The 144,179-nt window shown below is 43.4% G+C and overlaps 4 protein-coding genes and 1 long non-coding RNA gene across 13 annotated transcripts in view; all 5 read right to left on the bottom strand.

Annotated features, from left to right (window-relative positions):
• The window catches only part of caprin2 (caprin family member 2), an 8,701-nt gene extending 8,622 nt beyond the window's left edge, over positions 1-79 (bottom strand). Inside the window, exon 1 of the mRNA XM_078282256.1 lies at positions 1-79. This exon is cut by the window's left edge and continues 152 nt beyond it. Coding sequence (XP_078138382.1) covers positions 1-79 — 79 coding nt within the window.
• Positions 80-17,697: 17,618 nt separating this feature from the next.
• On the bottom strand, positions 17,698-26,124 carry sinhcaf (SIN3-HDAC complex associated factor). Its single transcript, XM_078282026.1, has 6 exons — positions 25,987-26,124; positions 23,135-23,262; positions 22,245-22,344; positions 21,775-21,889; positions 21,077-21,227; positions 17,698-20,415 (listed from the first exon to the last, which is right to left on the bottom strand). Exons 2-6 carry the CDS (start codon positions 23,260-23,262, stop codon positions 20,118-20,120), a joined length of 792 nt encoding a protein of 263 aa, XP_078138152.1. The 5' UTR covers positions 25,987-26,124; the 3' UTR covers positions 17,698-20,117.
• A 1,005-nt stretch (positions 26,125-27,129) lies between these two features.
• dennd5b (DENN/MADD domain containing 5B) lies at positions 27,130-103,096 on the bottom strand. Of its 9 annotated transcripts, none has more exons than XM_078282024.1 (24): positions 102,752-103,096; positions 70,494-70,553; positions 66,196-66,305; positions 60,513-61,215; positions 51,587-51,774; positions 48,029-48,622; positions 47,352-47,583; positions 44,309-44,459; positions 43,615-43,718; positions 42,996-43,117; positions 41,536-41,667; positions 40,840-40,992; positions 40,509-40,590; positions 39,893-39,974; positions 39,231-39,359; positions 38,225-38,346; positions 36,820-36,965; positions 35,616-35,657; positions 34,621-34,739; positions 33,625-33,812; positions 32,724-32,806; positions 31,044-31,170; positions 30,182-30,356; positions 27,130-29,808 (listed from the first exon to the last, which is right to left on the bottom strand). In XM_078282024.1, the coding sequence occupies exons 1-24, from the start codon at positions 102,858-102,860 to the stop codon at positions 29,625-29,627; spliced, it is 4,137 nt and encodes a 1,378-aa protein (XP_078138150.1). In that variant the 5' UTR covers positions 102,861-103,096; the 3' UTR covers positions 27,130-29,624. The 9 variants fall into 9 exon arrangements, with proteins under 9 accessions (XP_078138150.1, XP_078138151.1, XP_078138147.1 ...); XM_078282025.1 differs by having other exon boundaries at positions 42,996-43,106; positions 43,628-43,721; XM_078282021.1 differs by lacking the exon at positions 42,996-43,117 and having other exon boundaries at positions 43,628-43,718.
• A 1,882-nt stretch (positions 103,097-104,978) lies between these two features.
• On the bottom strand, positions 104,979-110,302 carry LOC139920173 (uncharacterized). The gene is made up of 4 exons (XR_013504078.1): positions 109,821-110,302; positions 106,149-109,418; positions 105,943-106,005; positions 104,979-105,783 (listed from the first exon to the last, which is right to left on the bottom strand). It is a non-coding gene; the product is annotated as an uncharacterized LOC139920173 (long non-coding RNA).
• Positions 110,303-131,314: 21,012 nt separating this feature from the next.
• Positions 131,315-144,179, bottom strand: part of ttll12 (tubulin tyrosine ligase-like family, member 12) — a 29,570-nt gene continuing 16,705 nt past the window's right edge. The window contains exons 9-14 of the mRNA XM_071910112.2: positions 142,603-142,714; positions 138,628-138,779; positions 137,183-137,264; positions 133,329-133,397; positions 132,903-133,041; positions 131,315-131,909 (exon numbers count right to left, since the gene is read on the bottom strand). Of these exons, the coding sequence (XP_071766213.2) occupies positions 131,758-131,909; positions 132,903-133,041; positions 133,329-133,397; positions 137,183-137,264; positions 138,628-138,779; positions 142,603-142,714 (706 nt within the window). The 3' untranslated portion in view covers positions 131,315-131,757. The remainder of the gene's footprint in view (positions 131,910-132,902; positions 133,042-133,328; positions 133,398-137,182; positions 137,265-138,627; positions 138,780-142,602; positions 142,715-144,179) is intronic.

Below are 144,179 nucleotides of genomic sequence, written 5' to 3' on the forward strand. Positions count from 1 at the left end.
CTGGGTTGTCCAGTCCCTCCTCGGAGCGCTCGGGCGGGGGGGAGACATCCAGGGTGGGGGAGGGAGACAGCTGCACCATGGCGAGATCCTCACTGGAAGGGACACGTTCAGATGATCAATTTGGGCCAAAATGCATTTAAAAAAGAAAAAAGAAAAAGTGAAGCCATGTTATTCCTGTGCCTGCAACAGAGAGAGATGCTGCTGAAGCCGAGCCAAGTGCTTCAATAGAGCTGGACTCACCCTGCTTGGGCAGTCGCCAACCCCGTGACACTGCATTTATACCAGCCACTGAACTGTGTGCTTTCTCTGGATGAATCATGAAACCGAAAGACGCAGAAAGCACCAGTTCATGACATGAGCAACAACAAAAAGATGCAAGACGAGACGGTTTTTTTTTTTTTGGATAGTCTCCCAAAAAAGAAGATTATCCCTGTGTGCATTTTAAGCATCTTGTCCGTAAATCGCAGTTTATCCCTATAGTCGGACGGGGATTATTATTTGCAAGGTAGATAATTGCCTATAATGATCAATTAAAAGCTTTGGCACGGGATTAATCATCGTGTTGCAATGTGAGTCCCGATATCATGCAATCGATTAGGAATCCACCCCAACTGTGCTGCAAACATTAAAAGACAAGGCATGCACATATGCAGTCAGAATTGCAGTTTTTCACTCCGTACTTTAGTCATTTCGAATTTAATCATTACACACGTCAGCATTTTATGGAAAAAACACAAACGCCACGCCATAAAAACAGCTGACCAACCTCGTGTCTTTGGCTCGTGTGCGTTAAATCCTCGCAGGAGAGGCGCTTGACATCCAAAAACCCCCAAGCTGACCCCTGTCCAACCCCTCTTGACGTGATGTTTAGTTTGCAGAGACCCAGCCGGTGCCAACTCATACCTTTATATACCCTTCCAGGCAGAGACCTGCTCCGCGGGGGGCAGAGAATCCACCCTGACCACATCCGGTTCTGGCACCTGTCACGGTGCGCGCACACAGGATCCCGAGGGGGAAAATACTATAATATTCCTTTAGGGAATTAAAGTTTGTCTGCACTCAGTTGTGAGTTATATAGTGACTTTATGGCATTTTATTAATCTCCTATGGTACCACTATAATATTCCTATAATATTCCCATAGGGAATTAAAGTTTGACTCTGGTAGTGAGTTTATAGTGACCTTATAGTATTATTGTATCTCCTATGATATTCCTATAATACTCTATAGGGAGTATTATACAGTGAGATTATGATTTTTTATCTCTTATGGTTTCACTTAATGTTTATATAATATTCTATCATAATAATTTTAATAGTGATTTTATAGTGACCTTACTGTATTTTCATCTCCTATTGTATCACTATAATATTCCTATAATATATTATTCCTATAGAGACATAAAGTGAGTCTGTGGTAGCCTATTTAAAAGTGAGTTTATAGTGACATTGGTATCTTGTTTGATCTCGTATGGTAGGCCTATAACTATAATATTCCCATAATGGTCCTTTATAGGGACTCAATAGTGAGTTTACAGTGCCCTACTTATGTTTTTATCTCCTGGTATCACTATAATATTCCAATAGGGACTTAAAGTTTGTCTGTGGTGCTCAATAATGAGTTTCTAGTGACCTTATGGTATTTTGTTGGATCTCATATGGTATCACTATAATGTTCCCATAATATTCCTTTAGGGACTCAGTAAATAGTGAGTTTATAGTGCCCTAATGGTGTTTTTATCTCCTATGGTATCACTATGATATTCCTATAGGGACTTCAAAGCATCTGTGGTGCTCAATAGTGAATTTATAGAGATCTTATGGTATTTCTTTTTATATCCTATGTTATCACTATAATATGTCTACAAGCCAATTGTAGTCGATTATATTGAAAACTACAGAGGCCTACAGCCAATTAAATTGCGATTCCAACGGCATATAGGCTGCTAAGATTCCATAAAAGACAAGAAGACGTGCGTGAAATTTACCAAACTCTGGGTTTTTTTTTTTTTTTAGTCTATATATTTTTTTATGGATAGCAGCACATGTGGGGGTAAAATGAAGTGAATTAGCTGATAAACATGCTGAAGAAGCAACTAAGAGGGCTTTAGTAAACATAAACGTAGGACAGAATTGAAGAGTTTAAGAATGAAATGAAGAAAAGACAAGATTTTTACAGAATTCAAAAAACAGTGATAGCCTACTCATAAGAAACTTATGAGAAACAATAGGAATGCTATTAAAGCCAATGTAGCCTACTAAATAGTAAGCTACATTGTTTTTAATGAATAAACGTCGGCTAATAGTGGGAGATGATTATTGTCATCAAGATGAGACTGTAGATCATGTTGATAATTTGCCCCAAAATATAATCCAATTTTACTTCAATTAAGTCTAAGAGGAAAACGATTAAAATATGATTTGAGAGATAGCCTACTTTACAAAAAAAATAAAAAAATCAGGGTTGATTAACAGGATTTCAGTTTGCTGAAGAAATAAAAGTTGAAGAAATATGAATCCCGATCCACAGAAAGAAGAAGAAGAAGAAGAAGAAACGGCGATAGTGCACCTGGAAATGATGAGTAGGGTGTCTCTGCCATGGTCTCTGCAGACCGGAGACTTTGCCTGAAATGGGATGCCAACTGCTGTAAAACCGAAAAGAAGAAGAAAAAGAAGAAACCGGAGGGGCGTGTTTTGCTGCTCATGCGCAAAAGAAGCCATCCCAGCTGCAGCGTAATTGTTATAAGCCTGCACGTTAAACAGTCAGGCACACGCCGACGTACCTGCGCAGGTAAAACAGAACTTTGCGAAAGTTTTCCTGTTGGTTTTACGGTTCGGTTTAATTTTGCAACGCTTGTCTTTTGAAAAGGCTCCCTTCTCCGTGATGGAGGCGCTGGAGGAGAAGAAACGGGATAGCGACGAGGACCCCGAAATTTCGGAGGACGACACGGAGTCAGAGGCAAGTAGCTTTGATTCAGAAGAAGAGGACATGTTTATCGACGGCATAGACCCCGCTTTGGAGTGGTGAGTATCCAAATACATCTTGTTTTAGCTGCGTAGGGTAAAACCAAGGCCTAGGCTACTAGCTAAGTGTAAACATTGTGCTCATGTAAGTTGTTACAAGTGAACGTGCGCTGTTTGTGGGCGGCAACCTGAGCATGAAAAGAAAATGCTTTGATCATATTCCCGAATTCTTATTTAATTCACTGGTGCAGCACGTGCATTTCATAACAAGGCATCGGGTTGGTTCAGTTATTGTTGGAGTGTGTTCCCAAGTAACCCGGTGCATTGGTTTTAAATCTGCAAGTTTACTTTATTTATTTATTTATTTATTTTAAAGAGACTGGGAACAGAACAACAGATCGAGATATGAAAACATACAGTCGCCTACATGTGTGGTTGTGTGTGTTCGTGTCGTTACAATATCCTACTGGCAAAAGTGTCCCCCCCCCCCCCCCCCCCAAAAAAAAAAAAGCAAGCGTACGGCCATGTGAAGCCTATTTGTGGATTGTTTTGAGGGCTCAAAATTAGGTTAGGAATTCCGTTTTCTTGATTTTTATTTATTCTTTTCATAAACCTTATCCTTTTATATTTGTGAATGCTATTTTTTGCATAACAGTAACAGGGTTAAGCAGTAAGAAGTCTGTGCTCGGCCTGACAAAGGTGTTTATTGGGTGTAGACGAGAGAAGGGGGGTGGGGTGATTTCACTAGCATTTCAGTCAGTGCACCTGGATTAGTTGATAACCTATGTAAGGCAAACTTTATTGTAGCACTTTTCATACACCAGGCAAATTCAATGTGCTTCTCATAAAACACAAAAATAGCCTACATAATTTTGTCTAGTAAAATGACATTAAAAAAAAGATTTAAAAAAAGAGGAAAGTAAGGATAATAAAAATAGAAATATTTTTGAATCGTACTCCAGTATAGGAACAAACCTCTATACCTATACAACTTATCAATCAGCATCTTGGAACATGGGAACAAACATCTGTGTACCTTTTTTAAAGGATATGTCCAGTGATTTTGGATCTATATCATTTGTCTCTTACATCCCTGTAGTACTTGGACCCACAGACAATATTGGCCCCCGAGTCAGCTGTCGGTAGAAACAGCAAGCTCCCATTGCTAGTCTCTTGCTGCTAACAATAGGTCCAAAAGTGGTGTGTCAAAATATCTCCTATAGCAGAGATAGACCTAAGAGATCCGCAAGCCTCATAAATAGTAAGCATGTCTGATATATACATTTGGAGACCAGGAGTAGCTGGCTAACGCAATTTTGTTTCTACCCTTTTGCATGTGCCATCAGAGCCTTCAGATGGTGGGATATCTGACGAGGACTGGGTGCCAGAAGCCACCGCAGAGAAAAGCAAACAATCCCTTTCCTCCCCCTCCCCTGCTACCAAGGTCCCTGAAACCCCCCCTTCTACCAAATCTGCAAGACCTGTTGAGCAAGAAACGGGGAGCAAATCCCCACGCACTCCCTCCACCGCCTCCTCAGAGGACAGATGGCACGATGAGAATGAGGCGGACATCGAGCCGCCACAACCGACCTTCAGGCCCAGCAGAACGCCCGGACCGCAGCTGTCCGCCACTTCCTCCTCCACTCTGCTCGAGTTGTTCCAGCTCTTCTTCTCAACCTCGGTGATGACCACAATTGTAAAGAACACGAATGCCTACGGTGCCAAGAGCATGGAGGGAAATGCCAGGCCATGGCATGACATCTCAGTGCAAGACATGTATTCCTACCTGGCGCTCTGGGTATAACCAAGTTCGGTGACTTGACGGACTACTGGTCCCCTTTCTTCAGTCTGCCATTTCCTAGATCTGTCATGTCATGCAGGAGATTTCTGGCCATCTGCCACGCTCTCCATTTGAGCGATCCAGACGTGGACGCAGAGAATGAAGGGAAGAGGGGAACGGCAGACTTTGACCGCCTCTGCAAAATCAAACCGCTGTACCTGCAAATCGTTGAGGCCTGCAAGGCCCAATTTCATCCGGCACAGAACATCGCAGTTGATGAGAGAGCGGTAGTGTCAAAGGCACGGATTGGCCTGAAGCCACACATGAAAGAAAATCCAACTTGGGGATATAAACTCTTTGTCCTGGCAGATTCCCGTTGTGGCTACACCTGGAACTTCTTCGTGTATGAAGGCAAGTCCCCTGTAGAGAACGGAAAGGGGCTAAGTTACGAGTCAGTAATGGCACTCATAGATGAAAAGGTGCTGGGGACAGGCTACAAACTTTTTGTAGATAACTTTTATACAAGCCCCATGCTTTTCAAGGACCTCCTCCAGAAGAAGGTGTGGGCTTGCGGCACCGTCCGACCGAACAGGGCCGGTGTCCCCAGGGCTTTGACCAATGACTTTCCCAGGAACGCTCCCAGGGGCAGCCTGCGTTGGCTCCGGGACAACGAACTGCTGTTTGTGAAGTGGAAGGACGCCCGAGAAGTGATGATGTGCACCACCTTTCACAAAGCCTATAAAGGAGACACCGTCCAGAGGAGGATGAAGGGAGATGACAAACGGTGGAAATACACGGATGTCCCCATTCCGGCAGTTATCAAGGATTACAATAAGTAAGTGGTAGTTATTCATTCATGTTTTTATGCATTTCTGCCACTGCTTTTGACCCTGTTGTATACTGAAAAACGTATAATAGTGACCATGTTCTTTATTTACCTCAACAAGAGAGCGCACTATGCCTTATTAGAGGCAGGACATTATATATTTTGGCAGGTCCACAGTAAGGCAGTCAGAACAAATTGTAATATTCAAACCACGGTAGGGTTTAAATTTGTTATGATTTTGACATTCAAATGAACCACATTTTTTATTGTGTTTTCACAGCCAGTTGAATTTAATGCATCACTGGCTCCATAGACTCTCATTCTCATTTCTCTTCTAGGCTGCTAGTTTGTTTTTAGTACACACAGACTTGCTAGGCATGATGGCAGAGATCACCCACCCTGTCGAGGAGATTACTACTAATAATAAATATTTAGACTCCTTACTGGTAAATCTGTCTTTTTTTTTCCTGGCCTTTTATTGGGGACTGGCATTTACTCATCTATATTGTTCTTAGTTTTGTAACTGGTTTTAGATTATTTTGGTTATTCTTTTCCCTGCTCCTTTTACTATTCGGCTCTAAAGCACTTAATACATTTGTAGAAATTTCCTAAATAATAAGTAATTTATTTACATATACACACAAAACTCCCCAGCTATTCTTAGAGCCACTTTTGAAACTCTTTTAGATCTCAGTCTTCATCTGTGGTTTCACAGCATTTACTGTCAGAAACATTTGCTTTGTGAAATTTTGTGATGACTAATAAAACCCTATCGTCTTTCTGTCCATCCAGGAACTTGGAGGGAGTGGACCTGTCCGACACGGTGATTGGATACGACCACGTGCTCCACAGAACCAAGAAATGGTACAAGACTCTCTTCTACCATTTTGTGGGCATTGCAGTCGGTAACGCTTACGTCCTCCACCGGGAGTTGGCCAGAACCAACGGAACGAGGGCCTTCACCCAGAAAGCGTTTCTGGAGACGCTGGTCTTGGCGCTCGCCGACATCGGGTCTAAATCCACCGCTACCCCCAGACCCGCCCCCCCTCCTCCGCCTGCCGTGTCCCACAGGCCTCAGTTCACCGCAGACGGAAGTGCAGGCTCTGCCACCGGGACACTCCCATCATATGTCTGTCCTGTGACGCACCGCTGTGCCTTCTGCCAAAGCGGGACTGGTTCAATGACTGGCATGACCAAAACGGTCTGTAGGACAGTGAACACCTCTACTGCGATTTATACATGGTTTCATGTGTTTTTAAACTGAATCACTTTTTTTGTTACTTTACTTTGGTTTGACTCTGTTCTTTGGGTGTTTATTCAAGTTTGTTTGCTGTTTCAAATGGAAGTAGGACATATGGAGAGATCATGAGACCCTTTGAATCAACTCTGATATCTGATGTGTAAAGAAAATTAAGGTCACCAGTGTTTTGAATGAAAAAGCTTGTATGGTCCTCAAAATGTTTTGGTATGTTGTTCAGTGACTTAAAATCATTTAGATATCTTGTGGACCAATATTTGGTTACAAAGTCGCCACCTAGACATAACCTTAGAAAAAAAGGTATGCAAAATGCAAATTTTTGGTGGTATTCAGGGTCCAAATGAACGGGCTCGGGGTAAAACTTCCTGTGAAAGTCTGTAAAATGCCCCTGAACGTTAAAATTAAAGGGCAAAAAATGACCCCAGTAATTAGGAGTAGGCTACTCTTTTTTTTGCATTTCAGTTAAGTCCATAGCTTAAATTGTTTGTTAAATTTTACCTGGCAGTGGCTTTCATTTTGAAGAAGTGGACTTGTGATGGGAAGGTTGCCGGTTCAAATCCTGGACTGTCGAGGAAACTGTGAATGTGTGTAAAGGTATGATATGATAGTGCAGCAGAGTGGAGCTGAAAAACGGCACAGAACTATAAATAGGACATAGGACTCTAAAAACATTATTTCCTGTTGTTAACTAGACTGTTTTCCACGCCAAGTGTGTTTGGTCAAACATTCTGTCTGTATACAAAAAACACAGAAGTCAGATAGGTATACTGTGTATGCCTGAGTAGCTCACAGGGTGCTTGTCTCTGCCTTTATTTTCCCTTAGCATAATAAAACCACTAGGTGGCAGCATCATCACTGTATAAAGCCATAGCCTTCCATTGGGAGAATGAATGGAGTTGCAACAACATTTGATCTAAATAAAGGTTCTGTTACAGTCTGAATCTTGCTTTCCCTTTCTGAAAAATATTTTTGGATATTTCTACTTGTTGGACAGTAGGTCAGATTCGAACCCAGGGAGCTGCTCTTATGTAGTACGTACCTTTAGCCAACTGAGCCACCAGGAAGCTCTGCAATCTCAATCTTTTTCATGCAAAGAATAAACACTTGGCCTGTAGTTCAGGAAGACAATGCCATACCTTTCTGAACTACTCCAGTTTCCTGTATTCATAGTTTATGTCAGTGCGGTCAAAGGAAACGGATCCCTGCCGGGTTTTACAGCGCAGGATGAACACAAAGTCATGCTGATTCTCTTGGAGGTCTTACTTCTCTTTTGAGAGGCAGCAGCCAGAGCAAAGAAATGCTAATGTCTTAACAACAGAGCCACCAACCAGGGGAAAGACTCGAAAGCTTTCAGTATGTGAATTAGAAGTGATTGGACTTCCTGCGTTGGTGTATTAAGCAGCTACATGCAGTTGAGGAAGTTGTGGGTTCAAGTCTAGAGTGTTTTTTGCTTCTTTTTTTTAAATTATCATCAGTATCAGATATATGGAAATACCCAAAAGCATAAATGCAGTAACAAAAAGTAACAAACAAAACTTGACACAAACGAATACAAAAAGAAAATGGTGCAGTAAACATTACATGAAGATGTTAAATTTGGGGCACAAATTTAAAGTTTTCACAGCTTTTCTATTGCATGAGGTAGATAATGTTCTAATGTAAGGACTCTGCTTCCTTTTTTAAAGGTACAAAAAAAGGGGTTTCGTTTTTTAAGACCTTGCATTTATGGATATAAAATTTGACCAGCAATATGATAAGATTACGCACAAAATATTAATTTTCTAATTCTTCCCTATAATTTGTAAATCCAAACAATACATCCTTCAAGCAAAGTACAAAACCATTATAGAAAGAGTCCAGTATCAAACGACAGATGCCTTGCCACAGACTCCGAGTGTGATCACAAGTCCAAAACAAATGGAAGACAGTCTCTGGGTGCAGTTTCCATCAATATCCTTCTTGAATCTCAACAAAAAAATGTCTTCAACTTTGTCACCCAGTAGATATCTATTAGGAAGAGACCATATCTTTTCCCAACATATGTTCTGAACAAGCTTATTCCAGGTTGCAATTACATATGGGACAGAAACACATTCAGTTTGGAATAAGGTGCAGATTTTTCTGTTATTTTTACAGGGAGCGGGTAGAAAACATAATTTTCCTATAGGTGGTGTCACAACAGACGGTGGAGAAGCATAATCCTTACACAGCATGACAACACCGGATGGAATGGCACTAAAGACTACAGAAAATTGTTCAGGGCTCTTATAATGAAAGAGAGGGTTCAAGTCCAGATGTCACTGTTAAGTTTTCAGAGCTGATATCCAGAGGAAAGATTGAAAAGCTCTGCAGAGAAGACTATCACAGCATGTCTTACTACAGGCTCGGTTATCTTCATCTCTGTCTAGTCTTCTAGTCTGAAGTCAGCAGATTGTGTGTTTAAGTCCCCTGGTGTAAATGTTTGGTTTGAGATCCAGCACCAAGAGGGGACTGAAATGATCTGAGACAAGCTAGTCTCAGATCATGAAAATGGAGCAGAATTGAAGAGTTTAAATGAAGAAAAGACCGGATTTTTTTACAGAATTAGAAAGAGTGGGACTTGTGAGAAACTTATGAGAAACAATAATATTGAGAATGCTATTTGGATGTACAGGTCTGAATAGTACATTGTTTTAATGAACAAATGTAATCGTGGGAGATGTGACTCGTCATCAAGATGAGACGGTTGATCATTTTATGTTCAGAAAATCTTATTTCAAGTCTAAGAGGAAACAGATTAAAATATGATTTGAGAGATACTTTACAAAGAAATGCAGGTGGTCAGTGCTTTTATTTTTTTTTATTTCAGTTTCTAATAAATACAGGGTTGATTAGCAGGATTTCAGTTTGTTGGAGAAATATAAGTTGAAGTATAGCCTAAATATATGAATCCCGATCCACACTCTACTCCAGTTGGTGCATACAAATTCGTTGTTTGAAGAAGAAGACGAAGAAGAAGAACGAAAGAAGCATATTTGTTACATTATAAACCTCTGGATGATATAAAATGTGAATTCTGTGACTTTGATGTCGAAACAATTTTACATTTGTTTTATGAACGTATATATGTTAAACTTATTTGGCTGGACTTGGAAGATATGTTTGAAAGGTTATATGGCACTAAGATTTATTTAGGTAAAAAAGATGTTTTAATTTTCTATGTAGAATAATAATAATTGATAATAATAATTCTAATAGTAAGTTTTACATTCACAAATGTAAATGGTCAAGGAAAAAAACACATATTATACAATTTAAAATTTAAATGAAACATTATTTTGAAACTTTACAGGGTGTTAAAAACCAGAAAGCCATTAAGACTCTGGCTATTTATAATGCCTTAAACATACTTATTTAATTTATTTTCTGTAACCCCTGCTCTTTTATCTATACCTTATTTCTATTTTTTTTATATCTTATTTTATTTGATTTTATGTTTTTCTCTTTATACAGTCTTTGATGTATTTTTGACTGACTTGTTTTCCTGTGACATTATGTGATGTGAATACATGATAAATAAAGGGGGGGGAAAAAAACCCTCTGGTGACGTCAGCATAGTGGGTGGCGGTAATGCACCTGAAAATGGGATGCCAACCGCCGTGAAACGGAAAAGAAGAAGAAAAGGAAAAGGGGAATGGGCGTTTTGCTGCTCATGCGCAAAACAAGCCATCCCAGCAGCCCAAGTGCTATTTGGACAGGGCGCGCGAAACGGTTTGGAAAGCACCGGCGTCCCTGCGCAGGTGAAACAGAACTTTTTGACACTTTCCCTCTTGTTTTACGTTGAATTTTCTCATTTTGCAACGCGTACAGTACCTTCGCCGCGATGGAGGCCCCGGAGGAAAAGAAACTAGTCAGCGACGACGAAGTTTCAGAGGAAGACAGCGAGTCTGCGAGCGTTGATTCAGCAGCAGAGGACATGTTTATGGACGGCATGGACCCCGTTTTGGATTGGTGAGTTTCCAACAGTGTTGTGCAAGTTCACACTTCACAAGAGCTAGCTCAAAGTTCAGTTCACACAGATTAAAATGAACTAGTTCACGTTCATAGTTCACAAATTTGAATTTTGAACTAAGTTAACAGTCCCAAAAAATTAACTAGTTCACCTTCATTTCTTCCGTTTTTTTTAAATTAGCTGCTCCGAGCTATTCTTTTTCAATAGAACCTCCTCCTACCCATCCATCCCCAGCCCCCAATCATTGCCACTGCCCACTTCCCAAACTAAATGAATTACTGTATACTACTATAGAATCACAGACAGAGATTACTTTTAAAAGCCAAGAAAAACCAATGTGAGTATATGTTTGACCACTTAAACAATGTGTCGTATTATGCAGAAAGTGAAAAAAAGAGGTGCAGTGAAGGTATACTGTAGATGCAATGGAAATTTTATTTAGCCTGCATGAACCAAATTATGCAGCAGTTCAAAAACATAAAATAGATTCATATGCTTCCAAGCGAGCTGGTACAGGCTCCACCACTGGCTTCATTACAGTCGCTAGCTGAAAGATGTGCTATGATTTCAGTTCTGCAGAGCACACGTAAAGAGTATTTAGAGTACTTCAGCAGTACCGGTAGCTGCGTCTGAATTGCCAGTTGCGCTAGCCATGCCGGGTGCCGTAACTCCTCGGGTGCCGTAAAACACAGTGCGTGAACGTCGTTAACTCTCGCGGGAGTTAACGACGTTCACGTTCATTAGTTGCAAACGGATACTCAGTTCACCGTTCACCAAAAACATGAGCACGTTCAATGAACGCGCTCTTTTAGCGCGTTCATGCACAACACTGTATTAAACCATATAAAGGGGCCACCTCCCAGTGATTGATTTTTTTTCATGAATAGAATAGAAAATATCAATTTGAAGGAGGTGACTTTTAACTGACGGAGTTGACAGTAGTACACATAAACACAAAATAATACACATAAACATGTCAAAAAATTCAAAGAAATCATATGCATGCTATTGGAAACCTGCCCTGTTTCAAAACTAGTAACTAGTGTTTCCCTATCGACTGTCCTGGAAGCACACTGTAAGACATGAATCTCCTCTTCTTTTTTCTTTTTCATGAATCTCCTTTTTTTCTTTTTTCTTTTTCATGCATCTCCTTCTTTTCCATTATACATATTACTTCATATTAATCATCATCTATCTACTAATTCCAGGAATCTCTGTCTGTGAGTGTGTGTGTGTGTGTGTCCTTCGCATATCTCGAGAACCATTTGTCCGATCTACTTCACACTTGGCGGGTGTATTGCTGGGGACCCAAGGACGTGCAGTGTCGGATTTGGTGCAATTTGGACCAGGGGTCGCATTAACCGAATATTTTCCGTCATTGACGGAATTTCTTTAACAATGACGGAAAAATCTGAAGGCCATCCGTCATTTTGACAGATTACACTGAGGGCGATCTACCCTAACGTTAAGTACACTGTCAATAACCACATGTAGACCACCTGTAGTAGACCCCCCTGTCCAGTTGATGGCGAGTGTGCATATTAATTAGCTATTGTTTACTTATCTTGTCTTTGATCTCACTCTCCTTGGAGCGAGTTTGTGACCACTACAGGTCACAGAGGGGTGCAGCAGCCGCGCCCCTGGTGTAGAAGGAGCGCATGCTGCGGGATTTCCTCTGCACAGTGCAGCATTAAGTATAGCCTTAGTTACACAAGTCTTTGGAAAATTACCTGGCTTCCTGAATCCTGAATTCCTGATTCCTGAATTGTGGATCGGTTTCGGGTCGTTTTGTGTATGTGTGGGATCGGGCGGTCGCGTGTTGAAATAAACCTGACCCGCGCATCACTAGTAGGCAGTAAGACTGTGCAAGGCTGTGCTTGGACTGACAAAAGTGTTTACTGGATGTAGACACCAGAGAAAGGGGGGAGCGGTCGTTTGATTCACATTCAAATCAATGGGCCTGGATTAGTATGCTAGGTGGTTAATGTAATTTTGTTTTTCATTTTGCATGTGCCGTACAATAGCTCTTCATCAGAGCCTTCAGACTGTGGGATATCTGACGAGGACTGGGTGCCAGAAGCCACCGCAGTGAAGAGGAAACGATCCCTTTCTTTTTTTGACAATGGCTCCCCCGCTAAAAACTCCTCCACCTCCTCTGCTAAATTCTCCTCCCGCCCGCCTGCTACCAAGGTCCCTGAAACCCCCCCTTCTACAAAATCTGCAAGACCTGTTGAGCAAGAAATGGGGAGCAAATCCCCACGCACTCCCTCCACCACCGCCTCCTCAGAGGAGAGATGGCACGATGAGAATGAGGCGGACATCGAGCCGCCACAACCGACCTTCAGGCCCAGCAGAACGCCCGGACCGCAACTGTCCGCCACTTCCTCCTACACTCCACTTCAGTTGTTCCAGCTTTTCTTCTCAACCTCAGTGCTGAAAACAATTATAAAGAACACGAATGCCTACGGTGCCAAGAGCATGGAGGGAAATGCCAGGCCATGGCATGACATATCAATGCAAGACATGTATTCCTACCTGGCACTCGTGATTTACATGGGTATAACCAAGGTCTGTGCCGTGACGGACTACTGGAAAAGGTCCCCTTTCTACAGTCTGCCGTTACCTGCCTCTGTCATGTCATGCAGGAGATTTATGGCCATCTGCCACGCTCTGCATTTGAGCGATCCATACGTGGACGCAGAGAATGAAGGGAAGAGGGGAACGGCAGACTTTGACCACCTCTGCAAAATCAAACCGCTGTACCTGCAAATCGTTGAGGCCTGCAAGGCCCAATTTCATCCGGCACAGAACATCGCAGTTGATGAGAGAATGGTGGCGTTAAAGGCACGATGTGGTCTCAAGCAACACATGAAAAACAAACCAACAAAATGGGGATATAAACTCTTTGTCCTGGCAGATTCCCGTTGTGGCTACACCTGGAACTTCTTCGTGTACGAAGGCAAGTCCCCTGTAGAGAACGGAAAGGGGCTAAGTTACGAGTCAGTAATGGCACTCATAGATGAAAAGGTGCTGGGGACAGGCTACAAACTTTTTGTAGATAACTTTTATACAAGCCCCATGCTTTTCAAGGACCTCCTCCAGAAGAAGGTGTGGGCTTGCGGCACCGTCCGACCTAACAGGGCCGGTGTCCCCAGGGCTTTGACCAATGACTTTCCCAGGAACGCTCCCAGGGGCAGCCTGCGTTGGCTCCGGGACAACGAACTGCTGTTTGTGAAGTGGAAGGACGCCCGAGAAGTGATGATGTGCACCACCTTTCACAAAGCCTATAAAGGAGACACCGTCCAGAAGAGGGTGAAGGGAGATGACAAACGGTGGAAATACACGGATGTCCCCATTCCGGCAGTTATCAAGGATTACAATAAGTAAGTGGTAGTTATTCATTCATGTTCTTATGCATTCCTGCCACTGCTTTTGACCCTGTTGTAGACTGAAAAAATTCCAAGATTGGTAAGTAAAACTTTAGGTTACTTGCATAACCCCGGTTTTCTGAGTAGTATGAGTGAGATGTCTCACTATGGGATACGCTCCCTTGCGTGTTCTCAGAAGCATTTATTCCATCACGCCAGGCCTGAGTGGCTGGCAGTCGTGACATCTGTCAGGACCCTCCTCCCTTTATATAGGACTGACGCTGCGTCACTCATTCAAAATAAGCACACCTCTTCTCGCTTCACCTCAGTAGCAAGAAGGGCGGTCCGGTGAGAGACATCTCACTCATGCTACACAAAGTTCTCTTTCATAGCATTCGTTTCGATGTCTCACTATGGGATATCGAGTCTAACCCTAACCCTAACCCTGTATTGCCAGACAAGGTTATCTCCAAGACTGACTGCCAAACACCCAGATATTGGACCAAAGCCCTACTACTCCACTGCATGAGCAAGACTCAGGGCAGTGACATCCAACCTATAAAACCTCGCAAACGTGAGGCGAGGACCAGCTAGCTGCAGCGCAGATATCCTGAATAGGGCCCAGGAAGTTGCCAAACTCCTGCTGGAATGCGAGCGTAAACCAGCTGGGGCTTGAAGACCCATGCTTCAGTAGGCCAGTGCAATAGCCCTCACTATCCAGTGGGAAAGCCTTTGTTTTATAATGGGCTTACCCATGTGTAGGGCTTAGCCCAGGACACAAACAACTGGTCCCCTTTCCTAAAACCACCAGTTCTGTCCAAGCATACACGCAAAGCGCGCATTTGAGCAGAACGGCGGAGGTTGGAAAGCAACAAGATCCACAGGTGAGCATGATTTTATCACCATGGGGACAAAAGCAGCGTTAGGCTACAAGGTCACCCTTGGGGCAAACATGCAGAAACATTTGCTTTGTGAAATTTTGTGATAACTAGTAAAACTCTATTGTCTCTCTGTCCATCCAGGAACATGGGAGGAGTGGACCTGTCAGATGCGCTGATTAAATACTACAACGTGCTCCACAGAACCAGGAAATGGTACAAGACTTTTTTCTACCATTTTGTGGACATTGCCGTCATTAACGCTTTCATCCTCCACCGGGACTTGGCCAGGACCAAAGGTACGAGGCCCTTCACCCAGAAAGCGTTTCGGGAGACTCTGATCTTGGCGCTCGCCGACATCGGGTCTGAATCCACCGCTACCCCTGGACCCGCCCCCCCTCCTCCGCCCGGTGCCTTCCACAGGCCTAAGTACACCGCAAACGACAGTACGACCGGTAGGCGGAAGTGCAGGCTCTGCCACCAGAAGACTCCCATCATATGTGTGTCCTGTGATGCACCGCTGTGCTTTGTGGCAAAGAGGGACTGTTTCAATGAGTGGCATGACCAAAACGGTCTGTAGGACAGTGATGTCCCTACTGGCTTGAACACCACTACTGCGATTTATACATGGTTTTATGTATGTAGTTGGGATTTTAAACTGTGAATCACTCATTTTGTACTTTACTTATACATGTCTGTTTTACTTTTTGTGCCATTTGTAATTGGTGCTATTTTTACATGCTGCTATACTGTATATCACTTTTATTTTTTTTACTTAGTGCAGTCCTTCAATTAAAAAAAAGAGAGAAATAAAGAGGCAAGCATCTACCGTCTAATTATTTGGTTTGAGTTTGTTCTGTGGGTGTTTATTCAAGTTTTTTTTTGCTGTTTCGTTAGGACATATGCAGAGATTAGGAGACCCTTTGAATCGTCCTAGATGTCTGATGTGTAAAGACACATTAATTGCACTGGGGGCTGCCCAGTACAATTGACTACTATTGACAACTGAGCAGCTCCACTGGAGCAACAAGGCCTAGGTGTCTTGCCCATGGGCACCTCGGCAGTATTTGTTGAGGGGAAAATTGTGTCCTTGTTTTACTGATTTTCGCAGACTTGATCGTACATTTACACATAAAGAAAAGGCAGTAATTAAACGGGGAGACCATTTCATAAATTGTAACATTATTCAGAAGTTAATACAACATAAAGGAGAGACCCTGCCACCTGCTCATGCTTGCGTATTCATTGAAAATGTATAATGACACCACTAGGTGGCAGCATCATCACGGTATAAAACCATAGCCTTCTAATGGGAGAGTGAATAGATGAGTAGAATTGCAACAAAATATGATCTAAATTAATGTTCTGTCACAATCTGAATCTTCAAAAAAAAGAGCAAGATTCAGCTCTTCATTTTCCAGTTTTCATAGTTTATGTGAGTGTTGTCAAAGCAAACGGATCCATGTCATGTTTTACGCTGCAGTATGAACGTAAAGTCTTGAAGATGGAGGGTCCAGTCCTCAAAAATGCTCCTGTAAATGGTTTAAGGTTGTGGGTTCAAACCTGAGTAAAATAATGAATTTTGAAAACCAACATCCCAAGTAATGATTGAAAAGTTCAGAGAGAAAATGCTTTGAAACAATATGACTCAGTGGCTCAAAGTGCTGAATGACTAGACATGTTTTGAGGTTGTGGGTTTGAGTCTGAGTAAGTCGAGGAATTCCCCCCCGACCGAGAGGAAGACACGTTCAGCTGAAGTTTCACCAGCATGTCGTTGAGGTTTTGAAATGTTTTCCCATTGCATGCTGTATATATATTACAAATGCAACTAGCCACGGCCTGCCAATAGTGGAAAGTTATACTCAAAGTGTAGGCCTACTCTGCAAGCAGTGCCAATGTTGAGTCTAACTTTACAGAGTAGGTTTGTTTATGTATCGTTGATTAATTTACATAAAGTGTCTTACATACTGTCTCAATCACATATAGTATCTGTGTCTACATATTGTACACGTCTATGTATGTACGTGCTCTGTAAGCCAGTGTCAGGTAAACCCACTGCGGAGCTATTTCTGAGTTTGGGTGTACTGTTGCTCATCGTCTTATTTCTACAAGTGTTCACACTGCTGACAACAATAACATAGAAACACTTTAGAGTGAGAGGGCTGGGATTCAAACCAGCATCCTTATACACGACAAGCGCCTGTTTATCTCACTATAGTGTCATACTTAAGGATGAAGTCAGGATTTGGTGAGCCTTTTGGCTGCAGCTCCATTGGGTTTCCGAGTTTCGTTTAGGCGAGATAAAATTTAAGTTCCACCGTGAGCTTGAGCTTCATTCACTCATATTCGTTCAGTAATACTTAAGAGTGTCTCTGACTTTGGAGAACAAACTCCCAGGGCTTACGTCTTAGAAAAGACCGTGATTATTATACATGCAGCCTGGTTCAAGAGCAATAACCGTTTTATTTTGGGTTATTTCGCTAGAGAAGGGGAAACTGAGCTCTTGATACATACAGCCTCGTGTGGATGTGCAGCTACAGTTTAGGGATATTTCTGTTAATAGGATTTAAAGACTAAACCTCAGGTATTCCACGCACCAATCAGACATCAATACTCAAACATGATGAATGAGGTTTATTGAACAAGTAGAAATTACAAGCGTGTATAAAAATACAAACTTTGCTTTTAGAAATGAAGGGTGGTGCATCTCTCTATGCAAAACAATCTGGACAGAGATGGACTACTGAAATGCATCTTTTCTACTTTGCATGCCAATACCACTTCAACTACCAACAAAAAGAAAAGCACAATCTATCTACATCCATGTTGGATCTCTACTCAGAATATCAGGAATACAAGAGTATCTTGTGGGTAAACTAAACTACAATAGTTTGAGACAAAAGTATATATCGTTTAATACAATCATCATTTCCACTGTGTTCAGTATATGGCAGTATTTGTACATAGTCATCCGCAAGTTTATTTAAGTTCATACAGAGCAAGTGTAGTAAAAATAAAATATTTCAAAGATAACAGATAAGTTAATAAATAACAGAATATTTTTAGACGATCTACCCCACATTATGCTGTAGCACAAAATAATTAAAAGGGGTAAAAAGGGATGGAAAAAGACGTAGTCCATGCCAGACGCTTTCTCCATTTAAACACATAACATTTAACATTTCAGACAGACTGAGGTGCAGTACTGGGAATAAAGCTTTGATACTGTAACAAGAGCTGCTATTGTATATGGTGCTACAGGCAATTTGGTTGAATATGTTGAATGAAGTACAATGTTTATAGTCAGTACTGCACCTCGCTTCCTGACAAGCTGAGGTGCAGCACTGAAAATAAAACTTGATACTGTAAAAGCAGCTCTTATATATTGTGCTATAGGAAGTTAATTGAATATACTGAATTAAGCTTATAGCAATTCATGACAGTGAAGTTGCATCAAAGAAAAACTGGCAGGAAAAACTAGCAAGTTTCATAAATCTGTACACACATCTGTATCCAGTTTCCTGATATCTTTCGAAAATATCAGCAACGAAAAGCTTGGGAACACAAGCATCCTGAACCAGAACAAAACCTTTCCATCAAAGAAATGCTACAGGTGTGTCCAGTGGGTCCAAACCTGAAATGTGATCCAAAATGAAATCTGCACCACCTGGACACACCGCTGAGGTAACCGATCCACCTGAAACTGCCAGACTAACTCCGGTCAGTGATTGTTAATGAAAGTTTTAGGACATGGTTTAAATAGAGGACATCAAATCTGTGACTTGAGCATTACCTTTGTTCTCTTTTCCTTTATTCATTTATATACAAAAATATATAATTCAAGCTGTACAACATCACATCGAGGCAAGTTTAAACAAAAAAATAATGTGTCGAAAGCTCATGCAATTCCCATGCAAAATACCCCTAGCTTTGTATAAGTGAGTCCTGCAAACGGACTTGAATAAACATTCCTCGGAAGGCCTCGAACTAAAACTATCGACATGAATGACAGGGCAAATCCTCGGAGGCTTTTTGGTCGGTGGAAAGACGGGGCTTTTTTCATGACATCATTGGGATTTAAATAGCTACCGAGCCCCTTCCAACAACTAAAAGAGCTGCCAAAGAGCGGCAACAACAACGCAAGAAGTGGTATTCCTGATGCCAAGTGGGAATTTTCGTTTCATATTGTTGCCACCGTCTTCCCGAGGATTTATTTAGCTTATAATGGTTCAGTTGAGGGTTTCAAATAACAGCTGCATCTAGACCAGTGCTCAGAGCCAGAAGTCTCCCTGATTATTTGCTTGTGCTTTCTGTGTGCACCGTGAATTTATTCTTTTTTTTTTACAACAGTGATTCAAAGTCACGTTTCGTCGTCTTTCATTATTTACAGTTTCAATATAGATAACATGGAAAATTCATGACTTTTTAAAGAAGTTGGCGGCTTTACCTTCACTCTAGTGTTAGCCTTCACCGTTGGCTAGCTATTGCGAGACACTGCCGCATCGACATTATAGAAATGTACACACACTCTCGCACCTTACTTAAACCCAAACGTTCACGGATTGTCAACAAAAGAAAAAGACAGTTCAGATCATACTGAAGTGCCCATCAGACTGAAGTGCCCATCAGACTGAAGTGGAAAAATGAAAGAGAGAAATATTTGCAAACAAGAGTGAAGAATCAAGAAGAGGAAAGGCAGAGAGTTGAAGGCTGTTTTTTTTTCTAGCTTATGGCTCCATCCTAAAAGTAAAGGGTAAGTTCCAGAGGTTTCCAGGTTTCCATGCAGCTTTTGTCGATCCAGCATTTCAGACAGAAAGAGCAAAACAAAGTATTTACAGAAAGGTAGAATCTCATAGCACTCCAAGACACAGAAAACAGGGCAGTCCTGGTGAGATCAGAAAAATAAAAGGGGGGGGGGGGTGGTTGCAGCAGCTTGTAAAAGACGGACAAACCACAGCAGTGCGTTACGACCGGTTTTGTAGCGTGCCGTGTTTCAGTGCCTCGTACAGTACGTCTGTCCATCCAGGAAGACCATACCAACCCTGTGCTGACATCACCACTCCTCTCCTCCCTGCTCCTCCTTCTCCTTTTCCTTCTCCTCTGCCTCCTCTTCTTGTTTCACCAGGTGTGGCGGTGACTTGCTCTGCAGCGGGGCGCTCACTGCGTCCTTTCCATTTGCCTCTTCTTCCTCCTCCTCTTCTTCCTCCATCTCCTCCTCCTCCTCCTCTTCTTCTTCTTCCTCCTCCTGCTGGTGTTTTTGTTTCCTCTGACAGCAGGGCTTGTACAGGTGAGGGTCGATGATGACTTCTCCGTAGCGTCCCTTGTACACGATCCCACAGCACACCTTCTGCCTGAAACACCAAACGGTTGCGTTACAATCTACATTGCAGACATGACTGATGGTGTACATTTACTCTAACGTATGGCCTGATGAAGACCATACGTTAATGTTACAGTACAGTCTGTCACAAACCGGGTCTAGTAAGTGAGAGGGGGAGGGCCGTCACACTAATGTGTAAAATTCATTTGTTGGCTTTCATTTTTACCATTTATTTGGGGAAAAAACTCTTTGATCAGTATCAAATTTCCACTTATCTGCACTTGACCCTGCACCCTGGCACCCTCACTCTTCCAAAGCGACATAAAAAGAGAAAAATCACTACCTGAATTTCACCATTTGATTCTTTCATTCTTAGATAAAGAGAGGACTCAGTCTGTAAAAGTATTACAATTTTGGCGACCAAGGACTTAAAGCTGCATTATGCAAGATTTCTATCTAAAAATACACCCGCCTTATCAGCCTAAAGCACAAAGTGGGGCTGCAACAGAGAAGAGAAGTCCCATCCCCTCTAACTGAGACTGTAGATTCGCCCTATCTGCCCAAATTAAATTGTGGTGTCAGGTATGGACGCCACAGGAGAGGAACACTTCAAATGAAAAGGGAACTAAAGTCCACTGGACATTTTCCCCTCAGTGAACACAGTCCTTGCAGACCGGCAGCCGGACCGTTACCTTTTCCAGTAGGTGAGATCCAGGAAGGAGAAGGCCGGGGAGTGGGCGGTGCCAGGTGAAAGCTCGGTGTCCGAGCCCTCGTCTGATTGGTTGCTGTAGCTGGGTGACTGTGCGGGCGAGGCACTGGAGGTGGTGCTGTGGGCGTCCGAGTCTGGGAGACACACAACAAATTATTAACAACACTTTCTATTCATAGAGAGAGCAGCCAGGCATAATATACAGTATGTCTGTCTAGAAATACACTAATAACATGATACTTTATTTATCTTGAACGGGGAGGTCAAAGGTCAGGGTCAGATACATACAACAGAATCTAATAGAATCTGACCTGTAACTCATATGTTAAGAAATCTAGTTTTACAGGCTTATTTCTCCCAAAACACATCAATCCCCTGTTCATGTAGTGCTAAATAAAAAGATGGGTAAATTCTGAACTTCAGATGGTGAACACCTGCCAATATAAACCAAAACACACTCAGACTTTATATCAGTCTAATATTGCTTATTGTCATGCATAATATATACTGTAATCATAAGATATATCAGATTAAAAATAAGGGTAAAAAGTTAAGTAAACCGAATTTGCATCCTCCTCTACATCCCTGACCAACTGCCCCTTCTCACACACGCACACACACACACACACACACACACACACACACACACACACACAAGCCCTCCGCCCTCTGACTGCTTACTGTTTCTCTTCAGCTCGTTCTGCACCCGGCTGATCTGGCTCGGCCTCGCCTTTTTCTTCATCTTCTTGGTCTTCAGCATGGCCTTCATGCTCGACCCTCCTTTCGCATCGACCACCTGAAAACCACACAGGACAGAAGGTTAGGGGGCTTAAAGGGAAAAGGTTACACAGCGGATAAACTGCTTCGGCATGTTCTGAAGACGAGAGCTTGAACTTTAAGAAAGGAGTAATGGGAAAGTTTTGAGTTTGTGACTGAAAGGTTGGTGGTTCAGCTCCTGGACGCTTTACTGGAAGAATCTGGGTGGATAGTGTGAACAAGAATGTGTGTAACTATATGAGTGTGAAGCAGGCTGTTGCTGAAAAAAGGAATGCATGCTCTGTCAACCTTCCCCAAATATATAAAAATAAAGTCTATAGGTGTAGTGATGCCCCAACTAGAGAATATCTGAAATACACTGAATGTTTCCTTACGTGATTCCAGTTCTTCTTGGACCCGGCTGGAAGTTTCTTCCACCTCTTGACCAGGAGGACACAGGCGTTACAGATGTCACCGCAACGCACTTCACCGAGCCTGCCGGGACAGAGAGGGAGAGTCAGAGCAGCTGTGAGTCACACAGATATGGGTCTGTATTTTCATTAAAGGTGCATTAAGTAAAATGTTTACTGCCCCATAGCACAAAATGACCATATCTGCGGGAGTTGATAGGGTTGTTGATCAGTACCAATGACTCAGTGATTACTTCATCAGGTGCTGAGATTTCTGGCTTTTGAAAACTCTTTCCGGCCCATACTGCTGTGTTAGAGACCTGTGGATGTTTCTGCAATTCCTTGGTCGCTGATAGAGTTTGATACAAGTCATAAATTACTTAATGCCCCTTTAATATCTTTGCCCCAGGGTGATCCAGAGCCATTTCAACCACTGCTACTCATGCTGACTCACATCACATCACATCACATCACATGTAACCATGGCAATGGATCTTGGCAACCTGGCTGAGCCAATAGCAGCGAGTCAGCAGAAACCCAGCAACAGAGTGAAGATGAAGTGCTCTATATACGACTCAAAACTAGTTTTTCATAGTGCTTAAACACGGATGTATGTGTCCTAGATTGGTTTTCAGTTCCCTGGATGAAATATGGCATCATTCATTATTGATGTCTTTGCTCATTTGAGGAAAAAAAAAAAGAGGTAAATGAGTAAGTTAGTCTAGTTGCTAGCTGAAAAACAACATCTGTCGCTCCATTTTATATGTTGAGCCTCAGACCAGAAACCTGATCAGAACGCAGCCTAAGTGGTCCCAGACGTCCCACGTGTGGCCCTGCAGAGGGTGACGGAGCCGGAGCGGGTGCCGGTGACTCACCCAAAGCAGCTCTTGAAGTCCCTCTCATATCGCTTGCTGTCAGTGAAGCGGGAGCTGGAGGACTTGGCTCTGCAGATGCAGCAGCCGTCTATGCTCCGGTACATCTTCGGCTTGTGGAAGCCAAACATCTACGACGATACAGGGAGACAAACATACAAGCATTAATACGGCAAAGATGCTGCAGCTCCTAAACATGGAGTCACCATATTATTGGTTTTATTGTCATCGCCAGACTTAATCCTGGGGAAATGAAACCTGTTGTAAAATGTGCCACTATTAAAAGCACCTCTCAAAATATATATTGCAATTATATATAGCTGATATTGCAAGATATCGTGTAATGCTTGCAAAACAGATTGTATATTTTTCTCAGTTTTTTCCCCTTATAACCCTTGTTCATGTGAACCAACAGAGTGGAATTTATAATCATAATACAAGCTGGATTTGTGTGCATAATACGCGCATTTACGTCATACGCCATGGACGATCCCCCTGCCGCTTGCCTGGACCTATCCGGCGGAGATGGGGGAGGTGGAGTGTGTGTGTGTGTGTGTGTGTGTGTGTGTGTGTGAGTGAGAGAGAGAGAGAGAGGGGAGGGGTGGTAGTGAATTACCCAGGTTATCAGCCTGAGCATCACCGAGACAGGAACAGCGCGGCCTGGCTGCCTCTTACGCAACCGTGGTGCTGATGCAACTGGAGGCTCGCCATGTGCTTACTGTGGCCGGGATGCGACGTCGAGGTGATGCACGACGGTACGGCCACTTCTACACCAGTTTAATCACACACACACACGCATTGCATTCATTTTACGTCTTTTAACATGCATAACTGAGTCAAAAATGAGCCAGCAGTACGTTTCGGTTTTGATGTTTTATAGCCTAATTAGCGCAAAAAAAATTAAATTGGACACTGCTGGTGACAACTCAACTATCTCATCGTTTTACGCGTGTATATCGTTTAAAAATGTCGTCGACGGCGCCCTGCAGTAAGTGATGAGCGTCGCCAGTGATTGTGTAATCGTGCCCTTACTGAAGCCTGGCACATGGCAATATGATGGAGGAGGCAGCGTGGTGCCGACTGCAGCCACGACTCTGTCTGCTGCAAAACATCTGGATTTAACAAAAAAAAAAGTTCACAAAGGCGATTACATCGCAGATGACTGACGAAGTTTATCATTTTAAAATCGTCTTTGAGTGTAAAGTGAGTCGGTAAAGCCCACAGCGCAGCACCGTCCATCCTCCAGCCTGCATTTACTATTATTTAGCCGCAGTTGGACAATATTACTGCAGGGAGACGCACGTGGATCAAGAGATGACACTTGCAATAGACGCTAAACAGAAACAGCATGTCACCCACTGAGGATGCTGTTAATATGCATCTATTGTTTGCATCTAGTCTTTGTTTTCTTAATCTTACTCTGCGTCAGAGCTCAGTGTGAGGGCAGCTATAGTACAGGCGTCCATTATCGGACAGTTGACGTGCTTCTCCTCGTTTTCTTGCAAAATTTGGACGACAACCCCCCCATAAGCAGGCAGTCCACTGTATTCAAACAGGTTTACCCATGCATATGCCAGCAATGGAACACACGTACTTTGGAAGACAAATCAACGTGATCTCTGTGTACAGAAATTGGACATGCGCATTCTTCCTTGACCGGTGTTAGACAGTTACACGTGTTTTCCCGGCTGATCAGCCTTGTATCCGTGGACAGTACTATATCACAGACCCCATCTAGCGTTAGTTAACAAATAGTTATAGAAGAAAAGGTGAAGTGATGCTGGGAAAAGGCCAAAACGATAAAAGGCATTAAGTATTAGCCGGGATAACGGGGACTGGCATGTCCGATAATGGGCCTAGGTGTTAGGAGGTTTTATTACATGAAATCTAGAACTACTCTGAACTAGTTTGACACTGTTAATCACAAGTTTCTTGACGGTAATACTGATAAAACTATTGGGCTTATTTATTGCTGATGCTGCACTCTCGGAAGAACCAACAGCTTAGTCCGATAATGGATCCAGATGCGGTACAAGTCCCCGGCCAAACTGTAAACACTTGCACGTTTTCACCGAAGCCAAGCTGCACATTTTTTCGACACCTGCTCAAATTTTAGTACGATGAAGATGATATTTTATAGTTTTAATAGTATAAGTGTGTGAGATTTTAGCTAAATGTCATCCTCTTTTCCCAAATCACGTCGTGATAGTGAACTGTTTCAAAGGGGTTGGACACTGACGCAGAAAACACACCCACCCCAACGAAGTCGAGGTCAGCACAACACCTGCTTTTACTCACTTTGGAGGTTTTTTATCTCATGTTAATCACCCAACAGGTTTACAAACGTTTCAGCATTGTAAGCTAACGTTAACCTAACGTTAAAATTATATTTTATGCAAGAATCTGGACGAGGGGATGAGCACGTTGGCGTCTCCACTTCAACAGAATAACGTTAGTATAGCCATGCTGTAGGAAGAATAAGTTATTTTTAATATAATAGCGTAAATCATGGCCTAATGAAGTTGAAGTTATGTCTCTAAACTAAGTGGTTACCCAGCTAGAGAGTAACAGCTTCAGCCAGACAGACACTCGACAGCCTTTTAACAACAACTATCCCATCTACAAAAACGACGTATAAAACATTATAATAAACCCAAACAACGTTAAAGTCCTCGTAAACTCATGGCTTTCAGTACTCCATTAGTTTGTTTAATTGGTTAGCTAGTTAGCGTTACATTTGTTTCGAGATGCGAAATCAGAAACACCATCCTCCGATAACTTTAGTGCACGCCGACACACACTGCCCTGCTTGACAAACACACTAATTTGTGTACAAAGTAGGAGAATACACTAACCTTGTTTCAAAACGAAAACCTGGACGTCCACGAGTTGTATCCTATACGGTGAAAAAGACGTATTTGGAAGTGAGTCTCATTTAACGTTTAACAATACCGTTGGAGACCAGTTGTAACCGTCGCCTACCTCAGCGTCAAGCTAGCCAGAATAACAACTTGGACTTCCGGTTACAACTTTCAAAATAAACCCCTTATAGACGAACATGCGTTGCAGCTTCTTTGAATAGCAACGATGCCTTTATTTTGAAAGCAAAATCGTCTTCCTTCCGGTGTTATGATTACTATCTCCGGCTAGCTTGACGCAACTAGTGTGCTTGTAGTAGAAACGTTCACGCATGCGTGTTACGCGACTCCCCCTCCACCATTTTCTGATTTTCTTCAATCAGCGCAATTTGCATACAGCTGTGACGTCTCTGCGTCGACACATAGCAATGCCCATATTAGGACTGGGAATTACGCGGGAAAAGGGGGGCGTTGCCGGTTGCCATGGAGAGGGTGAAGGACACGTAAGCTACCAGGCGGTGGCACTGCTAAACCTATATATCTATTAGAGATTTATTGTCGTATATTGTTGTAATTTGTTAGTTTCTTTGTATTAGAACCGAACCTGCATTTGGAAGATGTAGGATTGCTTGAGTTGACATTGTAATGTTTTGTGATTTAATTAAAAAAGAAGCGTTTCTGCCTAAATGGTGGAACATAAACACATAAATGGTGGAACATATAACTTGTTTTCAAACAAATACGACTAATATTACTACTACTACTACTATATACCTGTGTTATATATTATGCAGAGTCATTGAATTAGAAATGATAATAATGTAATAATAATAAAAATGTCTATCTCAGTGGCTCTGATATTATGTAAGCAGGACGTCCTGTTGAAAGATGGTCCTCTGAACCACTAAGCCATCCACTCCCATGCAGTTATATCAGTGGCTGCAACACAGTGGTTACCTAATGGATTGCCACTCTTATCAGAGAATAAGACTGAGCTGATTATGTGTCTCATGATAAGCACAACACCCTTGGAAATTTAAGAAGAACTTCTGAAGGGAGCATAACTGGTGTTTCTGAGGTCAGATTCACATGACCCCCCCCCCCCCCCCCCCCCCACACACACACACACACACATATAAATCATCTTTACGCACTGGGTGTTTTTAATGAAATAGGCATAATAAATATCAGAACAGAAGAGTCAGTTATACAGAGACATAAAACCATAAAACTCCATTTGTTTGGTAGCGTCCTTCCCTTCAGCAGGATTTTCAGGGTTTACAGCCGTGGAAAAAAGCCGCGGCTCAGTAGCATTTCCTATTTCCACGTCCCAGCAGATCCACTCAGTGTTAATACCATTTGTCACACGGCGAGTTTACGTAACAAAAGAGCCATTTATTAAGCAGAGTGTGGAGTAAAAGGGAAGCCGGGAAACGCCGTCATCCACAGCGCATTTCCTCCAGGAAATTCCTCCAAGCATGCAGCAGGTTTGGGAGACGCGGCCCAACGAGTTCGTACTTAAACCCCCTAAGACAAGACAGAGAAGTCTTACTGTGTATTTAGAGTTCTGGACAGTGTCATAAGTTCGGCATCAGGGGGGAACAGCAGCAGGACCACAGTGGTAAAACCAGACACAAGTGGGTTCAAGTGGAAATTGTGGTTATTGGTATGAAGACAGGTATGTTTCCAGTTATTCCACAGGCTTAAAACCTTAAAATACCAGTGTGTTCCACCAGTCGACTGCATTAAAGGCTTGCCGTCTCAGCCTACCACAGATTAAAATTAAAATAAATACATGAAATCAAGACATTCAGAATAAACCCCGGCAGGCTGCCTGTCCTTCACAGACTAAAATACTGCAGATTAAAACAGAAGGGAAGAGATGGAGAGAGTTTTTTTTTTTTTTTTTTTTTTTTAAACCTCAGACTCCAATCTTTCGTCTGGACTTCATGAGAAGGGAGAGTCACAATAAATACACTTCGGTCTAAAATGCGGTCACCTGTATCAACATGCACTAATGAAAATATTTACACCGTTTTCATAAAAGGGTTAATTGAGAAAAGATTCAGAAAGCGCAAAATAGTGGCAATAGTGGCGAAATCTCTCATTCTTCTGGGTCGTAGCGCACCCAAGATATTTGATGCAAATCACTAGAAAACATTGATGTTACCAGAGTTAACAACCATCTGGGGTCAATCAGATTCATCATGTCTAAATGTCATGAATGAAAAGCAACAACAACAACAAAAAACAACCCTGTTTATTTTATATCTGAGAGAGGTTCGACACCAAATATCCCTCAGTCTGAATGGGCATGATGCTCTAACTTCCTATCTAACAAGACAAGCAGCTGAAACTGGATGTATGGAAAGAGTCTCAATAATAATTCTCAATAATTTCAGTAAGTTGAAGCCTTTGCTTTGACAAATATAGACGTAGAAGAATTTGCGAGGGGCTGATTCACTCTGAAGTTCCTATTGTTCGCATTTGTATTCCAGTGTATTTTGCATTTATTACTTTAAGTCACTAAGGGAAAGGAACATTTGTGCTGCTACTGAAGTGTTGATATTGGAAAACTGTTTCGAAACGTCCGTTATAGTTGAGCAGCCATGAAGCTCCACCTGCACTGGATGTGTCTCTCTCTCTCTCTCTCACACACACACACACACACACACACACACACACACACTTCGGTGCAGCATACTACAGAAACCAGTGGATCACTTTGAATACTTGAAGCTGGAAGATACAAAAATAAAAGGGAAGGTTAAACACGCACACACCTGTACACACATCCGCAAAATCCTACATCCACACACACACACACACTCCCACACACACAGCATTTAAAAACAGCCAGGTCTGCGCCTGTCATTTGGTAGGAATGTCCATGCAGCCGCAGGTAAGCTCCCGCCTGCTCACCAGCAGCAGCTTCTGTGTCCGTCGGCATCCGCAGGCTAAACACAACGCAGAGAAAATGCCCAAGAGAAGTGAGTAAAATCACAGCACTGCACTGTTAAGGGTCAGTGAGTAGAATCTACGGCCGCTCCATCACCATCTTCATCATCTCCATGGATTTGAACATCGTCGGTCCCTCCCCAGCAGGGACTCGCGGTCTCCTCCTGTGGTCCTTTCCTCTTTTCGCGGGCCAAAGGCATGCTAATGCTAACGCTAACTGGGGGATGATGGGGCAGCAGCCAAGAAACAGAATGGATTTTTATCACACAGTCTACCTAGTTGAACCTACCGAGGGAAGGCTAGGCTACACACACTCCGCACACAGGGAAACGCCCGCTGTCGGTTTTCCAAAAAAAAAAACATTCTAAAAGTTAAAAAGCGTCTTTCAGAACCGCAGGCTGGGTGATAATACTGCATCCAAACCTTCATCCAAAGCCCTCGCTTCTCACGTGAAGCAGTGGAACCTGCTGCTTTGGTTACCAAGCGTCTCTTTAGCCTTAAAGTTCTCGCTCTTCACTTCCTCCTTCCCCGGTCACATGTCGAATCCCAGAGCCAGTCGGCTGAAGCGGGCCTCGGCGGGCGGTGATGACAGCGGAGGAGGAGGAGGAGGGGGGGCAGGGAAGGAGCGGCGAAGGTGGCGGGGAGGTCTAGGTTCAGGTTTAATCCCTTTGCTGGGGTTAAAGGTCGATGCCTTTGACCAGCGAGGTTTCCAGCGTGATGGGGAAGTCGTGCAGCGTCTCCAGGACGCTGATGAGGGCGTTGACGGTGGTGCGGTCTCTCAGCAGAGCCGCGTCCTCGTACATCCTCAGGATCACGGGACACTCCACCAGCAGGGGGAGCCACTGGGGCAGCAGGCGGTCTCTGCAGAGAGAGAAGGCGATCAGAGAGAGGATACTGTAGTAGAGATAAAGAAAGTGTGAAGTTGTTTCCCCAGGAGGCTTCTGTGGTAAAGTTCTTCTTTTGTCTGTTGCTTTCTTTTATTGTTTGTTTTGAGGTGAAATGTCTTTGGAAAACCCCCTTTTTTAATCTCACATGCACAAATTAAGTTTGTCTTTTAAAGTCATGAAAAACTAGTAAATGTTAAGGAATCTACTGTAATTACATGCAGCATGTATTGGAAATTGATTGGGGGAAATGTAAACCAGACGCAGACGTAGAAAGTACATTAGCTGTAACTCTAAATGTTAGCTGTTTTCTCCTTTAAGGTCTTATGGTAAATCAAACCTAAACTGACCTGGCGCCGAGGCAGACCAGCAGCTGGAACTTTCCGTCCTTGCCGATGTTCCTGGGGGTGGAGTTGATGGCGTTGACGTAGCGACAGAGCGACTGACAGGTCATCCCCAGGGGCTCCGCGGTCTCCTGCAGGTCTCCCATCTGGTCGGCCGACTCCATGTAGGCCACCGCCTTCTCTGTAGCGGGAGGGGAGGAGGGATGAGAGGAGGAGGGGTGAGAGGTGATGAAAGGGTGAGAGAGCTGTTGGCGTATTGATCAGTCTGTCAGAGTTTCCCTTTCCATCTCCTCTTGTCTTTGGTGTCTTGCACGTTAAGCATTTCATCATCTCAGCAAGAGGACTGAAGAGACTTTGATTTATCAGCTGAAAGAGCTGCAGCTTCACTTTCTGCTTTTTCAATGAAGAATACTGAACTTAAAGTGCAAATAGGTCCATAACAACTTTCTACCAGTGTTAAGTTTGTAATTTTGACAAAAAATATTCATTAAACAGTGATACATAGTACACGTCCTTCCTTCATGCACATGTATTTTATGAAAAATGAACAGTTTTAGCAGGCCCATTGCAGCCAAAACACTGTTGGCTGTTACAACTAAAATAAATGTGACAACAAGAAGATAAAAATGTACAGAGATAGTGCTGAAAAAAATGGATTAAATGAGTAAATGTTACTAAATCCGATAAACATTTTAGTCAAAAAACAAACATGCACAAAATTAAATCTAAAATTGCTGCCAAAATCAATACACAGCCTCTCACAGATGGCCTAAGAGAGGCAACATTTCTATAAAAGTGCAGTATCAACAGTTTCCAATATGCTGGTTCTTGTTTATAGCAGTAGATGGCGCTGCAGCTCTGCACTCACCAACAAAGTCCCACACAAAGACGGTCTTCTGGAAGAGCCTGGCGGACTTGAAGCCATGATGGAAGAATTGCTCCAGAGCGCCGACCAAACCGCTCTCTCCACACAGCAGGATGGTCAGACTGCCTCTCTGCAGCGGGACAGAGGGGAGGAGGAGGTCGATTAGTTCAGTTCGACAGTCATTTAAAAAAACAATGATAAAACACTTCTCATTCATGATATTTAGAAAGAAATAAAAATCAATATGATGAGGAAAGACCCTACTGAACTGAATAACAGAATCTAAATGATGGAAGAACACAACAAGGTGGAGAACGGTAGAACAACAAAATCCCAGATAATGGAAATAAAACAAATGAAATAAATGAAAGTAGTCCACTAAAAGAGAGGCGGATTTTAGTGTTTCCATTGTCTGGTGAATAACAAATCTGAAAGAGGCTGCTGAGTTATCAGATAGCAGCGTTAATTAAATCCACTGATACCAAATCCAATTAAATTTGAGGATGCACACAGGCACACACCAGCATGCACAGACTCTGGCTCCATTTCTTGGACTTGCATACTCTTGTTTTTACTATATTGCCTTTGTTTTTGTCTGCATTTGTGTTTTTCTGCAAATCACTTTTAGATAAACCTGTTTGTTAAAAGCACTCTTAGAAATAAACAGGACTTTAATAAAAGAACATTTGCAGCATCAGTGTTGGGGAAAGTTACTTTTAAAAGTAATTAGTCACTTTGCCTTGTTACTTACCTTAAAAAGTAACTAGTTACTTTGCAAAGTTACTCTTTATTCAAAATGACCCGTTAGATTACTTTTTCATTACCAACATGTGTTGTTGATTGTTTGTTTGTTTTAAAATGTAATGCAAGAGTATTACTGTGTTTTTAACAGTAAGCAAATCTCATTTATATTAAACATACTTTGTGTTTTTGCAATTGACAAAACAGCAGGTTGTCTGCACAAGATGCTGCGTGATTTTTACTTTTTTCTACTTTTTTGCAATTTGCACTACCAAAAATAAAAGCAACCACATTCAATTTTTAAAAAGTAACTAATAATGGATTACTGGAATTGGAAAAACCAACACGTTACGTTGCTTGTTACCACAAAACAGTAACCTCCAACCCCGCTAAGTGTTCTGCTGGGGCGAAGAAGAAAGAGCCTCAGATCAGCTGAAACCAGTGTCCTACTTGTAATGTTTGTGCCTGGTTAATGGCCTCCTGCAGGGCTTTATATGCATCACTCTCCATCTCTCTCCTCCTTTTTCCTTCTCCATCACTCCTCTGAGAGCAGCCGTTTAAAGCGAGCTGAATGACAGTTGGCCTGAGCAATTTATAAAACTTCTACTTCCTTGCCATGTCGATAGAAATGCCATTACACAGGCCGTAAAACCAACACATAATGAACACAGCCACCAGAGAGAGAGAATAAAAATCAAAGTAATTATGATAATGGTGATCAGATGCAGAAGTTTATTCACAGGGAGAGATAATGAGAGTAAAGCAGCCTCAGTTTTCTGTCTCAACAGAACTCTGCCAGACTGAACGGGGAGCAGCGAGGAGAGCATTAGTCTCCCACAGCGGAAGGGACCGCAGCACTTAAAAATACATTTAACAAGTCCTGCGTTATCGAACAGAAGAGAGGCGAGTCTCTCTCTCTCCCTGACAGACAAACACACAAACCTCTTTCTCAGGCTTGTGGAAGTGTTTGATGATGTTGTTCACCGCCTCGCCGATGGCCTCCTGGATTTGGGCAGAGGTTGGTTCTGTAATCAGGAAAACAGCTGTGTGAATATAAAGCACTGAGACGCTGTGGTGAAGCTCATTGTGGCCACAGCAGTAGAAGTCAGACTTCCTACATACAATATCTTCTATTTCAAAAAATTCAATACTGTTTCCAGGCTTCAATTTCTTCACTGGATTTGCAGATTTTCTTCAGCATTAAACATAGTGGCTGGGAAATACGACCATTCTTTACTGTGACAAATATCACTATATGTAACATGACAGTGGGTCTGCAGCTACGATAAATGTGTAGTCAGGACTGCCTGCTTATCAGGGCTGGAAAACAATAATTTTCCATGTTTTATCCCAAGATCTGGAAATGATGAAATTCATTTTCCAAGCTTTTCCAGGCTCTCCACACCTGCATACAGGATTCCCACACATTTTCACTGATGAAATTCCACAATTTTTCCAGGACTTCTCCATGACCCCTTTTTCAAATTTCCATGACCAAATTTTAATGAGACTGAATTAAAAAGTAACCGTCAACTACACTAACTTTAAGCATTAGCTTGTTTTCCCACTTTAAAATCAAGGAAAATATTATTTTAACTCAAAAACAGTCAGCAACCAACAATGTTTTCCTCCAACAGGTCTAGACTGTTTCAGAGCTTTTTGTGACATTTGACAGTATTCAAGAAAAAAATACAAAATCAACTTCACAGATAAAATTTCATACATTTTCTAAAAATTTTCTCCTTTTTATCATATTTCATAATCTTCTCCAGGCCTGGAAGACAAAATGTTAAAACTCCACGACTTTTCCAGGAGTGTGGGAGAGATACTGAGAGGTACTGACTGTATCCGCGTCCGGACAGCGACGTGATGCTGATGCGTCTGGTCTGGGACGGCGAGCGCTGCAGCGGGGGCGTGCGGCATCCCCTCCCAGAATCCTCCTCTCCGCTGGGCACCACCAGCTCTCCAATCAGAACCCTCTCCAGGCTGCCGTCGTCGACGCCTTTACCCAGCCACCGGCCACAGGGGAACCTGGGGGGGGAGGAGGGGGAACAAGGAGGGACTTTAGGGTTTTCTACCATCAGCCATCACTTTCATCTGTCAGATTTTCCCTGTGGGTCTAAAGATTTGAACTTTGGAGCTTCTGTTCACAAGCCTAGAGAAGAGCAGGAGGTGAGGTGGATGAGTATGGTCGAGCAAAAGCATTTTCTGCATTATATTTTTGTTCCTTATACATCACTATTGCATCGTACATTCATTTTGTCCCATTTGCCATTCCAATACTGCTGCTGAAGGCAATTGCTCTCGTCTTTGCTGCCTGCATGACTGTTTGTTATGAATATAAGAATAAACCTCATGTATATTGGTAATAAAAACTGGGTAATTTATTGCCATTTGTTTTATTTTCTACACAGTGCTATTAAGAATTTAAGGGATTTCAATTAACTGGAGAAACCTGTGTAAATAGTGGACCTAAAACTTAAATCCTATGCAAAGGACTTGATTTGTTCTGGTCTCAGTGTTGACTTGGTCTCGACCTGTGCTTGGACCTGAACTCAACTGGATCTGGTCTGAGACTTGACTTGGACTCAACTATTGTAGTCTCAACAGTCCTGCTTGGTTGTTTTACGACTGCTGCTGTTGATCGTCTTTCTCTCCCACTTTTTCATGAAAGAATCTATTACTTGTGAATGTGCTGTTGCTGCTGCTTGGCCGGTTCTCCCTCGTACAAGCCTTGTTCTCTTGATCTCAAGGGGACCAGGCTGGATAATAAAAATGCTAAGTAAGCATAAAAAAAATCACCTTGAGAACAAAGGAAAAGAGTTAGAAACACACTCACTTGTAGGTGTGTCCTGTGATCTCGTTGCGCACCATGACGCAGTCGACCAGCCATTTGGCCAGGAGGCCGGCGTTATCGTGACCCAGCTGGACGGTGGTCAGCTTCCCCAGGTTCTGACACTGAACACACACACACACACACACACACACACACACACACACACAGAGAGAGAGAGAGAGCGACACACACACAGCAGAGTGAGTCACGTTGATGAAAACTATCTCTAAACATCCGGCAGGAAAACAACATTCATTTCTTGCCTAATTTACTCTATCACCTGCTAATCTGCACTAAACACACGCACTACAAACACCTACTGTTATTACTAATTACCAGCACTAGGGTTATAGCACTAATAACTATTTTATTTATTTTAATTACTAGCACAAATGTTATTACAGCTATAGCCTTTCCAAGGACCTAAAAGTGCCACTTTCGAAATATATTCATATATTTCTGTAATGTAGTTGAAGTAGAAAAAGTTAATTAATCTTGCAATCAGCTTGTTGAATGTCATTTCATAATTAATTGGGCTTAGTCATATAATGAAATGTTCTGACCTTTTCAGGGTCACAGGGGGCTGGAGTGTATCCCAGCATGCATTGTGCTGAAGTTTGCACAATTAATAATCATAAAATGGAGCCATGAAGAAACATTTATTTTTATTCTATTTGTCTTAGTAGTTGAAAACAGCCCTAAAATTACTGTATAGGCATGAAATGTAACAGAAGTGGCATTCGAGGTCAAAGGCACGACTCTACCTGAATTTAAGGTGGTATTCTATTAGGAAAAAAAAAATCTACCAGGGCTACAGATAAACTACGACACAATCCAACCTAAAATGCATCGTCTTTAAGCAGGGAAACAGGCCAACTGCAGGAAGACGATGCTTTCAGGTAAAACAGGCAACCAGACAGCCGGAAAAGAGCGATTTAAAAAGAAATGGAGGAGAGACAGAGGGGGATGATGGGAGATGGAGGAGGGGGGCATCTAACCTTGAACATGGCGGAGATGTGCGTGTGCGGCCTGAAAGCAGACTGAGGGAGATGGAGACACTTGTTAAGACTCGATGGATGGACAACAGAAATACCGCTGTGGAGTTTACATCCATCATGTTGGACAAACCACCACCAAAAAACCCCAAGGCTGTTAGTGACAGTGATGCTGTTTTTACACCCAGCACCAGTGCTGTGACACACCCGGTCCAATCACCGCTAAACTGTAGTGAGCACACATCAACACCCGGATACACATGCAGTTACAGAGGAGGACAGCAGGAGGGAGTGAGCACCATCTTTACTCAGTTTCACTTTTTCCCCACTGTCTTGTTTACCTAAAGTGTCTCCTGCCTGTGCTACAGCATGTGTTACTGCATAAGGGATCAGCAAGTATGTTAGTTTCAGAGATGGAAAGTAACTAAGTAGATTTACTCAAGTACAGTTTTGAGGTACTGGCACATTTTGTGAGACTTTATACTTTTACTCCACTAGATTTCAGAGGGAAATATTGTACTTTTTACTCCACTACATTTATCTGACAGCTGGAGTTACTAGTTGCTTTGCAGAATAAGCAAAACAGACGATAAGCTCATAAAATATGTTGCATTGTTCGAGTTTAAACTCCCCAACAGTATCTGGAGCAGTTAGACCGACAACATTAAAATACTTCTTACAGGTTAATGCTTCAATAATTTAACACTCTGAAAGGGACCGTTCTTTAGAATGAGTACTTTTACTTTTGATACTTAACATTTTACTGCTAACACTTCTGTACTTTTACTTCAGTAAAATTTTGAACGCAAATTTTGAATGCAGGACTTTTACTCTTAATGAAGTATTGCTACTTTTACTTAAGTAAAGGATTTCAGTACTTTTTCTACCACTGGTTAGTTTTAACTGTAATAGCATGTGTGGATGCTGTTGTCATTTTGCGAATTAACTGGTAAATAAAAAATGTAAAAATAAAGTGTTGCTAGCAGAAAGGCAAACCAACGACTTCACAATGGATGAATGAAGAGTAAACAAAGAGAGGAGAAAGATCATGCCTGAGTTCACACCGCACATAAACCCAACTTCACCCAAACCGCTGCACCCAACACCAGGCGTCAACGCCAGTGCAACGCCCGCACGCAACGTCAAAGGTGTCTGGGTGCTGGAGGGCGTGGCTGTGAGAGGGTGAGAGGTCAAAGGTTACACTCACGTCAAAGGTCATCTCCAGGACGTTCTTGGGGATCTGCATGACACCCGAGTCGCCCAGCTCGCCCGACACACACACCCAGGGGTTAGAGGTGGTCATGGCGTTGCTCAGCTTCTTGATGGGGATGATGACGGCGCGGTACGGGATCACTGCGGGGACAAACAGAACGTGTCGGCGTGACAGAGAAATAAACATGAAAATGCAAATTAGATCGGATGTAGTTCGTGTAACTAGGCCAATGTGAACATGGGAAACGCATATTCAGGGCAAAGAATCATGCATCAAATAAAACAGCAGAAGAAGAGACTGTCTAATTCATCACCTGTGGGTATAGCGAGTGTGCATGTGAGCGTGCACGTGTCCACATATGTCTGTGCGTTCGCATGTATGTGCTCATTTATTTGAACGCGAAGCTTCGCTGGCCTCGGTGCAAACGCTGAGCTGAATAATGCATTGTGCTTTAAATCTTTGATTAAATTGTACATATACCCTCATGCTTTATTCATACTAATAGCTCAGCCAGTCATTGATCCACGGTTAGACCTATCCATCTACTGTTGACATTAACCAACCGACAGAAAAAGAAAAAAAAGAGACGAGCGGGAAGCACCGGGCGAGCATGGAAAAGACTTTAGACTTAGTGTACTGTACTGTACTGGGTAGTAGTATCAACATCATTAAATATATACAAACAATACATTTGTGCACAAATCTAGTTAAAATATATTATCTTTACTGTTTGTATTGTTGTTGTTATTATTATTATTACTACTACTACTACTACTACTACTACTACTACTACTACTACTACTACTACTACTACTAATACTAGTAAAACTCCACTTTGTTAATCCCCATGGATGCAACTGATTTACATGCATCACACAACAATCAGGAAAGTGAAAACTTTTAAGAAACTAAAAGCTCATATGTGCATTGGAAGCTGTTTTAACATTTAGTCACTCAGGTTCACTAGTCATAATTATATTTTGAGTAATCATCATTGCAGATATTTAGATAACTAGATATCTAGAATGAACATTTTGGCTAGTCATAATTGAATTGTTGATATAAAGAATCACCATTTTTACTCATAATGTCATTATAGATATCTGATGAGACTTACGATTAGTCAAAATGAGATTATGGGCATGCTGAGTGGAATTGATGACTTGATATCTATAATTTGAATTTCCTCAAGTGCTTAAATGTCAAAACGTCTATAGATGGTGTCAGACACAATAGTCCCAGGTGATGGACTGAAGCCTCATTTTCATTCTGAACAAATACATGAAGAGTGAGCCAAATTTGACTGTCTGTGGTTTACTGTCTGCTGTCGTGGCGGTTTGGTGAGAATTTGAGGTTAGGTTAGGATTCTGCGGTGAAGTTTAGTTTTGGCTGAACTCACTGATGGTGGTGAAGACACTGGTGAAGCAGAAGTAGTCGACGGCGTTGAGGGAGAGCAGGTGGAAAAGGAACTGCTCCTTCTCTTCCTCGCAGCGCAGGAAGGCGTAACGCTTGTACAGCTTCCTGTGGGCAGACGACGGCACAAACAAGTCAGGTTCTGCTCCAAAATGCTACGACTGTAATGCATTTTGGAAAATACTGTTATCTTACATCCAAACTTCAGTATCTCTAAAAACAGTCTGTAGAAGCCTGTAAAACTGTTCATCCACCAAGATCTTAAGTTACCTACTATCCTTCAAAATGTCACACAGTTAGATATTTGCTTTATTTAAGTGTTATTAATCATTTTGTAAGAGTAGATGTCACTTTCTTCTAAATGTTGGATATTTCATTTTGGAAAGAAACTCCTCATTTTTGGAGCACTTTTAACAAAAGTATCGTCATAAAGTTCTTCAGAGAAAACAAAGGACACAGCGGGGATTTCAGGATAATTATCGCTCTTGCACATTTTCACTCAAATCAACTGCAAATACAATAGTTTCTTTTCATATGAATTGCCCAGTGGATAGTTTGAACCAAGCAACCTGACATAGACATCAAAGACGCCTTTCAACTGTGCTGATAATTGCGATAAAGCATGGCTAGCTATGCATTATTAGTATCAATCTTTCTGGTTTTCTCCTGTTTTTTAAATTGATGATGATTGAAGGTGTACGACTTTGAAGAAAACTTTATAATCAGAGCACGTGTTGATAACTATTGTATAAAACTCTTAATACCCTTGAGGACATTGGCTTGCACTTCATACCTACTGCACCACAGTAAAAGAATGTCCTCTTTTGTATTATTGCTATATCAAACATATGGGCAACTCATTTAATATTTCTTTCAAACAAGGGAGATGCCATCTTTCCTCCCAGATCGCCGCGTTGCAAAAACATGAGAGTCAATCTTATTTACCAAAAGCACAAACCCGACTGTGTGTGTGTGTGTGTGTGTGTTCTCACTTGGTTAAGGCTTGTCGGGACAGCAGCTGTTTGAGGTGCTGAGAGAGCAGCTTCTTCTCCAGGGACAGACGGATCCAGGCTCGGGCTCGCCCCACCTCCGTCTTTATCTCAGACATGCTCTGGATGTGCCTGAGAGAGAGAGAGAGAGAGAGAGAGAGAGAGAGAGAGAGAGAGAGAGAGAGAGAGAGAGAGAGAGAGAGAGAGAGAGAGAGAGAGAGAAAGAGAGAGTGAGAGAGAGAGAGAGAGAAAGAGAGAGTGAGAGAGAGAGAGAGAGAGAGAGCAAGAGAGAGAGATGCCCATAAAAACCAGGTTTGATGTATACTTAAGGGTGGATTTTGTCCTTTAATCACTGATGAACCTCGTTTCAATTATATATTGTTTTAATTTTTTATTTGAAGTGGACAGTGCATTCATCACAGCTGCGTTGTTATTAGTGTTTCTATCCTTTATTTATCCAGCGTTTTTTGTTCTCTTTATCCTGCCAGATTTTCCCCAACCAGTCCAGGATTTAGAGTCCAGATTTCTTAGAGTCCCAAGCTTGTTTCTCTAACCTCTAGCAAAACGCCACCAGGCTAAATCATCTGTTTCTACACACCAATATCTATAGAAATCTCAACCAACAACCTTGCGCGTCGTCCCGGCAACATCACAGCAGCACGTACCTCATGTCCTGTATGACAGACACACGCAGAGACGGCATGCCTATGGCTGACTCAGACTTCCTCCTCTCAGGAACGTGTGACACTGTTGAAGAGAAGGGTTAAAGGTCAATAGAGAATATGTGGTGAGACTGTTGGATCATGTACACTACCAGTCAAAAGTTTGGACCCACATGATTGAATGCACTATGTTTTTCATTCTCTTAAAGCCATTTTGATCTAAAGGCTTCTGCTTAAATGCTTGAAATTTGCTTCTTAGACAAATATAAATAGTGAAGTTGATCCTATGTATGAATTTCTTTCCAAAGCCTTTGCCGTTCCATCAAGGCAAAGGGCGGCTACTGTAAAGAATCTAAAATATAAGATAGTTTTGATTTGTTTAACACTTTTTTGGTCGCTGCATAATTCCATTTGTGTTATTTCATAGTTTTGATGTCTTTGCTATTATTCTAATATGTGAAAAATAGTAAAAAATAAAGACAAATGCATGTATCCAAACTTTTTGACTGGTAGTTTACATTTGTAGTTGTGCACTCTGTTCTTTGAGTATTTGAGGAGAAAGCACCAAAAGAGAGAGTGTGTGTGTGTGTGTGTGTGTGTGTGTGTGTGTGTGTGTTACCTGGCGACCCTGCCTGCTGCTGCTCCAGCTTCTCCTCCCGGGCCTGGTAGTGCTGCAGGTGGGACCACAGGGCCGACTTCCCCTGCGAGGTCAAAGTTCACAGGTCAGAAACACCAACCCAAACAGCCAATTCACATTCACTACTGAAGAGAGAGATTAGACGCACAGAAGAGGATTCACCAGGCAATAAGCTCTTAGCCTCAATATCCAATATGGTCATGAAAACCTGATTAACCAAAGTGTGTTTATGCTGACCTGATCGACCCGGAGCGTGAGTGTGTGCACGTGTTTGCGTCATTATAAATCTGTGTGTGTGTGTGTGTGTGCTGACCTGTTTGACCTGCAGCCCGTGGCTCCAGATCCGCTCCAGCAGGTCACACAGGCTGGCGATGAGCGTGTTTTCCTCCAGACCCGTGATGTTGGCCTCGCCGTGACCGAGCTCCACCGCCTCCCTGCCCATCTTCTCCACCAGCATGCGCTTGGTCTGGATATGGACACACACACACAAACACAACACACACACACAGACATGGTTAGAACATACACTGGGTATCTTACTGTAACCCTAGATATGGCTTAAAGGTGCAAAAGTGTAAACATATATACAAATATATCTAACTGTAATACCTTGGTATAATTACTGTAAACAAATGAGATGATGGTCGAGACGATTGGTAGCCTCTATCTCACACCAGTGGTATTGTTAGTGTTTCTGTTGGAAGTGATTTTTCCACTGGTTTTTCACTCCTTCCACCATCTGAACAAATCCCATAACTGCTACAACAACAGTCCAATTTTTTGAGTGATGATGCATCTTGTTACTGATTGGCCCAAAAGGTGCCTGCATCATTCGTGGGGGATGGCAAGTTTTACTTCACGCAGCACCTTTAAATAAGTCTGTTCACTGTGTTTATGCAGGGAAACAACAAAGCGTGTGTGTGACTGAAAGAAGGGAGTCGGGTAGTGAGTGAATGACTACATGAATTCTAAGTTTTGTGTGTGTGTGTGTGTGTGTGTGTGTGTTCACCTTCATGCGACACTCCTTCAGAAGCCCCTCCACAAACTTCCAGTTGGTCTGGGCGATGACAGCAGGAGACAGGTCGGACAGTTTGGGCTGACGCAGGTTCTTCCCCAGGCTGCGGGCCTCCTGCATGTACTTCTGAAGGAGGAAACAAAGCACAGGTTAGCTCTGAAACACACTGACAGCTCTGGTGTGTGTGTGTGTGTGTGTGTGTGTGTGTGTGTGCGTATGTACAAGCGCTTGTGCCCCTGCATAACATACACAGTCGGAATCCAGGTATTAATATTTGCTCTGCTGACACTTGATGCAAACCCCTGGATGATTTTCTGCAACAGGACTTGTATCAGATGACAGCATGGAAATGAGAAAACTGTCTTTTTTTAAATTTTTTTTATCCACCTGCCACTGAGAGTTGAGATGTTAAACCTTCCACCTCGCTGCCACGCTCCAGCGGACTCATCCTGCTGCGATTTAACGGTGCATGTCGAAAACGCACACCTTCCCCTCTCACAGAAATCTTTATCTAATTTGACTACGATCCACTTCTTTGTCTCGTTCTCCTTCCCCGCTGAGATTAACTGGACAGATGATGCAGTATGAACTCTGACAAAGTGAAAAACATTAAGACTGTCGACCAAGAACTTCAATAACCTACATAACCTTGATTTGTTAGAATTTTGTGCTATCCCTTGTTTTCTAGGAGAACATATAACTTTTCTTGAAAGGCGATTACCTCATTTTGGAATGAAACTCATTCATATCATTCATATCTTTTTAGAAAGACTTGTTATAGAAGTTTATTTTCCTACTTATCATTATTAGCAGTTCACCACTTAGTATTATTATTACTGTAGACTGTGATTTTTTGATGTGGCAAGCTCTGAAGATCCAACACAAGACAGGAATAGATTTCTGCGAGCAAACGGGGAGAGGTGTGATACAGGAGAGGAGTGAAAGCCAGGGAGTCTTTTGGGGAGTGTGTGTGTGTGTGTGTATTTGTGTCTAGGGGGTTAGGGGGTGGGGTGGAGTTAGTTGTCCTCTTAGATAAGCAGGGTTCCCACTGTGGCACTAACTGAAAAACACAACTTTTCCATGACTTTCCAAAACTTAGGCGGAGCGCTTCGGTGACCTAAATATTTTATTTATATCCTTTCTGGTTTGTTAATGTTGTTTTTCAGCTCAGAAAAGTTCTCAAGGGGTAAACAGTCTGGTTTCTACTACAGTGGAAGAAAACTGTGGAGAAAAACAGCTGAAAACCACCAGCTAATGCAATTAAAGTGTGAATTTTTTAAATCCCCTGACTTTCCTTGTCTGGAATACACCTCTCTAAATTCCAGGAAATTCCAGGATATTCCAGGATTTTCCAGGAATATTATATCAAGTGGGAACCCTGGATAAGAGAGTACGGGTTGGGGTGGGGAAGGCTTTGAGCGGGAGTCCACGACACAGGCAGCTCCTCCACATACCAGGCAGGACGCGGAGGCAGATTTTTTGGGCGGTTTGATAGGCGGGGGGGACGCATTGTCCCACTCCCAAAACGCCATGGAGTTCTGCAGGACCAGACACCCCTCTACCTGCTGAGGAGTGGTGCGACCCAAACCCCAACCGAACCAGCGCAGGACGCACGACCAGACAGAGGAAGAAGACAGAAACAAAAGAGAAGAATGGAAAAAAGACAGAACAAAAAAAAGAGAGAGAAAGCAGCATGCACATGAACTCATGAATGCATGTGAAACACCATGAAAAACCATAGAAAACTAAAACAGAAACAAACATGAATTTAGCTGTAGAACGAAGACAAGCTAAACTCAAATATGACAACATGAGACATACATAGAACATAAAGGCATGCTTGTAGAGTATAAAGAGAAGAGACGAGGTAGGAGGGCAAGTTGAGGGCAGGTTGAGGGCAAGTTGAGGGCAAGTTGAGGGCACATTGAGGGCACATTGAGGGCACATTGAGGGCACATTGAGGGCACATTGAGGGCAAGATGAGGGCAAGATGAGGGCAAGATGAGGGCAAGATGAGGGGAGGATGAGGGCAAGTTGAGGGCAAGTTGAGGGGAGGATGAGGGCAAGTTGAGGGCAAGTTATCTACCTCTTTCAGGTCGTTGTCCAGGTTTAGATGCTCTGTTTGCTGTCTGTGGCGGTCTTTCCTGCGCTGAGCCGTCGCCGTCCTATGCGCCCACCTGCTGAACGACACAGTATAGTTACAGCACTGAAAACATTGAGAGAGAGAGCCACTGAGAGAGCATGACGCCCCACTGATTACAGAGGAAACTAGAACTAAATTCTGCACGATCATAATCAGACACTCTCTGGCTCTTAAAGCCAAAAACCGCTACGGAAAGGCATTTTCTTCGAACTGCCAAACAGATTACGACTGCTTTTACCCTGATTGCTTCTGATGATATTTTTAGGTGTAAGAATTGATTTATTAGTTTATTAAGGATCCTCCATTAGCAACACACAGGCGACAGGCCAGTTTCCCTGGGATCCACATAAAACATTGAATTACAAAGCTGGGTGTCAAAATAAAAGAAGCCATGACTACTGTGTAGATCTAAGCATAATAATGCATGATTTGACACTAATACAGCTACTGCAGACGTCCCCTCATCCTGCATTAGTGCTGCAGAGTTTTCCAAACAATTCCTCTTTAGGGGTGAAGCTAAAAGAGCAAAAGCCGTCCAGAAACCATGTAAAACCTGGGACTACTACTAATCTGCAGATCTAAATCCATGCGTGGCATTGGCTAATAAGTTGGTAGCTTACTCACTTGTTATTGGTCGGTCCGGCGTTGAGCACGTCGGCCTGCAGTTTGGGGAAGAATCCCTGCTCATATTTGCCCTGACCGATCTTCATATCCAGCAGGTGGGGGTGGATGGCAGTGTGGTCGATCTTCATCAGCCTCTGTTCGATGGCCTGGGCTGGAGGGACGAGCAGGGGAGTTTTAATGTGGGTCACAGATAGAGGGATATTTAATGTGATCAATAATCACATAGAAAACATATCTGAAAGGATCTTAATATGAGCCAAAGGTGACATTCACACTGCAGGGCTTGCTCAATACTCATATTCTAGGATTTAATAAGGCATATCTGAATCCAATATGAACTGACAGCAAAATCGACAGCAGCACACGTGACAGAGTAACAATAACAAAAGACGTCACATCTGTTTTTGTACCTACGCTTCTGTTCATTTTCAAATTCATTTCGATTTCATTATGTGACTGAATTTTGACTAACCAAGTCGGCTATTTCTCTTTCTTTCCATTGTTGTGCCTCGTTGTCCTCTATGCTAACGCTGGCTCAGTCAAGCTGCCATGGCGGCAAAATTATGACAATTGTCTCAGGTGAATGATGTAAGATTTGCTTATTGTCATGGCAATGCTGACAAATACCAATTTGAGCCTTCAAATGCAAGTGGCATGTAGGTCGCACGCCTTGAGATCTGATTTTATACCACATATCCCTGTTTTCCAGATCAGAATTCAGAAGATGTGACTCCATGCAGGTTTTTGCTGTTCACACTGATTAGAAAACAGCTGAGATGAGTCACATGAGGGAAAAAAAAAAATAAAAATCAGAATCTATCAGCTGCAGTGTGAGCCAGCTAGACAGACGCCTGTGTCAACATGTACAAGACCTGACAAACATGAACAATGAAGAATAAGCGCTCTCCCACTCTCACTCACTCACACACACACACACACACACTTGTCTTCCTCGCCTAATGAAGCAAATATGTGCAACATCTGCTCATTTGCAAGGAACAAAAACCTGGCAGAACTTCCAAAACAGGCTGTTTACATTATAAATCACAGGATGAGGTGTGCTGTCCTATCATCTCTCTCTCTCTCTCTCTCTCTCTCTCTCTCTCTCCCACTCATTACTCCCCCTCTCTCCCCTAGAGACACACACACACAAACACACACTCTGACCGACTCATTCCTCTGCGTCCTTCAACTCCTTTATCTCCTCCTCGCACATGGTACACCAGCAACACCAAACACACAGAAACTCTCCTCTATCAGGCGTCGGTCAACGTAACTATGCTTGTTGTTAAACAGCCGCCGACTGTCTGGGTTATGTTGTTCTGTTAGGATTCAACTTGTTTTCGCGTCGGACCGGATTCCTCTGAATGGACCCGGCGTATTAATCTCGGTCTTCATCTCAGCGGTGAGCGGAGGCACCGGAGCGAGGCGCCGCAGGCAGCGAGGAGGAGTTAGGCGAGAGAAAAGGCTGCCTTTTGTCTGGGTAATTGGGTACCTGCATGCCCCATCACCCTTCAATGAGCTCTCCCTCTGCAATTAAGGCTTTACATCGCTCGGCCCATTAAAAATCAAACGGTGTGGGTCACAGACAGCCGACACACACGTGTACACACCCGTGCGCACACACAGATTCACACACACACGCCAAAAAGTAGAGAAAAGGAAGGGCTGCACGACTACGGTTAAAATGACAATCCTGATTATTTTTCCAGATGTTGCAATCATGATTATTAATAGTTCTAATGATTCCAGGAACAAAATCATATTGCTGCTTCTTTTGCTACTTTTACCCAGAAGACATTTTGACTTGATCGTCCATAGCTGCTACCTGCATCATTTTCTATAATCAGGGCCTAAATATCTTTCTGATATATCAGCTGAAAACAGTTTACAAAGCTGTTTAAATATGAATTTTTGCCATCCCACAATGCATTGTGAAAATTTTGTGCTTGTCTGGGTTGATGCTGAACTTCCTCCTGCATGTCGCTTGCTGGGTTATATCAACATACTGAATATTTTAAACTACAGCAGATGTTGAAATGTTTCAATGTTGCCTTTATATGACAATGCTGTACGACTATTAATCGTGGAAATTGCGATTCTTAATTGCTTAATTGCTTAATTTTGTTGCCCTAGAAGGCAACACGCATCTCTTTAGTGCACACACACAACCCCACACACACACACTCCTTTGGTCCTTACTCTTTAAATAAACAACCTTTTCCACCCTTTTACAGTTCTATTAACATCTCCAAACCACAGACAGACACATGCATCCAATTCAACAGCCACAAAGATTCCCTATTGGCCTCCAACTGTCTGAGTCAGTCCTGAGTCTGGCCTCCTGCCTCACTGCTGCACATTCAGCACCAATTAGACGCTTAACGATGGGAAGCTAAACCAACACTAATTGAAAGAAAAAAAAAAGACCTGACCAAACACTCTTGCAGCCGAGGAACGCAGCAAGACGGTGTCAGAGAATGTGTACTTGTGTGTAATCGATGTGTGTGTGTGAGAGAGAGAGTGATGAAGCGTTTGCTGGGTTGAAATGGAGAGAAATGGGAAGTGGGTCCTGGAGGAGGATTTTGTGGACGCTGGGGAGAACTGGGCCGAGGATAAATGAGAGGCGAGAAGGGGAAGGAGAAATGGAAGCGGAGGCAGGAACTCTAGAGAGATGGGAGTAGAAACAGAGAGATGGATGTAGTGTGTGTGTATGTGTGTTTTCAAGTTGTACGGCACAGTGCAATCTTGTCTGACTCTGACCTCGGCTAATGGACGATTGGTATGCCAGACATAGTTAGGAAGACGGACAGATGTGCAGCATACTGATAAACAGACAGCACATGGGAAAGGAGGCTCCGCTTTCAAGCTGCCAATTAAACTCGCTGTCTTTCTTGTTTTCTCTCCCTCTTCTCTTCTCTGCTCTCCCCTACGGATAAGCCTCTCAAACCACTTAACGCTCGTGCTTTAATCACGTTTCTAGCAATTTATACCAGACCCTTGAACACGTTTGCGCACTCGCACCTCTCCCCACTGAACCTACCAGACTCCTTGAGGATGGTGCACCTCTGGTAGTTGGAGGATCGGAGGCTGGGAGCGCGGACGTTGTACAGGCGGGCCTTGTCGATGCGCCCGTCGAACACGCGGAGGAGCGGCTCCTTCTCCTCCCACTGGGACATGATCTTGTTGTCGATGAAGGTGGCGAACATCTGGGTCTCGATGAAGTGGGAGAGGAAGGGCAGGTAGGGCTCCGGCTGGTCTGACAGGAACGAGGCCTAGAATAGAAGAAATATAGGGAGAAGAAAAGACAGGAAGAAAAAATAGGGATAAATGGCCATATAATAGTGTCACACAGGCAGGGAGATGTAGAAACGTACAAATTAATCGATGCACGACAGCAGACCCATTTTCGATACATGGTAGATGTCATTTGCATCGACTCGCAAGGGAAATGCAGTGCAAACAGTCTGCAAACACTGTCATTTACAATCTGTGCCCTGCTCTGAATGCAGGTCATAATTATTCACACAGGAGGCAAATAACGTTTCACACCGAAATGGTTTTTCCAGCACAACACACAGAATCCAATTTCTGCCACATACAGTAACACTCCAGCTGACCGAGATGTAACATGTTAGCGGTGTTTGGTTCATGTTCAACTGGTCATTATACCTGTAGAGTGACCTGGGGCCAAAGTGTGTTTGTGTGTGATTTTGTCACCTTGTCGAAGTTGTGCATCTGCTCTCTGTTGGTGAGCCAGGACTCCAGATCCGGCGCGCTCTGGATGACAAAAGCCTCGTAGTCGGCAAACATGGTGGCGAAGCGGCTGGCGAACACCTCCCTCAGCTGGACGTTCAGCTTGGCGTTCCTCAGCTCCTCCTCCTCGGCCGCCGTGCGCCCCCCGTGCCCCTCCGTCACCTGACCTTTGACCCCGGCCCTCAGGGCGTCCACGCGGGCCACCGTCACCCCGGTGCGTTTGGCCAGCGCCTGCAGTCTCTCCAGCGTGGCGTTTCCCTGCAGCAGCTCGAGCACCGCCAGCTCCTCCCCGGCCAGGTTCCCGTTACGCCCGTCGTCTTCCAGCTCCCGCAGGGCCACGGCCTTGCGCTCCCGGCCCGGGGTGGAGGGGTTGCTGCCGGGGCGGGCGGGGGTGGTGGTGGTGTTGGTCCGTGGGGGAGCCCCTCCGTTGGGAGAAAGGCCGAAGCGCAGCAGCACCTCACTGAGCTCCTGGATGAACTCCGTCTTGTTGGGGAACTGGGGGAAATCCTCTGGAAGCTCGATGCAGTGGTTGTCAATGTCCACGAAACACAGGTTGGCCTGAAAAAGGTAAAGGACATTTTAGTCATAGTTATGTAGAATATTAAGAATATTTCCACCAACAAGCAATGGTTATGGCTTTAGCGTCTTGTGCTAAATTGATACGACTGTGACGGCGCTCTAACTCTACTGAGACCAAAACAAAATAAAAACTCGATGTCAGTGACAGAAGATGAAAGTGTTTGACAGCAGTAAGCCTGCAGCCGAGCTCAGAGCCCTGGGACAGGTATTACAAGGAGCCATATTGAGGACAGATTGGTTTGAGGAGGAGAGGTGGGTTGGGGGTCGGAGATGAAGAGGTGCTGGGAATCTAGGTCACTATGTGATTGATAACAGCAGATTATTGTCAGAGATCAACCTTAATCTGATGTAATGGAGTTAGCGTCACACCCTCATACGGGATTAAGGCGAAACCTCTGATCTCAATAGTATTGCTCTAAACCGCACAAGAAAAAAAACACAAACAGAGGATGCACTTGCACGTGCACGTGCCGGTACACACAGGTAGAAATTCAAATTCAAAACAAAAACAGGTATGAGGGCAGACTGCTATGTTTCCAATTCAAACACAGAAGACTGCCACAGCTACTTGGTAGATCCTCAGTTTACCAAACTTACCAGTGGACCCTGACGATTTCTACAAGGTTCTACAAGGTGTGTATGTTTGCTGATAAACATGCCAACATTTAACTGCCAGGCATTGAGTTAGTCTGTCCCATACAAACAGAGAAAGAGGAAATGATGTCGATCAGGGATATATTTCTATTTTCCCCAGGATAAAGAAGCTCTAGAAAGACAGACTGAATTTGAGTTGGGTTAGGCTGAGGTATTTTCTAACTCAGCGAAACCTGTTTCTCTATTGTAGCACAAGGCTGCAGAGAACACACACACAGCTACCAAAAAGGCGGCTTAAAATTGTAAAACACGCTTTCAGTCTCTAGTCCCGAAGCCCTGAAGTAATCTATCACTCTGCCAATTCTGCTCCAGCCCTCCTTCCATCTGAGCCCACATACACATCCATGTGGACACACTGCTGTGCACAAACCTGAATGACAAATTATATTAGCATCTCACCACAGCTCTCTAAAAGGCCGCTCCCTCGGCTCCGGGCCGCTCTCAGCTGTGTGTTTTTGGATGCAGGATTGACTCATTGTTTCTGTCTGTGAGGGCTGGATCAGCGGTGTAAACACAGCCTCGTTCACGTAAGGTCAGATCTAAGTGCAGCTCCTGCTGATTTGGGAGGCGGTGAAAAGTGGAGCGTGCGACCCACTGGGCGAGCCCACGGACAAACCTTTTTTGTCTCCAGAAAGGTTGGCCTAGTTTGGGTTGAAAGCCCACTACACTTGTATTAGTGCAAGGATAGAAAAGAGGGGGAAAAATATGAGAAAGGGATGATAAAAGTGTTGAACACGGGAGCCTTGCACACGTGTCTGCGTGTTCGCTTGCCTGTTTGCAATGCAAACACGGCCGACGTTATCGACAGACGGCTAAGCAGATGAAAAGGAGAGAGCAGGATCTGGAAATAAAAATACAGGGTTCAAAAAGGCAAGCCTTGTCTGGCATTAATTCACCAATTCCACCCATCTTTTCGTCTCTCTCACCCTCTCCTCTCCTCATTTCGCTTTGAGCCATTCTTTCATCATCAATCCATTTCTAGGTCACCGGCACTTCAAAGGATCATTCAGAAATAGAAGGAGATTCAGAAATCTTGGCAAGCGGGGGGATTGGGGAAGACAAGGGGCGGAAAGCTGAATAGGAGGGGAGGCAGAGGGGAGGCAGAGGGGCTCTTGGGGGCGCCACAGCATCCAGCGCTGGCTGGGATAATTAGCATCCATACGGAGTGTGCCGGCTTAACGAGCACTGGGAATCGGGGATGTAAGCAAAGCCGGAAGCTGGAAAGCCTGGTCGGGATGTTCCGCTTTGTTAGGGGCCTTATCTCGCCTTGACACATGAATACACGCGCGCACACGCACAATTACCGTAACTGTACACAGAGCTAAATACCGGTTTTAATTCAGCGCACGTGCACACTGACAGTTTCACCCACTTGCTATCTGAGGAGTGTTTGGGTTTTTGAATACAAGGACAAGAAGAATGGAGAGACGGGGAAAATCCTCCTCAGATTCCCTTTGCCTTGGAGTGAGTTTCCAGAGGAACAATGGTGAAATCCCCCTTCCAGTTGTGTGTGTGTGTATGTGTGTAAGACTAAAGAGTCTACAGGACCTGTTTATAACAGAAAGGTCTTTTTGTAAATTTTCTGTCTGTCTGAATAGGAGCCTGGCAGTCTGAGTGTGTTACTCTGCTGCTGCTGTGCAGCGTTGGCCTTGGACAATGTACAGTCAGCAGCAACGAGCCCTGACCGCAACTGCTGTAGCTTGTGCACTCAAGCATGCACACACACACACACACACACACACACACACACACACACACAAAGGCATAAACTCGTGCATGCGTACATACACGCACGCACACATACAGAGGTGCGAACACACAGAAACACACGCACATACACACCACCACCACCACAGTGAAGTTTAAGTTCACCACACACACACACACACACACACACCCGTCTTACTATACATGTGAGGACCTTCTATTGACATTCATACAGTCATTCCCTAATGCTTGAACCCAACCTTAACCCTCACTACTAGATGCCTAACCCTAACCTTTACCTTAAACCTAATCCTAATTTTAACCCTAAACCCAAGTCCTAATCCTAAACATGAAAGATACTATGTTTTCCAGGAAGTAGCCTAAAAGTAACAGGAGTTCATTTCATGGGGACTTTAATCTTAACCCTTACCATAACCTAAACCTAAGTCCAAACCCTAAACTCTCCCCTTGAAGCAGTGAGGACTGGCCAAAATGACCTTAATTTCCGAAAATGTTTTCACTCAAAAAGTCAAGCTGGTTCTCACAAAGACAGAAGTACAAGAACACGAAGTCACTCCGTACCTCCTGAGGAAGCTCCAGTTTGGAGCGGTCGGTGCCTTCCTTGGACTGCAGGCCCATCAGGTAGGGAACAGGGGCGTCCAGGAAGTGGAGCAGGGAGGCGGGCAGGATGGGAACGTAGACGTGCTGCCACTGGAAGGGGAACAGCAGGGTGGTGATGCCCTCGGCCACTGTCATCAACCGCTGGTAGTCTGAGAGAGAGAGAGAGAGGGAGAGAGAGAGAGAGAGAGGGAGAGAATTTAAACTAAATTGAGATATATTGATAATTTGTTTTGCAATTATGCTTTGGTAATATTGGAATGGTCTCAACGAGAACAACAATCCAACTTAAAATTACTACATAACGTTCCCCGATGTTTACATATTAAATCATAACCAATTGAAATTGAGAATGTACTGGTGATGAGTTTTGCACAAGTGCTTTGGCAATATAAGAATGGTTTTATTGCACCATAAAGCCTCGTGAATAGAAGAGAGAGAGAGAGACAGAGAGAGAGAGAGAAGGAGAGAGAGAGATTTAATACATATATGGTGAGAGTACTGTGAAGTGCAAGAGGGACTTTAATCAAGTGATTCAAATTGAATTTGAGTGGGAAAAAAAACTGAGGAATTGCATTCTGATGGATTCTTTTCAATCACGTTTCCGCATCTATGTGTGTGTGTGTGTGTGTGTGTGTGTGTGTGTGTTCCTGAGTGTATTGCCTCTCCTGTTCCCTATAACAGATTAAGGCCAGTGGTCGTAGGCTGGCTTTGGTATTGAGTTCAGCGGCAGTTTCATCAGATGTGATTATGATGACCAGAACGAAAAGCCTGCGTGACCTCCAGGGAAAAAAAACAGAATAAAACATGATAGACTTACACCAATTTATCCAATCAGCCGCTCTCTTCTTCTTCTACCCCCTCCTCCATCCACTCACCCTCTCTCTCTCTCTCTCTCTCTCTCCTTGTTCCCTTTCATTCCTTCTCATTCCTTCATCTCCTCTTTCCTACTCGGGCAGATATGGAATCTGTGCACTTTCATTCAAAATGCATTAAGCTTTCCAAGGCCCTCCATTGCATTAACCACAAACCCGACTGATTTATATTCAACAAGAGAAACTTGGAGAGTTGCAGCAGCTCTGCCCATGTATTTCCTGGAGTGTGTGTGTGTGTGTGTGTGTGTGTGTGTGTGTCCTCAAACTCTCTATGTCTGTCTCTGACTGACTGCCATGCCCCCCCTCCCTCCCTCTCTCTCTCACACACACACACACACACACACACACACACACTCACTCACACACTCAACTGCAGGCCACTTACTTTGTATAAACAGTAGCTCTAATGATCCAGATGCTGATTAAGTGTGCATAATAAAACATGTCAACATTGTCTCCATGCTTCTTATCATATTAATAAGACAAGTTTGCTAACACGGGGCGCGTGCACACACACACACACACACACACACACACACAAACCTGCATGGCAATTAAACAGTATACAATTTCTTTTTCTTTATGCATATACTTTTTTGAAGAAGAGACAGCGTGCAGAGCTTAATTGCAAAGGTTGTATGCAAATCCATTAACAACCTCAAGTGTATCTGCAGGTGCACCTGCAGTGTGTGTGTGTGTGTGTGTGTGTGTGTATGCGTGTGTGTATGTGTATGCAAATCCATCAATGATTACCGGTGCTTGTAATTTTCCATTTTAAGGCCAAGGTACAAACAAGTCATTAGGCACCGGGTGCGTGGAGCAGTAAAATTAATGTCTCTAATATGTGTTCGACAGGAGGAGGGCTAATTTACTCTATTTGTCACCCGGCCCCCAGTGAGGAGCATCAGGGATGATGAAGGGCGGACGGGCAAGTCGTGACAGCGAGAGTGTGCTTTTGTGTGTGTGTGTGTGTGTGTGTGTGTGTGTGTGTGTTCCTGAAATCACACCACGGCTCTTTGTTCTGTTCCAGGTTTGAATTCCAAGCTTCTTTCTCTTACTATTAACCTTTATTTAACTTGTTTGCACTTTTGTTTATAGCACATTTTGCAGCAGCTTGTTTTGATGGCATATTGTTTTTTTATTACGTTGGTACATTGGGTTGGTAGCATAATCTTATTCCTCACCAAAATGGTAAGTGCTTATTCTTTTTTCTTGATTTATTCGTTCATGATTTTGTTCATGTTTGTGTGTTATTCATTGCTTTCATTTTTATTTTTCCTGTGGAGCTCTCTGTAACACTTTTGAAAAGGTGCTCTATCTGTATAAAGGTCAGCCACACAGTAGATGTCCAATAGATTCGACCACTACTAAGTTGTCTTTTGTGACCGCTCTTGGGATATTCATGAGAAAACTAATGACACAAACAAAAAGGCACCAGAACAGGTGGTAGAGAACCAATAAAAGATAACAGACTCCACAAGACCACCAAACAAAAACAAGTGTGATTTAAATGGCCACTTGGGCGCAGGTGTCTGCACAAGCATCAGACCACATTAACCCCTTCTGCTTTCACGTTTCTCTTCCGGTGGGAGAAATTAGACAGGCGAGTCACAGAGATAGTGAAATATCCGACAGCAAAACAGAGAACATGTGGGAGGTCGACAACAAAACCTGAGAAAGAGTAGGATGGAGAAATGTAGGGTGAAAGGTGAAGTTAAAAGAGGTAAAGAGAACACATTTGTGGATTGCTGAGGTGTTGGCAAAAGCATAACACACCTAAAATAGTCTCAGTGCAAGAAATATCTTTTATGCAATGACCAAAAAAGACCAATGTTTTGATAAAATGCTTCCTGATTCCTGATGAATACATCTTTTGTTGAAACACTGGTCTTTAAAGCTGCACTAGGCAACTTCACACATTGGCAGCGAGAGATAACAGTTTGAACATTTTGAACGTCAATACCCAGAAATCATGATATGTGATGCCAGTAAACTGCACACAGCTCGCTCATGTTTACCAACCCGGCCGGTCTGTGACGTTTTAAACCAAAAGGAACCAAAGAGACGAGAGAGGAAAAGATCTAACGTCGGTGAGACCAGCTTTCTCAAGTTTTGATTTGTCAATTCTAGTGGATGGAGAGGTTTTTACACCAGTGTCCATAACTGTCACCATAATTTCCTTTGGGCAAATAGGCAAATCTACAACACCTCGATTAGAGGGGATGGGACGCTCTTCTCTGTCCCGATGCTGTGATTCAGGCTGATAAGAAGAAGGGTGCGTTTTTACATAGAAATCTTACCTAGTGCCTAGCTTTAATGTGACTACAGGGTTTGTGGGAGGGGATTAGCTTCTTTGGCTTTTCCTTTTTGACAATTCAGTTCTAACTGAAAGAGCAGCGATTCAGCATAAAACCCAGAGAAGCGCTTGTTGAGCATTTATCTATAAAAATACGATTTGCATCGAGGCTACGAGCGCGCGGCAACTTCTTCCCATTTTACTGAAGTGAAGTTAATCCAGACAGTACTGTCAAAGCGCTACTCTGCACCCACACAACCACACACTTGCACTGCTACTGTAGCAGAGGCTCTATAAGACACTGTAAACAGGACAGAGCATCTCACTGCAGTTCTGAATAATGGATGAAGGGAAACCTGGAGGGAATGCTTCACAACTCAGGACTGAGGAACAACTAGATGTAAAATAACATGGGAAACAACAGAGATCCAAGGCACATAAAAAGACTTTATTTTATTGGGCTAGTCATACTTACCGGGAACAGTTTTCAACTTAGAATTATGACAAGCAAAATAGAATAAAGGCTTTTTATCTGATTTTTGAAGTGCTTTGGATCTCTTTTTCTCCACGACAACTAGAGGAGCCTTTTTATCCTACAGCACCCAACCCCACATACTTTAACATTAGAAGCTCCAACCTCCTTTCTGTTTTCCTAGATGTAAAATGAGTATAAAGGGCTTCATAAGTCCTGCTTTTTCTCTCACTCTCTTTCTCCTTCACCTTTCCCTCCTTCTTTGAACCACAACGTTTTGAACCCATGCCACACAGAAACAGGATAAACCTTTCAAGGAGTCTGTGCATCCCACCTGCACCTGTGGATGTGTGTGTGTGTGTGTGTGTTTGCTTCAGCTCTCAAGTCTGAACAGGTTCAAAGTTTCTGCTTCTCCCACACACACCCCTCTGTGGGAAACCGAGAGAAACTGACTCCCGTTAACACATTCCTGCTACTTTGTTCATGTTGCAGCAAATCCCATCCTACCTGTTCCCGTTCTCACTCACATCACGCCAAGACAAGTTTAGCCTCTCAGCTGACTTCATTAACACTTGCTGCTATAATCTGAAGTGTCTCTCATTTTGCTTCTCCTAAGCTATATTCCTTCACACCTCATAAATTTCAACCCTTTTCCCCTCACACTGAAACACTTCAAAAGCTATCAGCAAACGCGCATGGGGAACGAGGAAAAGATGATGAGGAGGGAAAGTAACAGTGAGTGATTTTATCTTCTCCATCTGCTGCTGAACTGGGTTGAACTACTTTGTGATATTCTTTAAAGGCAAATATTGCTACGGGTGCTCTTTTCAAAAAAAGGCCCATTCTTTTTTGACAACATTTTCTGCACGCTGCATCGCCAAAGAAACTCCCTTTTGAAATATGACGACTACAAGCGTTTGTGATATGTGAGGAAATGTGTAGTCATTTAAAAAAAAAAAAAAAAAAAAGACAATCTGATATGGTAAACCACAACGCTGCAAAAAGGCCCCGGTGGAGAAGCAGCTCATGGATGCGTGCATTCCTGTGACCGCTAAAAGCCAAGCCTGAAGAACAGGACGAGACGTGTCGAGTCATTTTGAAACTGTAACGGTGCATCAGGGGACTGATCAACACAGGAAGAGACGAGCTGACTGCGGCGAACAGCTGAACTCAGGTGCTCTAGAGGAGCTGGGTTTACTTTAGTTTATTTGCACGGCGATAAAACATAGAGGTGAGGTGATAAGAGCACAGTGAAGAAATACAATGATTAAAAATAAATAAAAAATTTAATAAAAATTTTTGGAGGTCAGATAAAAAAAAGTAAGGGGCTTATAGAAACATCCAATTTAAAAACAAATGAAAACAAACCAACTAATCGCTGTTGTTATACGACTAAGTCCAGTTTAGTTGATTTTACAGTTTTAACTTCAATTGAAGGATTACATGGTTCCTCTATGAGTTGAGGAAAGTCAGCAACTAGTCAGCTAAAAACACGGCTATTTTTTTGTCTTTTTTTTTCCCCGTAGTTCCTGAAAAGCTGATATTGTGGAGGTTACGAGGTTTTCACCCTGCAGTGACGAAATGCAGGTGACCTGGTGGCTCAGTTGGCTGAGACACATGTAACCCCAGACACTGTGGGTTTGAATTAAGCCTATCTTCTCTCTCTCTCTCACTTGTCTTTCTCTACTGTCAACTATCCAATAAAGCAGAAACGTCTTAAATAATCGATACAGAACAATCATGGTGACAAGCAAAGATGCAGCTGAATTGGCTAACAGAATCTAAATCTAAATCTAAACAAAACACAAAAACAAATGACCAGCAAAATAAAATAAAATGAAACCGCCCCGATAAAGAAACTGATGTTATAGGGAAAGTGAGAACGTGTGTGTATGCGAGTGTGTTGGCGTGTTCATGGAAGATACTGTTCAGGCTGCAGAGCGAGACGGCGGACATCTTTGACATTTCAGCATGACATTTAACAAAGATTACGCTGATTTGAGCATAACTTTCACGCTTCCTTAAGTAACAGCAGTTTCTTTCGGCGTTTACACGGAGATTTAGTTCCTGCTGTATTGAACGGCTGCCAGGTTCGGCGGAGCCTGGCAGGAATACAAATGAACGGCACTGATTACGTTGTAATTACATTCCTGGATCCCCGGACCTCCCGCTGTGCCGCATGATTGGAGGAGACGCTCGCCTGTCACTTTCTCCTCCTACCTGTCACAGCCAATGAGTGAGCGAGGCGGACAGGTAGGGGGGGTTCGGGGGCGGGGCGATGCCTCCGTCTGTCATGGCGTAATTGCTTGTTGATTGATCAGGAACAGCGTGGGAACATATGGCGGGAACGTTGTCTCATTAACATCCAGGGAACGCTCTAGATGTTTTCCCCCTTCCATCACCTGCCTCCAGCCAAATGAGTGTTTTTTTTCCCATTACGGAGAAATCGGGGCTCGTTCTGACAGCCGCGTCGCGCAGTCGGACCCCGGATTGAATGCCAAAGGTGATTCCCGGTGAAAAATGACGAGCGCTCGAACAAAAACGGGAATGTTTTTCCACCCGGGCGAGGGGTTTTTAATTACTCCCCCTTCAGGAGCGATTGCGTCTGACGCTGAGAATGATGAATAAAACACTGAGGCCCATCTTTCATCAAAGGATGGTGGGATGAGAGAGGAGCAGGCAGCGGAGGGCCTGGCTCTTTTGTTCCCCGTCCAGCGGAGATGCGTTTCAGAGTGCGCCCTTATTATTTATGCCACTAGTCAGTATTGTGAAACCCTCGAACAAATTTCCCTAAAGTTGTAAGTAGTAATCCATGAGATCCTTGTTTTTTTTATTTTAGGGTGACATCTTCGGTGCTAAGCGCTCATTGCTGTGGTGTTTCTGCACTGCACTTCCCAGAGATCACCTGTCAATCAAACAGTGTGGGCGGAGCTTGGATTTTCTGTAGATGAAGTTTGAGTTTCTTCCAGGAAAGAGCTACCAGACACCGGGTGTTTTAGAACAGCAAATTGAAAGCTTTCATGAACTGGATATAGGTTGAATCACTATTGTGTTATATGATTGGCAACAGAGAGTAAAACGGATATTTATTTCTATGAAAATGTTGTGGATTATGATGAGTTTTACCAGTTTCAATGAGATTAATAACAGCATTGCCCCAGTGGTCTATATCCCACTAGACAAAATACAGTCTGTCCCGAAGCTGCTTTCTAATTTCATCCTGTGGCCTACTGAGCCATCTCCCATCCGAAAGTCACTCCCTCTAAGCTGAGCTACTGTCCTTCAGTACAGTACGGTACGGTACGGTACGGTACAGTACAGTACAGTGCAGTCAGCCGCCCCTGTGCCACAATCAGATTACAGCCTCAAATCCTCAACTCATTTGGTGTCATTACCAGCTGTGGGCCGGCCGGACCGGGACAGAACAGACAGACACCACAGATTATTTTAGGGGTCGTGGTGTGATGACGTGAGCTGGGGCTGGGTGCAGGAGGCTGATGCCACCGATGGTTCAGGCGTGCATGGATGTGTTGAGGTATAACCTTCCCCTCCTCCTCCTCCTCCTCTTCCTCCATGAATCCCGCTGCTCCAGGCCAGCTGTCCACCTTGTATTATCGAAGGGAAAGTGTGTGTCGCAGCCCGGGCGCTCCACCAAGGTGCACGAATCAATGAACTGAGAAATTAAATCATTACGCTACTCTTGGGAAAAACGGGTGCTTCTTCGAACATTAAAGCTGCACTAGGCAACTTCGCACCTTGGCGGCTCCAGCAAGAGGTAACCATTTGAAAACTGATCTTAAATACTCAGAAATCCTGTGCAGTGAGGTCACCAGAATTTCATTTGGGAAAATAGGGCAAATCTACGCTGTCTCAATTCGGGAGATGGGACGCTCTTCTCGGTTGCAGCCCCACTTTGTGATTTGTGTATTTTTACACAAGGAGGTTTATTCTTCGCGAAGAGTAGCTGAATGATTTCTTCACCTCTTATAATTAGCATACACCACAGGAACAGGAGAGTGTATTGCTATGGGCATGCTGCAGAATAAATACAGCGGTTTTATTTTGGGGTTTGTGGAGTCTGTGTGCGTGTGTGTATACATGTTAACCGTTTCTATTTACGTGACTCGTCCTGTGCAAAAGATAAACAAACAAGCCTCAGAGAAACTGTGTTAGCAGAGTGTAGCGCAGGCGAGCATGTAGGAGGCAGAGAGCGAAACTGAGAAAGAGTAGGACAGAGAAATGTAGGGTGAAGTCAGTCCAAAAAGTAGTTCAAAGTGCTGAGTAAAGTATCCAGCTTCTCCGCGGGACAGTCTGCACCCACACAGCCACCAACACACACTCCTACTGTAGCAAAACACCGCACAGTCTCTCGCTGCAACGGTGAATAATGGATGAAGGGAAACCTAGAAGGAATGCTTCAAAATTCAGGAATCTGTTGAGGAAAACTCGATCCCTTTAGTAGTGCACCTCATTTAGGCTGATATACGAAACGTTTTGGAGCACTTCAGAGGTTCTTCATGCTCACTTGAGAGCCTTCTTCTCTCTCTTTGTCTCTGTCTCTGAAGCACTAAGTTTTAAAGAGCCAATAAGTACGATTTTTACTGCCCCATAGCACAAAATGACCAGAATGTATCTCGCAGGGGGTTGATAGGGTTGTTGATCAATACCAGTGACTCAACGATTACTTTGCCAGGTGCTGAGATTTCTGGCTTTTAAAACCCACTTTCCAGCAATGTACTGTTATAGAACAAAAACTCTCCACCTACGACACTCCCAACTTCTTTCCCCCACCTACTTGCATTTTCAGCTGCTCAACGATGGAGGACGGTGCTACAAGCAAGCGACATTTCAGCTACGAAGGCTAAAAAGGTTTGTTCTCAAGCCAAAAGAGCAAATGACGAAGCAAGACCAGCAAGCAATACTTACCTCTTCACTAGACGTTTCTGTTGTATCTCTGCTCTAATTAACCAACTTACTTGCCTCTATCGTCAAAATCTGACTTCACTGTTTGTGTCAATTACAGGCCATTACAGGAGGGGTGGGGGAGGAGCTTTGTGCCAGAGACGCTGCTGTTGCAATTTCTACTGGTTGATAATAGAGGTTGATAAATCATAGATTACTTAATGTCCCTTTAAACTCGCAGCACACAGAGACAGGTAAGCCAGTCAGAGGTGCTTGGGTGCCTGTATTGCGTCTGCGTTTACATGCATGTAAAAACACTAAGATAGTGTGTGTAGTCATGCTCACCCTGCGAGTAGAGGAGGATCTGCATCTCCAGCAGGGTGCAGGTGAAGAGCTGGACCAGGTTCTCCACGCCCAGCAGGCAGAAGGCCTCGCCCAGGGGGAAGTCGGCCAGCGGCAGCTCGCCCGGCCCGGGCCTCTGGCAGACGATGGGCTCGTACACGCCGTGGAACTTCAGCGAGCGTCCCGGAGGGGGCAGCGGCACCTCGTACAGGACGTTGTGCACGTAGCTCTCCAGCGGCAGCGGGGGGGCGCTGGAGGCCGTGACGGCCCTGTGCAGCTGGGACAGGAAGCGGCGGCAGGCGTGCATGAAGGGCATGGGTGTGATCAGACACAGGGCCTTGGACACGTACAGGGTGTCCCGCGACGAGTCGTAGCCGCCGGCCCCGCGAGACGAAGACGAGGAGGAGGAGGAGGCGGTGGGGGAGTCCGCCTCGTCTAAACTGCTCGCCAGAGAGTCCATGCTGGAGGAGGAGGAGGAGGAAGAGGAGGAGGAGGAAGGGGGGTTGGCGGAGGCGTGCTCCGCGTTGTGCATCTGGTAGAGCGTCTGCATGGCGGAGCAGATCTGCGGGCTGGTCACCTCCTCGTAGAAGGTGTGGACGAAGCCGTAGGTTCGAGACCCGTCCTCCTTGGTGATGATGAAGGAGTGGAACTGGGGGTCGCGCTGGTCCGCCTGCGTCCGGAACGACAGGCCTTTGGGCATGCACAGCTGGAGGGAGGGAGAGAGGGGAGGCATGAGTTAGTGACAACTGTAAAGTAGGCCAGGGCAAGTTATTGATGTGTGCCCTGCAAAAACATGTCCATCTTAACAAGTCATTTAGTTTTTAGTATTTCATATTCAGCAAAAAACAAGTGAAAAATTCTGCTAATGGGGAGATAATTCCACTTGTTTCCAATGCAGTTTCACTTGTTTCAGGAATTTTCTAGGGTCTAAGTATTATTAAGTGTCATTATCTTGAAACAAGGCAGGATAAGTCAGATCGCTCAACTAGTATCAAACGACAGTATAGAAAACGACACTTGATTCAAAAAAATCTTTGAAATAAGTTGATTTGCATTGGAAACAAGTGATATCACCTCATTCGTTTCACTTCATTTGCAGACTTTAACTTGTCTCAAAAAAATTAAGATTTACAAGATTAAATGACGTGCCAAGATATTTTTTGCAGCATGTGTGTGTGTGTGTGACTGTGTGTGTCTATGTGTGTGCACGTGTGTGACGGTTTCACAGCCAACCTCCGAGCCTAATCAGCATAAACACCCAGTCAGCAGCAGCTTGGAATAAATATAGCTTATTAGCCCCATTATGTTTATTTGGGTGCTGAGGGCTGAATAAGAAATGACTTGAAACAAGCGCTGTGCTAACACAGATAAACACAGCTTGAAGTGTGTTGGTGCTCCCTGCTACACACACACACACACACACACACACACCATATACATATGCATGACATTCTACAGTATTTATATACACATAAACACATGCACTGGTATGAATATACTTCCATTAATTAATTAATCCCTAACTGTAACATAAACCCTTAATATTAAAATGTAAAGGGAGGATCAACAACATTTACCCAGTTTGGAGGATCTGCCTCGTTTTTGTTTTTGTGCACATTTGGCCTTTACAAAGAACAAGAACACACCCATACACACACACACATACACACACACACACACCAGCCCAGTGGCCTGCAAAACTCTGATTGGATTATGCAAGGGGAAAGTGAATCACGTTTCTCACTTATCACTACTGACAAGATCATCTCTCCCCTAACATCCAGCCTCCATCTGCCTTTGGTCAAGGCCACAAACTCAGCGTATATTTGAGGTCTAAAAAAAAAAAAAAAAAAAAGTTTCATTACATGTGTTTCACCCGCGCAGGAGAAGCTAATGAAATCAAACAGAACAGCGAGAAAAATGTTCCTCGTCCTGCAGAACAAGCCGATGAAATCCGGCAAGCATCGCGTCAAATAAGTTATCGGCTTGCTGCCGGGGTGCGTTCACAATCGCTAAACAACGTTACTGAGAAGCAACGATGTGACACTGAGCTGTAACGGAGCAAGACACAACGTTCTTGTAGGAACGAATATACGTCTGACTGCCATGCTCTGTATATCTGTCAGACAATTTACTGGGGAGCTGCAGAACAAAGTGACCTAATTCCACTGAAGTTTTCCCTGTTTATGTTCTCCCTGTGAAAAAAAACGATCAGAGCCAGCAGGAGCAGAGAGCGGGCGCATATGGTTTGTCGTTTACAGTGCAGGAAAACTGCTGAGGTCCCTGTCAAACGGTAGGAGAAGCTTTCGTCAGCTTTATCTGTTGTTGGAGGTTAACCGGAGGCTGTCGGCGCATAACTGTGGTCCAGATGAACAGGGAAAAGGGAAAGGAGACAGTTTACAACAGCAGTTCCCCCGCAATTCCTAGATAATCCGGTGGAATGATCCTACTTGTGCCAACTGGGTCAACACCGTGCTGTTAACCCCCTATTTCAGCAGGGCAAGATGGAAGTGTGTATGTGTGTGGGGAGGTAAAGTAAAGTTCCTGAAGTCCCAAAACACACATAACAAACCCCTACTGTAACACACCCCAAATAAATTAATCTCCTTATCACTTCACTCATCTCTATCACTCCTTCCCTGACTGATCAGAGAAAGACGAGGGAGAGACAGAGAGAGAGAGAGACGGGGAGAGAGAGAGAGAGAGCGAGGGCGAGAGAGAGCGCGGAGTGATCTCAATCGGTTGCCATTGATATCCTCCAGATAAAGACATCGCCCTTTGTCCCAATTAGAGAGGTAGAGAGGGCTGACCCAGCACTCCTCAGCAAGGCCCACACACACACACAAACAAACAAACACACACACAATTGCACAGATACACAAGGATTCAATATATTTAGACTGAAGTAGCCAATATTTATATTTAATATTTGTATTTATTTAAGTATTTCGTGCTTCAACCCAGAATAGTATTCTTGTCAGGGTGGAAAAGCCTCTGAAACAGCATTTAGACCACCATGGGACACTAAAACTCTCCACTGAAACCCAGACTGATGAAATTCTTTAGTGTTAGCAGCTCTTTAAGGCAGGAAGACCCCCCACCCCTTTTCAATGGTAGGGGAGACTCTGGGATACATTGCTGCCTTTAAAATGAAGAAATGATTTACAAAAAACATTAACAGAACAATTAAATAAAGAAAATCAGATTTCATGTCAGCTTTTCCAGACTGTTTTTCTGTAGCTGTGGTCAGGGAGGAACCTGACTGGCCAATATCCGATATTTAATAAAAGGCCAATATCAGCGTTTTATTAGCAAGCGTTTTTTTTTTTTTTTGCGAGAAGAAGAAGAAGGAGAGGGGAGGTTGTTGTTATGAGAAAGGGGATTGGGATATGAAAGGCAATCATAACAGGGGCTTTGCTGCCGGGCCTGGAGGCGTAGGAAGTGTGATTGCGCTCGGGTTTCTGCTTCCTCCCCCTTCCCCGTTCCCTCTTCCTCCTCATCTCTCACCTCCCAGCAGGAGGCGGAGCTGGGATGCTGGGACATTTCGGGGGCAAAGCCGTACAGAAGGAGGAGGAGATGCTGAGATGAGGGGATGGAGATGTGGAAGGAGGAGGAGGAGGATGCGATGATTGGAGTGGAAGAAGGGAAAATGAGGGGCTTCATCGAGGTCAGAGAGAGGGAGAGAGAGCTAGAGATGATACTTCTACGTCTCTCTCCCATCACCTACGTCCGTTCGCAATCAAGCCTGGTGTTCGATTTCAGACCCGCAGTGCTGCATAATGGCCGGTTTCCATGCCGACGTAAGCCGAGAAGCACGGCTGAATTATTCAGCAGTGCTGACGCCGGGGCAGGTGGAAAAATAAGCGGTGACCTTGCATCACGAGAGCCAGAGACACCCAGCACCCAACACCTCCTCTGCACTCAGGGCCCCGTGGCTTCAGATCACACACGCGCACACACACACACACACACACACACACACACACACACACACACACACGTGCAGACAAACACAATCAAAGTACATGCATATACATATACAAACACACTGGTCTAAACACACTCATGCACACAAATAAGCTCACACACACTCATACACATATTGACACACACACGCACACACACAGGCATGAATACATACACACTTGAACACACATGCACACAAAAGTGTACACACACCCCGACACATACCTCCACAACAAGGGAACAAATACACATAAATAAGCACAAACATGCACAACAATGCACATTTATGTACACTGACTTATTGACACACACACATACACAAACACACATGCATGGAAATGATCTTAAACATGTACATTCTCATACACACACTCTAACATGCACACACACACACACACACGCATGCACAAATGTACAGCCAGAAGCACAAATATACACAGCATGCTGCAAACACACAAATAAGCACAAATCCACACTTTTGCAAATTGACATGCACAACATGTACAAACACATACACACACACTCACACACACACTTTGTCCAGGGAAAACCAGTCCAGTTGTTCTCTTGAAGGTCACTGTATTGACAGTTTAGCACCTTCAGCAAAGCCTGATTACCAAGCGGTGACACTTTCTCTCTCAGGACCGGACACGCTCAGCTGGACATCAAATTCAAGGGCTTTCCAATGACTTCCAAGGTCTTGTTTTTGAAATTCAAGGACTCATAATTGCCATGTTTTCAGATAAGACATGACACTGGTCAGAATTGGACGTGATAGAGGCCTCCGTTTTTACTCAAATTCTGGTGAAATCGTTCATTTTAAAGCTGCTGCTGTATGAACACAAATCTCCATCAGTGGGTTTTCCTCAGGATGTGAAGTGTTGATCCTATGATGGAGAGAGCTGAGGCATATTGATGAATTTGGGTGCTATATTTTGGTAAAAAAAAAATTAAGTACTTTCAAGGCCATCCATTCACTTAGAAAAGTAAAATAAGGTCTTAAAAGTTTTTTTCAAAGCCACAAACTTTCAAGGATTTCCAAGGCCAGTGGGAACGCTGTGGATCTGCCCCATGAAAGGTCAACAACCTTCAAGCTGTACAATTTTCTGTTCTTTAACAGCGTGTGGGTCTTATAATCCTCAGCACACACCAGTTTTGTTCCCCAAAACACTTGCTGAACAATATAATTTCAATTCTGTTTTTGCCAACAGGGACAATTATTCATCACTTTCGTTATCAGACACAGCCTCATTTCTGCATTTGCACGCATCTCAATCCACTTTCATTCAACTCGTGCACACAAAACATCTACATCTAGAATGAGACCATGCAGCAGCGGAGGGGAAGCGCTCGGTGCAGCCCTCCATGCAAAGCTCCCTGGGTAAATCCACAGAGACGGGAGGGGATTTATCGTCGCTCCGTTACCCAGGATCCCCTGAGAAGGCGCTATGTGTCTTAATCCAGGGCCTCTCTGCTCAAATTGTGCTGTTTCCTTAAAACCATGATGCGAGAGTGTGTGTCTGCGCCCCCGAACCGCAGTTTAAATAATCCTCTGTTCCCTTCCTTCCCCCTGTAAATGATCCCACAAGCCTTTTCCCTGCCCTGCTGGTGGTATTGTTGCACTCAATAGTCCCATTTATCCCCCATCTGCCCCCAACCCCCGCTACCCATTTTGCCCCCAGTAATGATACGATCCTCTCCCAGTAAAGTGGCCACCTACCATGTTGACTGCATCCTGGTCGAAGGGGTTCCACTCCACGTTTTCGGGGTAATGGGCGAGAACTTTGGACTTGAACGTCCTCTTCAGCGGGCTCTGCTCAAAGTTTTCCCCTAGAAAGAGAAAGAGAAAGAGAAAAGGAGAGAAAGGCAGTGATGTAGTGGTAAATAAAAAAACATACGACCTCCAGTTGGTGATCATCACAAGGCAAACAACCACCAATATAACCATTCATATTTTTAGAAGAAGTTCAAGATTTTCATTTTGTTTAATAATACATCCATCTTATAACTTTTCTGCAAATAAATTGTTTCCTAATCGCTTTAGAAAGGGATTGGTAAAGAGACAGAGAGGAAAGTCAATTTGTGTTATACATCATAGAGAAATCAGAGGGAACATGAAAGGATTTTGCCTTTCAGAATCAGACAGTCTGGCTGAATTGTGTGAACAGGGACGGGGAAAAGCGTGTGCACTGTGAGGATGACTGTGTGCACCATTGTATGCGAAACGCTGGACCAAGGCATTCTGGCCATTCTACTGTGGAGCCTGGCTGCATGCATGAAATTCCTCTCTGTCAGCAGCTGGGCTGTTCTATATTTCCCCCCATCCCCCATATCAACATGCATACCAGTGGAAACACACTAGGGCTGCAACTAACGATTATTTTCATTGTCGATTAATCTGTTGATTATTTTCTCGATTAATCGATTAGTTGTTTGGTCTATAAAATGTCAGAAAATGGTGAAAAATGTCGATCAGTGTTTCCCAAAGCCCAAGATGATGTCCTCAAACGTCTTGTTTTGTCCACAACCCAAAGATATTCAGTTTACTGTCATAGAGGAGTAAAGAAACCAGAAAATATTCACATTTAAGAAGCTGGAATCAGAGAATTTTGACTTATTTTTCTTAAAAAATTACTCAAACCGATTAATCGATTATCAAAATAGTTGGCGATTAATTTAATAGTTGACAACTAATCGATTAATCGTTGCAGCTCTAAAACACACACACACACACACACGCACTTCTAATGAGCCCATATTTGTATGTTTCTCTGTCAATAGCCCCTCCTCACTTTGTCAGCCTCTAATAAAACAACAGGAAAACAACTACGCATAATGAAAAGCTTTATTATTGCACTTCACGTAAAATGAACTCTAAATAATACAACAACAAGCAAACATGTCGTCCCCTACGAATGATGCAGGCACCCTTTGGGCCAATCAGCAACAAGATGCGTCATCCCTCCAAGTTCCGATTTCACTGCATCGGGGACGACTAGAAGCAGACTAGTGACAAACCGTGTCTAATGGGGAACAGCCTGGTGGCAGTCATGTGTCTGACAGCTGCACAGCAGTGTTGAATAGTGCTGGGAGCAACTGCAGCGCCGATACCAAGAGAAAAATGATATCCACTTTCTCAATGAATCTAATCCTCCCAGTACAGATGACTCCATTATAGTGCGAGTCCCACTTTCCCCACGCAGCAGTGAATTACTGTCACACTATTGCTCTCGGTGATTGAGAATTTGAAGCTTATTCTACTGCTGGCCTCATTGTAAATCGCTCTGGATTAGAGCGTCAGCAAAATGCCTTAAATGTAAAAATGTAAAATGTAAATTCCCCCCCCCCCCCCCGAGAGAAATTGTTTGGAAAATTCAAATTGTGTTAAAGGATATGAGGAATGCTTTGGGAACCTGCTGACTTTGTTTTACACTACCTATTTGGTTCTACATAACATTTGAGAAATAAAAGGCTGCAGGGATCGATGCATGATGGTTAATCTCGTCGTCTTAGCTATTCATCAACTATTCAGCATTACTTGTCTAAGCTAGGGCATCATTTCTCTTTCGGTCGGTTTGGTTTCTTTCAGCCGAGTAACAAAGAAACAATTACCATCGATGCCTTCAAACCCGTGATTGAAAAATAACATGAATGATAATGTGATACGTTATTGATCCGCTGAGGGAAAATCCTCTTTTTTGCTTTCCCCGCTCCATAGTCAGCCTGGAATGAAAGCTCAGCTACAGAGCAGTATCCACGAAGCTGGAAGGGATTCAGAGTTTTGCTCAAGGACACTTCAGCAGGGTGAATACTTGCTGACACAGGGACTCAAAGCCATGAACACTGCTAGTGTTTTCTCCGATGCTAGGGTCAACTGTGCGGCTCTGTAAAGCGCTCTCTGTGGACTATTAAATTTCACTGCTAATCCACACACCGTTCCATTTCTTTTCGGTGACCAGATCTCCAAGAAACCTGCGACAAGGGGGAGACGAACGCAGATTGATTTCAGATAAGTGAATGGGGCCGTTATAGGGACCGGTGGCGTTATCGACTGCAGACAGTTTGCGCCTTTTTTCGCCATTTGAGCGAGGTCAAAAGGTCACGGAAGACGGGTGGAGAATAGAGGAGGAGGGGCAGAGCGATCGTTCTTGAAAGTTTAAACATTGATCATTTGAAGGTGGGCCATACCAAAGGATCAATAAGCGTTTTATGTAATGCAATCAACAGAAAATGGTGTGACTGATACAAAGACTCACTGCAATGACTAATGATTGTAGGGTTACAAGGGTTCAACAGTACAACCTCATTTTCTTTGCTTTAGCAGTGGTCAAATTTAATGGACATCTGCCGAATGGAAAACACAAATTAAATCTGGAAATGAACAAAGAGCTGTGTGTAAGGGCGTTGAAAGAAACACACAAGTGCACACACACCAAACACTGATATACACACAAGTGGGTGAACGTGAGTAGACATGCACACACACATTTGAGGCATGAACGCACACACACATCTTCTGAGGACAGGATGCTGGGAGGATGATTGCAGGGCGGAAAGCGACGGTAGGAGGTCAAGGTGGAAGAGAGGAGAGAAGAGGAGGGCAGGCAGGGAGCCATAAAGCATCATGGGAGAAAAGGTAGAGCACGTAGAAATACAGAGAAACAAGGACACACAACGCTGGGCTAATCTGGGAGTCGAGGAGAAGGAATCACAATGCGGCCTGGATCTGAGGCGGTGGAAAGTCGTATCAGACCGGCGCCGAGGGCTGAAGTGAGCGGAGGATTTGTTTGTTTGTTTTGCAGCTTACAGCATTGATTCCCGATGTGAGTGTGAATGGCAGGGAAGCAGCGAAAAAAAGTTTCAAAGTCAGGGCTGCCCTGGACAGTCTTCGAGGAGAGGAGTGTGTGTGTGTGTGTGTGTGAGCAAATTTGCAATACTTGTCTTTGTCTAAACGGATGCGGTGTCTCCATGCAGACATAACAGCAAACCGCTAAGTTGTTGTAAACGCTAATTCAAGAGGACATCGTGCCCACTCACTGGATCTCTCTCTCTCTCTCTCTGTCACACACACACACACACACACACACACACACACATCATGCTTTCATTTCTGGGCTGGGTGTCCCGTGAGGTCCAGGGCTTTGTCGCTTCTGTACAGGCATGAGGAGGACGCCTAAACCCCCTAAGGCCTTTAACTGTGACAAACAGAAGGTGACAGAATAGAGAGGAAAGGAAAGGACAGGAGATGAAGGGAGGGAGGAGAGGACAGGAGAGGAGAAGCGAAGAGAAAAGAGGAGAAGAGAAGAGAGGAAAGGAGATAAAGGGAGAGGAGAGGAGACAAGAGGAGACGAGAGGAAAAGAAAGGAAAGGGAAAAGAAGAGAAGAGAAGAGAAGAGAAGAGAGGCCCTAAGCATCTTTACTCTTCTTTCATTTCTAAAGATTTCCTTCCTCACTGCCCCATTTTCTTGCAGCCATCCGTCCCGTATTTTTTTTTTTTTATGAACCCCCAGGACAGTTTGTGAGCAATGACACACATACAAAAACAAACAAACAAACACAATAAACAGGAGGTAGAGAAACAGGACGACTGGATTTCTCTCAACAAGGGTAGCGGGCTCGGATGAAGAGAGGGGACGAAGGTAAAAATAGTCATCGACAACAGGGACTGATTTGGATAACGAGCTCAGAGAAACCTGACCCATATTACTGTACGTCTACTGAGGAGGAGTCCAGCGGAGGGAAGAGAGGGATGGAGAGAGAGATAGAGAAGGACAGAGGATCTGTGAGGCAGGGAGAAGGCTGTGGAGAAGGTGAGGCTAAGAGGATGAAATGGATTGAACAGCGTAATCCGGGTGGAGGGGGATTAAGGAGAGGTGGAGCGATACACAGGGAGCAAATTTGGAGAAGGGAGAGGCTGATTGAGGAAAGAGGGGAGCAGTGTCAAGTGTACCACTCTGTTAGGAGGCAGGGGGGGAGGGAGGGGTACAGATGATGTTTTTTTTTTTTTTTTTTTTTTACCTGTGGTTGCAGTATCGGGGTCCCTGCCTTGGCGGTCTGCTTCTAGCCATTGGTACAAAGCTACGGACGAGGCACATGCAGAAAAGGCAGAAGGACAACAAAAAAGAAAAAGCGCAATGTCAAAATGAATGCACACAAAAAAAGCAAAATTAATAAATGCATGAGAATGAGTACAGCATGAACATGAGACATATCAATATCAGAACAGAACATGGCATGGCATTTAAGACACAGCAAACATGTATGGGCTTTACATGGGAACATCGGCGATCTGAAACAGCACCTTTTACTTTTCATAGTATTTGTTCTTACTGGCAACAATCAGCCTAGGTATGGAGGTCAAGCAGTCTCATAAGTAGGGAAAAACAAATGTCATGTGACGCAGAGATATATGTCAGACTAGGGCTGCATTGGGCGATAATTCAATATTATTGTTTATCGTCTTTCAGTGGAATCATATCATCATGATATGGTGATTTGGGGATATAGTGACGCACAATTCTGCTGTCTAAATCGATGATAACAAGCACATTTTACTTAAAAAATTAGGTATGTAAACAATATTTGAAATTTTCAGTTTTGTTTGACATCACACCTAACATTACCATTCAGTTCAATGGGGCGAATTTGATTATTTAATGGGTGATTTTGCAAACAGGAGGAGCCATATCGTGATAAATATCAATATTGAAAAAAACATACTTGATGATTATCGTGTTTTTTTTTTCAATCATATTGCCCAGCAAGGGGGAAAAAAATTTAGAAAATTAAAAAATATCACACTGCATTTATTTGTGCAATGTGTTTTAAATGTGGTGTGTGCGTCATGTGACATCTAGGCTAATTTTGCCTTCTAATGAGTTTGATCTCCTTACTAGCGACCTACATCTGCACAGATGTGGTAAGTTCTGTGGTCTTGATGGGAGCAAAAGGTGCCGTTTCAGAGAGCCGAGACGCAGTGACATTTTTGATGCATGTTAAGAGCTTGCTCTTATGATGAAGCTGTGAGTGAAACTGTGAGTGGCTTATGGTTTAATGGTTAGTGAGCAGCCAGTTCTTTGGAGTCAAAGAAAGCAGCAGCATTTGCACAGCCGTCGTCAGCAGCAAACATTTCCAGTAGCAGCAAACCAGTTGGCCTTGAAAATACTATATTATGCATTTAGATCTCAGTCAAATGGTGGTGATATCCTGGAGGTTAGAGACCAGAAAGACACCAGTTTGAATCCCTGGACTGGATGGGGAAAATACTAGCGTTCTCTCCTTCCAGTTCCAGTGAGCCACCAGTAGAAGACTGTGGTTGTACTGGGCAGCTCCCAGGAGGGAAATGTGTGCGATACACTGGCTGTTGATTGGACCGTCTCCGTCAGCAGCAGGCCACCCTGCTGCCCAGACAGTAGGCTAATCCCTGTGTGAGAATCCCTGTTCTTGTGATGGGAGTCACTAGGCCGAAGATTAGAGGCCTCGACTAATCACTTTTCTCCCACGCACACAACTGTCCACATCTCCTCAGGCAAAGCAGGATGCATTATGTACTGTACGCTGTTTTCCAGACAGCCTTGCAGTCCCATGAGTGCGTACAGTTTTAGCCTGATGGGAAACAAACCCTTAACCCTGGCAGCGTTGATGCCATGAGCTACACAGGATCACTGTGTGTGTGTGTGTGTGTGTGTGTGTGTGTCCAAAACGCCAGCATACACGTCATTCTTCGCCCTCTCTTCCCTCTCTCCCTGACATGCACAGATACACAGCAGGGGACTGGATTTCAATGTCAATATAGGGACAAATCGTTGTTTTCCCGTTGCTGGTAAATTCTTAAAATAGACGGCGAACAGCACACTCTGTCCAGGTGTGTGTGTGTGTGTGTGTGTGCGTCTTTCTCTCACACACACACACACACACAGAAAAACACAAACAGTACTTCTTGGGGACAGCACTCTGAGGTTTTTCTCTCCGTCCTGCTAATGTTTATGACAGATACACACACAGCTCAGTGTCAGTATTATGCAACCCTAGAACATTTATTAAGTCTGCTATCTCTGCAGTTTCCTCCTCTGTGTGTCTCTTACACCATTCTGCCCTTCCTGTCTGCCACAATCTCTCCACCGTGATTCCTGAGCCAGCTAATTCACTATCTGCAATATCTATACAGTGTCTGTTTACAACCGTGCCTCTCTGTCCATGCAGGAAGAGGCTGTGAAGGCACCTGACACTACGATTTGCATAGTTTCTCCGTCTGACACTGTAGTAATTTGGGATGCATTAAAGTTTTTTGGGTCTGATTGAGATTACAGAGTTTGTAACTGATCGCCGACCCGATGTCTTAATTGAAAAGATGCATTTTAGCTGAACTTTCTACAAAAATGTCACATTGTGTGAAAGTACACAGCAAGCAAAAACAGTGAAGTTTCAATATTGCACAACAGATTTTTCTTAGGGCTGCAAGGCCAAAACATGTTTTTTGACCAATGTTTCTTATATTTTTTTCCGTCACACATTCGGGCAGTTGAAACAGCACTCCGCCAATCACTACCCCATTTAGACCATCTATCAGCCGATTGATCAGTTGACGATTGATTGCTGCATCCCTAGTATCCCTATTAGTAATGTGTAAAGTGAAGTGGTTGGCTTGTACTGAATGGGCTGCAAGAAAAGTCAATTTGAAGACAAAGAGACCAACACTAAGAGAAAAGCTCAAGAGTTAATTTCCAAATCACTAGATATCCATTGTCGGGGAAAAATTTCCTTAAGTTCATCATTCTATATTTAGAGAATCCAATCTATCCTTTAAAAAAGTAAGTCAAGTCTTAAATTTTTGGTACAAGGCATACATTCGGCATGATATCTCATTTTGGACACTCATTAGTTTATTTCCCCCTGCAGCGTCGACACCATCAGCTGTCTGCGTCTGCTTTGGTGTCTCATACCCAAATGAAACACTTTCTTTTGTCATTTTGTGAAAGTAGGTGTCACTTTTTTCAAAACGGTGATAAGTCATTTTGGAAGGAAACTCTTCAAGCTGCTCTCTCACTGCTGCACTACACAGGAAAACCACATGCAGTGCTGCTGGTGCTATCTCTTTCTCACATCGCTCAGCCTCTGTCTATCTGTTTTTATCTGTCCGGGTCGCTGCCATCACTCTGCATGCCCGGCTTCATCAGAGAACAGACAAGGCTGCTCTCTCTTATCTCCCCGTTCTCACAGTTCATTCATCTTCATCACTAGAGACCTCGACTGATCACGTCAGTGCCAGCACACACACACTAAAACACACTGCAAAAAATATGCAAAAAAGTACATTCATACCCTTGTTGGACGCATTTCTGGAAAATGTAACAAGGATCTATGTTTATGTGTTACATGTCAATGGGCAAAGAGATGATTTTTTGTTTGTGTGTGTGTCCTGTTCCTTCAAATATGTCTGGAAGCACACACACACACACACACACACAGACATTGATCTGTGTTCTCCATATAAGGATAGTGAACCAGTTTTGAGTGATTGTAATGATCAGAAATGGCATGAGATCAATGCGTGCCAGTATTAAGCTGATTAGCTATTGGTCTGCATGAGATACTGCTGCTCTTATTGGAATTGTAACACAGTCTCCAGCCTGCAGTAAGCCCATCTGAAGATCAATACATACTGCCATTAAGATGATGGATTCGTTGTTGACGCTGCTTAAGATCTAAACGACACTAATATTCCTCCAGCTCAGTCATGTGATTTAATTTAATTTAGTGTATTCACACAGGGATTAAACACAGAAGTGAAGTGATGAAATATGATGTTAAGACACAAGACAAAAGAAAAGCACAATGATACATTTGTGCAGGTAAGACAAACATTAAAGGGGCTGAATATATCGCTGAATATGAGCGTCAATCCAGACTTCGGTTTGACTTCGGTTCATTTTGTTATGCTAGGCTTTCCAAGCATGAGGAATTGCTATCTGCCACCTGAGTTGAAATGGCATTGTTCTCACCTGACCGAACAAACCGAACTAAAGGAGTAAACGCTCAAGAGTTTGAATAAACCGCGTCAACCATGCCTGGAGTGAACGCACCCCTAAATGACAACAGAACGCAACGTGGTGGAAAACAATACAGCAACAGGACATATAAAATGACATGGGCAATATAATAAAGATTCAATTTTACGAATAAGCCACAAAGGCAGAGAAAACCTCACTCTATCTACCTCAGATCGCTGTACCGAACCAAACCAAAGCAATTACAGTGGTGAACTGGTGTTAATCCCAAACCCCATCGCCCTCCGGGACTCTGTATTGATGCACAGGATTGATTACTTTCTCCACAGCCTCCTCCATATTCATAATAATATACTCACATAGACACTCATTACCACACTCACCTCCCCTATGATTTCATTTCCTGAACTGGAGCTATTTTAATTTAGTTTTACTTCATTTTCATTTTTATGGTCCTTTTCCACCAGGTTGTTTAGGCTAGATTCTGTTAGCCAGTGCAGTTGTGCCTTATTTTAGTTCCATGTTGTTATATCTGTTTGTTTTGTTTGTAGTGAGGTGTTTTCATAATGGGATTCATAATCTCACCTGCACAAATTATTAATTTGCATCTCTTCTTTCTGTGTTTTTTAATCATCGTATTTTATCACTGTTTTTTTAATAAGTTTGCTTATCACTTTGCAAAACTAAACTAAATACAGGAGGAAAGGCCAGACCAGCTCCATATCACAAATAGGAGTGAGGACATTCTGTGGGTGGAACAAGATATTTTTGCTTGTGTGTGTGTGTGTGTGTGTGTGTGTGTGTGTGTGTGTGTGTGTGTCTTGTTGCTTCACGTGAGGTCTGGATCCGTGACCAATGTCCCTTCCTCACTAATGGGATTACAGTACAGAGATTAATGCAGCCACATTGACTAGGCAACATCTGACACACACACACACACACACACACACACACACACAATTGCCGAAAGTGTATAAACACTCAGTAATGAATAAATGACAAAGCTTTGCCATGCTGTCAGCGTTTCTGGACCAAAATCCCAAACAAACATTGCAATTCCCGTAAAGTAATAACACTCAAGAGTTACAGAGAATGACTCAAATACAGAGCAGCCCACAAAACACACACACACACACACACACACATACACACACTTAAACCCTGGGGTCAGAAATACAGCAAAGGCTTGTTTTATTTCCAAACGGCCTGAGCGCTTCTTTAGTTCCACAACTTTCATTCCCTCTTTTCTTTTTCCTCATCAAAGCCGGGCGGAGGAGTGTGGGGAGTCCGTTCCCTCGTCTCTCCGCTCCTCTGCTCTCCCGTTGTCAAGGCGTAAGTGTCTGGTTGCCATGAGAAACCCAGGAAATAAGAAAGCAGCCCCCGAGAGCCCCCCCCCCCATTAAAAGTGAATGAGAGTATGGTAGAATATGAGGGCCAATCAGCCCCTCAGGACGCCCCTTACAGCGCCCTCCAAACTTGAATTGCAAAGCAGCAGCAGTGCAACAGCTTGGCAACAACAGATCAATGTGGAGTCTGTGTCTTGGTGAGAGGATTTTGGGGTGGGGGGGTGGAGGGGTGGGGGTGTGGGGGGCTTTGTCTCCTCTCCCTTTCCACTCTCCATCTCTCTGTCTCTTTTTTCTCCTTCCCTTCCTTTCTGCTTCTCAGTCTCCTTCATAAACACTTAGTCACACATCTGTTTTCCCAGTGGTTTTTGTGTTATTCACAGGAAAACCACTTTTCCTAACACAACACACGCCGTTTAGTGGACTCGTTTATCCAGAGTGCCTTAACCAGGGTCCAAAATTACCACCTGCCACACACCAAATGCCGGTAAACGCCGCCTTTAGCTGATAAATCAATAAGAGTCCCTCGCCACACTGGCCGGTAACTATTTGAAACGCTATAATTTGAATGTCTCACTTATAAACAGTCTTTGGTTTTTGCCTGTTCTCAAATTTTGGCCCTGCTGACCACCGTACACTCTCTCTCTGATCGTGAGCCAATCACATCAAAGCAAAACAATGGCTCTGTATCCAACAGGCTCCTGATTGGCTGCCTGTTACGCTGCTCGACACAAAGCGGTAGACTCTACTGTTCTGTTTCTCTGCTGTCTGGATGGTTAATTAGCCTAACGTTAGTTGAAAATTAACGTTATTCCCATGTGGAGACACATGGCAAGTGTGAGGCTGATAAAAAGAAAAAATGAAGACAACCACAGACAAAGATCCGAAGTGAGTGAGCAAGTTTTAAATGAAAACTCTAAATCTGCTCCCGTGTCTTTACTGAATGCTCCACATCTTTTTCTAAACACAAAAATAGCACTGAAAACAGGTAGGGTCATATATTTCTATGAAAAATGTATCTTCATTATTTATGGCTTGTAAAAATTATTCTTGGGACATATTTTTTGACTTTACCAGCTCTTGGCAGGTGACACAAAAATGTTAATTTCGGACACCATGAGCTGTACAGGACAACAAACATGTTTTTAAGAAGCTTTTTTGCAGGAATCAAACCCTGGTTCTTCCACTTAAAAAGGCATCCATGACCAATTCTCATCACATTGCTGTAATATTCATAGCCTTGTGTAGCAGTTGAGCTGGCCTTGAACGCTGGCGACTCTCCTCGCCTTGGAGCATCCTTGAACTCCGTCTAGTCCCATCCCATCACCTCTTATCTCTTCTACTTGGTCATCATTTATCTCCCTCTGTCCCAACTCTATACCTCTCTGTCAGGCCTCATCACCCCATCTGCACCCCATTTGTGTCAGTGCTTAACCCGTGTCACCCATGTCTGGAGCGTCACGTCGTCCGCCATGTTGAACACAGAATGTCAACATCCCTCCTTTTGATGACATTAGAAAGTGACAGCCATTTAGCATGAGGCTTGCTGAACCTGGATCAGCATAGGGTAATATTCCCAGGCTTTGTGTATGAAAGAGGTATTAATCTTAAATGCCAGACGGCTAATCTTTTACGAGTCCATCACATCTCACCGTAGCCCGTAAAGCTTTCAGCCCCAAGCTTGGCCCACACTGCTGGCCTGAGAGAGGAGCGTTTAAATCTGTAAAAAAAAAAATCAAGCGTTTCCTGAGTTAGAGAAGGGCACGCAGTCTGTCTGGCCTTTTACCAAGGGATCAAGAAGGGTAAGTAGGGCCGTTTCTCATCCACGCATGAACGCTCACCGTCACGTAGAAGCATGTACACACACATGTACACACACACACACACACACAAGTATGAAGGCACTGCAAAGGAGGGAAGATCAAATTTAAAAGCTTGACCTTTGCATCAGGAGCGATAAGGAGGAACAAAACGTCAGATTTATCGTGTCTCGCTGCTTTGATGCTGCAGCCACACTGCAGCACGTTGTTCTGGGGGCAAGAGGTCAAGGGTCAAAGGCTTCGGTAAAGTGCTGGGGAAGGTTCCTGAACACACACACACACACACAGACACTACACACTGCAGGGAAAGACAAGGTGTGCTATGAAGCCTTGGAGAAATTAAAGGACGCAGAATAAAGAATGAGACAGGGAATGATGCTGATAAATGGATCTAGTGCATTAGATCCATTTATCAGCATCATTCCCTGTCTGTAATACTCCTACACAGCAAGATTTTACTGCTGGAAGCTTTTACTGGGCGTCTCAGTCCAAAAGCCAAGACCCTGGCACTGGTTCTGTAAAATAACCCTCCTACAGTGTGTGTGTGTGTGTGTGTGTGTGTGTTTCTGATATTTGGGGTAATCCCTGCTGTCTCGGCCTGATGCGAGTCGACCGATGGAGTGCGACAGACAGCAGCCGGTTCAATCAGGAGAGACTCAGTGAAGGATGGAGGACAAGATTTATAACATGATTGAAATTACAGAAGAGTCCAGAATTTACAGCAAGGCTTTGGCAAGTAGTAGACCCCATTATGAAATTATCTTCACAGGGCGGTAAATATGATAAATTTCCAGACGCCGGTGGTGGTGAGAGGACTGCAGAGATGGACTTCCAGTGCGTAAGAAGAAAAGTCGTCTTCCTGATTGAACTTTGGCTCGAGCTTCATTAGTCAGTGTAGTTACAGCCGGAGCAGAACAGCATCAAGAGTGAATGTGAGCTGAACACTGATCAGGGCCAACAGCCTCCGGCGCAGATACTCAAGCAGAATACAGAACAGTGTGGGCTTAACTTACCCCATTCATGACCCCACGAAATGAAAATTAACTTCTTCTTTTTTTTTTTACCTTTTTGCCGATGTTGCTGGACTTATTGCTCACCTATTCACCGATACAGGCCAAAAAAAGGACCAAAAAATGTTGATTTCTAGAAATTTTATATTAAAATTGACAGTCCGTCTCTTTCCGATAAACGGGACATTTCTGCTGATGACTCATCCTGCACTCGGGGGCGGATACACAAATTGAATCCAATTAAATTTTGATAGCCGTTGGAATTATTCCCCCCACCCCTCCCCGCTATTTTTCTCTAGCATGCAAGCTCAGTTCAGCTGCAACATGGGACAAGGGTGTTTTTGGCTGCTGCTTCACCTAAAACTCTTTAACTATTCCTCCACCAGCGACATTGACATTGAAGCGCCCACTTCCCGCCCTAACTCTCTGTTTAATTTGGAAATACGTCAATACACGGAAGGAAATCACGCTCTCCATGCCACTTCATGGGTCTTTAAAAAGCTTAGAGAAATCACTGCAGTGTCAATTCATCTCAATGGAACCAAATCACAACACATTCCCAAAATGTAAAATTTCAAAATCTGTTCCTTATTTTTCCTAGAGTTGCGGGATTTTTCTGCCTGGAGATGAAGGCTTGACACTTTGCCTTTCTGTGTGTGCAACCATGCCAAAGATCACTCCACTGACGGAGTACGGCGTAATCGTCCTCTATTTGCTGCAACAATCGATTTCACGCTCTCTCAGGCTGGAGCTGCCATTTTGCTGTCTGCAGCGCTCGCTTTCTTCACCCCCTTTCACCAGCTTCCGGGTAATAATAATAATAATGATGATCGGAATAATGAGGTCATTTCCATCAATAGGCGTTCGTACAGCCAGCTCACTGGCCTGCGGGGGGTTTCCCACTCTGATTATCAGGGGTGGGGTATTATATGACACACACCACATCATTAGAACCACAGATCACTTAATGCACCTCTAATTGCTAGGAATAGCCCCCAAGAGAATGCCCCTAAAATAACACACACTTGTATGTGCCAGTGTGAACACACACACAAACACACACACACACACACACACACACACACAAAGAGCAGAGGATGTGTGAGGCAGCATCTCATTAGACAAAACATCTTAAACATCACCCCCATCCCAACCTCACATTGGGGGGAAAAATGGCCAATTACAGCAGAAATAAGCTGCAACTAAGCTTACACACACCCAAACACACACACACACACACACAACACATTGCCATGCAGATACATGCAAGACACACAGACGAGCTAATCATATGTTAGCCCCAGACGGTGATGTATAATGCATGTGGAGCCTGTTGCCCTGCCAGACCGGGCGATCAGACATTCTGCTCTAGGAGTGTGTGAGAGAGAGTGTGTGAGTGTGTGTGTGTGTGTGTGTGTGTGGACTGCACATCCACGGCAAGGGACCGTGACTGACGGGCTTTGTTGCCTGGCTCTTTGGCTGCACAGGCAGACTCCCCCTGCAGACTGACATCTGTGTGTGTGTCTGCGAGTGTGTGTGCATGTAACGTCCATGGGATTGAATCAGCCTCATAGAAGCGATCAGACAGACAGAAAGAGAGAGAGAGAAAGAGATAGAGAGAGAGAGAGAGACTCGGCGGCGGCTGACAGAGACTGTCACCGATCGTCACTCAGCCGAGAGACTAGACTGTCATCTTTCAACCTGCAGCACGAAGGTAGAGACTGTCTGGGTGTACTCCTGTCTTTGAAAGCAGCACTAAGGCCATCATTATGCACAATCCCTAGGGCTTGTATGGCTTGTGCTACTTCAAAAGCACCTGTCTCTCTGTATCTGAATACCTCCTGAATACATTATACCATTCCCCTCAATGCTCACCTGTCAAATGTCAGCATGAAAAACAACTACGAGCTCGGGGCACAAAGAGAGTAGCCCACAGCGTACACACTGTCACAACGAGAACTGAAAAGAATAAAAAGATAAGCTCACCATTGAGCGAACAAAAGGTAACAGAATAACCATTTCACAAGCCAATCGAGTCTGCTTTAACGGGATATGGATAACACACAAAGCAGGGAAATTGTTTCAGGGTGTCGCATGCAAAACAGGATTCCCAATTAGAAAATGAACGGGACTTCAACTATCTATACATATATTACCAATATGTCACCCAGTTTGGCTGCTTCTTTCTGTCCTAAGCCTGTAGAAAACACAGGTTAAGTGTTCCAGAGAGAGTCAGTGGGAGTTAACAGCAATGAGAGAAAAAAAGAAAGGTTCAGGACAGAAACTTGATCTGTTCAATTGTCTTTTTTGGCCTATGCTTTTCGGAGCAAGCTCCTTTGTCAGGGCACAAGACAATAAAAATGACAGAAGGGATCAAATTGCCACACTGAAGCTTTTTTTCCCCTATTGCTATTCACTTTAACTCCTCTGAAAAACTAAAATTCTGCAAGGTGAAGTGCCAGCGCCTCACTACAAGTCAGTAGGAGTTGCTCCTGCAGGGTTTGAGCTGCTCCCATACCACTGATGTATTTGGCTTCACCACACATTCCACCACCCAGTACACCCTCACCACCAGCACCTGCTACAACTGGGCACAAAGCCCGGCCCCACACACACACACACACACAAAAGCATCCAAACGGGTCACGTGTGCACAAAACACGCACGCACAACTAAGCTTCGTTCTCGTTCTCTCTCCCACATAAACGGTGCGGAGCCAGCGCCCGCTGCGCCGAGCGCTGAGCGCCGCTGCCAAGGCTGGCAGTGCCTGGGTGAGAGCATCACCCCATCTGTCTCCCTGGCAACAGGACAACCAGAGAGGAGGGTGGTGGTGGTGGTGAGGGGTGGAGGGGGTTAACACCTTCTAATCTCTTAATCATTATGAATTATCCTTACATGATGGGGATCAGGGCTGCAGGGAGCCAGTCTGAGTCAGTATGAGAACAGAGGGGAACTGTGTGTGTCTGTGTGTGTGTGTGTGTGTGTATGTGTGTAATGCGTGCGGAGCTGAAGCACAAACAAAGTGTCGGGCATTAATACACGCATTCGCATCCAAGTGATTGTCTCTTTTCTTTTAGTCAATGGGAGTGTGTGTGCTCTCCAGTACGTGTGTGTGCATTCAAGTGATTGTCTTGCCTCTTTTCTTTCTGTGTGTGTGTGTGTGTGTGTGTGTGTTTGTTAGTGTGTGTGACAATGGTCCAGTGTCCCAGTGCCCAGATTAAGCTGGCTCTGTTGGCCCTATTCAGCGCTCTATTGGCCGGCTGCAGGACACTAGCGTGGTGATGTCATCACTCTGTCATGCTGTCAAACACTGCTTTGTTCCTCTGTTCACATAAGACAAGGAGAAGGAGGGAGGAGGAGGGAGAAGGAGGGAAAGAGAGGCTCGGGCAGGAGGTGCTGAGGGCGGATGACTCATTTTCATTCAGGCACATGCTCCGGTCGCTCCCTGGGGTCCTTCCATCGATGGAGGCTTTTCTGTCCCCGCTTTATGACTCACTGTCACCTGAGTCTATTGCAAGCAGATTAGCAGCTGTTGTTTATCTACACCTTGTTATGAGCTGACTGACGAAAGAACGAACAGGCGATCACATGCGCGTTCCTTTCTCTATTTTCCTTCTTTTTTTAATTTCACCTTTTCTCGATTGTGGTATTTTAATTTTTTTCTTTTGTCCACTCTCTCCTTTCTGTGTGGACTGCATGGACCGTTCTAGAATAACACAAAGTCTAAGCAATGTAAAGAAACGTACTGTACTGAAATAGTGAAGTGCAATGTAAGCAAATGTTTGAAGTTTTACGTCTTGTTTTCATGTTTCGTGTGGCTGTTGCATCATGAACAGCTAATGGGGATCCTAATAATAAACACAAACAAATGAGCAGATACAGTGAACCCAACCGACATAAAAAAGCGTGTTGCCTCCACTGAATAAAATAAGCCTACACCGACAAATGAATCTCAGAAGAATCCTTTAAATATGGAGTGTAAAAAGATAAAAAAAAAGAAAAACACTGTCACGTCCGTGCACCGAGGGATTTAGGGGAGAAAATGCGTCCCCAAAAGTCCTTTTATCCCGGTTAAGCTGGCTTCACCGCGGTGGCACGAGTCCAACATTCTTTACTCATGACAACAACCATGTCACCAGGCCCGGCTGGCTGGAAATAAGGGCTAAGAGACAGTAAAAGCGAAAAGAGAGAGTTTTTTCAGAGGTACGTCTGACAGATAACACACAAACAAAGAGCATTTGATTGGAGGATCACACAGTTTGGACGCTGGAGCACGAAATAGGCGTGGGAATATTTGAATTTTTGTATGCAAATCGAAACACTACACCCATTCAACAGGTTATGAGCCACTGTGTGCTCCGCAGTGAGAGTGACTACAGCATATTCTGTTTCAAAGGGATATAAATAGACTTTAGATGCAGCCAGGATGAGAAACACAGGGCTTCCTCAGTAGTCTAAACCGGCGAGGAGCTCTGGGGCTGTAGCTAGTCCTCAAGGGAGAAACATTTTTCTTAATATGGAGAATAATGTGTCAAAATCAGCAGGAAGTTATCTGAGAGATTGTGTGTGTGTCTATGTGAGAGAGAGGGTGTGTGTGTGTGTGCGTGTGTGGCTGTGTGTCAGCGATCGCCAGCTGTTTTCATAGCAGCTGCATAGCAATAACAAGGTGGTGACGATGATGCGCCTGATGGGAATGACTCACTCTTCACCCTCTTCTCCGAGGGACAAAGATATAAAACCTCTATTTAGGCGGTCAGGTGTTTCTGTCAGGGTGAGGCCTCATCTGGCTGAGCTGCGTTCACGCTGGATTTTGGGAGTTCATTTGGGTTCGTCCAGATGTTCAGAGGAAACTAGAAGACACTCAGTAGAGCGCAAACCTCTGCCAATGCTGAAAAATTCTCCATCTTGCAAAGCTGCAGCCTCCGCAATGGTTTACATTCGTTTATCATTCGATTTTCGACAAAATAGCAATTGAATGTAATTCTCTTTAGCCACCAATTTTGGAGTTGTGTTGGATTTTCCCAGCAGCACATGAACGCAGCATAATAGTTATGGCTAAAAAACGAAAATTGTCTAATCCCACATCCGTATCACCACCAAAATCTAATTAACTGTTCTTTAATCTAAGGGATATCTGTCCACCAAATTTCATTCAAATCCGTTGATAAGTTTTTGAGATATCTTGCAGACAAAAACACAAACATAACCTTCATTGGCGGAGGTAAGAAAAGCAGAATAAACTACCCTCCTCTCTTGCCTGAGCAAGAAGAGAGGATGAGGGGAGAGAGAATTCGAGGCAACGCACGAAAGAGATTGAAATCCGTGGAGAGGACAGCGTGAGATGAGTGGCAGAGACGGAGGGACAGATCCTGTGGATAAAACTGAGAAACAGAGAGAGGGGGACAGAGCGAGCCTCGGAGCGACGGCAAGAAAAAAAGAGACAAAGTGACAGCGCCGTGTGGGAGAAAGTCAGACTAGCACGAAGAAAAGGGCGTGGAGGAGAGACGGAATCGATGTGAGGCATACAAACAAGACTGCGAGAAAGAGAGACAACAGGAGGGAGAGGGAGGGAGAAAGAGAAAGATAAGGAGAGCAGACAGCTGTGGAGTCAGAGACAACGCTGCTCTTTTAAAGAGTCATTGACAGCTCAGTAATTGAATCCCCGAGGCCAACTGGGAAAAACTGGGTGCATGGGAAAAATTAATAAGAAACAAAACACCCTTCCTCAACTACTACTGTCAAAGTGTTAGAAACACAACAATGTGAAGCAGGTAGTTGGTAGCAGTTTGACGTAACAGCGACGCAACCTATATCCAGATCATGAAAGATTTTCCATTGTCTGATCTAAACACCCGGTGTCTGGTAGCTCTTTTCTGGGAAAAATCGTCTGACGCACAGGAAGATGCGTTTGCGTTTTGCGCTTTCGGTTTGTTTGGAATAAGTAGAAGAACTGGGTAGTTAGCATGAGCAGCGATAGCCACCATGGCTGAACAGACAAAGAAAAGAGCGCCACCTACAGAAACTCAAACTTTATCAACAGAAAATCCAAGGAAAAAGACGATACAGTCCCGCCCACACTGTTTGATTGACAGGTGATCTCTGGGAAGAGCAGAGCAGAAACACCACAGCAACGAGCGCTGGGCACCAAAGATGTCGCCAAAAAAAGATGAACTTGCAGAATACCGCTTCAAAAAACAAATAAGCAGTGTGCAATGTGGTTTTCTCTGTAGCCTGTCTGAAAACTGTTAGCAGCAGTTCGTCTTTCAAAAATAATCAGATATTATTGCAAACACTTTTTACAAACACAGATATTGTTAGAAACAGTTTGATTTTTTTTTTCTAAGGCACTGCATTTTAATAACGGGGAAGCCCACAGTTCCACAGTCAGGATGCCTGGTCTGGTGTAAACAGCAGATTGCTTTCCTCTCTCCTAAACCTCCACAGCCACTCCCTTTGCTGCCTGGCAATCACACGACCTCAAAATAACCAAGTCCTAACATTCAACCACAGTGTAAAAAACCTCTCCATTCCTTTTCATCTCTCGCCTCTATGCATACATCACAAAAACTAAAAACACGACTCCCAAGGAAGTGCAGAGAAAGGTAATATTAACTGGAAGGGACGGCTCTCTTTAGATGTAAATTAATTTGATTGCCTCTCCTCTGATTTTCAAATAAATGTATGCTCTATGATGTTGATATCTGAATGTGTTCGCAATGCTCTTAGGGAGGAGGATTAAAGGGAAGAACTCAGAGAGAGAGAGAGAGAGAGAGAGAGAGAGAGAGAGAGAGAGAGAGAGAGAGAGAGAGAGAGAGAGAGAGAGAGAGAGAGAGAGAGAGAGAGAGAGAGAGAGACTCCTTTGATATCCTCTATATAAAACAAAGCTGTAGTTTCTGTAGTTAGAGCTGACCCAGCTCTCCTCAGCAAAGTGCACTCAGAGTTTACAAAAAAAAAGACATTCATTTGGATTTACAAACACACTGTACAAATCTCTACTCTAGCTCCACACACACACACACACACACACACTTACACACACACACACACTTCTCATTCACAGTCAGAGCGCCCTTCTCATTCAGCAGGACTGAAGAGCTACTCCAAGCCTTGTTAAAGCAGCGATCACACAGCCAGGACCATCCCAAAGAGGCCTGCGGCGGCCATCTTTGATCTCTGAGGACAACGCTTTTTAGGGGAGATTCGGGGGGGGGGGGGCTACAATGAAACCAGGGTTCCCAGGGTTAATAAATTCTATGACTTTCCATAACCAAATCGGAACGCTTCCAAGACCTAAAGAAAGTTTACTCTTTCCTGGTTTGTTAATGTTGTTTTTCAGCTCTGAAAAGTTATTAAAAGGGGGAAGCAGTCTGGTTTCCACTACAGTTGGGCTGAAACCCACCAGCTAATGCAATAACATGTAAAACAAGTTGTGAAATACATTCTGGTATATTCCTGTAAAGTGACCCGCTTGTAACATTCCCTGATATCCCTTGACTTCCTCAAAGAATTGATCAAATTCCCTGACTTGTCCTCAAAAAATTCCATGATATTCCGGTAATTCCAAAAACCAGTGGGAAGCCTGTGAAATAGTCAGCTGAATTTAACAATGAGAAAATACAAGAAGCTTGTTTAAGGTCAGCCATATTTTGATTGTTTGATGCACGTGTGCAAACGTGTGTGTGTATGTGTGTGTGTGTGTGTGTGTGTGTAAGGAGCGGGTGGCAAGACACAATGAGTCTAAAATGCTTTCAAGCCTGGCCAGTTGACAGGCAACATAAATTACTGCATATAATCAGACGGAGAGATAATGGGAGTGGGCCGAAAGGGGAGAAAGGGGGGTGCAGAGATGTTGGGTGTTGCTCCTCAGCTCATCTACCCCCTACAGCCAAATAATTTGTCTTACTAAAATGCCCTCTTGTCTCCATGGCAACCCCCTGCGCATCCTGCAAGGACGTGGAAAAGGCTAAGGGGCCCTCGTTAATGGGGGTTACATCATCCCGTTTGAACCCATGCGCCTGTTAATTGCATTTGCCTCCGAGCCAAGCATCACACTGGGGTACCTGAGTGGGTGGGAGGGGCAGAGGGAGGATGATTGACAAGCGGCAGACAATACCAACGGCGTTACATTAAAAACGGCCTCAACCCCTCCGGCTCCTACTGCCATAAAACCCATGAGGACAGTGATGGGGCCCATAGTTTAAGGAGGGTTACTTAGGAGAGAAAATGGAAAAAAAAGGTAAAAAGGGAGCAGGAGGGAGGGAGAGATAAACAGAAAGAGAGACTGAGCAAAAGTGTAAGAGATACAGACCGACAGACCGACAGACAGACAGAGAGAGACAGAGACATGTTTGTTGAAACGCCCCCGTAGGCTGAGAGGGACATTGAGGACGCTTGCATAAGCCACTCCAGCCTAAAGTCCCATACTGTGGACCTCAACCGAGAAGGCCGACATGATACGAGCGGACAGATAAAAGAGAAAAAAGAAGACACTGCGAGGGGAGGACGTCCTTTTATTCCAGAAACTCAACGTGAGTGAAAGATAAAGATGATCTGACAGCAGAAACAGGCGAGAGGGTGGTGAAAACTTAAGCTAGAAATGACGAAACAACATTAAATTTTCAAGCTTTTCTAAGTTCAGAAAGTGATTACAGCCATTCGTTTGAATCACTTTTGGTCAACATGTTAGAGATGATAAAGATCTTGCAACCTCAACAACAAACCCTCTGAGGGACAAAACACTGAGACACTCCACCCTCTGTGAAAGTGTGTGTGCAAGTGCGTGTGTTTTGCATGTGTGTGGTTGTGTTGTGTGTGGGTGTGTGCATGAGGGTGTGTGTTTTTTTATGTGCATGCGAACACATCTGCGTGCTGCCGCTACAGTGACCACAGGGCTTCTTCGGAGCGTGGGGAAGCGACTCGCCGCTTCGCTTCATGCAAATATCCAATCTGTGCTCATCTGTTGAACTGGAACCGACCGTCCTGCACGCTCTCTAAACTGATCTGCTGCTTTGCATTCAGCAGATCAAAGCGCGTCGATAAGAAAAACAGCTGTGAGCGCTGGACGAACACACAGGGGAGAAAACAAAGAGTTTCATTCCAAAATGAGATTTCCACCTTGAAAAAAACAAAGTTACACCTGTTCTTACAAAATGATTGAGAGGACAAAACTAAAATAAAAGTAGCTAAATTCTTTGGCTGACAACACTTGCCCAGACTGGATCCTCTATATTTTAGAGATATCAAATGATGAACTTTTGGTAATGAGTACCCTAACCCCCCAAAATTGATGTCTAGTGTTAACTTAAATCCAGTTAAACACAAACAAGAACAGGAGACAAACGAAGGTCTTACAGGTCATCGACTTGTAATTCAGCGTAGCGGCCTCATGAGTTGTCACTTCTCCTTCATGCCAGACAGAGCTGTAAGATAATACCGCTGGATCTCTCTATCATAACCCCATCGGCACCTTTCATCAATCACTATGGCGTGAAGCTCAGCGCTCCCGCAAGCCTGTCCGGACTCAGGAGCCAGCTCATCCATCTATATTAACATCCTTTTTCTATCTCTCTCTAGTTAGTGTCTTAAAAAGGAAAAATCCACACTTGGATACTCTGTTCGATGTCATCAATGTATGATGCTCAACAAATCCCTGGAGTTATTTTATGATGAAGTGTTGTGTTGTTTACTTTTGGGCGTCGCTTCTACTTCAGTTAGTGATTTCCTACATTTCCCAGAATGCCATACAGGGGAACGAACCAGCAACCTTTCAACTACCAGACAACCTCTCTAACCAATGTGTCAACTTGCTCCAACTGCCTATTCTAGTGCTCTACTAGAAACCCAACAACCCTAAACACTTATATAACAAAGGCTTTCAAATGAAATAACCAGGATCTACAATGTGAGGAGACACAGAGTTGCTTCCCAGGCCAGATGGCTGCTGGGTAATGCTGATGTTCTTGTTTATGTCATGACTGAAGCGCAGCGAGGTCAGACGCAGCAAAGTGCCTTTTATAACAAGCTCAGTCAACAGCAGCAGACGGACGCAAATTGAGCGAAGAGGAGCTAACCTAGCATGCCGCAAAAGAGATTATTTGGTGATTACTCCCTGCTGGGAAAATTAGGCTTTCATAAGGACTGAGAGTTGTGTGATTCATTCATCCTGTAATACTGCTGACTGATGTTATAGTGCTGTGGAAATCTTTAAGGGATTTGATTGGGTTACCTCATGCTTGTTGAAGAACTGCTTCACTGTGGGTCAAATCCCAAGAGGAATTGTTTTGGAAGAATTAAAAAAAATCAAGTTTTTCTTTCTTTTCAGCTATCAGTGGTTACAAGGAACAGTCTGGGAACTAGTTGGTTGATTGACACAAGAGTTTGGTGTGTCAATACATACTTAATGTATGAAATCTTAGGAAAATCTTCCTGATATTGAGGTGCAGCCCCTTTTGCAAAATCCATATCTCAGTTGTCTCCTTCAAAATCCTTCTCTAATTCGTCTGCTTCTCTTTATCTAGATCTCCTCCTTATAACTGGTATAGATTTAACGGATTCTACAGTAGGACCCATGATTCACTGAGAGTATGTACATTTAAAATTCATTTTCTCTGGCTTTAGGGTAAAAAAATACGTTATATAATTCAATAAAGGGGAGGATGAAGGGACAACAGCTATTTTTGTTGTGCAATTCAGTCAAACTTAACATATCATTCTGATTCAGCAATGACCAAGTCGTGTCCTATTCTCTTCAAGGTAAAACTTCCTTTGAGCAACAGGCACGTCACAACTGATAACTTCCCTCCTCCATCCCTCAGGTTAGACCACCTCCTCTCTCCGTCCGTCCCTGCTGCTCTCAGATTTCTGATATCCGCTGTCCTGTCACGTTTACCCTCCGCTCCGCCGGGATAAACAATCCAAGCCAGTGGTTCAGAAATAGCTTGGGAGTCTCTCTAATCTGCCTTGACAAGTCCGCCGATTCCCCAATTACATAACCTGATGTTGTTTTCAGGGGAGGACGTGAGAGACGGAGAGAGGCAAAAAAAAAAAAGAAAACAGAAAGGGCAGTTCTCATTTTGGCCGGGGAATGAATGTGACTGAGGCTCAATCACAGACATGAAAACAGAGTGTACTAATTGGCGATGATGTGGTGTCGGGAGATTTTGGCGGTTTGTTAAACACGTTCTGGGGGATTTACGTTGAGCGGCTGTGCGCTGTGACATAACGATGTGAAGCCAATCCCTCGCTGTCCCGGGCCCTCACTTATAATAACGCTAATTGACTTGTAACTCCATTATACAATCATTTCAATTCAATGCAATTCAAATCTCTATTGTCCCATAAGGACAATTTGGTTTGCAGAGTTTAAGAGTTTACAAAGAGAGAGCTAATACACTGAAGGGGAAAAAAAAGCTTATTAGTGCAGGATACAAAGTTTTTATACAGGCACCGAGGCAACTTCAATGCACCTTTAATAATTGTAGAAATTGTTTTTTACATTTTGATATATTACAGAACACTGGGGGAAAAGGAATGCAAACTGCTTCACCTTTCCCCATAAATCACATCTTTGCCTTAGATCTGATTGTAAACACAAAACCAAGCGCGTAAACAACCAATTATACATGAGGCCCTGAGGCTGAAATCTACTGCGTACAGAGACAGAGCAGAGACAGTATCGCCAACAGAACAATATATTTCATTATGTGACCAACTTATATCAGACAGTCTTAAACCGGGTCTTGTTTTCTCTTTATCTCCCTCTCCATCTTCAGGAGGTCAGTAATACTCCCTCCTCCACAAACTGCGACGCCAAAGCAATAGGGGTATCTTTAAAGCTGCACTAAGCAAGATTTTAATGTGAAAACACAACCGTCTTATCAGCCTAAAATCGCACTTCGGTGTGGCATAAAGTAGAGTGTTTCATTCCCCCTAAATGAGACACTGTAGATTATATATGTTATAAAGTCTTCAAAATAAAAACAGTTGCCTCTTGTTGCCCTCCCCCCCCCCCCCATTTTTCGAAGTAATTCTATAGCTGTGCCAATAAGTATCGCAATTCATATTGAAAAATTCAATACGAAAAAACAATGACCGATTTTTATTCTCAACACAATGCAGCCCATAAACGCAGTTAACATAATAGAACGGTAAAACATGCAATTGTCTACACATTCCAGTCTTTCACGGCCAAGCATACCATCAGTATCTCCCTTCACATCAGTTACTCTAATGTTAGTCTTTTGGATGTTTATGGCTGCCAGCGTTGCCTCTTAAGGCCACCTGGGAGCCCTTAGCCTCCGCTGGGCCGACACCGGCGGGCATCTAAAGACGGCCCGGGGATCCTCAGTCTTGGATATTACTGCCGCAGCAGAGGGGGTCAGGGCTAGGTGGCTTCATTACACACATCATTGGTTTGATTCACAATATCCACTGTCCTGTGCAGTCGTAAAGAAATTATGGGTAAGAATTGCCCGGGGGGTGGGGGGGGGTGGGGGGGGGGGGGTGAAAATGTGGCAAAAGAGAAAAAAAAAAGGGGGGGAGGGGAGAAGATGTAAGAATGAAAGACAGACAGAGAGATGTAGAGAAAGGACACCAGAGACCAAGACAGAGGCAAACAGGAGATAATTCAATTCATCCACTGCAATTTAGAAAGAAAACAGAGAGAGAGAGAGAGAGAGAGAGAGAGAGAGAGAGAGAGAGAGAGAGAGAGAGAGAGAGAGAGAGAGAGAGAGAGAGAGAGAGAGAGAGAGAGAATATGAGATTGACTAGCTTATCTGATTGCAGTCATGCATTGTTTACCCAGCCTTATCACAAAGGGGCACAGGTCACCAGATGAGTTGGAACTCAATCAGTAAGAGATCAAAGTCGACATGGTCGGCCAGCAAAACTATGCACACACACACACAGTTCTTCTTTCCCTTCTAGAACAAAGTCAATATGAGCCAACCAAATGTCTCCTTACACACACAAATTCCTTTCCCCTCTACATCATACTGTACATCCAGTAGGAACTGTCTCATGCAGATTCACCACAGCAACTCAAAATACCTTTGCAGTTTCCTGAATACTGGATACACTCTGTGGTTTTCAGAGTGAATAGTTACTCTGGAATGTTCTTGACGTCTCGGAGTTGAAGGTTGCTGCTTCTGCTATTGTTGTTGTTGGTGTTGGTTAGTGGTAGTTTGTGGTCGTTACATAGCTCCGTCTGCCCATTTCTGGCCTGGACAGCAACAGTAGCTGAATTCAAGAACCGTCACATATGTAGAGTGGTCAAATAGATTTTCACCGGAATCAGAAAGAGCAATATGGATCGAGCTTATATAAATTAAACGTGTCAGACAGATCTGGGGATGGGAATTGGCCTGTCCCGTACAGAGTTTGCATGTCTGTCAAGCATCGCAACGTCCCAACAACTCTTTTTAATTAACTAGCCTGGGTGCTGTACCGCAATTATGTAATAAATAAATACATTTCATCTCTAAAATGCTCTGGTTGTGTTTATGCAACGTAATCCTGTGTCCAGAGTGTGTAGCCTGTGTGTGTGTGTGTGTGTGTGTGTGTGTGTGTGTGTGTGTGTGTGGCCAGCGTATCTCCACAGTGAGGCGATGGCCTGTCAGTAGGCACCAGCGCCCCTGTGTCACGGCGGCTGTAATCTGTCATAAGGGGCCTTAGTTACCGCTGCGAAACGTAGCTCGGTTATGTAAGGAGATTTACGGCGTGCCTGACATAAAGCCGTGCTCCACGTTGTTACAATGATGAGGTTCGTTTGTGCTGATGCCGTCTGCGTGTCACCAGGGACTCGAGAGGTATTATATTGTGGCATTACGTCCCGCAATCAATGGAAATGAATGTGTACTCATTAAATCACAGCCGCTGCAACTGTGGCGGAATACATCCAGCTGTTTTAACATTTCCTCACAGCCATTCTTCATTTCAGTCTTAACTGCTTCTTTATGAGCGTGAAGTTTTCACTTGTTTTAAATTAAAAAGTCAGATTTTTATTTGCCTCTCTCCCTCTCCCTCTCTCTCTCTCGAAATGCCAGTCACCGTCACCCGTGGAGCAGCTTGGCCCGGGGCACAGCTCAGACAGAGTGTACACACACACACACAAAGCACTGGGTGTACCTTACCACTACATAACTACTATTGATTTCCCAGGGTAAATAAAGCAACCGAAACAACACTGGTTGATCTTTGCACCGAGAGGAGCGCTAGCATCGGCTCGGGCGGGAGAGGTATAAGGGGACAGCGACACAAGAACTACCTCGACATGCTGGGACATTGCTTACGCTTTATGTACTCTACAACTAGGGGTGAACGATATTGACAAAAAAATCGAATTGCGATTATAAGACAGAATATTGCAATTACGATTTAAACAGATTCATATCATAAGTTTTTCCCGTCATGCGTTTTTTAGAACTTTAAAATTGTTTAAAGAAAAGTGATTTTGTTAAAAAAAGTCAGTGTGCAGGATTTACTGAGTTTGAGCATGATGAAAGGTTTTCACTAATATTATATTCGATTCATGGACCAAAGATTACCTGCAGCTCTAAAACACCTTGTTCAAAAATCCATTTTGGGCGTCCATCTCTTTTAAGCAATTAGCGTAATTGCAGCCTCTGCGATTTGAAAATTGCAGAAGTTCATATTGCGATTTCAATTTTTTATTTCAATGTTCAGCTCTACATCATACCCATAATCACAGCAAAAAACCCATAATGGCTCTCCTGGGTGCTGTTGCTATAATAAAGCTCCAAGAGTACTGGGTCCATTGTGAAGGAAAGTGAATAGAGTACGCCTGTCTTCGGCTGTTTACTGGGCCTGAACGCCATTGTTCAGTGAAGAGGAAGAAGTGAGAGAGAAAGGCCATGATGTCCTTTTACTCTCCAGGCAACTGACCTTGGTGCCTCAAAGAATTCCAGATAATGGGCAACCGTTCTGCCGCATGTACCACTGCTTTTCAATACGTTGCCAAGGTTACTGTGTAGAAGTGACGTGTGATATGTATGATTTGTTGTTGCATCGCAGAATTGCCAGAAGTCCATGCGCAAGGACATAGGAAATGAGCACTTTATGCTGACATGACATAAACATGCTTGTTCCTGTCTTGCTTTCAAAGAGGAAGAGAACTTAATGGATTGACTTTTACATTTACTTTCTTTTTCTTTCTTTTCAGTGCGGTGGTTGTCTACCTGGGGGTCGGGACCTCCCAGCAGGTTGCAAGATCATTTTAGCGGGTCGTGAGATGATTTATGGGGTAGGGGAAAAAAAACATTTCTACAATACAAATTTATTATCATGCCTATTTTTCTGAATTTTCTCTGATTTCTTGCTTTTTTTCTTGTGAAATACTGAATAGTTTTCAGCCTCTAAGCCTCCTCTGATAATCAAATGAAGCAACCTGAAAAGTGAAAATCATGTGGCTTCATTTTAGGAGTCACAAGCCAAAAAAGGTTGAGAACCACTGTGCGTCCCATGCTGTAATCATAGTACAGTATTTTATGCTTTTTCCTTCATACTTTGTGCTCACGTCGGTTCGGTATGCTGGTGAAACGTTACTGGCCCACTTTCAAAGGTTTCTCATAAAGGATATTCATCATGTGCATATTTCTCTTCCAGACTAACAGGGACCAAACCTGCTCAGTTAGTATTATAGTGGAAATCCAAAGGCTCCTGATGCTGTAGACCCATAGAAAGCCCAGTATCAGTCCTGCATGGTCCTGCAACTCCATAAGACAGGTCATTTTTCCTTCCCCTATATAAAAGGCAGAAAATGTACATAGTACGGCTACAGAATTACACTGAAAACAATGTGGGGAATGAGGGAAATATCAGTGACATTTTCATATATCCCCATGAGTGCCTGGAAGACATGACATGACATTTAGAGGCTTTACCACAGGGAAACTATGGGATGGTTTACATAACTGATTTATACAATACTACCTCTCATGGCTTATCCTATTCAGTCATTTGACACAGATAGCCTCTGTTGAGCATGAAAGTGTGACGTCTGTTAATTTTGTGGAAACAAAGCGCTTTCAATTCGCAGAATCACAAAGAAGACTCAAAACCTTGCATCATTATCATATCAGATCAATCCGTAAACCACATTAAATACAACATACTGAGGTTACGCAAATAAAAGACCAAGAAAATGTTGAGCGAGACTTTCCACGGTCATGTCCAGCCATGACCAACGTCAGCCCCGCTCCAAACCAAAACAACAACACCCACGCTCTCCCCCTCCATTTCTTTTGTCCCCCCCACTCTCCCACAGAGAGAGAACATATGGGGCTCAGGGTCAGAGGTCAGCCAGAAGGGAGGGGCTGTGAAATGGCTGCTCACGCCTCCTGGGATGAACTGCTCACTTTGCTGGGAGAGACGGAGAGGCATTTGCAGAGGGCTTGGCAGTGGGATCCAGCCAGTCAGCAACAGCTAGCAGAATCCTCTGGGGGTTTTCAGGTCCTGCTGACTCCCAGAGGCAGATAATCCATCATTACCAGTCACTGCTGCTCCGCGCTCTGACCTCTGAACTTTGACTGGCAGCACATGGCGGCCTCACATAGACTGTATGAGAACGGGATGTGACAGCGCATCCCTGACACTGAACATCTTGTCAGGCGTACAGGCAAGTTCAGCGCTCTGTCAAGGCCTTCAACTTAAAGCTACAATATGCACTTGAGGCAACGCGGCCTATCATTAGCCCCGCCCTCCTCCCCCCTCAGCTGGGCAAGTTCACGCCCCAACATCTTGATGAGCTGTCTACCTTGAAACAGCATTTGGCCTTAAGTAACTGGCATCCATAAAGCCAGCACAGGCGTTTATGAGGCAAACGCAGCCAAACTGCAATGAAAAGAAAAGCAACGCCAATGTTCACCAGTGTTTTTAAACGGGTCTTATCTGCTGCAAGTTTAGCTTCACTGTCCCTTTGTTTCTTACTGCCTTTTCCGCCATTATTGCTGTGGTTACTAGCCTCACCTTGTTAGCCACAACTCAGCTGACTGTCCACGCTCAAAAACGTCCCAGACAGCGTTCAAAAAACAATTTCAGGCCAACAGGGGGATTTAGGCATGTACACACAGGCTCACAGACAGACACAGACGGATAACGTATATTATATCTTATTTAATTATTGGTATTTTTGTGTCAAAAAAGGTTGCATCTTACAACTTTAAGTCTAGTTAAGGGGAACCATTTCCTCCTCTTAGTATTTTGTCACTAGTTCAGTGAGGCCAAAACACCAGAGAAGCATAAACAAGCTGGCCTATAGTGAGAGCTTTTTTTAGAGGGGGAGAAGAGTGCGCTGGATGCCGCTGGCCAAGCGTTGAGAAGGACAGAGAGCGGAGTCGTGGTTATGTGCATGAATGTGTGTCTAGTGTGTGTGTGTGCATGTGGAGAGGAGACAGTGGTGAGGCCTGGCCATGTGTTACATTACAGCGATGTGTTCAGTGTAGCCTGGAGGAACTGTCTGAATGGATTACTCTAACAGGCTTAACAGAGCCAACAGTACAGCAGCCCGGCCAGGCTAACAGGGCCTGCTTACTGAACACGAGGCAACGAGCGCAGGACAGAAAACACGGAGAGACATGGAGGAAATCACTGCAGGGGAAGAGCAGAGGAAGGGACTGATCACTCATGAAAGAGAGAAAGAGAGTGGGAGAGCGAGAGAGAGAGATACATATGCCAGAGACTGAAACAGAAGCAAACAGGAGATAATTCAATGAATCCTCTGGAACAAAAAGCAGTTGCGAAGGAGAGAATGAGAGAGAGGGAGAGAGAGGGAGAGAGAGACAGAGACAGAGACAGGGAGAGAGAGAGAGAGAGTCAATTGTCATCAACTGAGATGGAGGTAAACAGGAGATAATTTAATTCATCCTCTACTGTTAAAAAAAACAGTTGAGTAGGAGGTCTTCTATTAGCATAACCCTTTATCTGTCCGTTTATAATGCGCAAACAAGAGATTGGCCATTTCCCTTAATGAACCATTAGCATCTATATGTGCCATACACTACCACCTCACCGTTACCTTAGCATAATGTCATTAGCATAAGTCAACAGGGGCGTGCGTTAGTGTTATTAGCCTCTGTCATCATTAGCATACGTCAGTCGGCAGCATTAGCATCCAGCCTTTGTGCTGACTGCCTTGCAGGCTGGCTCCTGTGCGGGCAGATGGCCCGGGCCAGAGAGGAGCTTTAGCTGCTGAAATCCCTTTGTCACCTCCTGTAGTCGGCGGATGCTCCCACCTCAGCCTCATCCTACACACCTCTCTGTAGTCTGGTCATATTTAAAGCAGCACTAGGCAACTTTGCATGTTGGAGGCTCCGGATGTGTGAAAAATTTGAACTTCAATACACAGAAATCATGTATACCAAGCACTTTTTAATTTACAAGAGAGACAAAAGATCCAACGTTGGGGAGTCCAGCATTCTCTAGACAGAGCGCTGCTCACTGCTGTTCAGGGGACAGTTTGTATTTAAATCTTAAGTTTCAATTCAAAATTTCCTGTGGGTGGAGAAGTGTCCACACCACACACCAGAATTTAATTTGGCCAAACAGACCGAATCTACAGCATCTCAACTAGAGGGGACGGGACGCTCTTCCCTACTGCAGCCCCACTTTGTCATTTTGTTCGTTTTTACATGAAAATCTTGCCTACTGCAGGTTTAAAACATGAAAAGTGTCTGTCATGAAAGACATTCACCTTGAGACAGACGCGTTCAAACTTGTAGAGACACTGGGAATCTTTACAAGCGTAGACTATCCAAGCGGGTGCCTATTGGCACCTGGTAGGAAACGGATGTGGTTGTAGCCTAATCCCTGTGCTTTCTAACCCAGCCCAGCCAGTTCTCCCCAAGGTGAAATTAAGCTTCCATCCAAGTCCTTTGGGTTATACACCGATGACTAACCTGTTGGCAGTGACAGCGCAGTGAGAGAACAGCCTGTGATTCAGTGTGACTGTGACTGAAGCAGGGGAGTGCTGCTGTGGGAGAGCAGGGGGTGACACACAGGTGTGAGGAGTCGGAGGTGTGAAAGGAGGAGACGCAGACGGGACATGAAAGGATAAGAGACGGAGGAAGAAGAGGAGGAGGAGGAGAAGGTCTGGTGCTGCTGGAGCCGAGGAAGACGGGGAAAGCGTTCTCACTCTTGTCTTTTCAAAAGGACATGAATTACCAAGGGAGATGAACACCTGGCAGACTGGAGGCTGGGTACTGAGAGTTGAAACTAGGCATCTGTTGATCATCTGTTGTTTTCAGAAGAACATTTTCAGAACCTCAACAGTGTGTGTGTGTGTGTGTGTGTGTGTGTGTGTGTGTGTGTGTACACAGGTATATGTGTCCAAGCATGACCACTTTGCATCAATTTTCTCTATCAAAAGTCAACACTTGTGGGCATTTCACTGGGTGTGTTCTTGAGTCAAGTATCACTATTTGTTTTGTATTTTATAATTTTATTAATTTAATTTTACCCAAATATAATCCATTATCAAATGAAAGGGAAAAGTAATCTTGAAACTATGCTTTACTCTAGTGAGCTAGCCAGAAAAGTGGCCACAACTATTTGGTTGTGATGGGATGATTATGGTTGTGTTGGGATTTCCCGAATGATATGACCCATCTCTGTCAGCTTATAGAGATCTTGACAACACACTAATGAGCCAACATTGCTATTTTTTAGCCTGCCAAAGCTAAAGTTAGCAGCTAAAATATTTTAGGCTACTTGAGGTAACATTATACACCAGGAAGGCCAACAATCTTTGCCACTTTCCTCCATGTAGTATGTTGTCAAGATCTCTATAAGCTGACAGAGATGGGTCATATAATTCGGGAAATCCCAACACAACCATAATCATTCTTTCCTAAATCTTCAATTCAAAGACAAAGTGGAGCTAGGAACAAAAACGTAATTACTGGGAGATCTAAGAACCAGATTTTTGTCTGAAAGCGATCGTGCTCATTAGTATTCTTTTTCAACTTTTGTTGTCACATCACAGACAATGAATGGAGGTTAGCCGTTCGCCTTGTGAAATCACGTCTGGTATGCAACTGGTGTAACAGCGAGAGTTACATGTCCCTCCCATGCTGGCCGAACACTTGTCACCCCTCCAGCAGGGCAGAAGAGGGTGAAGGGGTATGCGACTCACGAGGAAGCGACGCTGACCTAATATCGCCATCCACAACTGGCATGCCAACGTCACCGTCCCGAAAATAGCTCCCCCTCTCACCTTCCAGCTCCGCAATGCCCACCGACCCAAATTGCATCTGGTGTTAGAATGCGGAGCACAAACACGAGGTGCGGCACTTCTCTTAGACCAGAACTATTTTAGAGGCTCTGTTCACCCAGCCAGGGTGTATTTATACCGCTGAGAGTCACTGACAAGCTATGAGGGAGATGTCTGGACTGACAGAGTCACTATTTTTGGGAGGAACTAAACAGGCTAATGAGCATTCGAGCCTGGACCAAAGAGAGTTGAGAATCCTTGAGGGGGGGGGGGGGGGGGGGGGGAATAAGGAAAAGACAAAAAAAACAGAGTTAAATATGCTCTCACAGTTATGAGAGTAGACTCACACAGAGACAACAGTAGAGATGTCAGCCACCCCCCCCACCCAAGACAGTCAACCATGCTGGAGCCCCAGGCCGGTCTACAGGAAGTCTGGCTCTCCGACTAGAACAATGGGCCTGGGGAAATAGGGCCGCTGCCACACAAAGAGAGGGGAGGAGGGGAATCACAGTCTAAAATAAGCAAAGGCATGAACCACACTGCCTTATGTGGGTCACCGCAATCAAGGCTGCTTCCAACGCCAAGATACATGAATATGTGGGTGTGGGGGGCTGAGATGCTGGCCTGGTGCTCCGAGCTTTATGGAGCGCGGCGACAACATGTTGATATCAATCATGGCAGCGTTAGTGTCGTCCGGATGACGGAGCCTCATGGGGGAGGAGGACGGCAATAGGCCTGATCTGAATTGTAAATGATCTCCAATAGCAGGGTGGGGGCACATTGAGGCAGATGACAAAGTCACGGGGATGGGCAGCTTCTGATATGAATGAGGGGGAAGGGGCCATAACACTCCGCTAATGGAGTTGTTCCCAAACTGGGGTCCAGAGAGGATCGGGATTCCTTCAGGGGGGCAACAGGGTCCCACGCAAAATGAGGATTAGTTTAATTTTGCTGTTAGTTCATTCAGCAGAAGTTTGTACAATGAGAGAATGTATAGGAATGACTAATCGGAGCAGAAGCTGCCACTGTTATCTCCCCTCCTACAGTACAGACAGCAAAAACATTCTCAGATTGGCGATCACTGGGTTAACAAAACCTTTATGAAATGAGGGTCTGTGGTCTAAAGTGAATTCGGGGGTTCTTGTCATGAAAAGGTTTGGGAACCACAGTGCTAATGCGTCTTTGGATGGATGTTGGGACCATCTCTTTCCAGTCGCACATCAACAAAAGCAAAGAAAACATTTCTGAGCTCGAATAATACAAGCAAAAACGCTGACTTGTGCATGACAGAGAAAAACAATGGAGTTGTCATTTTCACAGTGGCGGCATCGCAATCTGACCCACATAATCAGCTAATCGTGTCTGGGGAGGAGATGTGTCACTCCGTATGATCTCACCAATTACAACAATAATGACATCATCAACAGTCCATCCTCTGTCCTATTTTTTGATAAGCTTAAACACAACGTTACTGCACATTATAGGGATTAGATATATCAATCACAGCCAGCTCTGTCTGTAACTGAATACCAGCTTTGTTCCCCCCAAAAACAGCTGATGGCTCAACCCCATCACCCTCACTGTTAACCTGTGCCCCAGTTAAACCACAAAGCACAGCATACACACACACACACACCAGATGCTCGTGAGTTGGGGTGAGCGGTGTGAGGGGAGCAGACAGCGGGGCATATGGACTCAGCATGGTGGATGCTTATCACAGTCACCTCAGAGACTCACTACAGCCCAAGGGCAACAGGAAGGAACACACACACACACGGACAAACACTCTCTCTCTCACACACACACACACACACACACACATATACACCAACATTCCCTCTTTGATCGACCAAAACCCTCCCGCCGCTCCGAGAGAGCTGTATCTTGCTACTGTACTGGTACATTTTTTGAACAAGAGTCCACTTGCTTTATAGAGTCAGAAGCTTTATAGAGCTGAAAACGAGCAATCACAGCTCACTTTGGTCACACACACACACACACTTCAGTATTATGAACTTTGGCCCAGACATGTGTTACCAATAAGAATGTGATGCAATAACTCAGTAACACAGTGTGCTACCCTCTGTGTTGTTGAAAACACTTCCAAAAAGAAAACACTTCCAAAAAATGTAAATCATGTCCAAGTGACACCCGTTCCACACCGGTATTATTATGAATGGGCTTTATAGCGCTTGGGAAGAGAGTAACTCAGCTATGCATGAGCGTGTCTGTGTAATGGAGTGGGAACTGGCTGCAGACCAAACTGTAAACACGCCGCAACTCCGCTGACTGGTGCCACAACCCGGCCTGAATCTGAGGCTGGGGAGCTGGTGGTGTGTGTGTGTGTGTGTGTGTGTGTGTGTGTGTGTGTGTGGTGGGGTGGTTTGTTGGCTCTGCTTTGTGCTGAGGGGACGATGCACTTTGCTCAGCAAGTCATTGAAGGACAACTGGGGCGATTTGACCTGGGCCTTGAACTACGCAAAGTGTGTGTGCTTGAGTCACACATCAGCTGAAGATATGACTGCTATGAATAAAAACAATAGTAATCCTATAATAAAATTTAGAAGGATATTATAATCATCAAAAGGTGCAGGTTTCATTTCACACTCTGGAGCAAATCACAGTGACATACTGTGGGCATAGCAGCAGTCTATTTCCCCACACTTCATCAGCAAGATTGAAACAAAATACACAAATTAACATGAGAAAAGTATTCAGGTATGAGAGTGTGCAGAGAATTATTAATCAATGTGAAATGCAGCAACACACTGCTAAAATGATCCCCTGATCTGAAGGGCAAACAATCAAAATATGAAATGAAATATGAAACATGGCAGTCTAATTTGTGGCTGAAAGGAGATTCAAACAACTAGAAGGGCTCCATTTTTAAAGTTAAGAGGCTAATCACAAAACGTGCCTCAGTAAAAAAAATACATGTGTGAAATAATTGTGCATGTGTGTGTGTGTGTGTGGGGGGGGGGGGGATGAAGTGGTTCATCCTTCTCCCTCAAATCTACACTAATAGGACAGCAAAACTATTAGCCCATATAGGAATATCATAGTGATACCACAGGAGAAAAAAACAGCATTACAGCAGGCTCACTATGAACCCACTAGTGAGAACCACACACAATGTAAATCCCCATAGGAATGCTATTGATATTTTTGTTTGGGGAACACTGGAAATATTACAAAGGTCTGTGAAGTTACATTTTGATGGGTTTAGATCCCTCATGCAGGCACATAAATCACATTTATAAAAGATACTAGTGCTTTGTCACTGTTTGAAGAAGCCCATTTACATTTGATGAAACATAACGCATACCAGTTCATTTGGCCAGTGGAAGCCTACTGCTGAGACTCTCCAGGAATGTAAACAATCTTGTCTTGCTGCTGTATCCTTTGACCCGTTATTTATATTTATATATCTAGCAGTTGCATCAAAGAACTTAAGTGGAATTTGTTAACAAGTAACCTGCTAAGGCTTTTATACTGCTCCCCTAATGAAAAAAACCACAATAATATTCCTATAGGAGCTTAGTGTCTATGGTACTCAATAGTGAGTTTTTAGTGACTTTATTGTATGTTTTCTCCTACCATTATTCCTAAAGAGACTTATAGTGCGTGGTACTCAATAGTGACTTTGCTTGCTTTGTATCCCAATATATCACTATAATATCCATGTAGGCTATTAGTTTTGCTGTGATATGTGTAGGCTACAATATCCCTCTTAAAATCTATTATAGAATTGCTATCGTTCTTCTTCATAAGGGTCGTATTGTCAGACCCCGAAGAATAAAGAGAAGTTATACTGTTGTTTTTCCATGTAAACACTTAGAACAAATTAAAAATAATAAGCAGAATGATCATACCGGCTAACTCGTCCGGTTCCAGTCCAGTTTCTGTGTCTATCCCGCATATAACAAAGTAGTGGGCGAAGCGGCAGGGCGCCGCGCCGGACCCCGCAGAGCTCCCACTCATCCCGGCTTCGGTGTGCAGCGCTGTCCGCTCCTAGTTCTCCGAGCCACACATCTCCAGAGAAAGGAGAAATGGGAAAGAAAAAAAAAAAACACACTCTACTTCGGGAAACAGTTCTCTTTGACCGATGCCTGGCTGTAAAGAAAGGCGTTCGGGGTGCAGCGGAGTCGCTTTTGAATGCTGTTTACGGTGATAGTTTGTTGTCGGTGAGTCGTGGCGGCGGACCGAAGTACAGCTCGTCAGCGCGGCCCGGACACACTGACGGGACTGAGGGGAAAGCGGTGTGTGCGCCTCGCCTCGGTGGATCTCGGAGGAGTCGCTTGCTTGGCAGGGCGGGACATTCAAATCCAGTCGTTCATTCAATCTGTGGCGCTGACTGAATTACGTCAATTTTGTTGTTATTTTGTTGTTATAAATCTTAGCAGTGACAGAAAACGGTTAGCTCCAGTCCTCAGCTCTAACTTTGAAGCGGTTTAAAATAACCGATAAACACACAAGCGACCGCATAACAGATAATATAAAATATATGAATGCGCGTCATACCGGTACTTAACGCTCATATTGTTTAGCTAGCTACCATAGAATTTGAAATGATAGAACGGTCGTTCCCATTAAAATCTACACTCTTGAATGGTCATTTGGCTGGTAGCCTACACTTCTAACTTCTGAGTCTCATGTTCGGTCCACTCATTAAATATTTACAAATGACAACATTATCAAAACTATATGGAGGCCATGTTAGGTGGGCCAAAGGAAATTACCAAGATACATAAGTGTCCTTTCTATCCATTCAAGTTCTGTGTTAGCTAACCTAGCTTTTGTAGCCCGTAGTCTGAACGCACCTACAGGACTATATTACTTGGCGGAAGAATGGTATTAAAGTAGTAGTAGTACTCAAAATCAATTAAATGAGTAATGTTGTGGATGTCCTGGTGGGTAGTTTGAAAGACGTTCCTTCAGCAAGACGACCCGGGTTCAAGCCATGTGTTGACAATCATGCTGAAATACTCCTGAGCAGCACTCTTAACTCCCTACCAGCTCCAGGTTCACCCTGACCTTTGACCTCCCTGGAGGGGGCAATTGAAAAGAGCATTTCCCTATGGAGATCAATCAGGTATCACATGGTGAATAAAGAAGTGGATAATGAACAACCTTGTCAGTGATCAGCTGCTACACGGAGTGATTTTACCTGGCAGTGGTCTTTCCAACCTGATGTGTCTTGTAGTTTCCTTGTTTTATTTTGTTGCATACTGTATTACACCATGTAGTTTTGTGATTGTTGATTAGTTAGATCTAGGTAGGCTTGTTCTCTGTTAAGTCTTTTGAGACATAATCAAATAAAACATCCCATCATCAAATAAGTTTTATCCGTTTTGCTTATGATGTATACTATGAGTTTACATAATAAAGATTTATGTCAGCTTCCATAAAAGAAAAGATGAGTAAACTCAGTTCAGGTGGGTTTACCCTCGACTACATCGCTGATTCTTAGCCTACTGCCAGTGACAAACCAATTTTTCATGCTTGTCATGTAGACTAGGGGAGATGTCTTTCAGTTCCAAAGTTTTCCTTTGTAGGCTCTAACACTGAATTCATAAGGTGGCTTATATGTTGATTACTCACTGATATAGCCCAATATGAGCAATATAAGCACTTAATTAAATTTCCCTACCTGCATCTCAGTGAGAAACAGGACTGCTTTTTGTCAACATCCAGTTCTTAGCCATCTTGGTAGGAAAATAACAGGTGATTATAATCAATTGACAGCCACAGCCAATGAGCTGTCTATATTGTAAGGCACCATATTGGTAGGAAATGCATGTAACATAATGGGAATACTATGAATAAATGCATATAATAATAATAATAATAATAACAATAATAAATAAAATGTATAGGACCCATTCTGTATCAAGTGTCAACCATGACATTTGGTCCACCAAGGGCTTAAATTACCCATTATCTTTCTTTAAAAAAAAGCTACTATATATTGTTTTAAATTTGCATTATCATACATTAAAAGTACCACTATTTTGCAATGATGGATATCATTTTGGAATGAAGCACAGTCCCCCTCTAGTGGTGAAATAGAGCTACAAATGAGCACAAGTAACAATGGATTAATTTATTGAATAAGACATCTGATGTATTATACAAAAATAACACTTAAAATAATAAAACATTGCCCAGCAACTTAACAATTGTGTAACACAGTGCTAATATTTAAAGTTACAAAAACAGTCAACTTAAAAAAGGGAATGTAATGTCATGCATCAAGTAAAAATAAAAATAAAAAAAAAAGAACAAAACAGTAATTTTATAGTGCATTCCTAAAGAATAGAAATGCATCCACACTAATAATCAGTGTTCTCAGTAGGATGCAGGTTGGTTATACACCCAATAAGAATAATGGAAATGTGCCATATACACTCCTGTCTCAATAAAACGCTTAAACTCAAAAGTTCTGAAACATTTGACATGGATCTCTGTCACCTAAGACATGACTGTAGCTGCACTTAAACAGGACCAGAAGAAATAAAAAACATTTCAAGATAAGACGGTATGGAGAGAGATTAAACAACTAAAAGTAGAAATCTTCTTCTATTCCACTGAGGTAGCTGGTAAAAAAAAGAAAAAGAAACACAAAGAGACATCTAATATACACACACACATATTACTAAAATCAGCATTATACGGTTTTATAGCATAGGTATGAAGAAATCTGTAATTTTAATGTCGTAATGTGATGTTTGTGAAAAAAAACGGCATGTGCACAAAATCAGTTACAATATGAACTACTATTTTTCCCCACAAGAACCTCTCCCTTTGGGCAATGAAAGAAATGCGATATGTAGCCATTGGCCACTTTTCCCTTACTGATAGGGCTCTGGAGGGGCTCTACTCCTCTTCCTCTCCCTGCTGGAACCTAAAATGCAAAATAGTAGAGAACAAAGGAAAAAGGGTTACACTGGCATCTCAGAACCTATAGGAATTAGTGAAATGGAATAGTGTATTAGTTGGCTGTGAAATCATCTGTGTGATTGTGCATGAAAAGAACCATGTTAGGGAAAATGGCAGGTGTTACCCTTTGTTTTGTTTGCTGTTGTTGTCTTGTCTGCCCACTTGTAATTTTCTCCCACAGAGCCTCCTGTGGTAAGAACGATGGTCAGGTGGAGCCAGAATTCAAATTACATACATTAAAAATACGGAGCTTTGTTATATATACACGCATTTATTATTGACTACTTGAAAAATACATTTTAGAAACTTCAAAGAACACAATGCGCGTACTTCGTTCATATGGGGATTTCCGTTGTATGTCGTTGGTCCACCTCTTGGCCTGATCTATGCTCTTCTTCATCAGAGGGGTAGCGGACTCGTGGGAGTTGTGCCTCTGCTTGGGCGGCCTGTCACAGTGACTGGGTCCTGGCCTAACGTCCCGCCCAGCATCATAATGCTCTCTTCCAGGTGTGCTCTTAGAATGAGTGGGACTGATCCTAAAGTCCACTTCAGTCCCGAAGCTATTTTTTTTGTCTCTCCGAGTTGGGATATAGCTGTTCTGCCAATCGTTCCTCAGTTGTTGCCTTGCTGAACTTTCACTGGAGTTAGACCGCTGCACTTTAGATGAAGACAAACCTCTGGAGATAGACGGGCCCTGTTTGGATTTAGAAAGACATTTGTTTGAGGACGCTGAGCCGTCTCTGGGCTGAGACAAGCGTTTTCTGGAGGAGGCCGAGCTTTCTCTGGAGGAGGCCGAGCTTTCTCTAAAGGAGACCAAGCGTCCTCTGGAGGAGAGGTGTCCTCTTGTGGAAGCCAAACTGCTTCTGGTGGATGGGCCTTCTTGAGTACAGAACGAGGGTTTTCTTGAAACTGATGTGCAGCTTTTGACAGGAGCCTGGGCCTCACTCTCTGATGTCTTTTTTGTTTGGAGTCCCCTTGAACAACTGGCAGGTTTATCATTTGATAAAAATCTCACTTTTTTATGCTTTTTATCATTCTTTTTGCTGTTTTTTATGGGGGCATTTGAGACTTGAGTTTCATCTTTCCCCTGCTTGTGGACTGTAGACTCTTCTGAAAGTTTCAGGTAATCAGTGGAGTCAGAAGAAGTTTGCACAATGAAGCGAGGGATCACAGGATTAGGAGCCAAGGGGCAAGCGATCACAGGATTAGGAGCCAAAATGGTTGACTCCTCTCTGTCCACAGACTGGTGCTGTGGCACTCGTGAGTCTTCAGATGACAATCTGGTTTGTTGAGGCTTTTCTCCAGCAGTTCTGCAGTGATTGTCCGCAGGTTCAGGTGAATGTCTGTTTTGTGGAGTAAATCTGTCATCTGGACTGTCCTCTGATCCTGATGAGAATAATCTCCTTCTCTTTGCCTTCTTTTTGTCGTTTTGGCCACTTTCAGCATCTGTTACAGATTCAAGTATGGCGGTGTGTTTCTTTAAAATCTTTTGTCTCTTCGTCTTGTGTTGAATATGCTCAGAGCCAGCTTTGGATTCAATCAACTGTCTACTTGTTCTCATACAGCCTGACTCGTCAGCGCTGTCTGTTTCTAATGTGGAGATTATCCTTTTTTGTCTTTTTTGAACATTTGTGCACTCATCATCACTCTCTGATTCAGACTCAGGTACACATACATCTTTCTCAGAGGAAAGAGCTGCTGACCTCTGTAAGATATTTGGTCCAGGCCTCTTGTCCCAGCACTGCCTGGACACTGTCAAATAGTTAGGCCTATGTTCTGATGGAGATATTGAATAATCATCACTGTCTTCAGTTTCACAAGAACTGGATTGTCTCCTGCTCCGAGGTGTTTGTGGTTCCGTCTCAGACTCGATTTCAAGTGAAGGTGTGGTCCTGCCTGATGTCTTGGTCATTGCATCCTGATCCTTGGATTGAAAGTGATCTGCCTCAGATTCAGTTGACACATGGCAAAAACGATTCAACAATTTCAATTTTAGTTCATTTTCTTTTGCTTGTAGAAAACTATCAATTGTCTCAAACACATCCAAATCAGAAGAAGTAGAAACTGGTGCTGGCATCATTGAGCAATGTAGTTCAGAGCGCGATAGAATTCTGCCAGCTTGTCTTTGTTTTTCTCCAGATTTACCATACTCTGGGACATTTTCTGGGCTTCCCTGGGTTACTTCTGTTGATTCAAATCTAAGGTCTGATATTGCTATAGGTATGACCATCCAGTTTTCTTCATCCGTCTCATCCTCCGTTTTATCATCACATAGGAAATCATCTGCTGTCAAATCCTCATTTTCTTGAGATTCATCCACTATTAATTCCTCATGGTGTGGCTCACTCAACTGCTCACATTGTGGATCTTTGGGATCTGTCATTTTCTGGTGTTGTAGTCCATCAGTCTTGATCACAACGTCATATTGTGAGGTTGTCACTTTGGTTACACCTTTATATTGCAATCCTGCCACTGTTTGGCTGGCTGGTTCTTTGGGAGCCTCCACCATGCCCTCCTCACTAGAACTTGACCCGTCATCTGACAATGGAGCAAAAAGGGAGTGCTTTGTTTCCTGTCCCAACTCTCTCTCAGTCTCACATTTGGGGCATAATTGTTTTTCAAAACCATCATCAGTTTCAACAAAATATGGACAACAGCATTTTTGTGCTGAATCATGCTTTTCTGTCCTACGTAGAATCTGCTTCTTTGGAATCCATTCCCCATCTGAAATGACATCTTTCTTCATCTCAGCAAGAGCCTGCTCATATCCATGACCTTGATTTCCAGATGGAGACTTATCACTGTTGTATTCAGACATTGGTGAAACTGACTGTGGCCCCACAGTCGCATCTTGGTTTTGTACATTTTCATCATCGGTTATGTCTTCATACTGTGAGACTTTAAAACACGTTGGAAAGCTTGATCCCTCATTCTTGTTGTTAGACAGTTGTGTAGTTAACTGTGAATCCATAGTCACATTTTCAATTGGTGGATTTTCCTCATCTGTAATGTCTTCATATTGTGGGTCTTTAATTTTTTTTAGAAAAGTTGATCCCTCACCCTTGTTTCTAGAGGGAGGTGCCTGTCCTTCGCACTTGTTTTCAGAAAGTGGAATTACCTTTTCATATTGAGGGCCTTCCTTACCGGTCACACTGCCATGTTGTGGATCTGTTACATTTTTCTGTTTGCCTGGTTCTTGATTTTCATCAACAGACGAAAATTTAACTGTTTTCTTTTCAGATAGCACTGAACTCGACTTGGCTTGACGATCCTCTGAGACATCACTGGTCACACCCTGCACATTTTCCAATTGTACTGCCTTAACTGGTTTTAGGCTTCTGGCTTCATCCTCTTTCTCTGGTATATACTTCAGAGCCCAAGAAACACCAGGCTCTCTGTCTATGTCATCCAGATTCTTGTTGATATTCAACCAACCAGATGTATATTCTTCTTGTAATGAGCTACAGTTTACCGTTAACGTTGGATGCTTCTCAATCAGTTCGCCCGAAGTCATTCCAGACACTGTGGTGAGAACCACTCGACTCTTATCTTCATTCTTTGTGCAAGTGGCAGCAACATTCAGCATAATGTGTGGATATTCTGTGGATGTAAAGACATTAACGTTATCTTTGTTCCCATTCCAATATTGTTGCAGTATGATGTCAGAAATGTTGTCCATCTCAGCAATGGTCTCTACATTCTCCAGACTAGCAACCAGCTCCTTCAGTGCAATTAATGAATAACCAAGGACTGGAACAGTGGGTAAGCCATTCTTTAAGGTCTTTTCACACCATTTACTGCTGAAAATTTCATCATCGTTAATGAGACATGTTTTTTCTTCAAAGCTATCGTTTGAATAAATTAGTTTGCCATCACTATCCTCAGACAGAGTTACATCCAATCGTTTCTTTACTGGTAAATCAAAATCTAAAGGTGCGCTTTTCTCAACAGATTCATTTTTATGGGCATCTTTGGAGTTTTCTACAGAAGAGACTGGTGTACCTGTTGAATGTTTCTCCGTTGTGGATCTAGCACAATCATCCTTTTTAGCCTTTAGAGTTAACTCAGCATTTTCTTTGCTCTCCTTTGAATGGTCCTCTTCACATGCTTCTCCACCAACTGTGAAAGACTTTGTGAAGTTAAAGTTGTGAAGTGGAGGAACAACACTGTCTGCCTTTGGCATAATGGACCTGCAATCAGACTGGTTCTGCGGGCAGGGTGTGGAGTCCTCTTTACTTGAGTGCAAAGTCTGCCCCTCCTTGGAATCTGGCCATCCATTACTTTGCTTGTTGTGACTTGCAATACTCTTAAAATACTTAAGCCTTGCTGCAATATAGTCCTGTATTTGGCCATCAGTAAGTATTTCTCCTTTCTCAGTAGGCAAGACATTGTCTATGGATGGCTGAGAGCTGAGAGAGGGAGAGGAGCTATGCTGCTTATGGGAGGTGGGATGAGAGTCCTTTTGTGTACTAGCTGGTGGTAAACTCTTGGCTCGCTGGCTTTCACAGCGTGTTAAATCTGGGAGATTAGTTTTAGTATTGAGATTAGTGTTGAGATTGGTTTCTTCTGATACAGAAGAGGTGATTCCTGTTTGTAGGCCTGTAATAAAACTGGCATTGTAAGGAGGTGTTGCTGTCAGTAAGGAATTCAACAGTGGTGAAGACTCTGGTCTTCGCACAGGTACCCGAGAAGGTTGGTCTCGTACAGGAAATGTCTCCGCTGCCATGTTGAGGCTGACTCCCTGAAGTCCTGCAGAACTGCTAGACTTTGATATGGCAGGATTTAAATGTTGCGTCTGTGCCAATCTAGTATTATTGTTCATATCTGACCCCTCCCAGGAATTGGGAACATTAGAACATTCCCTTGATTCCCCACTAAAATGTGCCATTGGTTGTCTAGCAGACCACTCATTAGCAGTCGTCGCAAAATGTCTATTGTGCTGAGCAGAGACAAACACTGATGAATTGAACTCTCCATTAGCTTCTCGGCTTATTGGGTGGCGATTATTCTGAAGAGGAAACACGTCTCCTATAGGGACTGGGTGCTGGAAGCCAGTGCTTGGTGAGCTTGTTTGGGTGTCCTGTCTGTGGTGCTGTGCTGGAACATTCTGTGGTGCCTGTGTGAAGTGATAATGCCTCTGGCCTGGATTGTAAACCTCTCTGTGTCCCCCAGGATGTTGAGAGGCAAACATGCTGTATTGCATTCCACGTGCAGGGTATCCCAGTGGTTCAGATGCAACATTGTTCTGGTAGGGTGATGGGAGAGCTCCACTGTTCCTCCTGTGTTGGTGGCACGCAGGATAGACCCCTCCTTGATGGCTTTGTGGGTACCCAGATCGCATGGCATGGAGCGCAATCTTAGAAGTGATCACAATGGTTAAGCTCTTCTCTGGTCTAGAGAACAAAAAGAGAACAAAAATTGGTTGCCCATTTCACTTTCAGTAAAACACAGTAGCTCTTCTTCCAGTTTGTCACTATGGAGACCTGTCAAACCTAAATATACATACTTTGGCATTGCCAACAAATAGTAAGTCTTTGCTTTGGAATATGAAAGAGGGGTTACAGAGGTTGTGGCTCAAATGAGCAAGCTTAAAATAAAGCATAAACAAGTACACCTGTCTGTTGTAATGCTGCATCCCCACTTGACCATTAAAGTCACAATTAAGTGACATTTTGATAGCGTCTTGCTTCCATAATTTGACACATTTCCGGTTGAAACAGGTTGGATATTGGGGAGGGGCACAACATGGGGAGGAATCAGTCAAAAGTGTCTGACAATGTAAACCATTGGGATATCAGTATCCACTGGGGAGAAATAGGCAGTTTTATATGACGGGAGAGGCGAGGAGGTGCAAAAATCTGATATTATTGGTTGGAATCTTTTTGTTTATTTTTTTTTATGCACGCCTTCTAGTACACCATTAAGTAACCACAAAAAATACCATTATGCAGAAGTACAACAGTATTTTGACATAAGAAATATGAGAAAATATTTTTGTAAATGGAAGTCGCGCACACAAACCAAGCGTGGCCATGGTGTTCTTGCAAGGTTTGGGAACACGGAAGCTGAATACAATGGAGGAAGACTTTATTTGCATTAAATAATTGATGAAATTTTTTCCCCACTCACAGAGCAATCGCATGGCGTCAGAAGACTTGGATTATGCTGCACACTTTTTTGCCCTTTTTCGAGCCTGAAGGACTGGCCTCCATTTACTGCAGATAATGACTGAATAATACATTTTAATTTTGGGGTAAGCTATCCCTTTAACTCCAAGTATTCTTGCCTCAGGATGTAAAGCTTTTACTCTCTGCCACTAGTACAGACTCCAGTAGTTATGCTGCAGAACTAAGGAAACATAAATTTGTCCCTTCCTCAGTCTTCCACAATTCCTGAACACAAGCTGCACTGCAGAAACATGGTTATGGAATTAGGCAGAAAATCAAAAATGCTCTATAGTTGCATATCACCACCTCTAGATGTCACTGAAGGATAGCTGAGCTTTCAATCTCTCCCAGTTTGGCTTCTAGTCTTGGTTACCCAAGAACACGTTTCACCACCCACTGACTCAAATCGAAACTGGAAAATTTTCTACAGTACAGTCTTACAGCTGATCTGTTATTTCAGTGTTTTATGTCCAGTTTTTCTCATTATTGAGTGAAGTACCCTTGGTGCATACAGTTTAAAAGTGGTGCTTTTTGTGTTTAATTGCATTCGACATTTGACTGAGGATTAGGCATCTGAGGTAGGATGTAATTTGAGTAATAGCCTATATAAGGGTATGGTTTTATCAATTTTAACCATAATCAATAGATTTAAGAAATAATGCACATACTGTAATATTTCTATGGAGTTGTTTTTGCACCTTTATTTTGCTCATATGCAGTTGATTTGTTAACATAAATTACATTTTTATGGCAGCTTCAAAGCCTATTCTTTTTCAATTTTAAAATCTACATTAAGTTTTTTTTTATTATTCAATTTAGTTACATGTAAAGATTGGATTTATTAATCCATCAAATTAAGTACATAATTTAAAGAGATTGCTGAAAATGAACTGTCTCCGTTTCATGAAAATATTTTACCTCGTTTTAAAAGTTTTAAACCTCTTCCTAACTGCAGACTTTCGACAGGTGACCCGCAAATTGTTTTTCCACGGAAAGCTGGGGGTGACTAATAAATAATATAAACTTGTATTTAACTGATAACTTGGTTAATTGTTATGCTATGGAAGTGTCAATCTGTTTTCAGAGGTGCACTATGGTTTACAAATTTTGCTGAGCAAGCCTTGACAACCTGGTGAGATGCATACAATAGTCTATTTACATTGTATAAGGCAGCAGGGTGCCATATGTAGAAACTGCCCTTCTGCCAGAGGATCCTGGTTCAAGCCCATGCGTCAGAAAGCTTCTACCCTGCTGGAGTGTGGTTGAGCAAGACACTGAATTCCTACCAGCTCCAGTGGTGCCATTCTGTAGCTGACCCTGACCTCTGACCTCCCTGTGGAGGGGACAAGCAAGAAGAGAATTTCCGTATGAGCAAATCAATCAAGTGTCACATCTCTGCATTTACTGCCAGGTCCTCCAAAGTATGTGGGCTGGTTACCATACACTCACTGGCCACTTTATCAGATACACCTATCTAGTACCGGCTGGCCATCTGTTGCTAAAGCCCATTTATCAAGGGCCAACAACTTGTGTGTTGTAAGATGCCCTTCTACACACCACTGTTATAAAGAGCTGGCATTGAAGCATTTGTGGCCTTTCTGTTAGCTTGAAGAAGTCTGCCCATTGTCCTCTGACCTCTCTCATTAACAAAGTTTTTTCGAACTATCACTGACTGGATGTCTTTTGTTTATCGCACCATTCTTTGTAAACTCTAGAGCCTATAGTGCGTGAAAATCCCAGGAGGGCAGCTGTTTCTGGGATGCTGAACCAACAATCATACCACAGTGTTACCTGGCAGACCCAGTACAGGGTCCCAGATCAGCCTTCACTCTAGGGTGGCCTGCTTAAAGCTCTTTCAAACCGAGTGCGAATTTCGGTGCGGAATATTCGCATGGAGATTTACAAAAAATTATTTTGTGGGTTATAATGGAAGCTTGCACACCAGGGCGGAACTTTCGCACGTTTCTGAAACACTGGAAATACTATGGTCTCACTTTAAAGGCCTTTTCAGAATTCTAAAAAACGAGTATTGTACCTAAATACATTTTTTTCAATTTTCTCCCTGCAACATACCCGCAAATTACACCAGTATGACGGGCTACAGGGTGTTGGTAGACAGATGTGAAGTCTCTCCCTCTCCTCCTTTCTTCCACTGACCAACTGAGCGCCATCAAAACTCCATGTAAAGTAATTTCACACATATGATTGCATACCTTTAGAACAACAGTATGATGAGACACAGAGCTCCTGGACATGAAACGTGAGATACTCTCTCTGTGGATAAACTGAAAGATTAATTGCGCAATATTGTGCTTCTGTATTTCAATGGGACATCCGTGCGTAAAGCACGTCCCCAAAAGGATTTAATGGACAAAGCTCATTATATATCCACAAATATTTCACATTTAGCAAATGTTATCCATACTGGTTATTTCCTATGATTTAACACTATATAACACTATAAGGTAGGCTGTAGGAAACGTGAGCCGAGCGCTGCGTAATGGCGCATTCCAAGGATTCCATGCAGTAAATTCACGATGATTGAAAGAGCCTGTCATGTTTTTTTTTTTTAAATACCTTATAGTTCGTTATTGTTTTATCATTTAATTGCTCAGTTCTTTGTGCCATTTTGTTGCTCAAGCACGTTTGGCAATGTGCCTGTAATATTTAATATATTGAAGTAATGGCTACACCTCCGTTTCCCCGTATATATTGTATTTTAGAAATTCATACACATATGCTGATTTCGTTGCTGTTTTTTTTCCAAAGATGAAGTTTTGAGGTGGGCTGTGGTGTTTTTCCTTATAGGCAACATTAGGTTACTGATGCGGTCTGTTGGTCTTTGCTTGGCTGCAGAAGCCTGTAGTCCAGACAAAAGCTGAGTGATCCAGCTCTCCATGGTCTCCTCTTTTTTCATAATTATATCCCCGAAAGTTATTTCGGGGATATAATTATGAAAAAATAACGATCAATAAAAATTGATAAATGCAAATTAAGAGCAAATAAGTTAAAAACTAATTTCAATGCCTACATGGTCAACCATGCAGTCAACAATCAAAATGGTAATAATTTGGTTCATTAATAGCCATTATGAGGAGAAAGATAGGAGATTCCTATGCCTATCACAACTCCCTATACCGCTAACCTTCCTTTAGATCGACACTTCAAGAGATAATCCAAAGTTAAGTATCCAGAGAATATTTCCAAGAGTATATCCAAAGAGTACTTGCTGTCTTCAGAGACTAAGAGTCATCGAGGCTCTAAGTCTCACCTCTCCGTATTGAGGCGAACTCCCTTTCTTTGTTCAGAGGCTAAGTTCTCACCCGAGAACTTCTCTGAAAAAGGTTGAGTCCCAGTATAGTCTGATCCTCAGTCAAAGTGTCGTAGTCTCCTTGTCCTGGGACTGGACGATTTCTGATGCCTTTATATACTGTTTCTAACCCTCTTTCTCCCTCCTTACAGATCATCATACCATAATTAGCTCAGCTTCACCTCCGGTGGCTTGGTGCGCTACCTCGAGGTTCCTCTTCTTAGTTTTTGCCTTTTAGTTCCCGTTTTTTGCAGATATCCGAAAAGCACCAAATTTATCCAGGCAGCTCCGGCCCGGAAAATAGCTAATCAATATGCTTGTCAGTGTGACTTACGTTGTTTGTCTGAATAATGCTTCGATTCGAAGTGTGTGTAGTGGTGCATGTGTGCTTTTTTTTTTTTTTGTTGGTGGGGGGTGGGGGCTGCTAACAAACAACGATATGTGATCGTTAACTAACAGTGCAAATCGATCAAGATTTTTGGGGAAAATGTGCATCCCTACTTCCTAGTTAGGCACGTCAGACATTTCGTCACTAGGGGGCTCACTGAAGGGAAGACAAGAGGGTACTGATCTGAATGCAGCCTGCATCTGGGATGAAAAGGGGCAAACCTACTCGTCTCAGACTCAAATGTGGCCCTCAGTGCGACTAGTTGGAATCTGAGAATCAATTCAGCGACTTTCTACTTTCCACCTTCTCCCTACTTATGGGAACATAGGCTATTATCTTCATATTTTTATATCCCATCCATTTTCCCCATCTTGTTCTGCGCCGACTGAACACTCGTTCACGTTTTTCTGCTGCACACACACACACACACACACACACACACACACACTTATGTAAGGGTGCTCCGATCAGGATTTTTGGGGCCGATCACCGATCGCTGGAAGCAGTATCACCGATCAGTAGCAGCCTACGCTTGGTTATTGGGAGCAGCTTAGATCTTAACAAATATAGCTTTCCTGTGGAATAAAATAAATACAATTTTATAAAATAAAAATTAGAATAAAAGATAAATGTGCACAACACACCAAGTTAGAACAATAAATTATATATAGGCCTACTGAGGCAACAAAAATCAATTCCAATAGATGGAAAACACTGGGCCTTTATCAATTTACTCCAACTTTAGAGACTATAAAAACTGCAATATAACAAAATATTTTTCAATATTAATCTGGATTGAGGGAGCAAACATTCAGAGTCAAAAAGTAAATATTAACGTTTTCAGTCCACTCAGTGGATACTGACTAGCACCTACAGTAGCCTATATACAGCTAATCTGCTCGTCTCGGAAACCCAGCTGTATTCCGAGTAACGTTAATAACCCTTAGTTCTTCTTTTTGGGAATTCAGCCGGTCGTCTTCTTGGCATGGAAAAAAAAAATATCCCTCACGCCCGCGTGTGCAATGGGAGGCGAACAGACGGGTCCGGAGAGAGAGAGAGTGAGAGTGAGCGAGAGTGAACAGAGAGCGAGACACACAGAGAGAGAGAGAGAGACCGCACAAAGAGACTACTTCTGTTTGGATCTCTTCCCAACTCGTCTCTCCCTAACATTTTTGCAAATAGCCATTTAGACGGCGCGTAGAGAAATTGTCTCGCGTGTTTTGCGTCATCTGATCAGCGCTTCTGATCGGCCTTTATAGAGACCACCGATCAAACTATTTAGAACGAATATCGGCCGATAACGATCGGTGGCCGATCGATCGGAGCACCCTTACACTTATGTCAAGGTCACACTGTTCCCATCAATGTTCTGTCAGTCGCCTTTGCAAAGACAACTGATGGATCATCAGCAGATAAATAGAGAAAGTTTAACCTAGTTGAACTTTTTCTGGACGGACAGATTTGGTCACCATCGGTTTAGCCAGTTAGAGGTGTTCCTACATTTGTTTTGGGGAAAATGGCAGCAAACACCAAGATGAGGCTACACCATCCTGTTGTTGTACGACTCAAAGGATTACAAAAACAAAGAAAATGGAAAAGGCCTGGTATTATGTTGGGATGACTGTAGGTTTTCCAGGTCAGTCTTAAGCCTAATTTAAACTGTACAGTTTGTTTCACGGCAATGAGCAAAGCCTTCTTGGCATGTTTTCTGCTTACTGTACTTCTGCCAGACTTCTGCAACATTCACATTCCAAAACAACTAATGGACAAAAATCTATCCTTCAAATGTTCTGTCCATTTTCAAACAGATCAGTGTTTGCGTCCCCAAGTGGTATGGCTGTGGACGAGCAACTACTGGACCTCTGGTCTCATTAAAACATAAAAAATAAAAATATGTCACGTTGTTTTGTACTCCTCTTCAGGCAGCTGCTTCTGGTAACAGTTAGCCTTAGTCATTATAAAAGCCACACAAAAGCCCAGCATTGGCAAACTTTGGCTTCCGGACAACAATGCTGATTCAGAGAATGAAGTGCCCTGAACTCACCGTGGCGAGTTATAAGAACTCAGAAACTGTTGTACCACACTTTGTAGGCGTGGCCCATTTGACATTTCAGGCCTTTCTTATGTTATGGCATAGACAAGAATGACGTTAAAATTATTGTTCCCATGTTATTTACATGTTGTATGCAGCTGTGTAATTATAGAAGAAAAAAAAGGGGTCAATATCGGACCGGTACTCAAAATTCTGGTATCGGTTCGGCAGTGAAAAAAAACGGTATCGGTGCTTCCCTAGTAGATCTATGGTTTAAATCCAGACAGAAACGTCACCAGTGAGACTAAACTGCGCTTGAACCGTAGAAGCAGTTTACGGCCTTCCATTGGTTGATTCTGCTGCCAATCAAACGTGTCTGCGCTCCTATTGGCTAGGTTTACTGCCTCCGCCTCTGTTTTTTTCTCCTGTGTGTGCACTCAGACACAGGGCTGAGCGGCTCGCTGTTCGCTTGTTTAGTCAAAGTTTATTAATATTGAACGTGTCGCGTGTCCAAATTGCACCAAATCCGACACTGCACGTCCTTGGGTCCCCAGCAATACACCCGCCAAGTGTGAAGTAGATCGGACGAACGGTTCTCGAGATATGCGACGGACACACAGACACACACACACACACACAGACAGAATTAGTAGATAGATGATGATGAAGTTAGGCGGGATTTAGAGTCTTTTTGGAGCCGACCCTAGCGGACGTTAGAGGAACTGCAGCTTTCAGCCACTTCCTTATTCGCTTCAAAATTCACCCGTGGTTTTGGCCGCTTGACCCCACCCCCATCCCATCGCCATGCAGCCACAATACACAACTTTGTATTGTTGGGGAGGCAGCGGAGATAAGGATTTGTTGTACCCCCTTATAATTTATCTTACTAGTTATGATGCTCAAATACAGATAACCCCTATGCAAGTATGGTTAACGCTTAACATTAACAACTACTAATGTTATATTATTAACGTTAACTATTTTGTCTGCAGACCACAACTAACGTTAGATGCTATCGGGTCTGCATTGCATTTTACAGGGCAAAATGGGATTCGTCTGAAATAATGTCACTCAACCTAGTAACCGCAGGGCTGAAGATGATGTCCCAATAACCCCTACGAGTCGCAGCTGCAGCCAATAATGTAATTAAGCGACGGCTATGCTGGCTTTCCCGAGTCGTTTCACTTTACAAAGCTCTTCGTTGATGGACGGGGCTGGATCGAGAGGCTATCACGTTTGTGGTAGAAACTATACCTATTCAAGTAAGGCCTTTGCTATTAACCTAAGATTAAATGAGCATGTATCATTTGGGAAGATGTGACAGGAAGAATATTCTAGAGCAACTCAGGTCTTTGTTATTTCAATAAAGATCTTTATACTGCATCATTCTGCCTGGAAAATTATTCTTTGTCACCGGGGAAACTCTACGACACGTTATCTAATGAGCCAAAGCATGGTCCCTCCCTAACTTTCCCTTAACTTAACGTTACGTTAGTTTGAAAAGTAACAGTGACCGTTGAAAACACACGATACACTGGGTAAACATTATCTTCAGAGGATGCGTCTATTGTAGGTAGCGGTGTGTGTTTATGCCCAATAATCATCATAAAAGCAAGGATATAAAAAAGTAAGTTTACAAAAAAAAAAGTGTCCTCCTGTACTACTTACTGAATCTCACTTTCCTCCGACGCATTTCTCAAAACATCCAATGCTTCCATACGACAGTTGCAAACTTAGTTGCTCATTCATTTCCTGATGTCTGCTAATTCCAGTGCAGGCAGTTAGATCATCATCTGAGAGAAAGCACCCCGGGGCGACTGCTACCCAAAGGCGATCAGAGGTGAAAGTGGGGCTGGTAATGTCTCCGGTTTTATCTTGATGAAGTCGTAATGCCAACGGTCGCACCTCCGTGTCTACCAACTGCCCGGTCCGAATGGTGAAGTTTAGATTTTAGCGAGGAAAGCTGGATAAGAGCGTGCTAATATAAATGATGTCACTCCGAGCTCTGATTGGCGGGTTTGCATATGGGTGTGGATTGGAACAGGAAGTCGCACGCCCACACACACATGAGTAGTTCAACATTGTGGTCGCAGGCTCACAGTGATTTTAGCATCACTAAAGCATTCAACATCGATCTGGACAAGAAATGCTTATTACAGTCAGTTTTTGGGGCTTGTATGTATTTATTTGTAATTAAAATGCACATGTTCTATTTTGTTTTTTCAGACTAACTCTCAGGCAATAATGCCATATACACTATATGAATATTCAGTATTCAAGCGGCTGCAACTCAATATCCTGCCATGCAACCCCTTTTGCACAATCCACGTCTCAGTTGTCTCAAAGCTTAAAAATCCCTCTCTAACTCGTCTGCTTCTCTTTATCTACATCTCCTTTGTTACAGGTATAGATTTAATAATGGAAATCAATCTGCTGTTTGTTATTAGCCAAATTGATCACATATGGAAGAGAGGCGATATCATTTTGGAATAAAGCATGTAAATATAGCTCTGTTTTTGGTTTGTGGAAGAAAAGAAAAACACACTTTTCTTATTGGTGAATCAAAAGTGAAAGTGAAAGTAAATGGTGTAAGTCAAATACCATTAAATGGCATCTAGCCACCTGCTGAGATGCATCAAAGACCACAGCATAGTCTTTAGGTGTCACTGGAAAGTTCCCTCATAGCTAAATAAAAGATAATCTGAACTCAAAAGTGGATTTACCAATAGAATATTGTTTAGAGACTTTTTGGAGTTCACATAAGTTCATGACAAGACAATGCTTCACATAATGAGACTTCTTCACAAAATGCCTACAGTTTTTCCAGATTAAGCTCAACAGCATCTGGTGATTTTTAATATAGTGTCAAACACCAATTATGAGACAGTGTTTACATGAAACAGAACACTTATATCACAAAAAGACAAGATCTTAAAAGATAAGTAATATAGATGTACAACATGTAGTAGACATCCAAACTCAGATGGACTGGACGAAAAGAAGCATTATTTCACTTAAACATACTGTAGCTTTTAATTCTATTCCATGCTTCAAATAAGAAATGAGCAAACTCTGGGCGTCCTGCTGGCTTGTGTCAAACTGACCTCTGACCTCTAGTTAGATTAAGGGTAACAAGAGGTTTGGTAGTTATCTTTAATGAGACTGAATGTTGTCAGTTTGGGTTTATATATTCACAGATCATTCCCAATTGCAAATAAGCAGCGGTGGAAAGAGTAGTAGAATGTCCTATAGAAGAAGTATTGTTACTTTGTTGACCTTTTACTTAAATAGAGGTAAAAGTACTTCTGAAATAAAAGTAAAAAGTAGCTCATTTAAAATATGCTGAGTTACTTTTTTGAAAAGAGAACATTTTTAGATCTCTATCTCATAATTATGACTTAGTATCTGCAGTTTCTTTCTTCCCCCTAGGGTGTCCTGAAAGACTAATTCACTGGTGGAGGCTTGCTATGCCTAAGCCCGATTTACAAACCCCTTATTAGCCTCACTCGTCCCTAAGGACGGTGAACGGTGCAGTCTTGGCTTTGTCTTTCTGAGTTTTTATTAAAGCTAAGTTCACTATACAACAATCCCTTTCAGAGTGTTCAGCTGTCTAACAAAAAAGGAAGTAGAAGTGCCTTTTGTAGCAAGCAGGCTGGATATACAGTATATAGCAAGCGTCTGTGGGGTGTCTCCCCTCTAATCTAAACACAATTTTTATTATCATACATCAGCCACATGACTACAGTCATAGGCGGTTCTTCATTTCTTTTGTCACTTGTTCTTGAGTTATAGTAAGCTTTGTTATTCTCTGCCTTATGGTCCTTGTGGAAGAAAAATTAACATACATGTATGTACAGCTGAACTGGGGCCCCTCAGAGAATGTACGGTTGCATGATGAAGGTTCACGTCACTGATAACCCTTGGGCCATAACCTGGTCAGAGTCCTCTTGACACAAGTGGCTCATGTCCCAGACTAATCTGTAGATTCTCTCTAAAACTAAGACATAACATATGTGTTTGTAACTCTTTTCTGTGACCTGTTCCCATGTCAGCACACTGTGCTGACATGGGAACATGTGCGTCCTTGAAAGATACATAAAGACCAGCTCAAATCTATTCTCCTTCGAAGAAGTGTATGTAGCCTCCGTGCTGTGTGCATCTCTTCCTCTCGAGACTCCTTTTAATAAATATATACTCAAGTAAGACGAATCTCTGACTCCAGAACTTTTTCCTCAACAACACGCATGTGACCTCCTGAACTCGACCAGCTGCCTCTCTCTGTCTCCTTTCCCTTCTCTTTTCGTTCCACACATATTTTTTCATCTGTGTCTTGCTGACCCCTGGTCCTGCCCTTTCCAAGGCCCGTTGCATCCTAGTGGATGGGCCTACAACCCCTCACGCCATTCCAGCAGCGGGCTTAACATATCTCAAAATTATGAGAAAGCTTCTCATAATTATGAAATGCTAAGTCATAATTATGAGATATTATCTTATAAATATGACACACACAGGCTTTATTAGGTACACCTGCTTGTTAACACAAATAGCCTGCTCCTCCAAACAATGAATGTGGCTGCAACTCAGTATATAAAGCATGCAGACATGGTGAAGTGGTTTAGTTTTTTGTTTGACCAAACATTAGAATGGGCAAGATGCGTGATCTAAGCGTGTTTGATTGATTGTTGCGATTGTTGGTGCCAGACGTGGTAGTTCAGCATCTCAGAAACAGCTGCCCTCCTGGGATTTTCATGAACTACATTCTCTAGAGTTTACAGAGAATGGTGTGATAAACAAAAACATCCAGTGAGCAGCAGTTCCAAAAACACCTTGTTAATGAAAGAGGTCAGAGGTCAGAGGAGAATGGACAGACTGGTTCAAGCTAACAGAAAGGCCACAAATGCTCCAATAACACTCGAGTGCAGAAGGGCATCTGAACACTCAAGCTGTTGGCCCTTATGATAAATGGGCTACAGCAACAGATGACCAGCCGCTACTAGATAGGTGTACCTAATAAAGTGGCTGGTGTAAGTCAGAAATATGAGATTTATTATGATTTATTATGAGATAGTAGCTCATAATTATGACTTAGCATCTCATAATTATAAGATAGTATCTCATAATAATGGCTTAGCATCTCATAATTATGACGATATCATACGTGACGATATCTACAAGGTTTTCCTAAAATATAGCACCCTTGGTAAGCGGAGCGAGGTATGTAGCTTTCAATTCATGTGCAAGTATTACAAAACCTTGAAGTGTATGTCTTTGTTTATTGTGTAGCATCATTGAAAGTAATGCTGCTTCTAATTACAGTCAGCTATTCTACACATGACAGTCAAACGGTAAATTACCATATCAGTGTCTGTGAATTTAAGTTTAATACATACTTATTTGTCTAACAAATGTATATGTTATGGATTAACGTGTGTTAATTGTACTTATATAGTTAAAACACTAAAACTGGATATTAAGTCATATAATTTACTTCAGGGTTCCCACACCTCCTTAAACATCAAATTCAAGGACTTTTCAAGGACTTTCCAGGCCCAATTCCCTCAAATTCAAGGACCCAACACGACATAGTTTGAGACATGGATCAAGGTTAATTATTGTTACAACACTGAGAATTTTTATAATGAGAACTAGCAGGCTTTACAGAAGCTCACAGAAAACAATTAAAAAGAGAGAGAGGCTTGAATGTGTGAACACTTCTCAACTGTGCTGTGTTACAGTGATGGCAGACTATGTGGTCTCTTGCCTTCTCTAACACAGCACAGCAAAACAATATAAATTCAAGCACTTTCAATGACCCATGTCTATTTATGTCAATTTTCAAAAACTTTCAAGGCCTTGATTTTTTTAAATCAAATTCACAAATGTTTTTCACAATGTATTTCACTATGCTCACTAAAGTGCCTTTAAAGCAACAATTTATTACACTTGTGAAACTATAAAAATAAGCATTTGTCCTTTGTTTTGTATTTTTCATTTATAGTTTTCACGGTGCTCATCAAGGTGCACGAAGAGACAATAAAATTAAAGCACCAGTCAGAGACTCTCTGCGTATTGATTGATTCCAAGGGCAGCTACAGTAGCCTACCTCAAGGCCAAAACTAGGAGTCTTCCCTAATTCCTGTATCATGCTGTCCCTGATACAGTGCTCTCGGTGTGCAATATTTGATAACAACCTCTCTTTCTGGCAATAACAATCCCATTGTGAGAAACTTACTGGCATGAGCTGGTAACAGTGACCTCTTTCTCTCTACTCTCTCCTCACTGTGCAATCTCGGAATTCTGACTTTTCACTTGTCAGAATTCCGAGATATAAAGTCAGAATTCTGAGAAATAAAGTCAGAATTCTGAGACATAAAGTCAGAATTCTGAGACATAAAGTCAGAATTCCGAGATAAAAAGTCAGAATTCTGAGACATAAAGTCAGAATTCCGAGATAAAAAGTCAGAATTCTGAGATAAAAAAATATCACCTTGTGCGCACAAGATAATTAACTTGTGCGCACAAGGTGATATTTTTTTATCTTGTGCGCACAAGTTAATAACTTGTTCCCACAAGATAATTAACTTGTGCGCACAAGGTGATATTTTTTTATCTTGTGCGCACAAGTTAATAACTTGTTCCCACAAGATAATTAACTTGTGCGCACAAGATAAAAAAATATCACCTTTCGGGACTTTAGGGGCTCCATAGTTTTGTCTATTTGCATGTGTTTTCTTAAGTTGCAGTGCGTTGCGCTCTCTTGGCCACCGTAGAAAACACCCCACAGAAGCTTCCTATATATATATCCAGCTTGTTTGCTGCATTGACACTTCTACTCCCTCTTTTGCTACACAGACAGCTCTTCTGAAAGGGCTGCAGACTGAGAGACAATTGAAAGGTGCCGTTTACCGTGCCTACACTCTTTTAAGGGAGATTCTTTAGTTTCTCAATAACGGGAGAGTGTGAGATTTTTATAGTGCTTTAATAAAAACTTGGAAAGACTAAGCCAGGACTTCTTCTTTTCTCTGCACCGGGAATCGAGAAAGGTAAGCCTGCTGACACTACCAAGGAGGTGATATTTAGCTCTCGTCAGGGGGGGCCTGTTTAACTTGGTTGGGATAGGTTGGAATTTAAGGGGAAGAAAACTACTAACCTTCTCCCTTGGGGGAACTCAGGGAATATCCCTTCCTGGCCTCTAGAGCTACAGGGGCTACGGTTGGGTTAGTGGCCTAAGGGCCCATACCAAACCAAGGGCCTTAGGGACGAGTAAGACTAAGTGGAGGTTAATAAGAGTGAGGCCTAGGCATAACAAGAAACAACAAGTAAATCCATATATGCTGTGTGTACTTTGTTGAGATTGGATCAACTTTGTGGGAGAAATAGCAAAAAATGGGTTTTGCATAAAATTAAAAATGGCGGAAGGACATACACAGCAGAAAAATGAAAATGAATGAAAATCCGTATGTGCAATGGATTCGGCTTGAGCCAAGGAATCTGAGGACATTTTTTTTATTTGATTCTAGACCTTACGGTTCAGGAGTTATTGGCCAAAACGTAAAAGTTGCTTGCTGTAGCGCCACAATCTGGCTGATCAGTGTAATTTGTGTTGCCCGAGTAGTGGGGGAGATTTGAAACCTATCCACCAAATTTGGTTGCTCTAGGACTTACAGTCTCTGAGTTACAGATCATTTAGGGCAGAAGAAGAAGAAGACAAATCCTAACAAAAACAATGGCGTTTCAGCCCTTTGAGCTTGAAGGCGTGGATGCTTGGAGGCTTGGAGGCATATCTCTCTCTTGGCTCCACAAACACTGTGGCTGGTACGGGGGAAAGATCACTGTGTGCTGTGTGTCTTATTGGCCACCTGAACTGAGACAAACCTGTAAATACATGTATTACTACTGCTTCAGTTTATACTCTGTACTCAGTAGTTTTCCATGTCCAATGTCCATCCATTAATTTCCACTGTTCACTCTGTATTTTGGTTCATAGTAACATTTTGCTCTGTGTAACTGTCAGTACCACACACACAGGTTCACACAGGTTCTAATTAGCTTTAGCTCACTCTCTCATCAGTATCTTCCCATCGACTTGTTTATTGCGCTGTAGAAATGGCCTTGCTCTATCAAGACTGACGAGATGAGTGGGAGACAGTGTAAGTGCTGGAGGGAGGGGGTGATGTGTTCCCACGGTCTGGTTCGGGTGAGCACACTTGCTGCTGAGTTTTGGACATACTGCAACCTGTTAAGCCCCTGAGCTGACTGTTGAAAAAAAGTTGATGGAGTCAGAGCTTTGTCTTATTCGAGTATATATTTATTGAAGGAGATTCTTGCAAGAGGAAGAGATGCACACAGCATGAGGCTACGTGCACTTCTTCAAAGAGGAATTCACTGAACCAGGTATTTGTGTATCTTTCAAGGACAGAACAGAATGTGCAGACATCAGGATAAACCGGAGGCATCCTGACCAGCAGGACCTCTGGCCTGGTAAGTTATAGCACAAGGGTCACAGTGAGGTGACCATCATTAATCATCATCCATCATCAAGGATCTGTACGTTCATTCTAGTAAACCCAGTACAGCTGTTTGGCATGTGTTGATTTTCTACCACACTGACACACCAAGGAGAAAAGTGCTGCAGTAGTCCAGCCTGGATGTAACAGAGGCATGCATGAGTGTCTCAGCTGCAGAGTGTGTGAGGGATGGACGGAGATTAGAGACGTTTCTGAAGTGAAAGAAAGCTGTTTTGGTGATGTGTTTGATGTGTGTGTGTCAAAGGAGAGGGCAGGCAGTGGAAGAACAGAATGCTATGACAAACTGTCAAATGCAGCAGTGAGGTCATGGAGACTGAGAGTAATAAATAATCTGCATGCATGAAAGAGTTCAAAACAAATTTCTTGCCTGCCAACAGCATCGCTATCCCCTCACCTGACAATTACAGATGACAATACAAATCTTATTCTACTGCTGGGAATCAATGTTTAGAGTGGGTCTCGCATTTTCATTCGGCATGCGTTGAATCAAGGGGAGAAACAGATAGGGTCCTATTTTCTTGACGGCTATGCCGAGGTAAACAGTGTGCAATATTTAAAGTCCGAGAAGGAGGGAGAACATTACTTTCTAAATAGGCTTTAAAACCTTACTGACTGTATTCATGTTAGTCTTCAGGAAACATCTATAAGAGTAAGGGAACTTAGGTTTTTAGGGTGATCAAATGACTGGTACTGATGAGACAGTAACAGCCCTTAGTTAGGGAAAGATTTAGGGGAGTATTTAAGTCAGAATCAGAATCAGAATCAGGTTTATTGCCAAGTAAAGTTCACAATTCAAGGAATTTGCCTTGGTATGTAGGTGCATACAATAAACATGGAGAAAAATAAGAAAGTACAAGTAAAAAACACAACAAGTACTGCAAGCCAAAGTCAAGAACATAAATATAAAAAAAACAAAAAGAGATATTTACAATACAGAATATGAAAAAATATAATAAAAAATGTGCAATATATCTGCTATTAAAGTGAAATGGAAAAGCTGTACAGTTAGTGCAGGAATGTGCAAAATATTGACGAGAGGAATGTTCACTGTACAGAATGCATAAATGTAACGCACTGAGTCAGATGTGGAGACTGTATGTTACTGTAGCGTGTAGTGCCTATGGGGGGAGGGGGTAAGGGTCTGTGTCAGTGGGGGTCCCGGGCCTTGTTGATGAGGCCAGCTGCAGACGGGAAGAAACTGTTCTTGTGCCGTGAGGTTTTGGTCCTGATGGACTGCAGCCTCCTGCCAGAGGGGAGTTTTTCAAAAAGTTTGTGTCCAGGGTGGGAGGGGTCGTCTTTCCTGCTCGCCTCAGGATCCTGGAGGCGTACAAGTCCTGGAGAGATGGCAGATTTGTAGCCAATCACCTTCTCAGCGGAACGAATGATACGCTGCAGTCTGCCCTTGTCCTTGGCAGTAGCAGCAGCGTGCCAGATGGTGATGGAGGAGGTGAGGATGGACTCAACGATGGAGGTGTAGAAGTGCGCCATCATCGTCTTTGGCAGGTTGAACTTCCTCAGCTGCCGCAGGAAGTACATCCTCTGTTGTGCTTTTTTGGTGAGGGAGCTGATGTTCAGCTCCCACTTGAGGTCCTGGGTAATGATGGAGCCCAGGAAGCGGAAGGACTCCACAGTGTCGACTGGGGAGTCTCTCAGGGTGATGGGGATGAGTGGTGCTGGGTTCTTCCTGAAGTCCACAACCATCTCCACTGTCTTTACAGCGTTGAGCTCTAGGTTGTTCAGTCCGCACCAGGACACCAGGCGGTCGATCTCCCGCCTGTAGGCTGACTCATCCCCACCAGAGATGAGCCCAATGAGGGTGGTGTCGTCCGCGAACTTCAAGAGCTTGACAGACTGGTGACTGGAGGTGCAGCTGTTGGTGTACAGGGAGAAGAGTAGAGGGGAAAGAACGCAGCTTTGAGGGGAACCGGTGCTGATGGTCTGGGAGTCAGAGACGTGTTTTCCCAGCTTCACGTGCTGCTTCCTGTCCGACAGGAAGTCTGTGATCCACCTGCAGGTGGAGTCAGGCACACTCAGCTGGGAGAGCTTGTCCTGTAGCAGAGCCGGGATGATCATGTTAAAGGCAGAGCTGAAGTCCACAAACAGGATCCTGGCGTAGGTTCCTGAGGAGTCCAGGTGCTGGAGGATGAAGTGGAGGGCCATGTTTACTGCATCATCTACAGACCTGTTGGCTCTGTAGGCGAACTGCAGGGGGTCCAGGAGTGGGTCAGTGATGTTTATGAGGTGTGACAGCACAAGGCGCTCAAATGACTTCATCACCACAGAGGTCAGGGCGACGGGTCTGTAGTCGTTAAGTCCTGTGGTCCTTGGCTTTTTGGGGATGGGGATGATGGTGGAGGTCTTGAAGCAGGCTGGTACGTGACATGTCTCCAGTGAGGTGTTGAAAATGTCTGTGAACACCGGAGACAGCTGATCAGCACAGTGCTTCAGGGTGGATGGAGAGACAGAGTCTGGCCCGGCTGCTTTGTGGGGGTTCTGTCTCTTGAAAAGCCTGTTAACGTCCCTCTCCAGGATGGACAGAGTCGTCACTGTGGTAGGGGGGGGGGGGGGCTCTGAGGTGGGCAGCTGTGGAGAGGTGTCAGGACTGTCCCATCGTCTTTCAAAGCGGCAGTAAAACTCATTCAAGTTGTTGGCCAGGCGCAAGTCGTTAGCAGAGTGGGGGGCTCTAGGTTTGTAGTTGGTGATCTGTCTGAGCCCTTTCCAGACAGAAGCAGTCGTTGGCTGAGAACTGGTGTTGGAGTTTCTCAGAGTACAGTCGTTTAGCTTCTCTCACCGCCTTGCTTAACCTGTACTTTGACTCTTTAAACTCTAAAAAGTATGTGTGTCCATGAGTCCTCTTCCCTACTGAATATTCACAATTTCATCTAGCACTGTGAATCAGGCAGATTCTGACCTATTTCTTTGGGAAGCAGGCCGAATGCCAAGAGTATTTTCTAGGGGTTCCTCGTTGAAGGGAAGAGCTGCTGGAACATCTTTGGGGATTCAGACTTCATAAAGCAAGAGTTTGCCATTGTGTGCTTCTAACTTTTGTGTGTTGAGAATAAACCCCCATAAAACTTAGTTACTGTGTTGGTTATCTTTGATTCAAAGCCAAAATGTACAAAAGCATTACACATTAGCAGAAGTCGATCAGGGAGGGAAAAGAAGAAAGAAGAAGAGAAGATCCACTAAGGGTTGGAAAACCTAACTCTGGAAAGATAATTTAACCGGGTTAATTATCAAGACTATCATATTACTGGTAAGCTATGCCCTTCTGGCCATGTAATGTCCAGGGACTTGTAGATGTGACTTAATTGCATACAGGCTAATCACACTGTGAAAATCTTGGGACTTAAAGCCCTATTGCTCAAGTCACTGCTGCATGTGATGAGTGCAGCCAGCCTTTTTAGTATAGGGAGTAAATCCAGGCTCTTCATTCTATAATCAAAGTAATCACTAAAACCTAAAGTAGTAGTACTTTAAAGGGTAATGCTGGTGGGTTTTTTTTGTGTCAATCATCCAAGTAGCCCCTTTCCATTCTTCCTGGTTTGTCTGCACACAGTCAGCATAGTTGGCGATATCAGCGCTCGTTTTCCTTTCTTCCTTCAGAAGACATCTGCTGCCATTCATTCTTGTACAGTATGAAAAACAACTTCCACAGAGCAGAGAATCCATCACAGAAAACATGAAGCCTTCGTTTGGTTTGGTCAAAGTTTCTGTATTATCGTAATTTCATTGTGCTGTAGTTTCTTGCTTCCCCCTAGGGTGTCCTGAAAGGCTAATGTGTTGCTGGAGGCTTGCTATGGCTCGGCCTCACTTTGAATAACCTCCGTTTAGTCTCACTCGTCCCTAAGGCCCTTGGTTTGGTGTGGGCGGCAGTCCCTTCGCTTCAGGTCATTAACCCAACCTTACCTCCCGTAGGTCTAGAGGCTGGGAAGGGATATTCCCTGAGTTCCTCCAAGGGAGAAGGTTAGTAGTTTTCCTTTCTCTAGATGTATCCTTTCTCCTAAATCTATCTCTTGTTCAGCCAACCATGTTGAACAGGGCCCTTGTTCAACGCACTTCTACTTCCTCTTTTGTTACACTGCTAAACCCTCTGAAAGGGATAGTTGTGTAGAATACTTTGTTTTTAATAAAAACTCAGAAAGACAAAGCCAAGACTGCATTTTTCTTCTTTTTTTTCTCTTCTCTGCGCCGGGGACCAAGAAAGGTAAGCCTGCAGACACTTTTTCAGGGGTAATAGTTTGCTCTCGCCAGGGTGACCTGTTTAAACTTGGTTGGCTAAAACAAAGTCTAGATACAGAGTTAGGTCATAAATCTAGCAAAGTTAAAACTACTAACCTTCTCTCTTGGGGGAACTCAGGAAATATCCCTTTTCCAGCTTCTAGGTCTACGGGGGCTAAAGTTGGGTTAGTGGGACTCCCCCCCACACCAAACCAAGGGCCTTAGGGACGAGTGAGGCTAATACGGGGTCAGTTCAAGTGGGGCCTAGGCATAGCAAGCCTCCACTGATGAATTAGTCTTTCAGGACACCCTAAGGGGAAGCAGGAAACTGCATATTATGGTAAATCATCTATTATCCCCAGAACTGCCACTTCTCCTACGTGCATCTTGTACTTTGGTATATTGTTGGCGGAGTTTTTTGACTGTAAATGTATTTAAAAACACCAGCCGTATCCTTTAACAAAGGATTTGGGGAAGTCCTGTTACATGGTGTAACAGGACATCTGTAACAGGACATCTGTTCTTTAAACATCTGGCAGACGTTTAAAGAGGAAGTAACGTGTAACTTGCACGTCATTTCCTCTTTAAACATCTGCTCGCCTCCACTTCTCCTTTCCATGACTTTACCAACCACCACAAGTTGTTACTTTTCCTCTGTGGATGCACTCTTCCCTAGATAGTTTATCTTCCTAAGCAGCTACATTTCCTTCTGATCTTTCTCAGCTGACGGTCGGTCACAAGGTCTCCCCCTTTTTGGATCAGGAGACCTTGAGGCTCCACACTTTCTTCAACACAACACAACCAACATGCCAAGCAACCAACAGAGAGAAGTGCCAGGAAAACTTCGAGCCAAGGAGAGAGGTAAATGTTGTATTATTTATTAAAATGGAAATGCAAGTTGGTCAGCGATTTGCGATAAAAGCACACCCAAGATAACCATTTTTCAATCATCAATCCCAATTTCTCCAAATTACTTTTTATTGGGGCCACATTACATTTCATTTGTACAGTACAGGGATTCACAGAGTTTGAAATGCTGGATGTTGTAGCAACCTCCTACACACTTCATCTGTAATGAAAAAAGGGAACCGGGTCTGTGTGGGAATTCAGAGAGAGAGAGCGAGAGAGAGAGAGAGAGGTGAGGCAAACATCACATAATTCATATTCTCCATTTTTCAAAAAAAGTTGGAAAGAAGTAGATGTAAAAGAGAGATACAAAATAATAGATCAACGACTCTCTCTCTCTCCATCTTAAAACAAAAGCTGTCTGCCTGGCTGGTGTTGGGGAGTCGATCAGAGGATCTGTGTGACCGGACATTGCTCGGCCTGATCCAGGAACAGCGTCTGGAACATGTGGTTGTAGAAGGAGGGGTGGTAGAGGCAGGCCCGGGCGCAGTCTGGGCTGAAGTTCACCTCCAGAATCTGAGGCTTCATGACCCGCTCACCTGACCCAGGAGCAGAGCGGACACCGGTTAAAAAGTGGTGATGAGGGCGAACACACTGATTACATGGAAACAAAAAAATGAGTGCAATATTTTCTCTTTCAAATACAATGATCTCTCCCTGTGAGAGTGGACGTCTACATGACATTAAAGTCATAAGGAAACAGTATTTCAGTGGCGTCTTGCTTCCATAATTCAGCGTATTTCCAGTTGAAACAAAAAATTTCAAAAGTGTTCAAAAGGTCATAAATTGTTCAAAAATCTGATGGTCTTATTAGTTGGAATTTTTATGTACGCCATGAAATAAACCCTGAAAATACAGTTTTCCAGGAAGCAAATGTTATGGTATTTTGATATAAAAATACAAGAAAACAAAAACTAAGTACATTTTTGTGCATTTTGTTCATTCACTTAAATAATAATAAAAAAAAAATGGCATTGTAATGAACACACCATGGGTCAGTCAGAGCTTCGTCTTATTTGAGTATATATTTATTAAAGGAGATTCTTGCAAGAGGAAGAGATGCACACAGCTTAAGGTACACACACTTCTTCAGAGAGGGATTCACTGAACCAGGCATTTATGTGTAACGGGATGCACAGACAACCAGATAAACCCCCTGTAGGAATACACATATTATGTCTTGACTTAGAGTCAGCATAGACACAACGGAGCCATCCTGTTAGGCATGTGTTGATTTTTCTACCACAGCTTACAGTGGGTAGTTTCAGCCAAGCAATCTGATTGGCCAAAGACACTTTTAAACTGTTGATAATTCCCATAAAGCACAGCTATATTTTGATTTTATTCTTCTTGTGTCACTGTTCATTGTTTTCATATCATGTGTGGGCCGTATCTTGTATCAACCAACACATATTATGACTTTTGAAGACAGCACTCGTATTAACGCATATATTAATATTATTTCATGCCGCGTACACGTTAGCGGATGTTTCTTCCCCTGCTGACGAACTAAGTATAGACCCAATGCTCACCATTCTCCCCTGTGCTCCAGTTGAGCATGAGGTCCACGGCGTAGATGGCCCGAGACGACGGGTAGGCACAGACACCGTACGGAGGCGGGCGGGACGAGGCCGCCTGGAAGAGCTCCCCGAACGCCTTAAACAGCTCCGCCTGAGAGAGAGAGAGAGAGAGAGAGAGAGAGAGAGAGAGAGAGAGAGAGTGAGAGGAAACAGAATAGAAAAGAGGAGGAATGCTCCATCTCCATTGACTCAGCTATATTAAAATGTTATATTAATGATAATAATTAATGATAATAATGCAGGGATACAAATTTTGGAACTCCGTCCTTGTTTAATCGTCTAATGAGAGCAAGAGCATGACTGAGAGACATAAACATCTGAGATCGGTTGTTATGTGTGTGATGCAATGCATTTTCCAAATCGGAAGCTCACACTTACCTCCACCTCCTTCCATGGATACTGTGGGTACTGCTTCTCAAACATGGGGATGAACTCATCATAGTGCACCTGGAGGCAGACAGCCAGACAGAGTGAGGGAACCAGAAATTACCAGTGGGAAACACTTTAACTCATTCATAACATCTGAACAAGAGCTTCATAACAGCTACATGGCACATTCATGAATACTGACTCCTACCACTCCTTATGTCAGTTTTCATTATCGTTATTGTTCATTTCACTTGTCTATTTCATAAAGTGGAAAAGGTGGGAAACCGTATAATGCACAAAACAGATCATTTGCTATAAATAGTGCTGAAAAAATACAAGCACTTTAAAGCAATAAATGAACACAAATATAGGCTTGTAGTAGTCAAAACGGCCGTGCACAGCCGCTTATAATCAGGTGCTGGTTGGTTGCAGGAATACAAGATAGTCCCTATAAAGGAATTATCCAACCGCACACTGTTAGACTTTGTTGCCAATTTACACACATCTTTATTTTTCTTATAACTTTTGCAAAAATAGGCTTAAGGAGCGAACAACGCGTTTCGCTTGTTGCTTCCTCAGGTTCGCTTACTGAGGAAGCAACAAGCGAAACGCGATGTTTGCCTAAGAAAAATAAAGATGTGAGTAAATTGGCAACAAAGTCAAACAGTGTGCGGTTGGATCATTCCTTTATACAAATATAGGCTTGGTTGAGCAGCTACTCAAGCTTGGCGCTCGTGGGGCTGCTCAACCAACCTGATTTACATTTGAAGACAATTTTGCTGGTTGGGTGGGTAAATAAAAAAAAAATGTTATACTCTTCTTTTCTCTTGCTCTTGTGTGTGTCAATTCCAAGTTACTGGAAGTACAGTTTCCTGTGTAGACGAGTGTTAGCTCTCCTCGGCTCTGCACAGAAGTGAAATGGTTTTGCTCAACCGATAATTAAGGGGGCAGGAGATCTCATTTACAACCTCTCAGTCTGGTCAAATCATCCCCAGTCTGGGTGTTAATTCCCCAGACCAAAATTACTCGTGCGTAAAAGTATCAACACAGTTCAGGGGGGCTTGGGCATGAGAAGAGTAAAGCAGCTGACTAATGATGGTAGAATCAGTTTTCATTTGCCGTGTCTAGTTGCAGGACAAGAACCAAGTTGAAACAGGGGTGACCTCCCTACATTCGGCTCGAGAGCACAAGCTAGGTTGATAGGCCTTGGCCAATTCACTGTCAGGGTTAGAGTGAATAAGGTTGGAGTGGGACTTCAATGTAGATCACTGTTGTAAATAAAATATCTTCACGGGTGCTATGAAACTGTTTTGAACATTATAGCCTTTAAAGTAATAGGATTGTGTTTTATACTTGTAAGCTGTTAGTAATTAGGAATGTGGGTGCGTGTGTGATGGTAACTTTGTGTAAGGAGCTCAAGGTCAGTCAAATGCAAGACAGGCGCGCAGCTTCTCGAAAGCAACTCCTTATCCAACTGTCAGACACACACCCAAGACCTGTGAAGATATGATACAGGCACAGGAGAAATCACTCAACGTATAACCAAGGTTGTGCAGGATTGTGTGTGTGTGTCTTATCATCCCTAAAGTTTAGGTCCACCCAAGGATGGAGTCGGACGAGGAAGAGGAGATGGCCCGAACCAATGAGAAGAGGACAACACCCAACTTGCACATTTCTTTGTCTGTAATAGCATAAATATACTGGATCAGGAGAAGTTAGGTGGTCAGACTGTGGACTGGCTCTGATGCTGTTATTGGTCAGGGCGAGGCACATTTGATCCAGAATTCTGTAACTGCTTTTTGCTTGCTGAAAGAATCACTAAAGTTTTGAACTAAGATTCTCAGTGTGGACATTTGACTTCTTTTGGTCTTTTGAGTATTCTGAACACTCTGCTCACCCTCTGGGGGTGAGAAGTTTTCTGTTTCAGCTTAAAACTCCTTCATCACCAAACACAAGGCTAGGTACAACTGTGCAATAGTTGAAGAACTTCCATTCTTAGATCGTCATTATAACGAGCAAATGTAGCATAAAGAGGCCTGGCTCTCTTTCACCCTGACCCCCTCACCTCTCTATCTCCCTCCCTCAGCTCCATGCCATAAAAAAACAAACAGTCGCAGGACGTACAAGTGTAGGAGGAGAAGAGAGTAAGCAAGGACATAAACCAGAAAGGCAACCTAGGAGATATCTGACATTTCCTAGATTTAACACCCACTTTTCCTGGATTGCAAGTAAACATTCCCACTCCATTTGGGTGAGTTTAGAAGGATTCCTGACTGGACCCACTCACCCCTCCTGCCTGGATGGCAGGCTGTAAAACGCAGACACAGTTCCCTCCAGATTCTCCCAAAAGACTCCGAAAACCCCATTTGTAACATGAACTGGATAATTTTATGTGTTTGAATGTGTTTTGCATGTGCATTTTTCCATGGTTTTGAGTTTGAACGGAGATTATTATGGCATTTATTGCGGGAGTTATAACCGTAGGCAGTCCAACTCCGGTTGTTGTCATCGCAAGTATGCCATTATTGGTGTAACTTGATAGTATAAGTTATTTTTTATTTTTTTAGAATAGTTTTTATTGGTGAAAAGCATAAACAAACAATAGACACAATGCCAGGTTTACAGGTCACCATTTTTCACATTATTAACCCACCCACCCTACCGCTCCACCCAACCCAACCCCCTGCACAACAACAGATAGTATAAGTTATGACGGTTTTAGGGAAACTTCTCTCAAAATCCAAATTGTATGTGTTGTCAGATATGTCCGATTTCAATAAGGAGATCATCGAATCAAAGAGGTGTAACCTTTACTCCGTGCCAAAAGGTGTAGACTCCCCCTGGACGCCAACCCGTCTCAAACCAAAAGTAGAACTAGTTTGGCCAATCTATTGTTGTGGTCTTCTACCGCTTTCGAAACTTGAGAACGTTCGTTTGTGCCGTGTTGACCGACTGGAACTGCGTGGCCAGCGATCCCAGACCCAGCTGACACAGAATCTGCCAGTCCGCAACAGAGACTCTGACTGAGAGAAGCAAAGCACTCCTCCTCTCTCCCTCCTGTCAAAACTGCGTGTTGTGACTGTGAACTGATCTGTGGATCGCAGTTCAAATCACGCTATCGTGCGGTGTGGCTCGTCCTGGATCCGCACTAAAAGCTGCTTCCAAGAACTCTTCCCCACCAAGAGTACCTTGCCTGCCTGAACGCCGAAGACCCAACGGTGCCGACTGACCCCAGCCGTGTTCTGCCTCTACGTCTATCGTATATTATGGTAGTGGGGCGATCCAAGGTCTTCTGACAACAAAATCATTTTCACCTCTTTAGGAAGTAGAACCCCTGACTGTAATAATTATCCCATTTATTCCCATACAAAAGCATTAACTCTGGGTATTTTCCCATTTAGGAATCCTTATCCGATTTTCCTTCTCATATATTTAAGTTGGTTCAGTCACTGGTCACATTATATGATTTCCTACCCACACTGCTGATAACCCTAAATCTCAATCCGTGCCTTGACTCGCCGAGCCATTTTAACCTGTAAGAACCTCGTCAATACTCAGGATTAAGCTATTCCTATACCAACCAAGAAAATGGTTATTCTTGCCATAACCCCAATTTGATTAAGCCTATTGTTAAGCCCGCTGCTGGAATGGCGCGAGGGGTTGTGGACCTTGGGAAGGGCAGGACCAGGGGTCACCAAGACACAGATGAAAAAATATGTTTGGAAAGAAAAGAGAAGGGAAAGGAGACAGACAGAGGCAGCTGGTCGAGTTCAGGAAGTCACCAGCCACAAACAGAACAAAATGATGGCATATGGAGTCATTATGTTTTACTACCCAGCGGCTGATCACCAACAAAACAGTACCTGCTTGAGCGCCACCCCGTCCGCATAGTTCATGACGGTGAAGTGCTTTTGGTAATCGTCAAAATGGTCCAAGGAGAAAGGCCTGGATCAGAGAGACAAAGGACATCAAGACACTGGTGAAGAGAAACGATTCACCCCTCTGAATAAAGACAAGCAATACCCGCTTAACTGCTGTTCCCGAAACACTTCTGCACATACCGCACACACACACACACACACACACACACACACACAGACAGACGGCAAAATGGAACCAATTTCATACAGTGTTCAACCACGATATCAAGAACAATATAAGGACAAGTAGAGTCATGACTGAACTCTTAAGAGGAGTTTGTTCACTTGGCATCTGTACTGCTTTTGCCTTCTGAAACCACAGATCCAGAGCAGAGGATCTGACCCAGAGCAGAGGATCTGACCCAGAGCAGAGGATCTGACCCAGAGCAGAGGATCTGACCCAGACGTCACTGTGCGTTCACACTGCAAGCAACATGATCAACAAGTCACCCCAAGTCCATTCATTTCCTAGAGAGCTGAGCGACCAAGGAAACTCGTCCAAAGCTTGTCGGCCAAGAGAAGTTGGCCACAGCTGAACGGATTTCAGCACTTCCTTGTTTTCCTACCCATGCGATTTTGTTTCACGAGCAATAGTTTTGCCTGGCAGTTGCAAAATGGACGAGAAGTTGATCCAGCCATTCAAAGCTTCCCAGCTCTCTATAACTTTTGTTTGAAAGACTACAGGAATAAACGTCTCAAAAATGACGCCTGGAGCACAGTTGCATCAATTGTTGGAGTCGATGGTAAGAGTTTTTCGTTTATTTAATTTTGTTAATTATTGCTTGCTAGCTAGCTGTTAACTCATAAAAACAGTGTAATGTTATAAAAGGCAACACCAAAGCAGCAAAAATTACATGATTTGCCGGTCCAAAACTTTGTAGCTGCACAAGACCACTACAGGAGCAGAGGTAACAACTTGTGTGTGTTTGTATGTATATGCGTTACCTGTTTGTATGCATGTACATGTGTGTATGTCTAACAAGTTCAAGTTAATTTATTTATATAGTCCTTCATCACAATTACGTCTCAAGAATAGTCTCAAAGGAAGAAAAGAGCCTACCTAGATCTAACTGATCAACAATCAATCACAGAACAGAATGACGTAACACAAACTCAAGGAAGCAAAACAAAGCAAAAGACACACAATAGCAAGTTTTAGCAAGAGACAGCAAGCCTACCTGTCCTACACAGCCTAGCCTTAGACCCTCGAGGTATACAAGGAAAACTCCCAAGAAAACCTTATTAAGAAAACAATTGAAGAAACTTTGGTCCACTGCCAGGTAGAAACACTCCACCGGTGTCTTAAGAGGAAAGACAGACAGCCACACACACACAGCCACACACACACACAGACACAGCCACACACTCAAGTAGACATATCCAACCACCTATTGGCAAAGCGCAGCCAAAAGACATTGTAGGCATAGAGGCGCAGGGGCTCCACCGAGCGCAGCATCAGCATGTAGCGGATGTCAAACTTCACCATTCCCACCTCCTCCCTATGGAACAGGACTGGATCCTCGAGGTACTTACACACCACCTGGAAGACAAGGACACACACACACACACAAAATACAAAATAAGAGAAGATAAAATAATAAATCGTCGATAAGGTGAGGTGTCATAAGGTAAGTATTACGGGTGAGGTACAGGGACCCTCAGGTGTCCTTGAGGGGATTCCAGGGGTCCCCAGTAAACTGAGTGAAAAGGAATAATTAACCAGTGAAATAGAAATGTGTATTTTGACTAAAGGCTCCACTCTTTTTACCTTCATCATAGACAGTTGTCATAGACAGCCAACCACAAGACCATGTTTTTCTGAGAATAACAGGAAGATGTCTTGTGGTTGGCTGCACTTAGCATCTCAAGTTATTCTGCTAAGACCGTTGCCTCATGCATAGCTCCGCCCATTTTCAACCTGGAACCTACTGTCCCTCATACTGATTGATTCTGACCAAAATCTGATCAATTGCTTCAATATAGAGCTACTTAAAGGTAAGGATTTCACTTAAAATGTTATTTTTCTTAAGCTTAAGAAATTGGAAATTGGACAGAAAGTTCCCCCCCTCAATTCAGAGTACAGACACTTCCTCAGTTCTCAGAAACCGATACCCGAAAAACAGGAAACGGTGCTTTGCAATGCGGTTCAAACCGGATCAGACCAGTGCAGACTTCCTGAAAAACAGGAAGTGGGTGCAGAACCTTTAAGAAGCTTCGAGAGTCGCTTGAAATGAGTAGAAGCATGAGTGCGTTAAGAGGAGGGTCAGAGAGAGAGAGACGGAGAGAGAGAGAGAGAGAGACAGATGGACCGGTAAGAACAAAACCTGACCTTTATACAAGGTACTCTTTCTACAAGAACTCAAAGAGCTTCAGAGAATAAAAAAACAACCAATAAACCAACATGTGGGTAAAGGGTAAAGGCAGCATTACGGACAACGAAGTCGATCGGCGCCCATGTGGTTTCTCGTTAGCTGACTTGAGCTAGAACAGTCAGCTGCAGGTGACGCAATTTCGCATGACGCATTTCCGTCGCTGGTGCGCAGCCCAGGAAGAGAGAACGCCTCGCCTGCTGAAGGCTTCACTGAGCGCGATACGAGCAGAGGTGCTAGGTTTCCAGCAGACAGGATGAGACGAGGCATGGTCTGCGGTCACGGAGGCTTTTGTTTTACGGTAAAAAAAAAACCCCAGAGTTTCTGATCGATTGCTGGCGGACACACTGTCACTCTGATAGCGAGAGACTGATCAAAAACCTTTTCAGTAAAGTGAATAAAACCTGACTTTTTGACATGTTAACCCACTTATAGTGCACTGTGCACTTTTCACATCTCATGCTGCCTATAGACGCTATCCATTATAAACACACACTGTCTTTCAAAACAGGCTGCCCCCCTTTATAAAGAGCTATGCCCCAAATGTGTCAGCAGCAGCAGAAGGCAGTGGAAACAGCGGCTTATAGGTGAGGCAAACATCTGAGGAGCGAGTCAACTGCAGCTGCAGAGCTGACTCCCACGTCACAGATGGACAAGTTGGCTCTCGCTTCTAGAAAGTACCTCTCATCTGATGGATTTCACCAAGTTAGACTCATGACAGGATGCAGATGTGTAAAACAATACACCCAAAGGTCACTGGAAACTGTATAAACATCAGAAGCGTCTGTCTGATAGCTGCAGCTACAGCATTACAGTTTAGGACCAGCGTGTCTGACTGACAGGGCTGAGAGCTTGAGGAGGATAATAAGCTGACCAAGTGGATCAGTGGCATACGTATTAAGTCGGAACTGATATTTATGCTTGTGATTTTATGTTTGGACTTTTCCATGTGACACATTTAGCTTGTATTTAGATTGTAAGTCAGGCAATATGATAATAAAAGTGAAGCTGAAGTTAATTGCATTGAATGAGATACTTGGTCTGAGATTTCTTTTTTTTTTACAGTGCTGTTGAAATTGGATTCTGTTTTCTGTTGCTTGGAGAAATTCGTGCTTTCTCTCTCCACTCACTGCCTTTTCTCCAAACCATGCTTCTAGCACATAAACGAATGAAAAAAAAAATCTGATCCTGACAATATATTAAAAAAAAAAAACTATACAGCACTGAAATTCTTCCGACTGGATTTCGGTGTTACACTTGCTGGTTTAATAACATAAAGCTACACAACCAAGGTATTACCAAAGCTCAACATCATTTTAAGGACGTTATTCTGTAGCGTAAGAGTAGGAAAGAGTCGATAAGCCATAAGCCACAAGGAGAGATAGGTAAGACTAGGGTTATGTAAAACAAATTAAAATCCAGACCCTGTAAAAATAATATGAATACTGGCCTGAAGCCAGTTTGGCGCTCAGGGACTCTTGACAGCTGCATTAATCACAAGCGTAGTCCTTGTAGAGGCCAAAAGAAAAGCGGAGAAGCTTGAATAAATGGTGCGGCCGGCGTAAAGGAGAATTTGGATCTCTCTCCTCTGACCTCCTCTTAACCTGTAAGAACTCAGGAGTCAGTGGGTCCAGTTTCTATCGACCAGGAGGACACTTAACTTGCCCGCTATCAGTACATCCGCACATGCCAGAACAAAAGTATGGGTGACACAGAGAGACCGAAAGTGGGCTGAAGAAAGAATTAGCAGAATTAGTAACTGCAGGATATGATGTTCAATTGATGTCGTTGTAAGTGTGGGTTGAGCCAAGGGGGGAAAGACTGTATATGCTTCAAGTTTATTTGCAATTTACATAAAAATGCATTGGAATTCTTTATCACAAACCTGACGTCATTCAGGCAAAAACAAAAACACACAAGAGACAAAAAATAAAGGACAAAGACACATAAGAAACAAAATGAGAGCTGTTGTTCTGGGTTTGGTGGGGCCAGAGGTTCCAGTTCTCCTCTGTTTATTCTGAGAGGCCACTAGATGGTTATCTTACACACACACACACACACACACACACACACACACACACACACACACACACACAGTCTTGAGGGAATGCAGGTGGCGCAGTGGCCTCCCGCAATGGGAGGCCACTGCGCCCCACTAGCTGTCAATGTGGAATAAGCCGAATTTAGTCAGAATTATTGCTGCAGTAGATCATGACTGTTTACATTGAGCCCAGGTCCAGGTGGGGACAGGCAGACAAGAGGCACCAAGCACCCAAGGGAGCGGATTTGTGTATTTTGTTTAGATCTACTGTCTACTTTCTGGGCATTTTGTTTCAGTTCCATTTTGTCGTCAACATTTAATCTTTGTTCGCCCAATTTTGGTACCTGTTGCCCATCTGAGCGTCCTGGAAGCGGGATCCCCCTCTGTGAGGCCCTTCCCGAGGTTTCTCCCACCTTTTTTTCTTTTAGGAGTTTTTCGTGGGAGTTTTCCTTGCTTTGTTTGAGTGTCTATGGTTGGAGGAGGGGTGTCCTTTTTCATTTATTGTGTTAAAATGTGGCCGTGTGAAGCCCTTTCAGGCTGTAACTGTAATTACACCCTATGCAAATATATTTGACTTGACTAGCCCCTCCCAAACTGTAGAAACGTAGTAGTTCACTTGTGTCAAGCGTCAATAAAGTTTGCTCACGATTCAGATGTAGCTGCCATGCCTTCACTGACAAGAAAGTAAACTAAATGCTGAAATATACTCTGAATGTACAAAATATAAAAGGGAGACTTGACTGAATCATCGTCATTGCCATCATGAATTATCGCTTATTGATTTCCCATATTAAATCTATACCAAACATATAGGAGGAGATGTAGATAAAGGGAAGCAGGGTTTCTAAGCTTTGCAGTGGATCCAGACACATCTAAACACTTTATATAAGTCACTATACATAGTCAATATGCAAGCTGGCTTCATAAAGTTGTGTGTGTGTGTGTGTGTGTACCTTAGGTGTGCTCTCTCTCTGTCTGATGATGTAGTCCAGGTTGTTAGTAATATGTGTGTCCAGTCCACGGGCCAGGTTCCAGGGTTTACAGATCCAGTGGTTATCCTCTCCCCTGAAACACACACACACACACACACACACACACACACACACACACACACACACACACACACACACACACACACACACACACACTATTAAGACATTTTTTTGTTGGCAACCTAACATCAAACCCCAGAGGCCATTCTGTGTGTCATCACCCTGGAACATGGAGAGAATTGTTATTTGAAGAAAGGAAACTTGATGACTGATTGTTATTTACTCTGCACATGCTGGTATTCATCTCATGTGTGTTCATCTCATGTGTATTCATTTATGCTATGATGCTATGTGAACCTTGTATTGCAATTGTGGGAGAAAACTCAGGATGAGAGAGTGGAAATCTGACAGGTTGGGAGCCATATTTCTTTCGAATATTTCTGATTATGTTAATGCAGATGGAATATAATAAAGCTCTTGGTCAAAAAGTATAAGGTCATATCAACAAGAGTGAACAACCAATAACAATTGTAGTGTTATCACTTTAAGAAGATGTGTAATAAGAGGCGACCACCATCTTTTAGAAGATAGAAAGATATATTGTCAAGGCCATTTGGTCAGTGTTGTCTGTGAGTTATGGGCTTCTGCACATTCCAGGCCCACAGTTCTGTGAGAAACACACATGATGTTACTTTGGTGCTTATAAACATATTTAGAGTTGAAGCTACGTAATCTTACAATGGTGAAGCAGACTTAGTGTTCTTGAGTTTAGGCACTTAAGGTGTTGAATATATGTAAATATGGGTCAAAGGTTGCATATTATAGGAATGTTGTTTAGTATTGGTACTTTTCCATTTCTTCCTCAACACTATTAGGAGTCACATGCATGAGCGTGTCCCGTATGTGAATGTAACCAGCACATGACTTTGTGATTTAATAGTAATAATAAAATTAATAATTTAATAATACATTTATTTTATAGAGCGCTTTTCAGGGTACTCAAAGACTTTACTTAAGTTAATCAACATCCAAGAACACTATTTTGTTGAGATGTTTCCACTGCAGCAGTACGGTGCTGTATGCTGTACCTGTGTTGGACCTGGGTGTGGTTTGGCACAGTATGGCACAAGATCGGTGCTGTCTGGTTTTCCTTTGCAATTTTGAACACATGGGACCCTGTCCATAATGCACAAGTAACAGGAGAACCACAGCATGTTGGACCCAATGGATTGTATCTTTCCTTTGAAATGATATTGCATCAAACGGGTAACTAGCTATTCTCCCCCTTTGGTTTGTTTGTTTCCACCAGCTGGATATTTAAAAATGTTGGTTTAATTACTAGATTTGTGCTCGTTGACCCCGGGTACAAACATCTGTCAACTCTGTATTTGCTGTACGCTCTCCGTTCCAACAATACTACAACATTTTGTTCTACACTCTCAGTATTGAACCTGGCTCTCCGTCAAGGACACTAGGAGTGTTCTGCACCATGATCGGCGAGTGTTGGAGAAAATCTGGAAAGCCTCCCATTTGTCAGC

This window comes from Centroberyx gerrardi, chromosome 24, assembly GCF_048128805.1.
Source record: "Centroberyx gerrardi isolate f3 chromosome 24, fCenGer3.hap1.cur.20231027, whole genome shotgun sequence".
Lineage (NCBI taxonomy): Eukaryota > Metazoa > Chordata > Actinopteri > Beryciformes > Berycidae > Centroberyx > Centroberyx gerrardi.

What these genes read in the sequence shown, in the direction of transcription:
- dennd5b (XM_078282024.1), bottom strand. Translation starts at nt 102,860, where the DNA reads ATGAGTGGGAGCTCTGCGGGGTCCGGCGCGGCGCCCTGCCGCTTCGCC. An exon ending in AGATGCACAACTTCGACAAG is followed by an intron (nt 47,584 to 48,028) that starts GTGACAAAATCA and finishes CTTCTATTCTAG; the next exon opens with GCCTCGTTCCTGTCAGACCA. An exon ending in TCTGTCATACAGGACATGAG is followed by an intron (nt 39,360 to 39,892) that starts GTACGTGCTGCT and finishes TCTCTCTCTCAG; the next exon opens with GCACATCCAGAGCATGTCTG.
- sinhcaf (XM_078282026.1), bottom strand. Translation starts at nt 23,262, where the DNA reads ATGTTTGGCTTCCACAAGCCGAAGATGTACCGGAGCATAGACGGCTGC. An exon ending in GACTTCAAGAGCTGCTTTGG is followed by an intron (nt 22,345 to 23,134) that starts GTGAGTCACCGG and finishes CTGTCCCGGCAG; the next exon opens with GCTCGGTGAAGTGCGTTGCG. An exon ending in GAACGAGCTGAAGAGAAACA is followed by an intron (nt 21,228 to 21,774) that starts GTAAGCAGTCAG and finishes TGTGTCTCCCAG; the next exon opens with ACTCGGACGCCCACAGCACC.